We start from the raw sequence: 112,214 nt of genomic DNA, 5'->3' as shown, positions 1-112,214 counted from the left end.
AAAAATTCGCAAGGCAGAGATTTTTAGCAAAATTAGGCCTATTTAGACAAAAGTTGGGCCTTAAGGCAGAGGCAAACTTTTACCCAAAATTCTGCCTTAAGGCAATACTCTGCCTTAAGGCCTAACGTTTGCCCAAAATTAGGCCAATTCAGGCAAAAGTTAGGCTTTAAGGCTGACTTTTGTCCAAACTCTGCCTTATAAGGTTCAAACTCTACCTCAAGGTAAAATTCAAAACTCTGCTTTGCGATTTTTTTTAAATTTTTTTGACTGAGTTGGATTTGAACCCGAAATTCATGAGTTTTTAGGCGAAGGACAAAAATTAAATACCAACAACGAGGGACAAAAATTAAAGACCAACAACGAGGGACAAAAATTAAAGACCAGTTGGCAGTAGCTTTGGAGCACATTCCGCGCCAAAAAATGATTTCTTACTGAAGCCGCCCTCAAGCCCAATCATTCACTGAATCGGTCCACTCAATGGACCCATGGCCCACTCTACTAAAGAATTCAGAAAATACAATGTAGTTTCTTAACAACTTAGAGCCCATTTGAATGAGCTTATGACTTTTGACTTATAAGTCAAAAACTATTTTTTGGCTTATTTTTATTATTTTAACTTAAAAATAAGTGCTTAAAAATAATTTTTTATTTTACTCAATCGCTATAAAAGTGCTTAAAAACTATTTTGGCTTAAAATAAGCCTAAAATAAGCCAATCCAAACAGGCTCTTAGTAGCATTTTTTTCTTTAAACAACTTGTACAAACTTATATGGTCATCCAACTATAACAAGTTATTCACCAAAGTCACTACCATTATTTATTTTGTATTATTAAATTTACTCAAGTTAGACTAATTCATCTACAAAGTTATTATAGCCAAAAATGAAAGGGGTAATTACATAACCTCCCCTTAACTTTGGCTTCGTGACACTTAAACTCATTTATGGTTTAATTTTCTTTGTAGCAATACAATTAACTTTATTATTATTACTACTAAAAAATATGATTTGACTAATTTATCCTTTAAAATTTACTATAGTTAGATGTCCATATAAGTTACTAGAGCAAACATAGTGACTCACTAAATCAAAAGGTGAAGATATGGGTCCAAGCTCAACGATCTAGACCATGTAGTAGTGAGATGTTAAAAGTAGAGTTTATGAGAGGTTTTTAGTTTTTCAAAAGAGAGAAAAGAAAATAAAGAAGTGGAGTTTCTTACTTCTTTTGTTTCTCGCTTTATCAACAAAAAGTTGGAAGGGTCCTTTTCTAAACCAAAGAACTAAACGAACTTCTAAAATTAAATTGTCACGTAAAATCAATCCGACCATCATGACCCCACGTCCCCACCATAATCCAAAAGAGACATATTGTTCGTGTGAGAGTTCATAAGAAAAAAAAGAGAGTAGGAAAACCGTTATGTGGATTTCTTAGTTTTTAAGGAAGAGGTGGGACTTCCAATAAAATATGTACACTTGGATATTGGAAATACATTAACGATAACCCATATATTATTGAAATTCGGTGTCCAAAGTGTTAAGTCAGCACTTTGAACGGAAAAGATCCTCTAGCAAAGTAGCCAAAAAAGAACGAAAATCTAGTACTTAGGGAACTCTATCAATATAACAGGATGTTAATTATTCCCAATAAATGGATAAGCTTACAGCCTTACAGTGTCTGATTATCATCTCATTCTAATATATATTTTTAACACTTTCAATATTTTAAAGTCACTGGCAATATTGTTTGTAAATCAATCACTTCCCCAACCCTGTCCCGTCCCAATAAAAAAAGAGGAGAAAATAAAAAAAATAGACAAGAGATTTTTTTTTTTTTTTTGACGATATAATGAAGACAGAATTATGTACTGATGAATAGTAGTAGGTACCTCGTGAAATAATTGATATGCACGCAAATTAACTCGTAAACCACTATTATTTCAAATTTTACATTGTGTTGGTGGTTACCGTTTGAACATTCGAAACCCGTATATTTCACTCAGCATTGGTAAAATCCCCAAAATTATGTGTACCAGTCATTGTTTCTTCTGTTTTTCCTGTCTTATTGATACTCTTTTAGGTAAAGGATTCCTTGTCTAATCCATGCATCTTGTCACGATGTCACCCATGCAACGCTGGCAAATATTCGAGGACATAGCCTTATGTATGAAGGAGTCATTTAGTGCAAAACATTATTATAGGATAATCCACATCGAGGACATAGACTTATGTCTTATTGATACTCTTTTAGGTAAAGGATTCCTTGTCTAATCCATGCATCTTTTCACGATGTCACCCATGCAACGCTGGCAAATATTCGAGGACATAGCCTTATGTATTAAGGAGTCATTTAGTGCAAAACATTATTATAGGATAATCCACATCGAGGACATAGACTTATGTCTTATAGATACTCTTTTAGGTAAAGGATTCCTTGTCTAATCCATGCATCTTTTCATGATGTCACCCATGCAACGCTGGCAAATATTCGAGGACATAGCCTTATGTATTAAGGAGTCATTTAGTGCAAAACATTATTGTGGGATAATCCACATCGGACTTTCTCACTTGTCTTTTACTGTTTTATAATTCTATGTTTCTTAATTTAAATCAAAACAAATCCTAGGGTCCATCACTCGTGTGTCTGATACGATTCCTTATCCAAATAATCGAGTTGGAGATGCTTTATACGATATTCGAAATTATTATATCCACTTGTACCAAATAGTATTATGACTTAGAACCAGTAGTTGAGTTCTGCCCAACTATTGACACAAAATGGTGGTGGTGGGTGGGGGGGGGGGGTGATTAAGTGATCAAACGAGAAGAATCTATTTCAACTATTAACACCAAATGAGAAAGAAAGCCAAAGAAAGATCATCAATCTCTTAGCCGGAATGGTTGGAATACAAACTATTATAAATCAGACATTTTGGATTTGAACCCTTGAAATGTAGAATCTTTGTACTTTTCTTTTCTTTTTTTTTGCTAAGATTTCTAGATTATCTGGGGTGTTATATATCAAAAGGCAGATTACAAGAAGGGGGACTTGGCCTTACCTCCGAACGCAATAAGGATAAGATTTATCCTTCGAAAAAAAGAGGGAAGGGGAAGCTACCATAGACATTCCAACCCTCGCAAAAAGAACTGCCTATTAGCTAACTCACAAAAAAGTTTGCTTTCTCATATGTTGAGGGATGTCAATAATACGGTTCGGGCGATTATTTTATAAAATTTATATCATACCAATTTTCGGTTATTTGATTTTGTAGAACCAAAATTAGATTTTTCAAAACCGTCCCATCATCTCGGTTTCTCTTCAGTATTGGTATCGGTAGCGGTACGGTTCGGTTAATTTTTATTTTTTTATAGAAAAAGTACATCATGTTATAGTCATTAGTAAAAGTTAAAGACACGATATCACGCATACTTCTATAGGACTTTAGCAAAAACTCTCTAGATATTTTTACTATTTAAAAGATGATGAATCAAGAAAACATGAAAGACGACATGAATAAAGATTGATCCCACTATTTTACGATACTGTAAAACAATGTTAAGCAAAGACAAAAAGTATAATTTAAATCGCACAAGGGGGCAAAAATCAATCAAGATGGGACTCAAGAACGGAGTCTAATAAGATTAATAGCCTGTTTGGACAAGCTTCTAAAAACAACTTATTTTAAAAAGTACTTTTGGCTAAAAGCGGTTTGTGTTTGGCCAATTAATTTAAAAAGTACATTTGAGCAGCAATAAATGTTTAGCCAAGCTTTTAAAAAGTGCTTTTATGTGTATTTTTCTCAAAAGTACTTTTCAAAAAAGTGCTTTTGGACAAAAGCTATTTTTTAACTTCGAAAATTCTTACATTCTCTAAAAACACTTATTTTCTCCCAAAAGCTTGGCCAAACACCTCACTTTTTTTAAAATAAGCACTTATTGAAAAAATAAGTACTTTTGGGAGAAAAATAAGCTTGGCCAAACAGGCTATAAGTATCCAATAAGATAAATTTAAAATCATATGACAAGAAAGATATTGAATACTTTGTAGCTTTCTATCCAAGATTGTTAGAATACCTTGTAGCTTACAAGCTAGTTACTACTTGAGATGCTACAACGAACTAATTTAATTTCAATAGGAGTAGTATAATAGGTTTCAGCCTTGGAACTTTAGGTGTTAATTATGTTGCCCTCATTTTCATCATCCCGAACCCAAGGCGAAAATTCTAATCTTTATTATATTTAAATTTAATACATAGAATATATTTTACACATATAAACTTATTCGGTACGGTTCGGTATTTTTTCGGTTTATTTTTATAAAATTAAAAATCAACCTAATTATTCGGTACAGTTATAAATTATACAAAAACCATCGGTTTTATTAAAAAAAACCTAAAAATCGGTTCCGTACGGTACGGTCTGATCGGTTAAGTCAGTTTTTTGAAAGCCATTGACACACCTACATATGTTAACCCTCCTTCATGGGTCTATCGGCCGATGCAAACTTAAATTAGTAAGGCCACCCTGATAATGTAAAACCTCTCGGTAAGGTACACTTTAATATCCAAACTAGGTAGCCATTTTTGTGGCCTTGTAATTAAAATTTAATTTTGAGTTTATACCAGTAGTCTAGTTACCAGATTTTAATTTTAAACTCTAGAGTCCAGACTATATGCCATTTTCAGATTTTAGAATACTGATCTAATTTTGAAAAAGTGACCAACTTCTTCTGCAAAAGTGACTATTTGTATAAATCAACTGTGGTTAATTTATTCCCTTAGCAATAGCAGGCATATCGGACACAAATCTACTGAATTTCGAATATGCCTAAAGCAAAAGAAATGAAAAAGAAAAGAAGCAAAAAAGAAAAGAAATAAATAAATAAAGACCACAAATTTCTATTGCCCATATATATTTTTTCACTATTATAGAACCATGAGTTTGGAGGTGGTTTCATCGTCCACCTTCAATTCATTTTAAAAAAAAAAAAAAAACTAAAAAAATTAAAAACGTGGCCCCATATTAAAAAAAAAGCAATATAAAAAAAAATGGACCCCACCGCCTCCAAACTCATGTAAAAAAAAAAAAGTTAGGGCTCCATATTAAAAAAACAAGAATATCAAAAAAAAAAAAAAAAAAAAATTTGCCACCTTCAAACTCATGTACAAAAAAAAATAAAAAATAAAAAGTGGACCCTATATTAAAAAAAAAAAAGCAATATAAAAAAAACGTGAACCCCATATTAAAAAATCAAATGATATTCATGTAATTTTCAAATTTCCCCATTGAGTCAATAATGGTGGATCTATTGTCACATGCGTATCAGCCCATTAGTGGGAGCAAATGAAATCATTGTACAGCATAAAACGTGGACCCCATATTATTGCTTTTCTTCAAAAGATTGCGTAGCCAAACCATACAATTTTCTTTCTTTTCTTATATTAGCTTGAGATCTAATCTAGATATTTAACTGTTGTATTGCTATTCCGCCATGTCATTTATTTGTTATGTTTACTAAAATAAATATACTTAAAATATTCATATTTTAAAATAAGATAACATTTAATTATTTTTTCATTTTTATTCTTACTCTAATAAATATGAAAAGAGATTAATGTCGTAAAAGAAAAAATAATATTAAATGGAGATCAAATAATAAATAAGATAAATTAGTCAAATTATAATTCTAATTGACGTTTCCTTAAAAAAAGGTGCAAAAGACAGCATGAGCTAAACCAAGAATACTCACCAAAAATAAAAAATAGTAGCTCTTCGTTTAAATAGAAAATTAAATTTCTACTTTGTTTCGTTTTAAACATGTAAAATTAATTTAATAATTTGAACTAATGTAAATTTGATTTAATTTTAGAATTATCCAAATCAAAATTTGATAAAAAATAATAAGTATTGTTTAGGTCCAATCTACATACATTAACAATAGAATATTTTACACCTTTAAATTAATCGAATTAAAATTCAAGTTATCAACTGATGCTTAAATATTGTTATTGTTTTGTCTCAAAGAGGGGGAAATAGTTTTATTTTAAACAAGTCTTCTCTTTTAAAAAGTATTAATAAAATTTTGTGAACTTTTTATTCGTAGCAAACATTAATATAATAAAGTTTTGGATACGGAGCACAAACCACAGTGCTATGTTAATCGTGTTTTGAACATACAACTTATTAGTAATATAAGTAAAAAGATTCAAGCGAATTTTTATTTAAAAAGCTGACAAAATAATGAATAAAATAATTGCAATTTGAGAAATTATATAACCAATTAACATTAATAAGAACAAATTTTGAAATAAAAGAAAAATATATGGGTCAAAAAATTAATTTGATGTGTAACTATATAACATAAACTTTAGTTGAATTTAAATTAAATTTTAAAGAAAATACATTTATGATGTGAGACTACACGATAATATTTTCACTAAATTGATATAAATGATAGAAGTACTTATTAACAATATATCATTGAAATTATGAAAGAAGAACAGAAGCAAATATTGTATCATGCTAACAAATTTTCTGCTATCTGTCGAGAGAAATTACGCATTTGAATTATGCGCTAAACTTTCTAATTTTTATTTGTGAATGGTAAATAAGAAATGATTGATCTCCAGGAGAATAATGTATAATGACTCACGGTTGTTGTATAAAATACAATTCAATCTAAGAAGCAAATATATATCTTTGCAAACCTAATAAATTTATAGCATTAAGCGATAGGAAAAAAACAGATAGAATGTTAGATTCTTAGTGCTTTACAACTTAAGAAATGAATGTTCTCATAATTAAAAAATAATAAGTTATGTTACTTTATTAAATTATACTACTAAAGTTTTGGTTAGGAGCAGTAGAATGTAAAGATTTCAACGGAACAAAAGCTTTGAGATGAATGAAACCAAATAATTTCTTGTACGTACTTCTTCGAATGAAAATGTTGTCATACTAATATTATGTTTGTCGTTAGCTCATATTAGACATCAACATCTAGTATTAGAAGAAGAGTGGGTAGTTGACAACGAAACCCACTCTTCTAATATAATAGAAATGGAAATAACTCAAATGTTGCCTCTAAAATCCCCACAATTTCAAAGCAAAACATAACTAGTCTCTTTCTTCATTTTCTTTCAACACTTTTCTCTTTAACATGAGCATAATCACCTAAAACTTCTACACGATCAAAACCGTACCTTCATTCAAAATCACTTGTGTTTCGAGTGAAAACCCCACTTGTAAATCCATCAATCCATGTTATCTTATACTTGAAACCATCAATCCACAAATACTGCTCTTTCACTTGTTAGTAGGAAAGTGAAATAAAATGGAATCCTTGAATTTCCACAACATCAAAGTGGAGAAAGCAAACGCTGTACTAAGGTACAAAATGTGTGAAAGAGTGACAACTTTGTTCCGATTCATCGAATTATGCATATTTTTCGTAATAATCTCAAGATTGTCCACACAATTACCATTTACTTTCAAGCTCTTGATCGAGTATTTCAAGGGTCTTGGTGTCACCCTTATTAGTCCTAGATTCGTCTTTGTTCTTGGAAACGTGATTGTTATCATCCTCTTCTTGAAATCAAGACAGTCGTCTGCTAAAGATGGTTCCACGAACAACGTTAAAATCGACTTGTACGATGAGTACAAGCATAAATGTTCGATGAACAAAGGGTCTTACTGTGAACAGAACAAGAAACAGAGGAAACAGATTATTCTTGTAGAACAACCTTATTGTGAACATAGCAGGAGGTCGAGGAAACAGAGCATTCTGGTACAGAGACAATTAGTAGAAAAGAAGCTTCATCGTAGCCATTCAGACAGCTTTACTACTAATATGTCCAAGACCCGTGATGAGAAGCCTAGAAAAGAATTGATCCAGTCAGCTACAATAGGATACAAGAAACTTATAGACACTGACAGTGTAAAATCGGTCGAAGGTGAAATGAGCAATGAAGAATTCAGGAGAACTGTTGAGGATTTCATTGCTAGACAACAAAGATTTTTGAGGGAAGAAGAGTTTTCAGCTGTTGTTTCAACACAAGCCGAGACATCTTAGAAGAAATAGCAAGAGTTTAAACTAGCACATTCGGTCATCGAAAAAAGAAAAAAAATTGAGAAAAACATATGTAAGATCAAGAGCAAAGATAAATCCAAAGCAGAATCTCTTTGCCATTTTCTGTAGTGATTAGATAGAAAGTAACCCCCATGTTTTGTAACTTCGAATTTTGATACCAACGCAAATAAAATCAATCACTAACTCCTAAATATCTCCTACGTTTTGAAACACTGGACGCTGGTAAATATTTACCCGCATGTGCAATTTACATCCAACCAAGCAATTTAACCTTAGTAGTTTTTTGGTTATGTAAAAACCTTTGTTATTTAATTAAGGGTAAAATTGAAAATATCATTGATGTCTTCTTGATTACGTAAAACACTACTAATTTTGAAACAAAATAAAAAGGTAAAAATACCACTTAATTTGAATTGGATACAGTTTTATTTGACCATAATTAAGTCAGTAATTAATATGTATATAAAATACGCACATCTTACATTAATAGGTATGGTGTAAACATGGAGTGGAGATAAACTTTTACCGTTGACGCTTTACCAAATATTTTTTTTTTGCTCTCTAGAAATTAGCAGTTGTAAGTCCCCTCACTGCAATGATTAATCAGTTATATTTGTTTTTTTTTAATCTTTCTGAAACATAGATTTTTAATGTATAAATATGCACACTGACACTAGTATACTATCACAACTCCCAGGCTAAACGAAGATGCTTTCCTAGTTATAATACCGTTAGGGGTCGTTTGGTACGCGGACAGAATTATCGTGGTATTATAATCTCAGGATTAAAGCTTGGGATAAATTTATCCCATATAATAGATGGTATAAAATAATTTCAAGGTTAATGGGATTGAATGGTATATCACATCTCTAAGTATGAGCTTCATTTTATATTTTGTTTGATAGAAGGTATAAATTTATCCTGGGATATAAAATTTATCCTGGGATAAATTTATATCTTCTACCAAACATGATACAAAATTAATCTCAGTTAATATTGGAATATCCCACCTTATACCGTGTACCTAGCGACCCTTAAGCCCGGCTTACTTGAATTGCAAAGGTTGATGATTCGTGACTTAGGTTACAATTTCGACCATTGAGCTATGCAGATTGAGCCTGATAATTAAGTCCTAGTAACCCGATTTTTAAGGTAGCGGATGATCCTAAAGATTAGCCCCATAATATTTCGATATTATAAAAAAATATTCTTAAAAAAAAGAAGAGGAAAAATAGAGAACAAAAAAAGGTAGGAATATATAAAAGGAAGTGGTGTCCAACTCAAAATACTCTAATCCGCCGTGTGCATATTATCCACTGGGCAGAGAATCAACTGAATATTTAATTTTGCACCAAAAAAGAAAACTGAATATTATATTATGCCTTGTATAATTAAACAATTAGAATGCAATTAATTTCTGAAATTAATCAGCAAAATTCTAGAAGAAACACAGGAAAGCAGTATCCTTGTGTCAACAAATTACCCAACACTGCCCAAAAGCCAGAAGAAAGTAGCGAAAGATTATTAAAAGGTGAAAAGAAATAAAGCATCTTGATTTTGTTAAGTTGGATAATTAATAATACAAAATGAATTAAAGTCCACGAGGTTGATTAAATAAACGAACTAAGTCTTAGTTAGTTGATTGTATCCTTATCTCTTCCTAAAAAGGCCCTTTAGAAGCATAAAGTTTGCACCTAGTTACAGAAATAATAATATAGTTGCACTTACACATGATTTGGCAATTAAACTATTATTAGGACAGAATAAGAGAATAATCTTGCTTTTATCTTGTATCTTGTTAATTCATTTAAAATTTTCATCTGATTTGGAGTCTACTCAGTTTTCAAAAGGAAAAAATGCTTTAATTCATTATGTGGACTTTATTTATGCTTTGCATCTACTTATTTTATCCCAACGAAAATGAATTTCGTTGAACGAGTGTAAGATATCCTATCTTTTTTTGTGAAATTTATATATCGATTTGTATTTTATTAACTTGTAGCCAAAGAAAACTATCATTACTTGTATTTAGTGTTTTTGTAAGATATTTTTCGTGGTTATCAAAAGCACTAAAACATAACGCCGGTAACAATTGTTAGATCATGATTTTTTTTTTTTCAAGGATGCAAAGTGCAAATATTAGGATTAATTGATGCAGCTGCAAAGGGAGGATGTTTCCCGTTAATCCATCAAACAGTTTGATAGTGTAAATAATTAAGCAAATGGAGTCCTTTGGACGAAAAGAAATATATATATATTTTTTTTTTACAAAAAAAAAGGAAAAGCAAATGGAGCCCAGAGAGCCCAATCATTCACTAAATTAGCCCACTTGAACTAATTCAGAAAATAAACTAGGAGGGTGTTTGGCTAAGCTCGCATAAGTTGGTCAAACTGGCTTATAAACATTTTTTGACTTATCTACGCGTTTGGTAAAATTTAAAATGCTTATAAGCCAAAATAAGTGAAAAGCTATAAGTTGGTCATTCCTAACTTCTTATTTTTCAGTTTATAAGCATTTTAGGTTTGACCAAGCTTTTTACTATTTTATCCCAAATATTATTTTGTATTACCCAAATATCCTTACCGAAATGAAAACCCTAATTCTCTCCATGATTTCACTCCTTCTCCTTTTTCATTTCTCTTAACAACTCTGCTGGCTACCATCAAGATAACAATCAAGAAATTGTAACTCTTTGACATCAAAAGCAATCGAACTTGGATGAGAAAGTTTTATCTATTGTAAATCAGTCTTCTTTCTTTTTCCTTACTTTATAAAATTTGTTTGCATATGTTAAGTAAGAAACAATCGTGGTTTGCATATACTTTGACGACTGCTTAATTTCTAATACTTTTATCCAACCTTTTTTCTCGTTAGAATATTCATAATTTCCCTAGGGGTGTTTGCTTTTCTCTATTTTTAGTTGCTTTTATACAATTATTCTTCGTACTACTCCCTCCGTTCACTTTTGCTTGTCCGCTATGGACTTTGCACACCCTTTAAGAAATAATAAATGAAGCGCATAATTTATTGGTAAAACAAGAAAAAAGAAAAAAGAAATTATCTTTTCTTGATATGCTAAAAGTGACAAGTAAAAGTGAAAAATGTAATTTTAAAATACTGGAAAAGTAAAAGTGAACGGAGGAGTTTTGACTATATTTTTTAATGACAAACCTTTTTCAAATTATTAACAATTATATTACAACTTCGGATTATATTATTGCTTTATCACAAAATATTTATATAAAAATTTTAAATAATCAATTTTGTATTAAAAATACATTGAGACAAATTCTTTTGTATTTGAATGTATCTGGATTTTAAAATCAAGTAAACCATTAGTGTAAATATTTTTAAGGACATTTAAGTCTTTTTTTTTTAAAAAAAGGGGACGTATTGGCATTTTTTTTTACCAAACACTTCAACAGCTTATTATCAGTTTCAACATTTTTATCCAAACACATAACTGTTTATATATTAAATCAGTTTCAACACTTAAAAATGTTTTTCAACACTTCATGTTTATTTACTACTTTAAATCAGCTAAGCCAAACGGGATTTATAGCTTTCTAAATAAGTTTTTTTTTTTTCTCTTTTAAACGACTTGTAAAAATTAACTAAACGTTGTAAGGTCCAAGTTTAATTTCTTTTGATAATATTGAGGAGACGATTAATGAAGCAAAGGAAATAACTAAACAAATCAAAAGGTGAAGATATGGGGTCCAAGCTCAATAATTTAGACCATGTAGTAGAGAGATGTTAAAAGTAGGAATTATGTGAGTGTTTATTTTCTAAAAACTAAAAAAATCAGTGGGGTCTTTTACTTTCGTTTTTCTTGCTTTATCAACGAAAGTTGGAACTGTTTAATGAAACATTTATTTACACTTGTATCGTTATTTTACATCAATATATATATATATATATATTTTTATTTTTATATTTTTTTTTCACTTAATCGCGGTAAAGTATTATATATTTTTATTTTAAGTATTATATATTTTTATTTTAACTTTTAATACGTAAGATTAAATTATTTGATTTGACATGCAAGAAAATATTTGTTTAGTGGTGCTAATTTAGAAAAGACTAGGACCTGGCTGGCCATGAGAATTTTTCATTTTTTCCGAAAAACCTTTTCACTTTATTTGGAAATCAAGGTTTGGCCAAAATAATTTCAAATACAACTTCGTATTTGGAATTTGAAAAACACTTAAAAACATGTTTTTGTTATAAAATAATATAGCAGGAAAAGAATATTGTAGAATATTGTAGAGAGAGAAAAAAGGAGAATTCTTTATTTATCTTGAGGGGTGAAAATACAATGAATGAAACATCTCTATTTATAGTAGAAAACTGACTTGGTCCCAAAGTTACTAAACTCTAATTTCTCTCTTAAAGATAGACATCCATAATAAATGATATTTATCTATAACATGATAGACATCCATAACAAATGATATTTATCTATAACATGATAGACATCCATAATAAATAATATTTATCTATACCACTTCCCCTTGGATGTCTATTTTGATAAATAATGTGCCTTATTAAAACTTTACTAGAAAAAACTCAGTGGAAAAAATTCTAGTGAAGGAAAAAGAGTACACATTTCTAATAATACGCATTTTGGCTGCCTTATTAAAAACCTTACTAGGAAAACCCAATTAGGACAATACCTTGGTTGAGGGAAAAAGAGTACAATGCGTATTAACTCCCCCTAATGAGAACATCAATCCAAAACTTGAATCTTCGCATTCCAATCTTGTGCACCATCTTCTAGAAAGTTGCAGTTGGTAGAGACTTGGCGAGCAAATTTACCATATTATCACTTGAACCAATTTGTTGCACTTTGATATCACCATTCTTTTGGAGATCGTGTGTAAAGAACAACGTTGGTAAAACATGTCTTGTTCTTTATGAATCCTCTCTTTAGTTGGGCTATGTATGTTGCTGCTTCTTCAGTCTTTGGATAGAGTGCATCGGGATATAATATTATTGAAATCACTCTAAATGCATTCGTGACTTGCTTTATAAACATATGTTATATTTATATGATTTAACTGCCATGTAAAACAACATCATATGACTGTAATCCATCATAGTCATAGCAAAATATATAAATGCATCAATTGCATAAATATATGGCACTTCAGGACCAAAGAATTCTGGAAGTTTCTCATTTCAACTTCTTTCAGCAGGTAATCTATTGCTTGTGAAAACTCTTCAAGAGTTCGAATAATATTCAAGCAATCAATTTACACTCATAAAAGACATAAGGATAGTAGAGTCATGTGTACCCTTAGTCAATCAATACTCATTATGATAAAATCGCATTCACCTTGCTTGGTTTAATCTATATAAGAATTATGAATAGATTTGTAGAACCTGTATATGCTTCAGACAATTAAAATTCTTCAAAAATTCTTCATATAAATTTTGTCAAGTGACAATAGCAATTAATATTTAAATGCGTGACATTTTCGGTTGTCTAGACTGCAGGTCCAATAAGCTTGAAGCTTACCATAATGCGTCATTTCACTTGGTAATAATGTCTATGTTAGCATGCTTTATAGACATAGAATTCAGATCCTCACAATTTTTTTATAATATTGTGCTATATTGTACCAAAGATATCGTCGACGATATATCATTTTATCGGTTCGCAATGTGACATAACTTATTGAGATCTCATCATTGTCATTATTTTTATGTACCTAAACCTCTCACGAGGTTTCATGAAGTGTTGTGTCGCAGGCTCTTCGAGAGCATATTGCCTCCTTATTATGACCATTTTGATCATTTGCTCATCTCCCTTTTCAAGAATTATTTCATTTGGAACCGATTGATCTACACGCTTCATGCATGTTGTAGACTCTGTCCTTCAGGCACATTAATTTAATATGAGCATTTTGTAGCTGAAATTAAAAATTAATTTTGGGTCAGCAAATGCTTCTAACACTTAACTTGAATTATCTTTGAATGAGGATCATACCATATTTCTTAGCTGTTCTCTCCCCTTATGTCAAAAAAACTAACACATAGCTCACCTTCTTTGAGGAATCCATCTTTGTGCGCCATGATAGATTAATTAATCATATACCACACAGAAAAACTGTTAGATGGAAATAACTGGTTCCTAACCCTGAACCAATTGTGAGGGGAGAATTTATCATAATTTTTTGGTCTGAAGCATACAAGTGATGTTGTATGCAATGTATCATATTTTAGACCAACATATGAACCTTTGTTCTCATAAGCAATGGTTTAGCTATTTATCAGAGGCATTCAACATCAAACTAGCTTGGATATAAAACAACATTAACAAGATGAAAAATCTTGATTACATAATCTGAAAATTGTGCTCTTAACTCAATTCTTTTGAGAAGTAACTTTACATATGTCAAACTGCGGGTTGACAATAAACGCACATGTGACCGTCTTATCGATGCATCTATTTAAGACATCACATAACAAGTGAACGAGCTCATATTCACCTTTTAGATTTTTTTCAGAATTTAGGGAATTCAATCGCAACATTAGCTAGTATAATGAACTTATCATGAGAACAAGCAACAAAAATAAATTCTTGAAGAATCTTTTAGTTCTTCAATATATGTCAAATATTCAATCTGGCATCATAATTGAATCGAGATGGCCAAATTGCTCATGCCAACTGATAAAATTAGTTATAAACTTCACGTTTATCATGTCATGTGTTATTTGTTTTAGTAAACTTATGATTTACCGTGACATGTGATTTTATCATATTTGTGCAGTACAATTTGGAGAATAAAGAGGGTAACCTTTCACACATATATTTCTTACCCACTATGGTTTTGAAGATATTTAATCCTCTAATCATTTATAGCTTCAATATGAGAGCCATTCACTTTAGTAAACTTCGGATGTACTACAATTTGTGTTTCGATCATAACAACTTCGTGTATTGTAATCTAGAACGAGTTACATATTAGTATATAAGCTCTTTCGGAGCCTTTAATTTATTCTCCATAATCACATATTGTTTGGACACTACTAGTGCCATGATCTTCTAGTTAAATAGTTAGCTCTTCTGGAGCCCTTGATCATTCATTTTTACTACCAAATATTGTTTAAATACCGCTGGTATCATAAAAGAAATTTTAGTTAAACACTGCTGGTGTCAGATATAAATAATAATTAAATGGACATGTAAAGACAATAGCAGAGTTCAAAATTTGCTACTTCAGGAGCAAATTTTTAAGTTTGCTACTTCGGGAACAGATTTATGAGTTTCCTACTTCGGGAGTAAATCATAGAATATTTAGAATTTTTTTTTCTCAATTATTCTACCTCTTCTGGAGGTGAGTCGTGATCTTCACAACTAATCGCACGTCTGTATTTATAATCTTTACTAAATATCATCACATTCACTTTTGGGAATGGATCTGTAGTTGTAACATTTATCAAAAATTCTCATTCTTCGAAAATGTAACATAATCATTTGAACGTGTCTTAACTGTATCATATTTATGATAGCTTAAAATTTCTTTTTGGATATTGCTACTTCAGGAGCAAATAGAGTCATGCATATAATGTAGATATTTTTTTTTATATAAAAAAACTAACATATCTTTAATAAAAATCACAAAAAACTTATGAAATATTACCACTTTCGGTGGTCATAGACCTAACAAGGTACTGAATAAACAACAAAAGTTGCCTTTAACAGTGTATATCGGATGGATAACAAAATTACCTCTGAAAGTGACAAATCTTGCTCGTACTCGAAGGCAAATGTCACAAACATTTTTTTTTTTGATATTCTTATTAAAACAAGTAAACAATTCTTTTCAAAATTTCTAACATATAGGAACTTAATCCTTCACAACCAGCATTCTTGTATTAGTGTGAAATTATTTAATTGATTAATTCATCACACTTATCCATAGATTTCATATATTTGAATCAAGTTTTTCACTTCATGACTTTAACTAAAAATTTTATCAGCGCCACGTGAAATTAAATCTGGAATATAACTATACCATATAAACCTTACATATTCATTTGTAACTATCCACGAGGTAGAGAAATAAATTTGATATCACCGTTAAAATGGCTTTAAAGCAAACATACCTTCGATCTTTTTTATAATATTTGCCCAACAGAGTCTAGTGCCGACAATGTGTTATAAAATAATAAAGTAAGAAAAGAATATTGTAGAGAAAGAGAGAGAAAAGAGGAGAATTCTTTATTTATCTTGAGAGATGAAATATAATGAAGGGAACATCTCTATTTATAGTAAAAAAACTGACTTGGTCTTACTAAGCCCTAATTTCTCTCTTAAAGATAGACATTCATAATAAGTGATATTTATTTATAACATGATAGACATCCATAATAAATAATATTTATCTATAACAATTTTCACTTTTTTTCACTTTCGATACATTCAAACAACTAAATATTTTTTGCAAAAATTATAACCAAATATAACTCCAACTTCAAAATCCAAATAAAGTGAAAAATATTTGATTTTCATGACCAAAAGCCTATAAACTTTCTTTGAAGGTCTTTTCTAAAGCAAAGAGCAAAACGATCCTTTATTATTACATTGCCACGTAAAATCAATCCGACCAATAAGAGCCCACCATAGTCAAAAGATTTTCGTGTGAGAGTTTATAGGGTAAAAAAGTAGAAAAACCGTTATGTGGCCAATGATAATTTCTTAGTCTGTAAGGAAGAGGTGGGACTTCCAGTAATATATGTACACTTGGATATAAGTTTGCCACCTGGAAATACATTAACTATAAAACATATAGTATTGGAAGTGTCCAAAGTGTCAAGTCAGCTCATTGGACAAAAAAGATACTCTAGAAAAGTAGCCAAATAATGGAACAAAAATCTAGTACAAGTGAACCAAATCAATATAACAGGATGTTAATTATCGAGTGGGCGTTTAAATTCAGTTCCAACAAATGGATAAAGCTTAATTACAACCTACATATCGATAATAATCTTAATAAAGAAAAATATACTATTTAAAAGTTAGTACTGGACGATATTGTTGTAAATCACCCCCCCCCCCACCCCGCCTCCACACTCCCCCACGCACACACATGACACACCCCGGCCTGTCTTACCTCAACCCAGAAAAAGAGTGGGGGAAACCAAACTAAAGAAAAAGTTCTGAAGAAATAGCGAAGACATTAGTGAAAAGATTAGTTGGTAACTGTACTGATGGGAGATGTCACATATTTTATTAAATAATTGGGTGCACACAAGTTACCATGAACCTCACATTTACTAACACAACGCCGGGATTACATATAGCATTTGTAAAGATTTCATCCAAGACTATCGGTACCTGTCACAATTTCGGTAACTGAACTAATGAGAGATAACACATATTTTATGAAATAATCGAGTGCACACAAGTTGCATCAATACCACATTTATTAACTCGACGCATGGATAACATAGGATTTGTAAAAATTTCATCCAAGACTATCGGTATCAGTCACAGTTTCTTCTGTTTTTCTTCTCTTATTGATAATCTTTTAGATAAGAGAATTCTTTGTCTAATCCATGCACCTTTCGCACCCATGTAATGCTGGCAAAGATTCGAGGACATAGCCTATGTATCAGTGGTCATTTAATGCAAAACATTATTATAGGATAATCCTCATAGGACTTCCTAACATCTTGTCTTTTTTTTTAATTCAAGGTTTCATAATTTAAATAAGGGCAAACATTAGGGTCCATTACTCATGTGTCTTGATTAGAACAAAGAATTATTCCTTATCCAGAAAAATGAGTTGGATATATGTACGATATTCGAAATTATTATATCCACTTGTACCAAACAGTATAACTCATTAAAACCCCAGCAATGGAGTTACTCTGCCCACCTACACAGAGGCACTGGAATAAGGTACTGTTATCATATACCAAAAGCACTATAATTATTCTTAGACATAACCGAGTAAGTTTCCAAAGTGATAAAGTAAGAGAGTTGACGGTGACAGTCCTTGGACAAAAAAAAATCACAATTGGAACTGTTGGGTCTAGTGTGTTTCCTTATTTACTGGAAAATATGAGACGAATAAATATAACAAAGTGATAGCAACAAAGAATCTATTTCAACTATTAACCCAAAATGAGCCAAAAAAATCACCAAGGGGCTTGGTGGATAGTTGGAATATATCCATTTGTTTTACCAGAGATTTTGGATTTCGATCCTAGAAATGAAGAATCTCTTGACAAGAAATGTGTTCTAGAGCAAACTCAAATTTTTAGGCCACCCTAATAATAGAGAATTTTTTGGTAAGGAACACCTTATACTTATACCAGGTAGACACTTTTGTGGCCATGTATTTGGAAGTGAGTCTTAATATAGAGGCTTAGAGCGTTGGTCTGAATTTATCATTTTTGAATTTAAACTTCAGACTTGGTGTTACTTCTGGACTTCAAATTGCTGGTCTAATTTTAATAAAGTGGCCAACTTTTAAATATAGTTGAGCTTTGCTCGCTTTAGTAGGCCTATCCAACACAAATTCAAGTTGACTAAGCTAGTGAGTTTTGAATACATAGATTAACTTAAATAGCCGTCCATCTCAAAAAAAAGCCGACAGATGTATAATATATGTATAATTAATGTATAATATATATATTGCTAGCGGCTGTAAATATTTTTGATCGAGCGACCAAATGTATAACTTTTCCTTTTATATATGCATAAAGCAAAAGAAATAAAGAAAAAAAGGAGAAACGAATAAAATAAAGGAAGAAAGAAATAAAGAATATAGAATATATACTTCTATAGCCTATATATACTCCAACATTGCCTCTAAAATCCCCACAATCTGAAAACAAACATAAAATAAGAAAAACAGAGGGGGACTTGCTCCTCTATACAAAACTTAATCTGTTTCTTCAACTTCTTACCACATTTTCCTCTTCAACATAACTGTGGTTTTGATCCAATTTCTTTTGTGCTAAGAGTGAAAGCTCATCAATCCACCTCTCTTTCACTTGTTAGAAGTAAAGTGGAAAAAAAGAAGAAGAAGGAATCCTTTAATTTCCAAAACATCAAAATGGAGAAAGCAAACGCTATGTTAAGGTGCAAAAAGCGTCAAAGAGTGATAAAGTTGTTCCGTTTCATCGAATTTAGCATTTTTTTCATCATAATCTCAAGATTTTCCACTCAATTGCCGCTCTCTTTCAAGCTCTCGACGGATTATTTCAAGGGACTAGGTGTCACCCTCATTAGTCCTCGATTCGTCTTCGTTCTTGGAAACGCAATTGTCATCATCCTCTTCTTGAAATCAGGACAGTCGTCTACTAAAGATGACTCCACAAACGACGTTAAAGTTGATCTGCACGATGAGTACAAACAAAAATGTTCGATGAACAAAGAGGTTCATTATGCACAGAGCAAAAACCAGGGGAAACAGAGTATTCTTGCAGAAGAGGCTTATTGTGAACAGAGCAAAAAACAAAGGAAACAGAGTATTCTGGTGGAAAGGCAAATAGAAAAGAAAATTCACCGTAGCCATTCGGACAACGCTATATGTTTGTCCCATGATGAGAAAAAACCTAGAAAAAAATTGAACCGATCAGCTACAGTAGGATGCCGGAAAGTTATAAACGCTGACAGTGTAAAACCAACTATGACAATGACAACAACCTCATATCCGGAGGACGAGATGAGCAGCGACGAATTCAGGAAAACTGTTGAGAATTTCATTGCAAGACAACAAAGATTTTTGAGGGAAGAAGAGTTCTCAGCTGTTGTTTCTTATGAAACATAGCTTGATTTTAGTCCATGTTCATGTACTAGTTTTTGCTCTCTCCCATTGTAAACTTTTTCCTTTTATTTGCTTTGGTTATGTTGAAGCGCAGCCCGGTGTATGGAGTATTAAGGTAGACACTCTACCCTGAAACAAGCGTCAGCGGCTGATTTTATGGCTTGAACTCGTGACCTATAAATAATATGAAGATAATTTTACCGTTGTTTCAGCGCTCCTCTTCATTTTCCTTTTTATGTGAACAAAAACAAGAAACAAAAAAAAGTAGATACATAGTACTCATAGTTCTTAGGCCCTCCTCCATATAGCTTGCTTGCTACAATAGATCTGTACAGTAATATATTATGATGATCGATGGATGTCATGGAAGGTTTTTGCAAATGTCGCTTTGCCTTAGATCTTTGTTACTACAATATTTTGTATCATAAACTTACATTTGGTGCATAAATTAACTTACCATTTTACCTTTTGCTGATTCGTTTCTCACCTATCTTAAAAAGCTTATTAAGGGTCGTTTAGTTCGTGAATAGAATTATGTTGGGATTATAATACAGGGATTATAATATTGGATTACTAATCTATGGATTTTTAGGTACCAACAGTTTGTTTGATTCATTGCACTAAATCGTGGATATACGGTGTATAATTTAAACTCGTGTTTGGTTTAAAACTGGATAAAGTTGGATGATCTTTTGTTTTAATTTTAACCTTAATCTTCTTATTATAAATTTTTGAAGAGGGCTTCGAGGAAGGGCAATTCTGTCATGTCAATTGTTTTTTCGAGCTATAACTTAATCTTGGGTTGCTGTGGTATAAAATTGGGTAAAAAATACCCCTCTACTTTAGGAAAAGGACTAAAAATATCATCCGTTACGAATTTGGGTCAAAAATACCCTTCTCGCCATTAAAGTTTTCAAATATACCCCTCTCTTAATAGAAATTCTCAAATCTCCAAAAATAACTCGATTTTATTTTTAAACCCACTTCATTATTTAACCTGACCCAACTAAATAATAACTCATACTATCCTCTTATTCCCCTCCAATTATCTCAAAAAAATGAAATCGGATTGTTATTTAGTTGGGTCAGGTTAAATAATGGAACTAGTTTAAAAACTGAAATCGGATTATTTTGGGAGATTTGGGGATTTCGTTAAGAGAGAGATATATTTAAAAACTTTAATGGCGGGAGGGGTATATTTGACCCAAATTCGTAACAGAGGACATTTTTAGCCTTTTCTCAAAGTAGAGGGGTATTTTTAACCCTTTTCCCTATAAAATAATATCAAGACTCCAGTATAAAATTATAAAGATATTACTTGTAAAAAGTAATAACCAAACGATATAATTGTATTCATAACCCCGACAAGTAAATGTGTCCTTAAAGTTTATTGTATCTCAAGATCTAATTAAATCTAATATGAACTCATGTAGTTTGGTTCGGGAATACAAGATTTTACCCTAATAATCCAAAAAAATAAAAATCAAATCAAATAAATACCTTTTTCTTAAAAGAGAATCTGATACATTGTCATATGGAGTTGCTAAATTAATTCCAAGAATATATTTATAAAGGATTAGACAATAAACATGTGGAAATATGCGCTCAAAGGGAGAATGTCAAGTCATTTTCGTGCATTCACATATGACCTATTTAGACGCTTTTATAATGGGATGAATATGATCCCACCACTCTTAATTAAAAAATTTCTTTTCAAATCTCCAATATAGATTAAATCTTAGTAAAGAACGTCTCTTCTTTAATGAATCTTACGCGACGTGAATCCGAATTAATCGATACCCCGATACAAATACTGAACACTGAGTCGAAAATCAAACACCCATATGAACTATGGAAAAGCATAATGCTATATACCCATCACTGATACTCTTATCATTTTTTTGGATAAATTACCAAAAAGAATATTTTGTGGAAATCGTGGAATGTATTCTAAATTTTGGTTCTAGAAATCAGATGCTTTTGAGCTACTGTAAGTAGTGATTTCAGTAATGGAATTTGACACACGAGATAAAGCATAAAGAGAGACGTAAAAGCAAATCTAGAAATTGACTTGGTAAGACCACACTTGTATGGAACTGATCCTTCCAAAGAATTACTCCAATCTCTTCATATGACTCTTTTTTCCTTTATCTTTTATTGTTCCACAAAACAATACTTTAGTCTTTACTTACTGCACTCAATAATGTTGCTTACCGGTTAATGGAGCGGATAAAAATCACAGAAAAACAAAATTAAAATCTCAAAAAAAAAAAAAAAAAACAAAACAAATATTGCATATGCAATTTCTTCTCATGTATCTAATTTTTATGGGCGGTATAAATTCAATATCAGTGTCAGTGAACATTCAAACTGGCACGACCACTATCGTTATTGGGAGAAAAGTATTTTCTTACTTTTGCAACTAAATTAATACCATATTATTTATTTTCATTGCTTAGCTTTCTAGTTCTAGTAAGATATCTTTCCTTATTTAAGGAAAAAAAAAAAAAGGCAAGGTTGTAGCTTTCCATTACACTCGTCTGTTGTTCTATCTCTCTCAAAAAAAGGGGGTTAAATGAATTTGCATAACCTTTTAAAAGAATTCCACTATCTCACCTTAGAATCTTGAAACTTTTGAATTGTTAAATGAACTCCACAAGTAGTACAATTTTATTTTTCTTTTCACCAACCCACTGCTTCTCACTTTGATTTTGTGTCTCCTGAAAAGGATGTGAAAAACATGTTGCAGTTGAACCAAGACTCCAAGAGTCAGGTCTATGTGGAGATTATAAATTAAAGTACTAAGGTTTGTTTGGTAAAAACTTTTCAATTTATTTAATGTTTGTTTGATTAATTCAGTTTCATTAATTAGAATCAACGTCTAGTTTCCACGTGTCAAAATCACTTCACTTCTTAACTAATGCCCACATATTTTTATACTATAAGTAATAATATAAAAAAAAAAAAAATTATGTGATTTATCGACTGCTTTGGATTCAAATTGATAAACTCTAAAATTTAAATCCACCGTCAAATATAAGAAAATAAAGCACTAGCCATAAATTTATGAAGAAAGAGGTTAAATTAGACATGCTATCTCAGCCATTACTTTGAAAAAGTTAAACTATCATTGAAAATTTTGTACCAATGGAAATATTGAATAAGACTTGCACTTGGTAAACGCGTAATTAACGGCATTTAGTATTTATTTGGGCTTCGGTTGAAAGACATGGGTATTGGACTGGCCCAAACACTTTGGACCGTGATAGACCCAAATTTTGCTATAGACGAATTGCCAGTTTGACACACTGAACAGTTTTGGTCCTTTCATTTTGTCAAAAGTTAACAATTTTAGAATCCGTCAAATATTTATATTTATTAATTTGCGTTTATTAGATCTGTAAATTCATCTACCTGTAAAATTGCTTCGATATTTTATAGTGATTTTAATGTGATAAAAAATCATAGTGCGGAATGTCCATTACGGGGTTTTATGTTTTTCTTTGTGGAACTTTCTTTAGGTTAAGTTATAAAAGACTCCCGAACTTTACAGATAGGTTGTGGTGAGTAGACGAGAGGACATAAATCTTCATAGTTAAAGGAAAAAACAAAGACAAATTACAATTTGTTTATTATGTTTTGACAAGATATATAATATTCAATCACCATTTAATGATACATACAATAATAGAAATCCGTAATGACATACAAAAAGTTGCATAACTACTTTTTAACCTAGATTAGACTTTCTATAGCAACTTGCATCTACAATATGGACAAGATTGATTCCTTAAAAGCCATTCTAAAATGCAAGCATCATGGTAGACGTGAGAACACGGATCGATACAACTAATTATAGAGCTTTCTAAAAATCCGTCCTGACAAATTGAACACGTGTCTAATAAATTAGAATTCTTAAATTCACTAGCTTGAAATGTCATCTTCTTCATCCCAACTTTTTTTTGCAATTCAAACGCCGCAATTCGTGAATCCAACATTCCTTGAGTCCTTGTCCATGTATTCCAATTATAGTCTTTTCCCGTTTTGTTATACGTCTCCATAAATTTCATGTGGGATAAATAAGTAACCTTTGTTACGTCCAAAGTCATGTACCAGCCGTCTTCATTAGAAATCAAAGATGGACAATCCTTCATGCTCCGAGCAAAATTAATTATTTTGGAAATCAATGTGTCCTTGTTTGCCAACTTGGTAGTGGTCTTCATGTCTTTATAGATTAAACCTTGATCTAAAGAGAAGGGAACATACATCAAACATATTATTTTCGATATAATGTTTGAAGCGTCATCTGAAAAGATACCATCATAAGGAATCCAAAAGGTTTGGTTAGATTTATGGTCATAGATATAATTTTTAGAAGTCAAGCATGATGAACGGCGCTTTACAACCATAGTAACCTTAATTGGAAAACCAGTAGTGTTGTGTATGATATGATCGCTATCGAATTTACACAAATTTGCTTTTAAAAGCATACCACCACCATGAGATTGTGAACATTTAACATGCACATCAGTACCTTCTTTGAACAACGAACTTGGAACTAGTTGTAATACACGCATATTTTCTAGAGTTGGTAGCATGGGCATAGTATTTTTCGCTAAACTAGGCAGAAGGCTTGATTGGCTTGAGCACGAGTAGGTAATGGGGATCGGTTTTATAGTTTACTACAAGCCATAATCCTATAGTGACTGGGTTTTCGATTCCCTAAAGGAATTGGAAATATTCAATTCAGGTTTGTTTCCCTTTTTCTTTCAAAAACTCTAGTGTATACGCCGTCTGCCTTTTATTTTTTCTTCTGTTTGTGATAGTTTTCTCCTTTTTTCTTTTGCATTTTACATTATACTGTATTACTGTACATTTTCTGTCGTTATTGATCTACTCTTGAAAATCATAGTACAAGAATGTCCATTCTGGATTTTATATGTGTTTCTTTGTGGAACTTTCTTTAGGCTACGTTATCAGGATTGCTTAACTTCATAAATGGGTTGTGTTGTCGAGATAAGAGGGCATAAATCTCCGTAAATAAAATAAATAAAACCAAAGACAAATCACAATTTGTTTGTTAAGTATGACAACAACAATATACTAAGTATAATCCCACAAGTGAGGCCTGGGGAGGGTAGGATGTAGTAGACCTTATCCCTACCTTTGTGGGATAGAGACAGGGGCAGATTTACATGGCGGTGAGGCGGACTGAGTATACCCCTTGGCAAAAATTACAATGTATATATAGGGTAAATTTTTCGTGTTTATGTACATATATTGACTTTTGAACACCCTCAACAAATGCAAAAGGTTAGCTCAAGCGGTCCAGGGTGTTCAAAATTGTCTCTAGCGTCCTAGGTTAGATCCCCAGGGACAACGTAGTTTTTTATATTTAGCTTTTGTTGTTTTTTTCGAATCCCCTGAGTGAAAATCCTGGATTCGTCACTGGATAGAGAGGTTGTTTCCGATAGACACTCAGCTCAAAAGAAACCAACGCAAGATTGTAAGAAAAATAAAACAACAAAATTGCAAGATACAAAACAAATAAAACAACATATAGTAATACAATTGCAGAATAAAAACGCGATAACTGAATAATATTTACTAAAAGGAAGAAGACGAAAGGAGGGTGATAGCCCAATGCCTTTCCTTGTCTGCGACCACACCTGTTTTTTAAGTATTGACAAGACATATAGTATTTAATCAGCATAATACATGCAATAGTAGATATCTGCAATGACATACAAAAAAGTTGCATAACTAATTTTTAACCAAAGACTAGACTTTCTATATCAACTTGCATCTACAATAAGGACAAGATAGATTCCTTAAATGCCACTCTAAAATGCAAGTATCATGGTAGGCGTGGGAACATTGATCAATACAAGAAACCACAGAACCTTCTAAAAATTCATCCTGACAAATCGAACACGTGTCTAATAAATTAGAATCCTTAAATTCACTAGCTTGATATCTCATCTTCTTGATTCCAACTTTTTTCTGCAATTCAAACGCCGCAATCCGTGAGTCCAACTCTCCTTGAGTCCTTTCACAAGTATTCCTCTTTTGTTCTAATTGGTCTTCTCCCATTTCGTTATACATCTCCACAAATTCCACGTCGGGTAAATAAGTAATCTTTGTAATATCCAAAATCATGTACCCGTAGTCTTTTTTATTAATCAAAGATGGACGATCCTTCATGCTCCGAGCAAAAGTCAATATCTTAGAAATAAGCGCGTCCTTGTTTGCCAAGGTGGTAGTAGTGTTCTTAGTATCTTTAAAGCTTATATTTAGCTTGTGATCGAAAAAGAAGGGAACATTCATCAAACATATTATTTTTGATACAATACTCGAAGCATCGTCTGAAAAGATACTATTGTAAGGAATCCAAAAAGTTTGCTTGGTTAAATGATCTAAGATGAAGTCTAAAGAAGCCAAGGATGATGGACGACGCTCTACGCGCATTTTAACCTTAAGTGGAAAACCAGTAGTGATATGTACAATATGATTGTTGTCGAATTTACATAAATTTGCTTTCAAAAGCATACCACCGCCGTATAACTGTTGACATTTAACGCTCACATCAGTACCTTCTTTGAACGAACTTGGAGCTAGTGATAATGCTCTTATATTTTTTAGGGTTTGTCGTATCGGCATAGTATTTGCTTAACTTGGAAGAAGGCTTGAATTTGGCTATATCAGAAGTAGGCAGTGGAGAATGGGTGTTAAAGAGGAGGGGTTGAATTTATAATTTTCTGTAAGCCATAATCTCATGGGATTGGGTTTTGAATCCCAACCACAATCCTATAGAGATTGGGTTTTTGATTCACAAAAGCAATTGGAATTTTCAGTTCAGATTTGTTTCCTTTTTTTATTCTGTTTGTGATAGGTTTCATCTTTTTCTTTCCGAAATCTAAATGCGATTTGAAGAATGTTGCTTTATTTTCTGGTACTAGTGTATAACTGAAAAAATATTTAAGAAAATACATAACCTGCACAGTTTTTCTAAAAATAAAAAGGAGAGGTTAGGTCATACTAGATGGATTGAATTATGACATGTTATTTGACCCATCTTGACCTAAGTAAACTTTGAACAAGTTAAATCATAACCCATTAATTAACTTAACAAGTTCTGACCCGTTCAAGTTTGACCGACTCATCCATTTAACGCCTCTAGCACTAGAAATTACACAAATTTGAAGGCCTTTACGCACTGGCATTCCATGATTCCATCATTGTTCATCTAGCAACCTCAAACCCATCTATGCGATGATACCTTGTACCACTGTTTGACTATAATAAACTAATCCTAGTAGCTTATAGAAATCTCCCACCCTCTTGGTATCTGCTTGCTTACACACAAACCAAGCTGAACCAAAACCATGAAATGATACAAAGATAAATGAGCAAATATATAAGCCATAATTCAACAGAAAGGATCTAGTGTTTAGTTCAACTGCAGAATTGTATCAGCATAGTCATTGGTAAAGCCCAAAAGGTAAGTCTCATAGACAAAAGGAAAGTCATTGTATTCTAAATCACCTTAGCAACCACGAAAACATCATTTGAAGCTAAAGGATTCACAGATCCTAATACTTAGCAAGTGTTTTCTCCTCATGTATGCTAGTAAAGATTCAAATTACAGAAAAACTCCTCAGACATACCCCAGTTGCCCTACCTGCAAAATTGTACCAACAACATCAAAACCAGCTCTCCACTAAGCAAGGAAAACAGTAAGCTTCAACCACTTCAATAAACAAAAAAAAAAAGAAATGAACGCCATATAAAATAAAAATTGAAAGCATAGTTATAGATGGATAGATTCTAGAACCCCCAAAGGTGAAAGAGTACATAAGAGCCCAAGCCACAATATTGGAAAATCTTTTCCAAAAGGCAACCCTGCAGAATTCAGAAACAACTACTATACTACTACTCAATCCCAAACAAGTTGGGGTCCGCTATATGAATCCAGTCTGACCATGGCGCTCCATTTAAGCTAGTCCAGTCAATATTATACTAAATAAAAATAAAAGGTACTAGAAGTTCTCTATATTTTTCACGGACATATAAATCTCTTACATGACTATAATATATTTCCAACTAACAAAAAGGATGCCTTGACAACACACTATCCCACCCTAATCAGGTACGAGATCTTGTGCATCACAAAAGGTTCAACTGATGCCCGGTTTCAGCACCATTGTCACTAATAAGAGCATGTAATGGAATGCCGAAAGACATGTTCAAGGAACAATATTTTCAAAAGACACCTACGCATATAACAAAATATCAAAAAGCACTCTGCACATCAGCAAGAAACCATGGCGGAGAAGGAAATATATTTCACACATTCAATGATAACACAATGCTGATGCATAAAATCTGCCCTCTATTTGTAGAGGAGATCGGTGCTCCTCTAAGGCAGTTTCTAATAGGAGAGTAAACGGAATATACTAAACAAGCAGCAAAAAGAGACAGTCGCATCCCCTTTTGAGCAAGTGATACCAACACTCGGCCAGGAAAAGCTGGTTGAAGTAGGCCTTAACGGTAGGCTTCATTTACTACAACCTATGGCCGAACGGTAGGTAGTCTAGTGGTTGACAGGGGCCCTGGAGCCAGGGGTACCTTTAGAAGTGCGCAGTGTCCAAAAGACATGAGTTTTTGTAAATTATTAAGGGACAATCTTGTGTTAAAGTATATTTGACAAACTCCAGTAATTTATTGGGTATTTGACTTGCGATCATAGTTGCAACATCTAATAAACAAAACTTTCCACAGCCATCAACTAGAGTTCCCCCTTTTCCTACAGGCAACAGCTACCAGGTGAAGGAAAATGGGAAAGTTTGGGCATCACACTTGCTCTCTTACACTCAGAACGTCAAGCAATGGATCTAAGACAACGCCTACAGGAACTCTCCCACATTAAAAAAAATTAGGTCATGTAAGTACCAAAGAGAGAAGAAAACAGAAGATGGGAAATTCCATCACTTGCCTCAAAATACAAGCAACATATTGTAAGAGCAGAGGAATTCCAGGACTGATTCCATGGCACTTCATATTGCCATCTTCATTTCTATTTTCTGGTGAGGATCATAACCAACAAGATTAAAGTCAGCAGCAACAAAGGAATCTATATCCTTTTTCTGCGGATTGATCTTCAGCACCTACACCCATTCAGAACCAACAGAAGTTAGAGAGGTAGAGATAGAGTATAACAGCAGGAAATGAGAGTTTCATTACTTACTGGGAAAGGTCTGGGCAACTTCTGAAGCTGGTCTTGCAGAGGTCTGACATGATTACGATAAACATGAGCATCTCCAATGACATGGACAAAATCACCAGGAACTAGATCTGTAAAAGAGAAGTTAAAGCAAAAACCATGAGGTACATCATAAAACAAAAGGGACTGAAGTGGTCTCGATGTAGAATGAGCAGTGAATGACTATCAAAAGATATGTCTCCAATATCAATACACATGAACATAATCAAAATTTCAAAAGTACCAAATCCTTTTTGTAAATACACAAAAAGTAATTGGCTATATCATGAAGCAGTACTACTTAGAACCTTAGCTAGAGATATTAAGGCATAAGATTTTTCATACAGGACAAGGATTGAGTCTCATGAGAAGCGCATAAATTCCAATTCCAAATTCCTCGCCTAGTACATGAGTTTTTGCAACATCTTTTTCGCTTAATCAGAATCCTCATCTACTGTCATGCCTTTAAGCAGGTAGAAAATTTGCTAGTTATTACATAATGCACATGTGAAATTAACAAGAGGAATCCTGACAGCATACCAGAAACATGAGCTATAATGCATGTCAGCAAGGCATAAGATGCAATGTTAAATGGCACTCCCAAACCCATATCAGCAGATCGCTGATACATCTGACAGGATAACTCCCCATTGGCTACATAAAACTGCAACCACAAGATGACAGAGAAGTTCACTAGATAAACAATAAGTTAAGTTGTAAACAAAACCAAGATAAAACTAACTTGAGCAAACATGTGACAAGGTGGGAGTGCCATCAGTTTAAGATCAGAAGGATTCCAAGCTGAAAGAATAATACGTCTGTCATCTGGATTGTTTTTAACTTTGTTGATAACATCAGCCAATTGGTCAAACCCTTGGCCACTGTAGTCAGTATGCATGTCAATGTACCTGTATATAGCCGGTCCAATGGAACAAGTTACCACAGCACTCTAGAGTTTTGACCAACTGTATGTCAGATCAGTAAGTTCGAACACTGACCTGGCACCAAAGTGTCTCCACTGAAACCCATATACTGGTCCCAAATCACCCTCTTCCCTATCCTTCAAGCCAATACTGAAATGGGATGCAAACTTAAAGACAGTCCAACTTTTCTAATAGACTTGACAGCAAAAACGAGAGAGAAGATCTTACCTATCAAGATAATCTCTGGATGCATTGCCATCCCAAATATGAATGCCCTTCTCTTGCAGGACCTAAACTGAAAATCTTAGTTATGCACGATAAATGGGCCAAAAAATAACTAAAAGAAAAGTGTTACAATCTCCAAGATGCCATAACAATTGCACAGAGCATTAGTGACAAGGAAACAGAACCCAAATTATACAATCAGCGAGGAACAGAAAGACACCTTAGCACTTGTTGATCCACTGATGAACCATAGGAGTTCTTCAACGACACCTCTCCAAAAAACTTTCTGAAACCCAAAGAACAAAAAAAAAAGTCAAATGATATGTGCTTGCAGTTCACATTGTAGAAGTAGAAAAAATTGGATGTGGGTTAAATCAAAAGCAATTAAACTACAAACCAAAACATAACACAATACCTTTGTTGTAAGAAGGGGAAATGATTTGCGCAAATTGAATCTCATCTGCAGCGATAAAAAATATACAGCATTACGGCAGATACACCAAACAAGCATTAAATTACTTGTAATATACTAATATAAACGGGGAAGGCAAACAGAGAGGACTTTGTTTGATATTCTTCAGACAGGCTTCACAAGGTTACATGCAAAGCTTCGCCTTTCCTTCCCCTTTTTATCATTTACATTGTGATCAAATGTGAAACCTTCTCTGACCAATTTTACTTCAACAACTCTCTTCTCCCAACTAAACATATTTGATGTAATCACTTCTTCAGACACCCAAAATAAAGGAAAAGAGAGAACAAAGCATACAGAACTGAACTTTATCTGTACTTCTCATTACCTGGCAACCAAATTTTGACAAAGTACCGGTGCCAGTCCTGTCATCCTTTGGCATGCCATTCGAGATGATCTCTTCAACCAGTCTCAGGTACAAGTATTCTTCATGTTTCTCAAATATCATTTTAGGCAAGAAGGGAAACGCTTTAATCTCAATACTAAGAGAATCTGAACCGTTCCCAGGAGTCTCACTATTTGCCTGATTAACAGTTTCTACTCCAGAATTCTTCACACGAACATAGGTAGTAAAAGAGTAGCGAATCTTGTTTTCGACCACTGGAAATGATGAGTACCAGGGTTGAAATACCGAGGTGTCAATAGCAGGAGTAAAAGTATCACATTCAATATCAGTCTCAATTTCAGTGATATGGATTGCATCACAACCATGAGCATTCAGGGAATCTCTGCATCAAGAAGATTAATGTTAAAAACTAGCATTAAAGGCTAGCTAAAAAAGGGAACAGCAAGAAAGCTGACCTGAAAATCTCGCCACCTCCTATAACAAACACGTTCTCAATAGATAGACCATAAGGTGAGGCGGCCAATAGTTGCAAAGCAGAACCTAAACTTCCACATATGACAACATTTTCTGCTGTAGCAATGTCAAAACTCCCTGAACGTGTGAGAACAACATTGAGGCGGCCAGGAAGAGGCCGATGTTCAATAGGAATACTTTCCCAAGTCTTTCTTCCCATAACAACAGCATTCTTTTTTGTAGGATCCGACGTAGTCCCTGTGATACCCTTGAAGAACTTGAGATCTGTAGACAGTCTCCAAGGTAACTTTCCCTCCTTACCAATACCCATATTTCGAGTTGCAGCAACCACAACCTGGTAAGTCCTTTGTGGAGTAGAATGAGCATCGCCATTGCCGTTGGAAAAGCCTGTATTTGTTTCGCTGGCCATAACTGAGTAAGAAACCTGGAATGAACTGAATATTAATGATCTGCACCTAAGATCGACCGACCGGTTACTGCCAAAATGCAATAAAACCTGAAATATACAGAAAGCACCAAATTTATCAATGATGTGTTCTGAAAGTGTAAGGAAATAGTCTACAAGGAGATGCAAACATGTTCAGTTAGTGAGTTCAAAAGTTTAGACAGACAAATTTCAAGTTTACTACAGCTGCAGGGGAAAAAAATAATTTGGAACAAGGGTAAAGAACCAATTGCGACCTATTTAGCAATTAGAGCTACTGCATATCTAATTAAGTAATATTAACAATAAAAACAAAAATAGGTAAGAAATATATAATGCAAGAGTTCAGCTACTACTATCTAGTCGGACATTCCAAACAGGCAATAAACGGCTCCAGCCACTAGCCTGCCTTATTTGGCACCATGTACTGGTTTATGGTTTAAGATAAGCTATCAAGTATTAATGCAAAAAATCGTCGCTATTTGATATCACTTAATTTTCAGCAATTACCACCAAGAAACTAATTAAGCAAACTTGATAAGAATTTATGCTTTGCACAACAACCATTATGGAACTCGAAAAAATGGAAAATGCAAAAAGAAATATTGCATAACTCTAAAAGATTTCTGGCAAAGAAATTAGGCTACTGAATTGGTAGGAGGAGCAGGATAAATAATAAAAACAAAAACAAGAAATATAAAATGGAGAAATTTAACAAAAGCTTGTTACTGATTGCCGAAGCGTTATATCTGAGAAATTCATTTACTTAATTTAAATGTAATTAACTGTGCTTGATTTCCATAGCTCAGTTAAGCTAGACAAATTCAAAGTATCGGCCTTATTGGGTAGAATGCCTTCCACTGTGGGTTATCAACCGACCTGAGTACCGAAATGGGTTCTTTACAAGAAAGAATTACTTCTACCAAACTATTACTAGTAAAATTGTTATAGCCAAACGATACAATTTGAGCAAATCATCTACGAAGACATCCAGCAAACCATGTAAAGGAAATAATGCAGCAAGAATTTACGAATCATCACAATTCACACAAAACGAACTACTTTTACTGATGAGATTAATACAAACTAAAATAATCACTCGTCAATTTAAAATAGAGAAATTTCAAATGCATTTTGAGCAAATTCACGACTAACACGTCATGAGAAACCTGTAAAGGAAATGCAGCAAGAACTTAAGAATCAACCGAACTCACACGGCATGAACTCTTTTATAGATGATAGATAAGCAATTTACTTATTCATAACTGTACTTAACTGCGCTAAACTAGAGAATTTTTAACAAAACAGTTTGAGCAAATTAGCCAAGACAAATTGCTAGAAGCGCATAAAGGAAATGCTATAAGAAATTAGCAACCATCAGAACTTACACGATACGAACTATTTTATAGATGAAATAAATACAAACTAAAAAATGCATCAGATTATCAGTCCTCAACTTACCAACAAAACAGTACGAAAATGTAAAGTACGAAGCAAAGGAAAATGCAGTAAAAGATTACCGATCGGGAGCAAAGCGTGAGATGAAGGAAATTTTGAACAGTTCAATCAAAACCGCAGGAGAATTGCGGATAAAAACAAAGAGGCTAGGGTTCCAATTCAAGTGTGTGCGTTATGTATTGCTGCAAATGGTCCGTGGAGAAGAAGAAAGAAAGAGAGACAAATGCTTTAAGGAAATGTACGAAGAAAAACCGATAGGGTAAAAAAGGCGGTTTTCAATCTCTCTCTCTCTCTCTCTGTGCACTGAACGAGTGAATTCTACTACAGCTTCTCAGAGGAATAGGGAAAGGGGACCATGATGGGGGATTGGGAGAGAGAAGCATTGATTGAATGAAGGATACGAACTTCAAGGGATCGAAATGAATACTGATGATTCACATGGCTATCAATTTGGGATGAGGCATAATTAATTGAGTGATTAATTAAAGTAATCCTATTAAGCTCATGAGATTGATTTAATAAAAACGGTAATATCTTGCGACCTTTAAAAGATTATATTTATAAACATGAGAAATGAAATGTTAGCATTACCATTTAGGGACTCTCTGCATCAAGAAGATTAATGTTGAAAAAATAGCATTAAAGGCAGATATGATAAGTCATTTGATTATCTTTAACTGCGCCTAAAATAAATAGCTCAGTTAAGCTAGAGAAATTTCAAATGCATTTTGAGCAAATTCACGGCAAACACAGTCACGAGGAGCCTGTAAAGGAAATGAAGCAAGAATATATGAATCAACAGAACTCACACGACATGAACTATTTTTACAGATGAGATTAATTCAAACTAAAATGCATCAGAAAATCAATCCTCAGTATAAAATGGAAAATATTAACAAGTCGTGTTATCGATAGCCGAATCATTACACCTGATAGATATGTCATTTACTTATTCTTAATTGTGCTTCATTTTAATTTTAATAGCACAGTTAAACTAGATAATTTCTAACAATACAATTTGGGAAAATTAGCGAAGGCACAACGCTAGAAGACTGTAAAGGAAATACAACACAATATCATAACCAATCTAATCCTACAAGTGGTGTTTGGGGAGGGTAGAGTGTACGCAGACCAAACCCCTACCTCATAGAGATAGAGAGGTTGTTCCGATAGACCCTCGGATCAAGTAAAGCATTTCATAGCAGTTTGAAAAAGGGGATATGGGAGTAATGAAAGCAAGAACAACAACGAAATAATGCGATGGAAAAAGCAGTACATAGCATTCGAGAAAAAGACAGTAACAATGACAAAATAATGCGATAACTGAAGCGCAAGAAACACATGTGGTAACCAGAAATAGACGAACAAAAAACTACGAGAATAGTGTTAATGCTCTTGGTATCTTTGAATATAAAACACATGAAAAAAAGTAGTAGTGATAAGGAACCCAACGAAGCTTCATCAAAAAAATAAAGAACCTAACAAAGGGAAAGCAATTTTTATTTTGCACATAGTTCAAAGAATATAAAAAGGGCCCAACTGGATAGCAATTGTAGTCCAGCTCATAACATTACATTCCAATTGTAGTGTACTGGCCCCAGTGTTGTCCCCTTTAAAAAGAGAGAGGTGGGGGGGGGGGGGGGGGCATAGCTTAACAATCCAAAGTCATTCCAAAATAAAAAGGAGTACTTTAAGCAGAAATAGAGAATCAAAATTCAACAAAACTAATCTCTATAGAAGATCTGCCTGGAAGTCAAGATTTTCCATCAAACTCAAAATACACACACACAAAAAAGAGTAAATTCAGCTAAGTTGCTCGGACTCAGGTGCGGGTGTCCGATACGGGCGCGGATCTTTCATGATGTAAATTTTAAGATCCGGGGATGCGGATGCAGGTATGGATACGGGTGCGGGGATTCGCCTAAAATAATTCAAATATCCAAAAATAGAGTTATAAAAGCTAAATTATGAGATATTATGTGGAAAGCTTGAGGAGAAAATATTAATCAAGAGGAGAATCTCAGAAGGAGATAAAAGGAAAAGGAGTGACATAGAAATTTCTATGTACAAGGTATTCCGTTTTCTCAAATTTCACCTTAGCTTTTGCTTTGATTACAGAAATAACTGACTCTGTCCGGAATTTCTCTGTCGATTTTGGTCAAAAGTACCCAAAATTGGTTGACCAAATGGGGTAGGGAATACGGATCCCACATCCACAACATACCCACGTACATCATACCTACGTCGTGTCCTAGCAACTTAGAAATTCAGCGATCAATGAAAACTCATTAAAGAGAAAACCTAAATAAAACCCCAAAAACTAACATACCATAATCATTTATCCATATAGGTATAGATGATCAACACACATAACACCATCAGCTAACATAAACTGAAAAAGGGGGCAAGCGAAATCGAGTGAACAGAAACAAGTAATCGAGAGGATTAAAAATCAGTCTTAGGGCAAAAATAACATACCGACATGAATCCCAAAATAGAAAATGATATTTTCATCACGGGAACAAAAACGGAAGAGGACGAATTTGTGAGGAATCATCAGAACTCACACGATAGGAAAAGCAGTAACAAAATTAGTAATCATCAGAACTCACAAGGTAGGAACTATTTTTATAGATGAAATCCATACAAGAATGCATATCAGTCCTCAATTTTAACACCATAAGAGTAAGAAACTGTAAAGTACAAAGCAAATGAAAGAAATGCAATACAAGATTACCGATCCGGGAGCAAAGAGCGAAATGAAAGAAATTTTGAACAGTTTGATCAAAACCGTAGAAGAATTGTGGACAAAAACGAACAGACTAGGGTTCCGATTCAAGTGTGTGCGTTAAGCAATGCTGCAAATGGTGAGTGAAGAAGAAGAAAGAGAGATAAATGCTTTCAGGAAATGTATGAAGAAAAAAGAATAGCGTTACGAAGGCGGTTTTCAATCTCTCTCCCTCTCTCTACACTGAAATCTACTACAGTTTCACGGAGAAATAGGGAAAGGGGACTATAATGGGGGAGAGATAGAAGGGTGGGTGTGGACTATGGAGGGAAAACTTCACGAAAATCCAAAAAGTGCGGTTGACCCGGAGGCAATAGTTAATTCTTATTTAATGCAATATCATCTATATTAATGCTAACCATTTGAAGACAAATACTTAGTTACATCAGATATTTATAACATATCAGTTCGATGTTGAGTGGTTAAGTAATTAAAAGGAAAATGGAGACTATTAACAAAGCTCACAAATCATATCTAAGAGATATGATATGTTATTCTTAACCGGCGCCAAAATTTAATAGCTCAGTTAAGCTAGAGAAATTTCAAATGCATTTTGAGCAAATAAACGACGAACACCTCACGAGAAGCCTGTAAAGGAAATGCAACAAGAATTTAAGAATCAACAGAACTCACGCGACACAAACTATTTTTATAGATGAAACTAACAAAACCTAAAATGCATTAGATAATCAATCCTCAATTAAGAAATGGAGAATATTAACGAAGCATGGTATCGATGGCTGAAGCATCACATCTGAGAGATATGTCATTTATTTATTCTTAACTGTACTTAACTGCGCTTCATCTTAATAGCACAGTTAAGCTAGAGAAATTTCAAATGCATTTAGAACAAATTCACAACAAAAGCGTCACGAGAAGCCTGTAAAGGAAATGCAGCAAGAATTTAAGAATCAATAGAACTCACAAGACACGAACTATTTTTATAGATGAAACTAACACAACCTAAAATGCATCAGATAATCAATCCTCAATTAAAAAATGAAGAATATTAACAAAGCTTGTTACCGATAGCTGAAGCATTACATCTAAGAGATATGTCATTTTACTTATTCTTAACTGTACTTAACTACACTTCATTTTAATGTCACAGTTAATCTAGAAAAACTTTAACATGCAAAATTGAGCAAATTAGCAAAGACACATCACAAGCACGTAAAGGAAATGCAGTAAGAAATTTATACATGAAATTAATACAAACTAAAATCAGTTTCAAATTTAATAGGAAAATGTGAAGTAAAAAAGCAAATGAAAATTAAAAAAAAAACTTACCGATCGGAGAGTAAAGCGCGAGAAGAAGGTAATCTTGAAGAGTTGGATCAGAGTGGTAGGAGAATTGTGGACAAAAAGGAAGAGACTAGGGTTCGGATATTTCAAGTGTGTGAGTAAAGCATTGGTGAAAATGGTGAGTGGAGATATAAGTAAGATAAATGGTTTCAGTAAAAAATGTAGGAAGAAAAACCAATGGGTAAAAGAAAGCGGTTTTGAATCTCTCTAATTGTAGTAGTACAGTAGAGATACAGTTTGAGAGAGGAATAATGGGGTGTGGACTATGGAGCGAAAACTTTTGAGGAAAATCCAAACCACTGTTGACACGGAGCAGCGCCATGCCCATTTTTTTTTTTTTTTTGGGGCAAATAGCGGTTTTGGTCCTTGATATATTGTCTTATTCTAATTTTGATACTTGTGTTATTTAACTGAGAACATTAGACCTCCAATTAATCTAAATATGTGTTTTTACTCATTTAAGCTAGCATATGTTAAATATTTAACAAAATTAGTGTGAAATAAGACTAGTCTTTTCATTTGTGCTACTACCTATTGTCTTGTACTTAGATTATCTTTTTTAACTGTAGTAGCTATTGCTCCTTTTTTTTTCAGACTACTTTATAATGTCTTTTTCACTTTCGTTATTTTCATTTTCATACTGCTTTGAATTGTTTGTCCGGATCTGACCCTTTTTATCATGCTTTGTCTTGAGTCAAGTCTTTTGGAAATAGTCTCCTTACCTTTCAAGGTAGGAGTAAGGTTTGCATACACTTTACCCTCCCGAGACCCCACATTCTGGGATTTCAGTGGGTATGCTGTTGTTGTAGTAGTAGTGTTTAAAATAAGAAAAATAAAGAAGACGGACAAAAATATAAAGAAAGACACAAATTGATCTTCTTTCAGCGTCCAAGTCTCCACCATGGCTTTTGAGAAGCATAAACCCAGAAGAAGAAAAAATGGGGGTGGGGAAAGCTATACTTGCGATGGGAGTTACTTAAGAAACCTTAATCTTGTAGAGAATATTTAACCTAATAGTAAATGTTTTTTACGTATAATAAAATAAAGTTGGAACAATAACAATCATCAGAATTGTGTGTCAGTGCCTTATTCTTTTACAATTAAGAAGTTTCACAGATGAACACAAAAAAAAAAATGTTTACACTGCTCCAAGTTCATGTGCAACGTATTTTCTTCTTTTACAATTAACATAGTAACAGCCTATTTGGATGGGCTTAAAAAAAGCAATTTATAAGCTGGAAACAACTTATAAGCCAAAAAAAAAAAAAGTTGGGATAATCCAACTTATAAACTGCTTTAGATAAGTTAAGCCAAACAGGCCCAATTAATTTTTTGGGCTTATTTTAAGCACAAAATAACTTTAAGTTGGCCGACTTTCACCAAACACTAAAAAAGCTGAAACAAACATATGCAAGAACTTATAAGCCAATCCAAACGGGTTCTAAATAAAGTATACTAGAGTCAAGACTAGGAAATTTTAGTCACTTTTTGAAGAAAAAAAATACGGTCACTTTTAGTATAATACATTTTAGTTAGCAAAGGAAATACAAGAAAGAAATGTGTCTGTACCTCATTCATCAAATTCGCAGTATGTTATTTTTCGTTTGACCGAAAATATGTTATGGTAATGAAAATCCATTAATTAGAACAATCCAAATACAGAATGTCAACATTGACATGAAGCAAACTACCAAGGGAACTTCTAAGTTTCACATCCTGCCATGTTTTAAGTGCTTAAAGGAAACCATAGTTTTACAGACCATCAAAGAATCTCAAATGGTCTTCGAATGTCTCCCCATGCCGGATTTTGGACACTGATCCATCTTCTTCCACCTACAAACAGCAGTATGCACAAACCGATTTCAGTTTTCAAAATTTTGTATCAATAGTACAATATTGAAGATGACCGATTCATGCCTTGGATGTGAAGATGTTGCTATATTAAAAAGACTAGCAGATTCATAGTCGCATTCGACCTTCTTATCTTGTCATTAGCAATAATATCATTAACGAAATCCAGCCAATCACCAAATTGGTGTTCGACATTAGAAAAGAGCAGATTTCCCTTGCGCGAAAAGAAAAGTTGCACTGGATCTTTCCAAGCAACATTTATTAATACAGAACATCTCTCATTTAAGGGACATTTTTTGGAGTCTTCAGGACAGCAAAAGGCGTGTAAGCTATAGATCTTGTCATTACATTACTTAGCCAGTAACCATAAGGTTTTTCTGTACTCCAGAAATACTATTCATACAGCAGCTTGACTCTCAATCCTCGAGAATGAAAAATACCAACTCTTTACTTTGGGTACAAAATGTTGACAAGAATGCGAAGTCTGTTTACTTTGGGTACAAAGTGTTGACTAGGCTTGAGGATAGATTAAGGGATGTAAGCAACGCCACAAAGAAATATTAGGAGCAAACTTATTTTAATAAAAGGTTGAGAAAATATACCCAATACTCAGGTGGGCGCATCTTGAGATTGTAGGTTGATGCCATACTCATGCAGTATGCCCCTGCATCGTGAACTACCAAACCAGTGCCCTGAATTCAAAAGTCATAGTTAGCATGACTATAAACTGTATTCAAGAAATCCTCAAGTGAGGGTAAACTTGCCCTTTTTTTGAAACTGAGGCTATGAGAGGTCAAAACAAATTACCCTAGAAGGGGCAGGAAGTTCACGGTCCTTTCCCAGGAAATCTGCCGACTCACATACAGGACCAACAATGTCAAATTTAGAAACCGTAGCTTCCGCGGGTGTAGGAGAAACAAGCTCTATGTGCTGCAATCAAAAAATCATTTACTGAGCAAGAGCACAGAGAAGATCATAAAATCCAAGAAAGCGTAAATCATATATGCACGGTGCAAATAAAGAGTGAGGTCCAAATTGTACGCTCATACAATTGAGTATAAATACCAACAGGTAGTGGCTAATATGAATAACAACAAGAAGTCAAGAACGAAGCATAACATTTTTGGAGTAAGCCCATCACAAAAATTCTGCAGTGCAAGCATTTTAACTAAACACCTCCAGAAAGTGGTAAATCCCCCCACCCCACTCACCAAACAATAGGACAACTTCAGAAAAAAGGGTGGGGGTGTTTGTTTGGGAAGGAGGGAGGGGGGGGGGGGGTTGCGATTTTTCTTAAATTGCATCAGCTGTTACAGAATGATCTGAAAGCATATCATTGAAATCCACTAAATGAAATATAGATCCATTACACAAAATATAGTACAGTCATGAATACAGTTCAAGGGAAAGGGGAATTGTATGAATATGCTAACCAGGTTATTAGCTTACTGTGTGGGAGTCAATTCAGAGAGCTGCAAGAAAAATATTTGGCAACCTCACCTGATAAGTATCATAAAGACTTGGACGTATAAGCTCTGCCATACTACCATCAATCACGATGAAGTTTTTGGTTCCATTGGTTTTAACTCCAGTAACTCTGTTAACCAAGCAGCATGTGTTTGCAATTAGTGATCTTCCAGGCTCAATAATGAGATTGAGGTTTCGAGCAAGGACCAATTCTCGCACCTGCAATACGTATGATAGGAAGTCTCAGCTAAACCATAGGTGAGACCCACAGTTTGACCACTAACTTTAATTTTATTCAAAATTTGAAAACCAGTCTTTGGGGAAATCACTCTACTAAAAATACCCGGGCACATGTCATATATCTTATATGAGATAGAAACTTTACCGTATTAATAAGATCTCTAGGTGAAGGAAGGACAGCTCCAGAATGATAGTAATCGATCCCTAAACCACCTCCAATATTCAAGTAATCAATTTCAAATCCTTGGGATCGAATTTCGTCAATGTAGTTCACCATCAAGACAGCCGCATCTCGAAAAATGTCTACCTGGAAAAGACAACAAAGTTTTAGGTCAACAAAACATCTGGAGTAATGTCATCCACCATTGAGAAATTACATTTTCCATGAGAAAATATTAGTTTTTAGAAGATATATTACATGGAGCAGCATAATCAAATAGAGAGAAAGAACAGAACCATTAAAGGATCAGCTACATATGGTATTCAATGTGCAAGTTCGACTAAAGAGAAACGTAGCATAGGGCTCCACCAACATATTACTGGTTAAACATCTAAATCGTACTTCCACGAGAATTTGACTCGTATCTTTTAGTGCTGAGTAGATGCAACAAGGTAATGTCAGCCACAAAATAAATGACACCCGATAAAGCAATAGAAGATAGATAGATCATGGTTCATATTTCCCATTGGTACTGCATCTAACTGCAGATACTAAACAGCCAAGTCAATACACTATCCAAATAAAAAAGTGCAGACAAGGCAAAAATGTGAATCCCACAGAGTAGACCAATTCATGTTATAAATAATTAAATGCAGACAATCCTAATATTACCTTGGTGATAGTTGACCCAAGATGACAATGAGCTCCAACAAGTTTCAATTCCTGAGGGTGTGCCTTGACAGCATCTAGAAACCATTGAAGCTTCTCATTTCTGATGCCAAATTTGGAGTTCTTATTTCCGGTGGCAACATAAGCATGAACCTAACACACTCAAAAAAGTCAGTACAAAAGTGATTACTAGCACAGTGATTCGTCAGCCAGTATAAAAAATATTAGAGACTGTTTGGCAACTTCAAGATCCAGATTTAGTGGGAGCGCGTTTGTAATGAAATTGTTATTTTCATTCTCTAGATGTGGAAACAACTTTATCCATAGCAGTAGCCTGATTAGGTTAGTAATAAAATGTCTGCCAAATAGCTTAGGCACGGAGTGGAAATTGTAGTGAAATAAGCAGACATTAAAGCATTAAAATCACTTAAGGTTTCATATCATGGCACATGGATACCTGGGGATCCACATCTGGGTTAATCCTGAGTAGCACATTAACTTTCTTCCCAGCAATCCTTGCAGCTGCTACAATGTTATCCAAGTCAAATTCACTGTCGATGTTTATAAACACACCTTCTTGGGCAGCTAGCACTAGGTCCTCTAACAGCTTTCCATTCCCATTAAAAATACACCTACGCTAGACAAGTCGATGAGTCAGCTTAATACAATGTAACGGCAAGTAGCCAAATGAAAAAGCAATCACATTAAACTAAAATGTATAAAAGAAAAAAACACGCATAGAGAAAACAAAGAGGATAGATTTCAGTTTTTCTCAACTTCCTCTGCAAATCCTTACAAAGTGCTATGAGTACATTAGAACGTCCTACCTAAATAGAAGTAAACGAAATTCTGTTATGTGAGAGGTGATATATCTGAAGAAAGTATACTTCCTAGCTAACTTAGTGAGAAATAACCTCTAATACAATAAAAGAAAGTCTTATTAAAATAAAAATAAAAAGGCCAGGAAGTCCTTGAGTCCAAAGTTTGATATAAAGTATAGACCCTAAAGGAGAACAACAAATTTGAGAAGTTCATGGTAAAAGGCGTCACCTTTGTAGCTGGGCAAGCTATAAATGTTTGTCGGGGTAAAAAGCAACGTTCTTTTTTCTTTCAGTAACAATTTTTTATTCGTGCAATACTCACTAATCTGTCCACTACAAATTCTTTTTGATTTCCAACCAAGAATTTGGCATACTAAGCCCGTGCATAGGACAGATTTTCCTAAGCTAGTATGGGCATGAGATATACACACCTAGTATTTATTCAACACCAGACAACTAGAGAATACACAAGCTACCTAGAAGCCAAAATGAAAAAACTACGGAAGGTTTTACCAAGTTTATATTTTTCCCTTCTCATTCTCAAATCTTATACTACCTCTATCCCAATTTATGTGACATTTTTTCCTTTTAGTCAGTCCCAGACAGAATGACACCATTTACGGCAACACAAATATCTATGGCTTGTTTTAGACCCCAAAATTTAAAACTCTTTCTTTTATTCTTAAACTCTGTGGCCAGTCAAACACCTTCACATAAATTGGGATGGAGGGAGCACCAAGTTATAGTTTACCCTTTTTCCTAATGACTATGTAGCACCAACTCAAACCTATCTTACACCAAACTGTATTCACTTCGAAGGTATTCCAAATGTGTTACACAAATTAATGAATACTAGTATATTGTATTGGGATATAGCACAAACAAACAAGAATATCAAGAAACAAAGATTCATAAAAATAAAAACTATACTTTGTAGGATCAAATCCAGCATGAAGTGCCAACTTAAGTTCATTCCCACTAACAAGAACAGCTCCACAACCAAGCCCTCTCAAATGTTCCAAAATCTTGAGATTATTGTTAGCCTTAATAGCATAACCAATAATTGAATTCAAACCCTCTAAAGCAGCCTTATAAGCTTCAACATTCCTAGTAATTTGGGGTTTACTATATAAATAAAAGGGTCTTCTTTCCACAGTTTCCATAACATCTTCAACCTTAACATCCTCACAATACAAAAACCCATCTTCAGATTTCTTGAAACAGTGCTGAAACTTTTGAGTTTTTGGCTCAGATGTTGATATAGCTGCCTTTATACTTAAGTTTCTTGAAATGTGCTTTAATGGGAAATTGGGTTTGAAAGATGAGAGCTTTAGTGATGGATTTGAAGGGTATTTTAGGGATTTGGGTAATGATGGAGAGTGAGAGACAAGGTGTGTAGCCGCCATTGTTGAGTGCAAAGATACACAAAGCTTTTGACTGAAAATGTAAGGGTTTGCACTTTGCAGACTAATAGGAGTCTGTCATAAAAAAAATGTTTCAAGTGGAATATCGTTTTCTTGATGTTTTCTTTTTGATTAGGTATAAAGAAGATAGCATATGGTTGACTATACAAAGGGAACAATATCGTTAAAAGTTAGGGACCGTTCTTTATATTTTCAAGCAGGGGCGTTCACAATTTGGTAAAAATATCAATTCAGATCGATTAAATAAATGATTTTTTTTTTTTTGAATTTAGGTTTTAATTTGGTTTTAAACTTTTCAAAAACACCAAAACTTATTTTGATTTTATTAAAAATAAACAGGAAAAAAAAAATTTGAAGCAAATCTATAAATTATATACACAGTTTTTATAATAAAATATATACAATATATTAATTTTATAAATATTTGTATAATATTTCATCAAAATTTTAGTTTACTGTGTATTAATTTTATCAATAATAGACCGGTGAACTTTAGGCCTTGAGCCCATTTTTACAAGTGAAATGATGGAAACTATTTTTCTCGTTTAGTAAAGAAGATTTATTTGGAATATTCATTTTTAGTAATTGAGATAATAACTTCTAAAAATAATTAAATCAATCTAACGGAAAAATGTTGTCTATCATACTCGCGGGACTTGAAACGGTTGGTTTGGGTCCCAAAAAATTACTCCACTAAGTATCATATATAGTGTAAATAATTATTGCTTATGATTAAATGATGAGAAAATTGTTCAATCATCCCTTGTCAACTTGTTACTACTAAATAAGATAAAACTAAAAAGAATAAACTTCAAATAAAAATACATAGAAAATTATTAAAGAAATTTCATGTCTCTTAATAAAGTTTTGTTTTTGGCCACCTACTTTATTGAGTTGTCGCCCTGATCATATTGAATTTGTATTCACCAAACAAAAAATTGGAGGATAATAATACAAGTGTGAAAATAATCATTTCAAAGCAAACTAAACGTCATATTCAAGATTCGGTAGATACAATTTTCTAAGTGATCGATATTATCATTTTGGGAAAAAAGTGAAATATTAGAGAATGAAATATAGAAAAGGACTACAAAGTTAAAATCTAAAATTAATGAATTGTGAGACTAACATCTAGAATTTAAACTGTAATTTAACTTGCATGATTTGAGAAATTTATTTTACCATTCTAAATGAGGCAAGTTTTATAAAGGCATTTTTCACTAGCATTCAGGTTGTTCCTTTCCAAGATAGGTATATTTATCTTCACTCTATGGTATGAGTCCTGGATTCCATATAAACTATCTGAGAGCTCATAGACTATTCATAGCGAAATAAGTCAATTCCTTAAACGAAGTAAACTTGAAGTATTTGTGAAAAACTAGGTGAGAAACAATTTAAAGGAAATGTTATGTTCTTCTTAGAAGTTGATTAATTCCAATTGCCAAATCATCATTTGTCTATTAAGAGCGCGGATTCTTACTTTTTGAGATTAATAGTGTTCTAAATGGTGGATTAACTTACTTTTTTTAAAAAATACTTTTTTCAAAAGTACTTTTCAAAAAGTATTTTTTGGTAGATTAAAAGTAGTGTTTTGGCCAAACTAAAAAGTCTTTCATGTATATTTTTTCAAAGTACTTTTTTTCAAAAAAAGTGCTTTTGGGCAAAAGCTGTTTTTTAAATTAAAATCGTCTGCTTACTCCCCAGATTTTCTCTGCTCACCAAAAATCTTTTGATACAATAAGTCTTTTTGAAACAATAGAGGTAAAATCTTTTTACAATGACAACACACAAGTAGAAACTTCTTGTTGCCTTATCAGTATGTGTTGTACGGTTAAGACACAAATGGAGTCAACTTCCTTTCTCTATTATTCCCTTCTCTGTGAGAATATTCTTGTAGAGCTGTTTTTAAAAAAAAAAACATCAAATTTATGTTAGACTTTGGTGCCAGTTTAGAGGGAAAAATCACAAAAATCATTTATCCACTATTTGATACTGATGTAACATTTAATACAACTAGTGATACCCTCTCCATCTGCCAACAAATTGCAAGCTTGCAATGCCAGTTAGTGGAGAAGCATTATGTTAGATTCATGGACAATTGACTTGAGGACTTGAGGTGATCTAAGCGGAGCAATTCGCACTTCTTTTGGGGTGGTATTTAAATTTTGTCTCTCATATTTATAATCTTTAAATTTTGGTCTTCGGCTAAAACTCATGGGTTTCAGGTTTGAACCCCCACTCAGTCAAAAATTTTAAAAAATTCGCAAGGCGAGTTTAAATTTCGCTATGCCCCATCGGCATAATTTTAGTTATGTTTAACCAAAAGTCTGCCGATGGGGGCAGACTTTGCCTTGAGGCATATATATATATATATATATTTTATTTTTTTTTTAACTTTTCAAGGTAAACTTTTAGTTATGCCTTAACTAAAAGTGTGCCCTATAAGACATAACTAAAGGTATGCCTGAAGGCGGAGAACTTTTCCTTAAGGAATAATTAAAGTTATGCGGACCGGCATAACTATAAGTTCGCCTTATAAGGCAAAGTTTATGCGCGGAAAAGTTTCGCCTTAGGCATACTTTTAGATATGCCTTAAGGAAAAGTTTCACCTTAGGGCATCTTTTTATATATCTTTAATAAGGCATAACTAAAAGTATCTTACATACGCGGAACTTTTCCTTAAGGTATAACTAAAAGTTTGCCTTATAAGGCAAAGTCTATGTTTTAAGGAAAAGTTTATCACGGCATACTTTTAGTTATGCCTTAACTAAAAGTCCATAAGGCATAATAGAAAAGACTTTTTAGTTAAGGCTTAACTAAAAGTGCCTATAAGTATCTTCGGACTTGAAACGCCTACATACAGCCATGAATAATCGAGTTATGCGACCCGACATCTTATGCCAAGTCTGCCCATAAGGCATGAGTATCTTTGAGGTTCGACATAACTTTGGTTATTCCTTAACAAGTGTATCATTGGTCCGCATACACACGACCCAAACCTTCTTGCTATTTTTTTTTTTAATTTATGCTTGAGCGGGGGTTCGAACCCCGTAACCTCCACGATTTACGCGAAGCTCGTGGTTGCAACGCGAAGGGCAAAATTAAAGACCATCAGAATATGGGGGGCAAAATTTAAAGGGGGAGGGAAAAATTTAAAGACCACCCCAAAAGAAGGGCAATCCGCGCAAAAAAAAGATCTAAGCGTCATAATGGTGATTTATTAATCATCAATTTAACAAACTTCATCAACGGAGAAGATATTAAAATTGACCCCTTAACTAATTCGAGTATTAAATTGAACAAAATGAAAATAACCAACATCCTCACAACCATATGTATTGATACCAATCTCCCAATAATTCTCAAGCTAAGAATGCATTATAGATTTCAATCATTTAGTTCACATGTAAGTTTTGGAATAATGGAAATTTAATGCTATAAACTCCCACATGAACCAAATGTAACATAATAGAGACATGATAATTCATAAGCATTATTCAAACATTTTGAAAATAATTCAAGATTGTATTTACTACGTAACAATTTTACATTGCAGTTTTCGAAAGTTTTGCATGTCTTAGTTTGTTAATACACTATGGTGGAAATTGGAATTACAATATATGTATTGGTGGCATTATTTAATGGTATCAGTATGACTTGTTACGAGAGTGAGACAACGATATATTTGAGAAGTTGTTTAAACCTAGTTGTTGTTGTATTTCATCGTTGGCTATGAAACATAGTTGCTTGAGTTAATAAAAAGAGGAAAAACATGGCATGGGTCATCATATGCTTTGTTAGATGTGCTCCCAGTCGCACCTTTTTACGTACTTAGAAATTACATAAACAATGCAAATAAGTTGTGTCTTTTTACAGCTAAAATATTTACATTTTGAGGAAAACAATAAAAGAGAAAAAAAAATTAATTCTTTTTTCTTTAAAAAAAAAAAAATAGTCATTGATGACAATGACATTGATAAAGCAACGAAAATGTAAGGCATAGCGTGGGAAGAGTACCTATGAACATAGTGCTTTGCACTACGCATAAAACACGAAGAAGAAAATAGCTTAGCTGTATATTGACCTATGTGAGGACCTCTTCAAATAAATAAATAAACTACCATTAATTGCCAAATTCTCTATCCAAATCACCATGTTTAATTCTATCTCCAGAACCAGATTATCATTGATAGGTGTCGGCGCATTTATGTTTTAATTTATGATTAGAAAAATAGAAAGAAAAATTATCGCTTGTCCATTAGCTAAGTTATTGGGACAGCAATACTTTCGGAGACTAATAATTCGGTTATATAAGACAACTCCCTCCCTATTTTCTCAAATTGTCCCTGCACTTATGTCACTGGTAATAATACTCTCCATTCTTTTTCTCATTGTTTCTTCTCCCCTAATATTCTTCTAATTTTCCTTCCCTTCATATTTTTCTTGCATGTCACAAAATTAATTGTTACATTCTTCTACATTGGTTGAGAGATTGAACTATTGTGTCATTATATTGTTTTGGGCAATTATATTGTCCAATGTCCATTTTCTTAACGTAATATTAGATACAGACTCATACATTCATAAACGTGTGTTGTGTTAGATTGTCCTATATTGATTGAAGATTGAGTTATTGTCTCCTTGTATGATCTAGGATGATCCTCACCTCATCGGTTAACTTTTTCTTTCTCTTTTCCTAGTTTGAATTCTTAGGAATTATAATGACGTAAAGTTCTATGATATATAACTAACCCCCCATTATATTGAATTAAGCTTCTTTTGTTTTGCTTTTGGTCTCTTGATATTTTTCTATGCCTTTTGGACTATTTATATTGATGAATTTATGTTTGTGCCAAGTTTCTGCTGGTCCTTTCAAATGTTTTTCCTTCTCTGACTTTGCTTTTTGCTTGAAAAGGTGTAGGTATTAAGAAGAGATTAAAACTCTAATTTATCACAAAATTTCACCAATATATCCAAAAGCTCACAGCTGGCTTATTGCAATAATGAGTGACTACAAGTCAGGACCTCTTGAAAGACCTGTCAGGCCAAGTAAGTTTTTCTAATCTTTGCTGCATTTAATTTGTACCCTTAATATTGACCTGGAATTTTGTGTTTTATCCATCTTCATGGTCCTGTTATGTAGTACTTGAAGAATTTAGTTTCTTACATTGGAATAGAAGAATAACTGGATATAACATGTATTAATGCACTAAAATCTATGGAATCCATCCTGTCATCTGTTCCTTTTTTTTCCAAATAAAAGGTGGTGTTTGATCTACCAAATACCTGTTATCTCCCACCAACATTCATGGTGGCAGAATCAGGAACTCTAATAACAAAGAAATTAAAAAAAGTGCGAAAATGTCACACCTGAAATTTGAAACCTACGATCTAAAACAATTTTTGAACCACCTTTGATACTATAGTATAATATAATCTTTCAATATGTAAAGGAGATTTAACAATTTATGTATACGCAAAAGAGTTCATTTTTGCCATTTTGCACTGTATAGTTTCCCTCAGACCCCACTTATGGGAATATACTGGATATGTTGTTGTTGCACTGTATAATTTTGTTATTTTGTTACCCTACGTTTAGCATTTTATTATCCTCTTTGGATGTCTTAAGGCTATAAAAGCTCTGTCAACTTGATTCTTAGCTAGCATATGCCATCTGCTTATGTTTCTTAATTGTTTCACAGGTCTAGAAAAGATTGACTTTGATGCAGAAGATGAGAGGAAGACAAGGCTTGGGTCTATCAAGAAAGCGGCAATTAATGCCTCCACCAAGTTTAGAAATTCTCTTACAAAAAGGGGTCGTAGAAACAGTAGAGTCATGTCTGTTGTTGTTTTTGAAGATGAGCATGATGCAGAGGAATTGAAGGTAGTTGATGCCTTACGTCAAGCTCTTATCCTCGAGGAATTACTTCCTGCAAAACACGATGATTATCACTTGATGCTAAGGTGACTAAACTTGTTTAACTTGTTACCGTATGTACATGATAGAAATTATAGACCTTTGTCATCAGATCAGGTTACAAATGTTGATGCGCTTAGAGGATGTTTTTTTAATAAGGGAAAATGGTCAAAATACTCTTTGCTATACGAAATATTTTTATTTTACCTTTCCTTATACTTTAGGACCATTTACACTCTTGTCATTAGCAGATCCTATCGTATTTGTCTTGATCCCAACAGAACTTCAATGTGAAATATAACGAGGGTACTTTAAACCAGTCAAATAGAGAGGTAGGTAAATTTAAATCTTTTTTCAGAAGTGTTTTGAGACGTGGTGGAATCCACCTAGTTTAAGATGGTGCTCCATTAAAGTTAAGGGCAAATACAAGACGATTTGCTAATGGCAAGGATAAATTTAGACCTTTTCTTTCTAGTACAGTAATAATTTTTAACAAGATTCATTGTGAATGATGACACAGGTTCTTGAAGGCTAGAAAATTTGATATTGAGAAAACAAAGCAGATGTGGGTTGACATGCTCCAGTGGAGGAGGGAATTTGGTGCAGACACAATCACAGAGGTATTTTTGATAATACTAGTGAGAATTTGTTGAACGAACTATAATCTCAAGTTTTTAGGAACTTACTAGATTTTTCACATTTTGATTAGGACTTTCATTTCAAGGAAAGAGAAGAGGTCCTAAAGTACTACCCACAAGGGCATCACGGAGTTGACAAAGAAGGGAGACCAGTTTACATTGAAAGACTCGGTCAAGTAGATTCAGTCAAGCTATTGCAAGCCACAACAATGGACCGATACCTCAAGTACCATGTACAGGAGTTCGAAAGGACCATTAATGAGAAGATGCCAGCTTGCTCACTTGCAGCCAAAAGACACATTGACACGAGCACAACTATCCTGGATGTCCAAGGAGTGGTATGATTGGATCTCAAAACTACTTAAATAGGAAGGATAAAATTTTCACATCAGTATGTTTTAATCTGTTGTAGCAGATATAACTTGCCTTATTTTTCGGGTTACTAATATAATCTACATGAATAACTCAGGGACTTAAAAACTTCAACAAGTCAGCAAGAGATCTCATTCAACGCCTCCAGGCTATTGATGGTAACAATTACCCTGAGGTACTTCTTTCTCTATCACTCACGTATGTTAATACGAGTTTTTAAGTCCTCTTGTTTAATTAAATCATTTATTCGATTTCTAGAGCTTGTGCCGAATGTACATCATCAATGCTGGTTCTGGATTTAGGCTCTTGTGGAATTCTGTCAAGTCATTCCTTGACCCGAAGACCACTCAAAAGATCCATGTAAGCCCATACTCAGCCTTAAAGTCCAAGCACTGTTTTTGTCATGTAGTTTAACATAAGTCTTGTTCTTGATTCTAGGTTCTAGGCAACAAATACCAGAGCAAGTTGCTTGAAGTAATTGATGCCAGGTAACACTAGTTGTACTTAAAATACTCTTTAACTTAAGGTGGAGTCACACATAGCCGATTAGATTATCTGCATAAAGCCTAATTTTTCGTTTGACTGTACCAGTGAATTACCGGAGTTCTTAGGTGGAACATGTACTTGTGCTGACAAAGGAGGATGCATGCTTTCTGATAAAGGTCCATGGAATGATCCAGAAATAATGAGGGTAATTATCAACTTTGTAATTTTACATTCACGGGGATTAATTCCATAAGATGCAATCCTAATTCATACGACTAAATTCTCTAGCGTACTTAGGTGGTCTAGCCTCCAAAATGGTGAATCGATACTTAACTTTCCCTCATTGTCCTTACTTTCATTTGATGACAGATGGTTCGCAATGGTGAGCATAAATGTTCACACAAAATTGTGATCTCAATGGATGAGAAAACTATCCCAGAGGATGATGACGCCAACGCCAAGGTGTGTATTCTCTCAGTCATCTCTGTTGTTTTTCTCAGTTGCTTTTATTCTTCATATAATTATGAAGTGATAAAATACATCAGATGAGTAACGAAGTCCGTCAATTTTGCAGAATGTAAAGAAGAACGTTTCTTTTAAAAAGGAAACTGACTCTTCGAAGGTTCAAAGGGATAATATGGCACATAACCATCTTTCACCTGTTTGCGAGGAAGTAAGTTGCTTCTTCATCCAAAGTTTTTGGGACAAATAACCAAAGTTCATATTGTAACACCAGTGATTCATCCTATAGGCCTTAACCAAACTTTATGTTTTGGTTTTACTTTTCAGTTTGATATCCCTATTGTGGAAAAGTCTGTTGATGCAACTTGGCCTAAAGCTGTAAAAGCTGTCAACTTAGCCAATTCTAAAGGTACACAATCTGCTCTCTCATATTGTGCAGCTAATAATTAGCTATTAAATACCAAACCGGTTCAAACCAATTGTTTTCATTCTCCTCAGCCTTCTCATATAACATTACTCGTTTTATTGTATATACCGGTGTTTTGACAGACACGAAGTTCAAAAAATAAAGACAGACTTATGTCACATACTCACATACAAAAATGCCTTTTGGACATAAGGTCTTAAACATATCATAATTTGTCAGTAGCTATTCATGTCATTAAATGAAAGGTATCAAAATACGGTAAGTCTGTAACTCTTATTCCTCTTATCTTTTGAACAACAGATTTCTACCCCGTCCACAATGCTTGTAAGTCATCTGAAGGATTTGGCAACCCCGTATTCAGTGGAGTGATGACTTTAGTCATGGGCATCGTGACATTGGTTCGGATGACTAAAAACATGCCAAGGAAACTTACAGATGCCACCCTTTTGGCTGGTTCTTTGTATAGTGCTGACATGATTAAAGAACAGACTCAAGGACATGTCATATCGACAAAAGATTACATTAGCATGATGAAACGCATGGAAGAGCTCGAGGATAAAGTCATTACTCTTAGCCACAAACCTTCTTCTATGCCACCTGAGAAAGAGGAAATGCTTAACAGTGCCATCAACCGGGTTGATAGTTTGGAGCAAGAACTTTTAGCTACCAAGCAGGTATTATTCGCTTTTCTTGATTATTACTACTGCCGATCCATATTATCTGTCTTTTAAGGCTATTTCACAACCCTTAAAGGACGTCTAATAGTCTTGATCATAAGAGTACTAATCTAAATTACCTTCTATCTCTTTTTAAACGTCTCAATTAATTAACATACCACTAATTGGAACATTAAGGGTAGTTTTTAAGAAAAAGTGACTCAAAATCTCAAAAAATGTTGGATATTTTGAAACAAATTCAATTTGAGTGATTAAGTAATGCCTAATATACTTCTTTTACCTTTTAACTGGCAGGCTCTTGACCAAGCTCTTGTTCGTCAACAAGAGCTCCTATCCGCCCTTGAAAAGAAAAAGAAGAAGAAGAAGTTCTTCGTCTTCTAAGCGTGCAGAAGTCTCAAAAAGTTTGAGCTAAATTGGAAACTTTATAGGGTTTGAATTTCTTTAGATAGATGTAGAGATGGTGAATTTTTTGCCCAAGAAAGGCTGTTTGAATGATCTCTCACATATTTGTAAAATTAACTCTGTAAACTTTGTTCTATCCTCTTCAGAGAAATTTATTGTTCACCCTCTCCTTTGGAGCTCTAATTGTAAATGCCATATATTATGGCACATTACACATACATCGGCTTGTATTTTTCTGTAAATAAAGATGAAAGCAGTTTGCTGTTTGCTTTTGCTCATATTACAGTGTTTGTTTTCCATGACAGTAAACTGTAAATGCCGTATAGTATGGCCCATTACATATACATTAGATTTAAATGACCTGTTTATAGTGATTTGAGATTTGTTCTAAAGTTTAACCTAGTGAATCAAGAAGGCTAGGTTTGTGCTATAAGATGCAAAGATGAGATACTGGGAAGGCATGGTAAATTTACTTGTGCAAATTCGTACAAACATTTATTTGCCATTTTGCTTCTTTCACCATTTGCCCCTTCTATTTTATCTGGTGTTCTTCATTTTGTTTGTTTCACTTGTTCTTTTAGCTTTCATTATTCCACTTCAATTCACACTAATGGAGAAATGTTCCATTGCTCAAGTGTTTTAAGGAACTAAAAAACGCTATACACGCAGAAAAATTAAGGCGTTTCTACTTGAAATATAACACAGGTGGTGATTTTGCATCAACACACTTTCAAATGTTACTTCAGTATGTCAAAAACAAACTCACAACAAACTAACAGAAAATATATATTTTCACATGAGAAAATGTTCACCTCATTTTGCAAATGAAACAGAGGATCCAAAAAGGGGGAAAAAAGAAGGAAACACTCAACACCGATCCATTGCACAATGACTGGGAGTATTGCCAACACACATTACAAATATGTATCTCATTTGGATACTACAGTTGAAAATCCGAGATCCACTTCCTGAAGCATCTTCATCTTAAAAGCAAAACTTCTTCTTTTTCTGCAGAACAAGGCATTATTTATGGATGCAAATTAGCAACAAAACACAAATTATGAAACCACGCGAATACACCAACTTAATAGCACAAAGAGGAAAGTGCACTCACGTTTCTATTCAGAAATTTTGTTTTCTCATAGTAGTTTTTCTTATAGGCAAGTAAAAGAAGTTACATATTATGGTAACAATTTCAATTCCTAATTAGGCTAGGTCCTACACTGATGAAGTTCAAATACCAGGCAATAACAAGAACTCACTTGGAACTTGGCAGCTTCTTGACCATCGATGTAAGCGAGAAGTTCTTCTTGCCTCATCAAAGCCTCATGTAATGCCTGTTCAACCAGAAACAAGCATTAGAAGGAGGAGTTATCGACTCAAGACCAACGGAAAAAAAAGTTTGTAACATGGAAAAAAACTGTTACTCTCAACAATCCAATTACATTTAATAAAATGCTTATGCTGCCATTCACAACATACAATTTTATCTCCCACTGGCAAAAGCAAACCAGACCACCCGAAACCCTTTCTTCCCTCTCCTTATCTACTTACTATTCCTTTAGGCCTCGACAAACAGTTCAAAGCACAACGTTTATAAGAAACTAAATGCCACAACAAAATTGACCTCGACAAACAGTTCAAAGCACAAAGTTTATATACAACTAAATGCCACAACAAAATTTCAAATTGCAAACTACGTTAATTAAACCCATATGTTAGTCAGCAGATATGTAAACAGAATTGACAGTTGCACAATCATATAAACAGAAAAGATGCACATTAACATGCTCATAAACTGTTACCTTCTTGGTTGCAATTAACTCAGCTTCTAGGGCATCTACTCGGCACACAGCTGCATTTAGCAATTCCGCTTTCTCATAAGGCATCTCAGATGGCTTTTCTTGAAGTGTATTTACTTTGTCTTCAAGTTCACCCAGTCTCTTGAGAACAACGGAGAGCAGTTGAGTTTCTGTAAAAGCTGGAGTAGGTGAAGGGGGTCGAAACTCCTCTTTAGGGCTAGCATCAAAAGTAAAGTCTTGAACAGGTTGTTCCTCAACAGTTGATGCACCTTGAAGTTTCTTGGTAACACGGCATGTAAGTGAGCGGAAAAGCATCAACAGAGTCATGAAGAAGGCCATAAGAAGTCCAAATACTCGAGCATGAAGACCTTCTACATGCTTTTGGGAGTCTGCTGGTGGAAGCATCACTGGAAAAGGTAAATAGAGATGGAAATCATGTCAATAAAAATTGAAATGTTTATCCAGAAAATGTTGTAGTAGGCCGACAAGCAGCATAATAAGTTCAAGTTAACCATGGAATTGTAGACCTAACAGTTTGCTTTTCTTTTTTCCTTGATTAGGTGCAAAAATAAAAAGCAGTGCATTCTCTTCTCAATAATTCTAACCTTTGGGAATGGAAGGTCTTTGAAGGGATGATTCCTTCTTCCATGCAGAATCAACAGCCTTGTCAACCATGGGAACATATTCATCATATCCTGCGAAGTTTGTGGGGTAGCCAGGCATTCCAATAGCCTTAGCCTGTTTGATGACGAGCAAAAAGTAGATATGACAATTGCAAATAAAATACTCAACTTCATATTCAAGAAAGGAACATGAATCTGATTAATCTACGTGACACAATTTTGAATCTCAGGCTCATCTCAAACAAGAAAGTCAAATAGACAACTGTGGTTTGATGTCCAGAACTTTTTTTATAAGATGATGTCCAGAGAGATTCCTTTCAAGAAAAGGAAAGCCAACTCATGAAATTGAGGGAAAATGGAAAGTATACCTCTTCTCGGACAGGAGTAAGCCGAAGGTGTGAATAACTCCTTACAGCTTTCGGGGAAGCAATATCTTCAGCTTCAGATCCAGATTCCGCAGTAGAGGTGTCACTACTACCTTTCACCTGCTAAAATAAAGAATATGAGCACCGATCTTCAAGGAAAGAAAGCATATGGAGTATTTCTTCATAATTTGGAATTACAGCAGAAATCCTACCGTTGGGTAGCGAGGCTTAGCATAAACTACTTTCCCTTCACTGTTTAGAACTTTAACAAGCTGCTTGGGACGCCGTGCTTCACCAATAATCTGCATCACAAAAACATATGGTTCCTCATTATTAGAAACATCTTGAAGACAAACTGGCTTCCTGAAGATGTGAGGACCACAGCATCATTAGAAAATAACATTACATGGGCTGCGAGGACTTTTAGACTACCTTCAATATATCTGTATTTTGCCATGGTCCTTTATCTGAACGCATGCAACCTCCTTGATCTGCACATGTACAGGTACCGCCTATGAAATCTGGCAACTCACTGCATAAAAGATCAGCAGAAGAGCGTTAAAGCAACTCCCAACAATATTACCAGACAAGAAAATATAGAAAAGTTCCTTGTCCAATGGATAAGAATTCAGTCCCTTTTACCTAGCATCAACTATTTCAAGCAACTTATTCAGATACTTGTTCCCAAGAACCTATAACAGACATCAAAACAAAAGTAATGTCAATGCAACCAATTTTTTTAAAACAGAGACAACATAAGTTGAGAAGAGCATTGGCAGACATGTATCTTGGAGGCCGTTTTGGGGTCCAGAAAACTTTTAACGGTATTCCACAAGAGCCTAAACCCAGCTCCAGCATTGATTATGAACATCTGATGAAGCGTCTGCACGTGTCAAAAAAAAAAAAAAATGTGTGAAATGTCCGCACATTTAAGCCACCCTCATAATAGTTAGACAGATAGGGCTAAAATCATACCTCTGGATAGTTATCACCGTCAATCTTCTGGAGCCGCATAATGAGCTCCCTTGCACTCTTGCTAAAGTTTTTCAAACCCTGAGAAATCAATGATTGAAAATAAAGATAGGTAAAACATCTAATTTGGTCAAAAGTGCTCTGCAAATCATCAATGTTAAAGAGGACAAAACTGACAAGAGGCGACTTACCACTCCCTGAACGTCCAAAATAGTGGTGCTACAATCGATCTGCCTTTTTGCAGCTATCGTACAAGCTGGAAACTTTATCAAAAAGGTTTTCTCGAATTCCTTTACGTGGTATTTTATATAACGGTCCATGGATGTGACTTGCATGAGTTTGTTAGGATCAACCTTCCCTAGTCTTTCAATGTATACTGGTCTTCCCTCCTTATCAATCCCATGATAACCTTGGGGATAATATTTTACAACTTCTTCCATCTCTGGGAATTCAAAATCCTGATGAATAATTTAAGTACAGAAAGCATTTCAGCCTAAGTGATTCTACAAACATACAATAAAAATAAAATAAAGAACACTGTTCTAGCCATACACGGTGAAGAATAATCTTACCTCCGTGATTGTATCAGCCCCGAAATCCTTCCTCCACTGAAGCATATCAGCCCACATGTGTTTCGCTTTCTCGATATCAAACTTCCTTGCTTTTAAGAACCTGCAACAAACACAGAACAATTGTTAATAAATTGGAATGTTGAAGAACTGGACAACATCAAGAAGAAACAACCAGAAAACTCTAGATCCAGATCCTCTTAACTCTCCATACACCTGCATGCATGCATGTATGTATGCATTTTCATTTTGACCAAGTGTAAATTTAAACATCTGTACTCACATTTGATCTATGTATTGTTCCAATTCTGGCAGGCCTGTAAAAAAGGTTTTTTCATAAAGTTGACAAACAAACCAATTTTCACAGAAGATCTATATGAATAAATTTTCCAAATGTCTCTAAACACTCAAATGTTTCACACTGAACTCAATGCAACATAGATCTTATCACTTTGCACAGACATACAGGTAGATGTTACATGTACGAGGAAATTACCTCAACATCATATAGTAGTCATCATGTCTCTCAGGTAACAACTCATCCAAAAGTAATGCTTGCCTAAACTGATCAACAGCCTGTAGCTCCTCATTATCCCGGATATCCTCGATGGAAACTGAGCTCACTCGTCCATCACTTTTTCTTCTACTACTTTTCTTCTTAAGAGAATGTTTGAATTTTGTTGATGCATTCAATGCTTTCTTTTTCAGGGAACCAATTCTCGTCCTCCTCTCATCCTCTGAATTCTCAAAATCAGATTTTCGCTCTCTTCTCTCATCACTTGTAGATGACCCCTCAAAGCCTATCAAGTGGCAGAAAAAATTAGGAGCAGGAAAATCAATTCTAGTATATCGAAAAGGGTAAACATAGTGGAGAAAACAAACTAGACCAAACAAGTTCTCAACACAAGTCAATTAGAATTCAGCTTGTGCAGAACCAAATAAGTTTGACGAACAAAAAAATGTCCTCTCTACTACATAATTTCCCAATTTCCTTTCGTGTTTCTATAGTTTTTATGTTATTTTATAAGGAAGCTTCTATATGCCTTCGGAATTTAAACTTGCACGCAATTGTATCTTATGCCCTCAAAAGGACAATTGGTTAAGATGGAAAGGAAGGGAATGGAATAGATACTATGTTTGACTTAAAACTGAACGATCATTCTTAACCCAATCACCCTCTTGTTCAGTTTTTGTCAAAATTCACACTTGCACCGAATTTGTGATGGTTGCTAAAACCAGAATGTGGGTCGAATTGCATAAGCCAATTATCCTGAATAGAGTGTCAGATGATTAATGTGAACATGATCGTGTCGTTGTGCAGTCATCACTGGAGAATATGCAACAAGATGAAAGCTACTTTTCCCAGATAAGAAAACTCAAAACAACCAGACAGGACATAGCAAAAAACCCCATTAATAATATTTTTGCCTCCTTAGGACTAAGAAAATTAACAACAACTTTGTCTCAATCAAATCTAGTTGAAGTCAACTATGTGTATCATTTATATTTATTCGGCTCTATTTTGGTACCAATTTAATTCTAATATTACAGATTTTCTCAACAAAAAAAAAAAAGCCATCCTTGTGATAAAAGCAATAACAAGAACAACCACTAAGCCTTTATTCTGAACTAATAATTAGGGTCAACTATATAAATCCTCTATATCTAATCAGCACAATTCTAACCTATCTCATCCAATACAGTCAACAAAAATCATCAATTTGAAAAATTCAAGCAAGGTCAAAAAAACCCTAATTTTTACCCAAAAAAAAAAATGTCTATACACTAAAATTGATCAGTAATAATGCAGCAAAAATAGAAAAAAAAAAAAAAAAAAAACTGACATGGCCTAGCAAAGCGATCTAATGGACCAGACATAGCAAATCAAGAATCTCAACTCTTGCAGATCGGCAAATCAAAACAGCTCCACAAAATCCCTGTAAAATAAAATTTCAGCAATAAAAAGTGTGAGAAAAAGAAAAAAAAAAAAAAAAAAACTGTAAAAATACAGAAGGATTAATTAATTAACTAATACTGAATTTGTGCTGGAACTACCTTATTCCAAGTGTGTAGGTTGAAAGGACGGCAATAAATGCATAACCAAGAAACCAAAAATCTAAAAAGAAAATTAAGTGTAACGGAAAGAGGTAATTAATGAAGTAGAAGAAGGATATTTCTTGGAATAAAAAAGAAGATATTATCACCGGATAAAGCGACGGCGATATAGAGGGATAAATTGGGTTAATTTTGTGAGCTGTATATTTGTGAGGAATAGGAATTTGTGTGGGACCCAAAAATGCCACGTGGCCGAGGGAAAAAGAGCGTGTTGGGGTAGGAATTATATAATAGAGGAAAGTGCCGTCAGTGGTTGGAGTGAAATACGCCAAATGGATTTGATTGACTAATCATTTTGTCACTCTTTATTGTAATGTAAAAATAAATTGTTGCCGCATGCCTTCAATAAATACTTCCTTTTTCTTTTTCTTTTTTTCTCTTTTCTCTTTTCCTGAGTAGTCGTAGTAGTATTATTTTTATAATTTCTTGTCTTTCGATTTTTTATATTATTTGTTGTTTTGTGTATTTCGGTTAACATGTGGTAGTTACTGATCTTTTTTTTTGAACTGCTTTATAATATTTTGTGGTGATTTTTTATACTGTTTTTGTCCCGAGGATCTATCGAAAATCGCGTCTCTACCTCCCAAAATAAAGATAAGGTCTGTGTATACTTTACTCTCCTCTAAACTCACTTTGTGAGATTTTCACTGGGTACGTTGTTGTTGTTGTAATACCATCAAAGTATTTTGATTCTTTTTAGTAATAAACAATTTGGTACCCAATACTCAAAAGCTAGAGTAATACAACACATATTTGTGAATCTTCACAACTTTAACGAATTATTAACAATTGAATCATTTAATTATGTATATATTATATTGAACTTGTATTGTTACTTCACATTTAAGTGTAATATAGTTCAAAAATAATCTAAATATAACATATGCTCATGTAACGTGATTAAAGATACACATCCTAATTGATCCTGAATAAAATATGCTAATTGAAATATTATAGAGGATTAAATAGAATTTATCAACAATCAAGAGATCAACAGTCCAGTACAACTTGTGCAAAAATACTCCAATAAATAAGTACAATCATCACTTTCTTAAACATGAATATTATTGTCATCCACAATCTCCTGTTGTTACGTTTCTTTGTACCTCTCACTATCTTTTTTTACCCAAAATGACAAACAATATTTTTTACTAATTTCTATTATCCGGTGGCACCACAATGGCATTACAAACACATTAACGTGCCAACTTAAAATGTTAGGTTAACCACTAAATAAAAACAGGTTGTTAATATGGTGAAAGGTCAAAATCGTGCTGTAATCAATAAACAACCCAATCAGATTTCTAATTCTTGATTTTGACTTTAAGAAATTGTGCTTAAAGTTTTCTCTAAAAAAGAACTTAACGGTGACGGTGCTCGCTTGGAAGTCCAATTAATTTGAATTCACGATGAAAAATAAAACATTCTATTAAAATAACGTCATTTCCAAAACTAGAAGCTGAAAATAAAAAAATTACTTCTCACCTCAAATAAATTTTTAATTAAAAATAAAAAGTTGCTTATTACTTCACGTTTTACATTTAGCGATATGACAAACCCGGCATCATAAAGCTTATTTGTCTAGATGACCACGCCAGATATTTTGACTTTTTCCTTTACGTAAGATCCAACTGGCTGAGTTTCTGGATAGTACCGTGAGTCTTTTTCTTTTCATTTCCTTGTGAAGCAAAAGGTTAAAGATATATATACATATCATAGAATTAAATTTATGGCCCTACAAATTTTGTCACGTCATTATCAAGTTGAGTAGAACTTCTGCAAAGTGTACTACAATGTCTATCAACAGATGGTAGAGGTCAGAGGGCTTACTACAACTTTAATTTCTTGAAACATTGGCTTTATTCTAACGGTAAAGGAATTATAGCCTTACACTCTAGTGACAAGTCCTTATTGCGGCAGGTATATAAGTACGTTTTTTTTTTTTAAATAATCAAATGTATTTATGTACTATTTATTTAAATTAAATAATTTTGCATTCTGTTATATATTTGGATCTATTCAGACCTTCATTGTTGGAAAAGAACTGTAAATTTATCCATCTCACTTATGCTGGAGGTTTGAATAAACTAAAAGTCCAGGATAGTGATCTAAAGATGATAAAATAATAATCGAATTATAAATGAGTTAAGAAGGTATAAGGTAAAGGCGCTATTAAATGGATAAATTTATTCCAATCAAAACTATTAGTAGAGTTGGAACCAATCAAAACTATTAGTACTATGTACTAACGAAAATGATCAAAATAAATTATCCTTATGTTTTGGGTCTAATTCGAATCAATGTGACCAAAAGAAGAAGAAGAAATGTTATCATGTCTAATTCACCTCCAAGATAGAATACCAAATTAGGCCTTAATCAACTTATAGCTTGTACTAGGGTTGTCAATGGGACGGTTCGGTTGGGTATTTTAAAAAAATTATACCATCCCAAATCTTCGGTTATTTTATTTTGTATAACCAAAATTAGACTTTTCGAGACCGTCCCATCATCTCGGTTTTTTTTCGATATCGGTACGGTTCGGTTAATTTTCGATTATTTTAGTTTTAAAGTGTCACCTAAGAATACACCACCATTAAAATGTAACGACACAGACCTCCACAAACTTATTTGTAGTACACTATCAAATAAAGCTTCTATTTGTTTCTTATGAAATATTTAATGTAAAAGCTATTAAAAAAATTATACAAAGTATTTAAACTGAAATGTGTTATATCAAGTAGCAAGGCAACAACGATGGCATCATCGCGATGTAAATCCTGACTGATTAACTAGGGAGAAGAATAACTTGCCAAAGACAACAATGTTGAATTGAGCCAAAACGAATATTAGCTTGTAGGCCAGAGAAACCACAGCTTGAATTTGATACGTATACATCAAGCAATATAGTAGAGGAGACCAAGATGGAGGTAAACTTTTGTTAGTGCTAACTATAATAAAAAATGCCTAGTTAAATCATCTAAATCTATGACCCTATGACTATGTATATGAGGTATCCTTGTGAAACTAAATTCAATCAACTAAAGGCCCAAAATTTAGTGGCCGAATTCTTTTTTATATTTGAAACAGAACTTATAAAATATATTTTATATATATTCAATTTAACATATTTGTAATATATAAAATATATTTCATACATGTAAGGCTATTCGGTTCGGTTCGGGAATTTTTCGGGTTTTTGTATAAGTTAAATAGACCACCCTAATTATTCGGGACGGTTACAAGCTTAAATAAAAATCCACGGTTTTATTGAAAAAATACTATAAATCAGTTCGGTATGGTTAGGGTCGGTCGGTTTTTCATATTTTTTTGACACCCCTAGCTTGTACGACCAAGTTTTTGGGAAATTAAAATTATACTATATCTTTTTAAAGAAATACTACTTATTTTAAGAGATCGGAGTTGAGGAATCTTTGCTAAGCTTCTAGGAAACAAAATATTAAGTGTGTTTGACTAGTAACATAAGCTACTTTTTTCAGCTTAACTATCGGAATCTTGAGCAAGTATAAATTACTATTGTAGTTAAAAATAGCTTTCAATTAATTAATAAAACACAAAATTTTATTCTCCAAAAGTACTTATATAAATATTACTTAAAAAACAAATTTCAGTTAATGGTTGACTTGTGAATGAATCATGAATTTGAAGTAAAGTGCTAGAGTGTAAGAAACAAATAAAGCGATAAGCATATTGTACTGTCAAATGAAAAGACATATGCTGTCTCCGTTAATGCAGGCGCTAATATGTTTTCTTTTCTGTTCTCCCTTATGAAAATAGTGTTCTAAACACTGTCTATAAGGATTTTTCTTCAGTTGTATTTGATGCATTGAATTCATCTTTTGGGAAATGCTTTTAATTGAAAAAAAAGTTTTTGCAAAATATTTTCTGTTTGATTGGTAGCATATTAGCAAATTGGAGAGTATTTTAAAATAGAAAATTAAGTGATAAAGATTAATACTAGTGTCAAAGTGCTCTAATCGGATTAAACAATACAAAGTCAAAGGTTAACATTATTATAAGTAAAATAATTTCAGCCAATAGGGTAAAGAAAATTATTTTCTTAAAAAATAGATTGTTTCTACCATTAGACATATCCTAGATTATCAATAATTGCAAGCTAGTACATGTAGCTTAATTCCACCAAACACATGTTCTGCCCAGACTCCTCATAAAGAGAGGGCTGCTATGAATTCCCACCAAATCCAACAATCAAACAATAAATACAAAAATTGATATAGTCCGTGCTGAAGGTGAAAGACTCATGTTAATTATAGTTTATTTTTATTAAGGATAATATATGTGTTCCGGGTTAAACTTTTAAATTTTTTGTCTTAATTCATACATTTTTTTTTTACCTTTTATAATAAAGTTTTATAATAATAATGAATATGTCACATTCCCAAATAAGTTAGAATCGGCGTATGAGTCTTCACTTTTCCGTTTAAGTTTGACTCGTGTTCGGTTCTTCATCATACTAAATAAATGTAAAAGTAAAATAAATTAATAATATATATTATTATTGTTATTGTCCCCAACTAGCAATTACTACCTTGTTGGATCTGTTTATTCTATCATGCTCTGTTTTAGTTAAGTCTTTTAAATTTAAACCTACATACAGTATTATATTTTAAAACTATATACAAATTACAAAATTTTATAATTAAGAATAGATGCGATATGGTAAAAGATAAATTGATTTCTCTATCATATAAAATGGACCAAATGGAGTATAAAGTACAAAATTGGAGCATTAAAAAAAATTGAAGGATTAATATTCTCTTAACACCACTATCAGTTTACTGTATTAGAATGCAATTGCGTCCCAAAGATAAGATCATAACTGATAAGTATTCCTTTGTAATCCCTCCGTCTAAAATAATTGAGGTTTTAAACTTGAGCACATGGATTAAAAAATTCACTTATTTCTAAAAATTAAGAGGTGTATTGATTAAACAATCCTTAATTAATTGAGCTCTGAAACTATAAAAAGCATTAAATTTGCTCATTGAACTAAGAATGTGTCAAGGGTAAATTTGAAAAGAAAAAAAAAAAAAAAGAATAAGGTGTTTTTGCCACACTATTTTGGCCACAATGGCCCAAATGGAGTAAATTCATATGACTATTTAGGTCAAATTTATTAATTTTTTCTTACTTAATGTCATTTCTATCTTTTCTTCTCAAAGTTTATCTTAATTTAAAATTGTACAATAGCAGTTATGGTGCTTTTTACATAAGTGTAATCAAATTTGGGTCAAATTGGTGTGGCAATTTGGCAACTCTAAAAAAAATACCTTCTTGATAGACTAAAACCTCAATTATTTTAGATCAACTTTTAGAGGCTAAAATTTCAATTATTTTGAATCGGAGCGAGTATAGTATATATTAAAGTAAAAGGTTCATTTGACTAGAATAAATCAAAAGGCTCATTTGACTAGAATAAACCAATAAAATAATCAGAGTGTTTTAAAAGAAGGAATCAAAATCAATCATAGTATAAAACTAGATGGCCTATGTCCGTGCTGCGCACGGGCCCAACATTTCGGATTATAGTGTATCTATATAGTTGTAGTTGTATATATATATATATATATATACACATACATACTATGTTCAAAATACGATTAATATAATATTGTAGTTTGTCTTTCGTATCTAAGACTTTATTTTATTCGTGTTTGTTACGAAAATTTATTAATACTTTTTAAAAGAGAAGATTTGTTTAAAAGAAAACTATTTTCTTCTCTTTGAGATAAAATAATAGAATATTTAAGCATCATTGATACTTTCAATTTTAATTCGATTAATTTAAAAGTGTAAAATACTTATTATTTTTTATCAAATATTGATTTGGATAATTCTAATTCAAATTATTAAATTAATTTTACATGTTTGAAACGAAACAAAGTAGAAATTAATTTTTTATTTAAACGAAGAAATGCTATTTTTTAATTTTTTGTAAATATTCTCGGTTTAACTCATTTTACTTGTCATGTTGTCTTTTGCATGGTTTTTTAAGGAAACGCGAATTAGAATTATAATTTGACTAATTTATCTTATTCATTATTTGATCTTCATTTGATATTAATCTCTTTTCACATTTATTAGAGTAAGAATAAAAAATAAAAATAAAAAGTAATTAAATTGTATGTTATTTTTTAAATATATATATTTTAAGTATATTTATTTTAGTAAACATAATAAATATAATAAAGCATTTCTATCTACTTTTTAGAAGAGTTGGTAATATAAAGTATAAAACGTCATTTTTTTTGCGTTAAATAAAAAAGTGGGTGGGATCACAAAGGATTTTTTTTACTCTTAAGTAAAAAAATAGGACCGAATACGGATGGCGATGTTGCCTCTATAAACTGGCTCTTCTATAAAGTAGTAATAGTAAAGTAATACATAAAAAAAAAATTATCAAAATTTGATTTGGATAATTCTAATTCAAATTATTATATTAATTTTATATGTTTAAGATGAAATGAAGTAGAAATTTGATTTTCTATTTAAATGAAGAATTTCTATTTTTTATTTTTTAGTAAATATTTTTTGTTTAACTCATTTTACTTGTCATGTTGTTTTTTACATGTTTTTTAAGGAAACGTCAATTATAATTAGAATTTCACTAATTTACCTTATTAATTATTTGATCTCTATTTAATATTATTTTTTCTTTTATGACATTAATCTCTTTTCACATTCATTATAGTAAGGAAAAATGAAAAAGTAATTAAATTCTATCTTATTTTAATATATAAGTATTTTAAGTATGTTCATTGTACAATAATTTCACGCGTCTTTCACTAATGGGTTGATACGTATGTGTGAAAACGAATCCATCATTATTGATTTAATTGTTTGATTTTCTAAGCACTTTTTTTTAACATTGTTTGTTTTTTCAATATGGGATTCATTTTTTTTTAATATTAGTTGTTGTTTAATATATATGGGGCCCACATTTTTTTTCCGAAGAGTTTGGATGTGGTGGGTTTCACTTTTTTTTTTTTTTTTTTAATACTTGGTGTTTAATATGGGGCTACGAAGAACTTCTATTTTTAAATTTTTAGTAAATATTTTTCGTTTAACTCATTTTATTGTGCTCCGTATCTAAAACTTTATTATATTAGTGTTTCTTAAGAATACAAAGTCCGAAATTTTTTTTTGACATTGTTTATTTTTTTAATATGAGATTAACTCTTTTTTATATATATATTGCTTGATTTTGTCAATATGGATACTATGTTCAAAGCACGATTAATATAACATTGTAGTTTTGTCTTTCGTATATAAAACTTTATTATATTAGTGTTTGCTACCGATACGCATGGTGTTTAATATGAGGCCCACAATTTTTTTTTTAACATTGTTTATTTTTTTTAATACGGGATTCACTTTTTTTTTTTAATATTGCTTGATTTTGTTAATATGGGGTCTAATTTTTTTTTCCCGTGAGTTTGGATGTGATGGGTTCCACTTTTTAAGGGGGACCCAAAATTTTTTTTTTTTTTTTACAATTTTTAATTTTTTATTTTTCGTTTAACTCATTTTATTGTGTTTTTTTTTACAATTTTTAATTTTTTATTTTTCGTTTAACTCATTTTATTGTGCTCCGTATCTAAAACTTTATTATATTAGTGTTTGCTAAGAATACAAAGTCTGAACTTTTTTTTTGACATTGTTTATTTTTTAATATGAGATTAACTCTTTTTTTATATATATATATATTGCTTGATTTTGTCAATATGATACTATGTTCAAAGACGATTAATATAACATTGTAGTTTGTGCTCCGTATTTAAAACTTTATTATATTAGTGTTTGCTACTGATACGCATGGTGTTTAATATGAGGCCTTGTTTATTTTTTTTTAATACGGGATTCACTTTTTTTTTTAACATTGCTTGATTTTGTTAATATGGGGTCTAATTTTTTTTCCCGTGAGTTTGGATGTGATGGGTTCCACTTTTTAGGGGGGACCCAAAATTTTTATTTTTTTTTACAATTTTTTATTTTTTATTTTTGTGGGCCTATTTAATATTTGGGGGGGGGGGAATTTTTTTTTTTAATTTATGGGTTTATTTATGGGGAGGGGCCCACGACGGACGACGAAGAGTGAGTAAAACTCACTCTTCTATATAGTAGAATATAACAAAAATTGACTTTGCTCGTTAAACAAGAAGAAAAAAAGAGATATTCTTCTCCTCAAAAGTATGCGACACTTTTGACTTGGAATGAAAATGGCAATATTTCTTGAATTGTTCGCTGGCATATTCTATGAAGACTAGGATGAGAAGATGATTAAAATGATCATTTATGTTTAAAGTAGGTTTAAAATGGTCTCTCAGATGAATTCTTTAAGAGTTTCGATCCTTTAAGTTTGTTGAATATGAGCACTTTTGATCATTAATGAATATTTAACAAACTCTATTTATTAGATTTAGCGGAAACATTTCAAAAAGAAATAGTTAATAATAAACTCACATTGGAGGTGAAGTTTTTCTAGTCTAAGCTATTTTTTAGCCCATATATGAAGTCTAATGAGGCTTTTTGTGATTTTAATTCTAGTTTTCTTAATCTATTTAATTTTCTCGCGCAGCTTTTGAGCTTGATGGGACTTTCCTGGGTTTTTAATTCCTTACAATACCTATTAAATCTGACACTAAAATTTGTTAAATGTTTGACAAAGATAAAAATGTTATATACTTTTGATAAATTTAAACAACCAAAATGTCTTTGAAGTTTGAAGTATATTTAAATGGCCACTTTGACTTTTCCCCGAATATTCGGGACCGTCTTATCATTTTCTCAGACTAGGAACTAGGAAGGATACAAGAGAAAATTCAACGCCGGCTTTGGGCACAATGTACGTTCAATTTAAAGAAATGAAATATCCATAATTTAGTTGCAATATATGCAAAGTCCTAAGTTTTTTTTTTTTTTTTTTAATCCATAGAATAAAATAGCTTTATCACCTATTGCCAACTGGCACTTATTTGTAGAACAAAATAATAGTACCCACCACCCAGTCCGTTTTGACCATGCTATCACTTCAATGTACTTTGTTGGCATGTGCTCATCATTAATTATTTAGAGCGGTGGAAAAGAAAAAAATTGAAAAGTGAGGGAAGATATTATACTTTGTTTAAAATTGAACTTACACCTATTCTACTTGAAGCTGGTCATATTCTTTCATGAATAACAAAATGCAAAAGAGATTCATGTTCTTTCCATATATGTAATATTTAGTGGAATGCTATGACAGAATTAAATGATACTTCCTGCAGTTCCATATAATAGGTATTTTTATTTTGGGCACATTCTTAAAAAAAATACTCCCTCCTAAAAAGTAGAAAGCGTTTTTATAATTTAATAGTGCCTACTTAATTCACTTATAACAAGGATAAATTTAGAAGAAAACAACCAAAAAATTGCATGGATTGCCCTTCGTACGGATTGGTCTTTAATTTTTGCCCCTCAATTCGTTTGTCTTTAATTTTTTCCCCTACTTCTCATTTAATGAAAATTTATGAGCTAAAGTACCTTTTTCATACCAGAGATTCTGGGTTTGATCCCCAGCGGAGTCAAAATAATAATAATTTCTCAAGGCATAGGTTCTATGAACCTATGCCCTTATTTGGGCGTAGTTACATAGAACCTAGGCCTTGTCCGGCAAAGGTTCGTGGAAAGGCATAGGTTTCTATGAACCTATGCCTATTCGGGCGAAATTACATAGAACCTATTGTAACGACTAATCTTTCGTTCCTGAAAATAATAATCAAGACGAGAAAAATAGCGACAAAGAGTAGTATTTGATTTCAAGAATTTGTGCGGGGGTTACAATCTTTATGAAATCTTAAATTAAAAGATGTAATCCTCTGATTCTTCTCCTCACAATACGGCCGTCAATCAAGGGCTTTGCTTGTTCTTGAATGGACGAATTACTTGTTGTTGAGACTTCACTACGATTGCGGAGCCGAGCTTTAATCACAAACGTAGAGGTATGGAAACTTGCGGCTCACCACTTGGAGCGAAGACTTCTTAGTATGCGGAAGACTTGCGGCTGAGAGCTTCTCTTCTGTATTTTTTTTCTTCTTTTTTGGCTTTGTGAAGACCCCTATTTATAGTTGCAGGGGAGAGCTAGGGTTTGTATATGATTGGTTGAACCATGTCATTTGAACACTTGGTGACATTTGATTGGTTCTTCTATTGACTTGACATCTTCTTTGTCACTTATGCACGTGGCATGATTTTATTGGTCCTTGACTTGACTTGGCACGCCACGTCATTTGACACGTGGCATAGACCTTGGGCTAATAGAGTGGGCTCATCATGTGAAGTCCGACAAGATAGACTAGCCCAATTGAATCCATACATGTTGGATTTAAGCAATAAATCCGATTATGTTAGCCCATAATATTTGTTTGGACCAATACATTTAGAATTTAGAATATGATCCAAATTAGTTTGTGGATTTAAGTTCGACTAAATTTCAGTGTCTACAAATGCCCCCTGCTTCAAGGCTTGTTGAGGTGCATGACTTGTCGAACCTTTAAAGACGAGGCTTGAAGTATTCACGAAGCGATTTTTTTTTTTTGTATTGTGTCCACGAGCCGTCCTGACGATGTGTCTAATAATTGACGATAATTTCGATGAATCCTCTAGCTTCTTCGTGTCGCAAGCAGACTTTACCACCGCCATATGTAAGCCTAACCTCACTAGGAGAGAACAGTGACTTTCCATACATCAGCATCTTCCATATACAAATACTTTCCATATTAGGAGAAATCAACGGCTTTCCCTACAATAGTATTTTCCGTATGCAAATACATTCCATATCAGGAGAAATCAGTGGCTTTCCATACATAATTTTCCATATACAAAACCTTTCCATACGTACAAAAAATATATAGCAATAAAGAAACATCCTTTTCCTTTTCCTTAGTCGTTATTTGCTGCACCCTGGGAAATATACAACCCTTGAATTTGATATGCATTAAATTATGCGAGGTTGCTAGCACTGCACAAGTTACCCTCACGTTTTACCTGCAAAGTAGTCACTTTCCACATATATAAACTTAACCGCCACATATACTCCTAAACTTTCCATAATTTGCTTCCAACTAGAACAAGGATTTCTTTGTGTAGTCCACGTAGGAATCAACCTTTGACATCTATAAATAACCATATTCTCACGGTTATTGAGCATCAATTTGTAGCACCCTCGATCTGGTTTGAACCCATCTCTATCAGGTAATTTTTCTTTCAATATAAATTTTCGTCACTTTCTTCACAGCCCTACATGTCTGTGGTAGAAAATTCATATCTCGATGTAGGAACGTCGAAATCATGATCCGCTTGATGTTCCGGAAACTAGACTCGTAGAGCTACATCGCACGCGGAAACCGCGACCAAATTATTTCTATATTTGCTCAGATATTGAACGAGAATCAGACCTTGAATTCTGATTCGCTGGTTTTGTTAGTCTTGCGTGTCCTGACGAAAAAAATTTATATCTTGACTTAGGAACATCGCAATCACGAACGGTTTGCGGCGTCGGAAAGAAGATTCATAGAGCTACATCATATACGAAAACCACAATCAAATTGCTTCTATATTGGCTCAAGTATATATTTTTTTTAATCAGCAACAAAATCTGATTTTGCTTTCTCGGCTTTGGACATGCTCTACGAAACTTACCTGTCCCTTTTTAATTTCTTTTGCAGGTCTTTGGGCGCATTTGTTCGACTTTAACTTTAAACAAAGATGATGCACTTTCGTGACCGCGATACGCCACGTCCTCATCTAGATATAGTGAGCGACAAACGAAATTCGAACGCCAAAGTCCTTGCCTTGGAGGTTCAACCTCCAGTGATCGGTGCCTTCTCACTTGACGGAGATCTTTCTACGCTTCATCTTGCTGAATGGTCTAAAAAGGAGACCAAGACGTCATGAGCAACTTCTCAGGCAAGGCCAACGTTATGGACGTCCCTCTCGTTGAAGTCCGCACCATTCGAGAAGTCGCGCCCACCGAATCTTCTCATCCCAATGGATGTTTCAGCAACTGGAGTGTCCCGCCTTCTGGTTTCGGCAAAGTTTGCTACACTCCCGGCTACTGGGAGTGGATGGAAGATGTGCTTCCTCACTATAAGGAAGTCTTGGAGTGTGTCAAAGTTTACGATGCCATCTACGCTTCTTTGTTTACATATGATTACGATGACAACGTACTGCATGCTTTTTGTGAGGTCTATATCGATATGGTAAAAAGAATTTGGAAAAGGCTTGTGGTACTAAGAGATGATTTAGAAAAGGCTAGCAAATCTTGATAGAGTGTTATATTAAGGTACCGACTGAATTGATAAGCAGGGATAAATTATGACGAGTTTTTAATTAAAAGAAGTAATAGTATGATTGAGACAAGAGTACAGAGGAGGAAGGATTGTGACGAATATGAATGTATTGATAAGACAGCTTGTGAGGTATTAAGGATAAGATTGACTAGGAAGGGTAAAAGGTTAAGTATGCTTACTCCACAGGGTGTAATTAACCCATAATAAGAATCGTGAATAAGGTTAAGAAGTGTTACACTATGGGATCGAATACGAACAGGATATAATGTGAATATAATGAGGATTGTTATGAAAATAAGTAAAGCCTAGTGAGGAAGTGGCCAAAGATATGACGTGATCTATGTGACTAGAATATAAAGGTAAGTGTGAAACGGAAAAGCGAGCTATAGAACGAATAAGAAAGACTTATCAAGTTCTGTAGGGAAAGTTTAGAATAAAGGTTACACGATAACGGAAATGATAGCGAGCACAAGAAAAGAAAGAGTAATTGAAAAAAGGAAATAAGAAGAAAGCAAGATAACAGTGCAGTAATAGGTTATGACGTGTATAGCCAAGAACACGAGTGATATAAGTGACGGAATGGTGAAAGACCAAACTACAGAAAGGATGAGAAACGAGGTAGAATGAGTGCTAGAAAATGACTAGTATGATAAGAACAAACATGGATGAACAGAATACGTTTTGAAAATGAGAAAGGGATTATGCAGAAGTAATGTTTTCTGAAGGATACAGAGGTAGCATAAGATTCCTCGTGCGCAGAAAAGAAGGATGGACATAGATTGGAGAAATGGTAAGGGAATTCTAAAGGAAGCACCCAAGATAGATGTAATTAATTGAGTACGAGTATAGAACGAAAGGGAAATATATAGTTATGAACCTAAAGGTGTAGTACGAGTAGGGGTGGGCATAAACACCGATAACCGAAAAACCGGACCGAACCGAATTAATTCGGTTTTTCGGTTTCGGTTTTTCGGTATTTCGGTTCGGTTTTCGGTTTTTTTTAATAAAAATTTCGGTGTTCGGTTCGGTGTTCGGTTCCGGTTCACCGGTTTTTCGGTTAAACCGAATTTAATTTTTTTTTTGAAAATTTACTACATGAATACAATTTTTTTTTGGGAAAAAAACATAAGTAGACGATAATATTATAATATTTACATACTCTTAGCAACTAAATGTTATTAAACATTACATGACAAGTTAAATGTTTTATAGTAAATCAAATTGCTATATATAAGGAAACCCTTCGACGTGAATAACTCCAATACCTATTTGTTGTTCATAGTATAAGCGTTTTATACAATTTCATACTTCCTCCTTATTCTCGCAAGATTTTTTTCCAACGTTTTTTTCTTACCTTTTCTACTTCCTCCTTATTCTCAACTTCTTTCATTGTTCCATAAAAATAAAATCTCGGTTTCATTTAACACTACGGGATATTGAATACAAGTATACTAATAATTTTAGTGTTGATTTTTATTATATATAGTATAATAAAAATGTTATACATAGAATAATATTCATATAATTTATTTCACCTATTATAATAAATTAGATATAACTCACATAATTTGATTATACACTATATAAAATTTTATATACGTTGTATGATTTTATTATACGTTATATAATACATTATATTTTGTATATAGAAGATATTATCTTGTATGTGTGGATGATCACTATGGTTGGATTCTAAAGTCATCAAACCTTCAAACATTTAGTCTAGCGTAAACCTCTAAGTAACTCGAAGCAATCAAGAAGGAAAAATGGAAATAAATGGAAAGATGTGTAATTGCTAAAAAAAACCGAATTAAAAAACCGAAACCGAACCGAACCGAACTTCAAAAACCCGAACCGAACCGAACTAATTCGGTGCGGTGTTCGTGTCCACTTTCAAAAATCAAACAGAAAAACCGAACCGAACTTTGAAAAAACCGAACCGAAAAACCGAACGCCCCACCCCCAAGTACGACGACAAGGTGATAAGATAAGACTATCATTAAGATGAACTTGATATGATTTTGAGTAAGTTAGAAGTCGGTGCGACGCACCTGAGGTAAAGGGCATAAGGCATAAAGAGATCGCGTGTACACAACTTCACGCTTGGAAATAGTGGAATCCTTAAAGGACAAAGAGGTGGAAACTTCGAGGGAAAAAAAATAATGTATTGTAAATTTATTAAGGAAACGATGATATAGGTTGGGATAAAGATAATATTATAAGAGAACTTTGGACAACATCATCAGGATATGGGTGCTATCTAATTAAGAATTTGGAACGACTACAAGTACTAATTAATTATTGATTGGAGTAAGTGGAATGTGGCCTTGGATGAGTTGCTACATTGTTGCATTACTCGAGTACAGATTATCAGATGAGATTTTATACTATATATAGAAAGGTTCTCGTCGCTTCGTGATTTTGTTAAGGTTTCGTACGTGGATAATCAAAGTTATAGATTATAAGGAAAAGACATGGATATGGTACAGTACCGAGTGAATTGGAAAAAGGGATCGGATGAATTTAAGATGGAAAATAGGGACATAAAACAGAATATAGACGGATAATGGTATAAGTACACCCTTAGGGGAACGGGAGCTCGCATTTTCTGACCTAAACGACAATGCAATTGATCCAAAATCTAATCATATGGCATCCATATAAAAGCCTGTAAAAATAATTGAATAAGTTAACAATAAAAGACTAAAATAGTAAAAAAAAAAAAAAAAAAAAAAAAAAAAAAACATACTAATGTTAAATCAAGAAAATTTACCGTGTCCGGCATCATATGATCCAGCAGTGGTGCGTATCCACATCTCGGATAACGCCTCCTCTCGTCTATCTCAGCGCGTTTGGCATCACCTCAACAATATAGTCGAGCGGAGGGGCAGCAGCTATGGGCAGAAAAGGTCTCATCCTAGTCCATACCCATATCTAAACGGGTCATTAAAAAAATATTTTATTAGTCGTCGTTTCAAAAAGCTATATTTAGAATAAAATTACACACACTTAAATATAGTACACGGAGGAGCGGGGCGAAAATGCGGCGACATCGGTCCTCGCGCGCGCGTAGACGATCGACGAAGTCCTCGATACATGAAAGCCGAACGAGCGGCGCTCCAGGCGTAACATCCCAGCTAGCCCGGATGCGCGAAAAAGGCAAATACCTCAAGCTCACATGGGAACCCGATGTGTTCGGGAACAGGATGCCCCCGAATATGACGAGAAGGTATAGACGAGCACGTCGGTCAACATCAACCCGAGGTGTGTCCTCTGTAATCAGATGCTCCATGCCTACGAGGCGCAAGTGAGTGAAGAGGGAATGCATCGACAGTCGACTCTGTCCCCATATATCACGCGGCTGCGGCGCGAAAGCAGTGAGCCTAGTCAACTCCTGCCGATACGACGGCATCTGCTGAGGCTCCTCAATATACAAAGTGCGTCCATCTACCTGGAGACCATAAATGACTTCCACGTCCTGAAGGGTGATGGTGGCCTCATCAGAGCCGAGGTGAAATGTATGGGTCTCCGATCGCCATCACTTAATCATGGCCGCACAAGAGCCCTGTCATGCTGTACGCGACCAACAGCGACGCAACGGTAGATACCGCCTTGATATAGTATCTCTAAGACACAAGGATGTGGGGGTCGAGCTGCTAAAATATCCCATGCTTATTCCATAAACCTGGGACGGACCAAGCGAGTGGGATCTACATTCGAATCCCATACTAGCAGGGACCTATGCTGCTGTTGTAGATGAAGCACCTGTGGCTCGAAGGGCCCCGGATGAAAGGGGCGGGATCCATGGAGGTGTCGTATCTGTTTTACGCATTTTTAATTAATCATTAACATATAATATTTATTATGTAATCTTTTATCGAAAAATTATACTAAGGATGTTCAATCCTAATTAAATAACTACAATTAACTAACTAATATTATATTAATGCTATTTTAAATCTTAAACTAAGGATGTTCAAACCTAACCTAAGGATTAAATACAATTAACTAACAAATATAATCCTAAAGATGTTCAGGTTTAACTAAGGATGTTCAATCCTAAATTAACAAATATTTCATTAATAAAAATATAAAGATTAACAATTCATTATCATACAACTAACAATTAGCTAGCAAATAATTAACAAATAAACAATTAATGAATGAAACTATTAACAAATATTTAATAACTAATTAATAAATAATTAACAAATAAACAATTAGCTAATCAGGACAATTAAGAAATACTAAATAAATAATCAACAAATAAACAGTTAGTTATCAAAGAATTAAGAATTAATTAATAAAAAATTAACAAATAAACAATTACCTAACAAACAATTAACAATTAATTAATAAAAAAAATTTAAAAAAATGATTTAAGGCCAATAACACTAAGTTTCTATGGGCTTTGTCTTGAATACATAAATTTGTCAGTTTTTGTCTAAGGGCAAAGTTGAAAAAAACTTATCAATATATGCATTGATTTCCTAAGGTGACACTTATTATGAGACAAAAAAATTTGGCTAAGGTGACACTTATTATGGGACGGAGGGAGTATAAGTCAAGCAAAGGAGGTAGTGTTACCATTGGACTATAGCCTATATAGTGACAACAGTTGAGACTTTAGAAAGGTTAAATTTTAGATGAATTTGGTTCCATTCTCGATTTAACTACCTTGCCAGCTTTTCTCTATATATTGGGTGTAGCAGGTCTCTTTCATTATATGAAAGACTGTAAGTGTCATTGAGCTTTGTTACAACAAAAGCCCCTTACTTCTAACCAAACCGATAAAAACAAACTGACTAGGCTTGTTTTGGTTTGATTTAATATTGAGTAATAAAAAACTGAACCAAATAGATGTCTAAATATATAATTTTTTTAGAACTTTGTATAGAATTTTCTTTATAACATATATCAAGAAATATTTGTGGTTATCTCATTGGATGTAACTTTTAATAGAACTATTAGTACCTTCATTTTTATACACTTTAAATAATACTACTTAATTAACGTGTGTAGTCACTTGTTTATCAAGTATTGTTGAAATGCCTCAACCTATTTGTTCTTTCAAATTTGCATTTCAAGATATAACAAATTCTTATATTTTCTTCAAATTTGAGATGGCGTATCATCGGTGGAAATGCAGGAAATTTATAGTGAAAAACTGGTGGAGGAAGGTGGTTGGACGGCAGCAATGGAGGATAGGGGCGGAGCACCGGCGGAGGCATGGTGAAGATGGAGAGGATAAAAGAAGATGATTTAAAACAAGGAAATGAAGGAAACTAGACATGTGGCATCCATATAAAACTTTAGATACAAAAAATTTATTGTTCACTCGCCTCAAGTTTAGGACCAAACTATGTATTTTTCCTAATATCAAATCTGCTCTAATGCCACACAATACACAGATATCCTTGTAGAACTAAAAAGAGTTGGGAGAAGGGAGCATTATTTAACAAGGATACTTTAAAAAGGTGTTACAAAAGGGCTGAGAAACAATAAAGTTGTCTCTGTGAGCAGGTCGCGGGTTCGAAATCGTGAAAGCAACCATTATTGCATTAGGATTGACTATCTACATCACACCCCTTGAAATGCAGCCCTTCCTTGAGTTCTGCTAATGCGGGATACTGTATGCTCCGGGGCTGCCCTTCACTTCAAAAAGGTGTTACATATCAGAAAGTGAAGCAAACTTCAAGTAGTTTGCATCGTCATTCATAAGCTTGCCATTTGTAGCTGCAATTTCCCGAGAATAGCTACTAGTTTCACCCTTATAAGAATAACTCTGTTCAGTGGTTGCTCCACTTTGTAGAACAATGTGATCTTGAACAACCATCCACCCTTCACATTTTTGCTCATTTTTCAAACTGCTTGAAAAAGAATTTGAATCTCCAACACTCCACTTCTTCTTCTCTTTCCATTCATGTTCTAATTCAGAACTCATCAAATTTGTATCATCCTCTCTTGATGACTTAGTCTTTGTGGTTATAGTTAGCGGGAACTTCCTCTTCACTTTGGTCTGAGAAATCTCAGTACCCGTTTCAGACTCTACTTTAACTTCAATCTCTTCTTTCACTTTCTGCTTTACCTTTTTTTCATTTCCCTTGTCATGAAACTTTATCTTGTTCTTGAACTTAATTTCTCGCGAAACTGTAGTTGTCAAATTGCCTGCTGATGAATTCACCCACCCGGAATACTTGCTCTCCTCTTCATCTCGATCTCATATGATCCATCCAGCCCCTCAAAGTCTGAAGATCGCTCCATCTCGAACTCTGGAGTTTTGTAATCAATAACTTTAGCCTGCACTTCACAATCACCTGTACATTTTTTATCTACCCATAGGTGCAAATTCGCATCCGCAAGCCAATAAGGGAGGCTATCCAACACCCTAAGGCGCAGAAAATGGGATTCACCGTCAAGTAAAAGGCCCAAAAATGGAGTTAATTCGATATCGTAAGAAGGAAAATCAAAGGCCCCAATTGAAACAATTGGATCCCAGTACCGAGGATTAATTCCACCTGGTAAAATAACAGGGAATGGAACCACTGATCCTACCAAATTCATGTCTATATTCAACAAAACTTCCCTGTACGCTCCGTGGCCTCTCTGGCTAGTCAAATTATTTATCCGTATGTAAGAATCTGGCGGATTTGAGTACCAAAACTCATCGTACCTGTGAGATGATACGTAGATTTCCATCACAGCTTTGTACGTGTTCTTTGGTATGATAACACTCTTCCCGTGCAACTCCGAATCGCTTTGAATTCGGAACCAAAATCCTTTACCTCCATTATCCGAAATTGGAATTATCAAATCTGCTGGTTTTGTGGGATTATCCACGAACACATCATCAACCAGTCTCACTTTCTGATTAGTACTACTTGATAATGGAACATTATTCATGTTCTCAACATCATAGTACAAGAAAGTAACATTAACATGATAAACACCTGTATAAACTTGGTTGACCGAATTTTCCAGCATAACAGAAAGAGAAATATTCTCCTTAATGAGTACGGACGAATACCTGGTAACATCCTTAGTAACGGTCCAGAAAACACCGTTTTCAGTAGGCTCGACGGTGCTGGTACGGAAGAGCTCAGTACCGTCAAGCCAAACAGCAGCTATTCGGTCATACTGTAATCCTTTGCAAGAAGCGTTGAATTGGAGAACCACATGTGTCCACGAGCAATTCGCTGGAGGAGCATAAGGGACGGAGACAGGTGGAAGACCGATCGTATTTTTGAAGCGGTGTTTGAGGATAGGAAGAGTGCATGAAGCAGTGAGGTTAGCGAAGGGTAATGGACGAGTTATTTCTGAGTATTTCTTTGAAGAAGTGTTGTGGTGAAGACTATGTTTGATGAAGTGGGAATGGTGTTCAAGGGAAGAAGAAAGTAGAGCAGTAGTTAAACTGATGATGATGAAGAGGAGGAAGAGGAGATTTGCCATGATAGAGGAAAGTATAGAGGTCAAGATGTGTTTTGACTAATAATTGATTATTGTAAATGCGAGAAGATGCAGAGGAGATTGTGAAATTTGGAGATTGCAATCTTACTCAATTTTCATTCATCTCTGCTTTATAAAATATTAATAAAACGGAATCTGTAATGTGCCCTAGTAAGATAATCCCTCCGTCCCAAAAAATTACTTATAGCTTGACATGATAATTAAGAAAGATTTTTAAAATGCGTAATCTAAAATATTTATTATCTTATAAAATTAATTATTTTTAAATTTAAAAAATATGTCAATTCATTTGTAATAAGGCAATAAAAAAATAAGGCGATTTTTTTTTGGGACGGAGGGAGTAAGATATAGCCCATAGGCTATAGATTTATTTGATAATTTTGTGAAGTCAATGAAACTTGGAGCTTTCTCTAATTCACACAAAAATATCTTCTTTCCTTTAATCAAGTATCAAAAGGTGACAAATGTCTAATTAATAAAGGCATGTCGGCCACCATATATCTTCTAGTCTATTTTCTTGTCATTAGACATTTGCCCTGTACCGTGGACGTAAGGGGTTGGTTCAAATATTAGACTGGACCCTTAAAGGCACGTCTTAATTCAATTTTTTTTTAACCTTTTATAATAAAGTTTTATAATAATAATAATAATGAATATGTCACATTCCCAAATAAGTTAGAATCGGCGTATGAGTCTTTACTTCTCCGTTTAAGTTTGACTCATGTTCGGTTCTTCATCATATTAAATAAATGTAAAAGTAAAATAAATTAATAATATATATTATTATTGTTATTATCCCCAACTAGCAATTATTACCTTGTTGGATCTGTTTATTCTATTATCTCTGTTTTAGTTAAGTCTTTTAAATTTAAACCTACATACAATATTATGTTTTAAAACTATATACAAATTACAAAATTTTATAATTAAGAATAGATGCGAAATGGTAAAAGATAAATTGATTTCTCTATCATGTAAAATGGACCAAATGGAGTATAAAGTACAAAATTGGAGCATTAAAAAAAATTGAAGGATTAATATTCTCTTAACACCACTATCAGTATACCGTATTAGAATGCAATTGCGTCCCAAAGACGAGATCATAACTGATAAGTATTCCTTTGTAATCCCTCCGTCTAAAATAATTGAGGTTTTAAACTTGAGCATATGGATTAAAAAATTCACTTATTTCTAAAAATTAAGAGGTGTATTGATCAAACTATACTTAATTAATTGGGCTTTGAAACTATAACAAGCATTAAATTTGCTCATTGAACTAAGAATGTATCAAGGGTAAATTTGAAAAAAAAAAAAGAATAAGGTCTTTTTGCCACACTATTTTGGCCACAATGACCCAAATGAGGTAAATTCATATGACTATTTAGGTCAAATTTATTAATTTCTGCTTACTTAATGTCATTTCTATCTTTTCTTCTCCAAGTTTATCTTAATTTAAAATTGTAAAATAGCTGTTATGGTGCTTTTTACATAAGTATGGCCAAATTTGGGTCAAATTCGTGTGACAATTTAGCAACTCTAAAAAAAATACCTTCTTGATAGATTAAAACCTCAATTATTTTAGACCAACTTTTAGAGGCTAAATTCTTAATTATTTTGAACCGGAGTGAGTATAGTATATATTAAAGTAAAAGGTTCATTTGACTAGAATAAACCAAAAGGTTCATTTGACTAGAATAAACCAATAAAATAATCAGAGAGTTTTAAAAGATGGAATCAAAATCAATCGTAGTATAAAATAACAAAAATTGACTTTGCTCGTTAAACAAGAAGAATAAAAGAGATATTCTTCTCCTCAAAAGTATGCGACACTTTTGACTTAGAATGAAAATGGCAATATTTCTCGAATTGTTCGCTGGCGTATTCTATGAAGACTAGGATGAGAAGACGATTAAAATGATCGTTTATGTTTAAAGTAGGTTTAAAATGTATTCTTTAAGAGTTTCGATCCTTTAAGTTTGTTGAATTTGAGCACTTTTGATCATTAATGAATATTTAACAAACTTTATTTATTAGATTTAGCGGAAACATTTCAAAAAAAAATAGTTAATAATAAACTCACATTGGAGGTGAAGTTTTTCCAGTCTAAGCCATTTTTTAGCCCATATATGAAGTCTAATGAGGCTTTTTGTGATTTTGATTCTACTTTTCTTAATCTATTTAATTTTTCTGTGCCGCAGCTTTGAAACGATGGGACTTTCCTAGGTTTTTAATTCCTTACAATACCTATTAAATTTGACACTAAAATTTGTTAAATGTTTGACAAAGATAAAAATGTTATATACTTTTGATAAATTTAAACAACCAAAATGTCTTTGAAGTTTGAAATATATTTAAATGGCCACTTTGAATTTACCCCGAATATTGGGGACCGTCTTATCATTTTCTCAGACTAGGAGCTACGAAGGATACAAGAGAAAATTCAACGCCGGCTTTGGGCACAATATACGTTCAATTTAAAGAAATGAAATATCCATAATTTAGTTGCAATAAATGCAAAGTCCTAAGTTTTTTTTTTTTAAATCCATAGAACAAAATAGCTTTATCACCTATTGCCAACTGGCACTTATTTGTAGAACAAAACAATAGTACCCCAGTCCTTTTTGACCATGGTATCACTTTAATGTACTTTATTGGCATGTGCTCATCATTAATTATTTAGAACGGTGGAAAAGAAAAAAATTGAAAAGTGAGGGAAGTTATTATACTTTGTTTAAATTTGAACTTACACCTATTCTACTTGAAGCTGGTCATATTCTTTCATGAATAACAAAATGCAAAAGAGATTCATGTTCTTTCGATACATGTAATATTTAGTGGAATGCTATTACATAATTAAATGATACTTCCTGCAGTTCCATATAATAGTTATTTTTATTTTGGGCACATTCTTAATATACTCACTCCTAAAAAGTAGAATGCGTTTTTATTGACTTACACTTAATTTAATAGTGCCTACTTAATATAATTTCTTGGTTACATAAAAATTCACTTATAACAAGGATAAATTTAGAAGAAAACAACCAAAAAATTGCATGGATTGCCCTTCATCATACGGACTGGTCTTTAATATTTGCCCCTCAATTTGCTGGTCTTTAATATTTGCCCCTACTTCTCATTTAATGAAATTTATTGGCTAAAGTACCCCTTTCGTACCAGAGATTATGGGTTTGATCCCCAGCAGAGTAAAAAATAATAATTTCATATGAACTTATAACCTATGCCTATTTGGGCGAAGTTACATAGAATCAATGCCTTGTCCGGCAAAGGTCTGTGGAAGGGCATAGGTTTCTATGAACCTATGCCTATTCGGGCGAAGTTACATAGAACTTATGGCTTGTCCGACAAAAATTCGTGGAAATGAAGTTCTGCCTTAATTTCGCAACTATGCCTATAGCCATAGGTTCTATGTAGTTTCATAGAAACCTTAGCCGTGTCCGGCATAGTTTCTATGTAACTACATAACGAATAGGCATGGTTTCATATGAACTTATGCCTTGCGAATTTATTTTATTTTTTGACTGAGCGAGAGTTCGAACCCAGAACCTCGGGGTATTTTCGGCCACCTTTTTAAGCGAATGGCAAAAATTAAAGACCAATGCCTTTGAAGGGCAATCGTGCAAATTAATACCTTCTTGATTATGTGAAACGCCACTTATTTCTAACCAGAATAAAAAAGGTAAAAAGACCACTTAATATGAACTTAAGGGAGTATAGCTTTTTCTTGATTCTGCTGGTGCTTAATTAAATCAGAAATTTTATACTATGCAACAGTTTAATAAAGTCCACAACGAAGTATACAACAATAACAACAACATACCTAGTGAAAAGTCCACAACAAAATATCAATAGCTTTATTTCTTAACAAATTTAACCAGTATGTAGTGTATAATCCGTAATCACTATATGATTTGTGTATAGATACTTGCTATACATTGAGCATAAACCAATGATAGCTACAAATTGTTAAGGCTAGTCTGGTGAAACTCGTTTTAGCCGGCTGATTGAAATGATAAGATTCCTAAACTTCTCCTAATTCCCTGTTTACGCTCTTTGTTTCCATTTATGTGGATATTGTTCAAATTTCGTGAGTCACAAAATTTCTTTATCTTGGGCTTTGCTAAAAAAAAATTGCGTCTGGGATCATTATTATCTCCAACAGGCAACAAGACCATTTAAAAGCAGAACTGGGTTACTCAAAAGTAACTTCTTCTTACTATGTTATAGATCACAAAGTTGTATACACCTTTTGGATTTCTTATGATAGTATTGTATCCGACGATCGTCTCGATGTTATATCAAAAATAATATTATATCAAAAATAATATTTTTGATGAATGTCCCGTTCTCTTTAGATGATCACGAGCTAAAGTGGAAAGATGTTGAGACCTTGGAAAATAGGGAAGTGTTTATTTCTAAAATATTGGAATTTGCTAGGAGCATGAAGGATCGTGCATCTTCGATTTCTAATGAGGAGGGGTACATGGATTTGGATATTAGAAAAACTACTCGTCTACCCGAAACGTAAATTATGGAGATGTATAACAATATGAACGAAAAGTATAGTTATAGTCATGGGAAAAGACTCAAAGAGAGCTAGAGTCAAGGATTATGAAATTTGAAGCTCTACAGAAAGAAGTCAGAATAAAGAAAATGACATTTGAAGCAAGTACATTGGAGCGCTCTAATTTATCGGATATGTGTTCAATTTGTTGGGAAGAATTTTCGACAAGTTCACTTGTTTCTTGCATTCATCATTGTTCCCACATCTACCATGAAGTTTGCATTTTGTGATGGCTTTTAACAAATCGCTCTTGTCCCTATTGCCGGTCCAAATTGGGAAAGAAATTGTCTAGCCTTAGGTTAAGTACTTAAGTTAGTGATGGAAATTTTTTGTTGTCCTAACTCCTAAATAGAAATTTTTACTATTGTATCAACTATATTGAATGCTGATTGAATACTACTCTCGTCATGTATGCTTGCTACTAAAGATGTAGAATATTTAGCTAATATAACTCTAATTAAATCGTCATTTAAAGATAAAACAGTAAAGATCTTTTTAAATTTGTGTGATTGCTAACACCAAAAGTAGGACACTACTGCAATTGATAGAAACAAATATAAGTACTAGAAGTTCTGGTCAAAGAGAGCTTTGACAAAGTTAAGGTTAAAGCAAAATAAAAAAAGAACCAGGCGGAATTTGGAGTTTTTTTTTTTTTTTTTTTAAAGTATTATTCTAGAAGAAAATTTCTTAAATACAATTTTGTTAGGATTCGGAAAAGAAACCGCGGAAACATTAAAAAATTTAGGAGAAAAAAAAAAAGAAGCACAAATATTGAATTCGAAAAGAAAAAAAAAATCCAATTCAATTTAGGATTCAAAATCCAGTCCCCATTGGACTATGATTTCCTGTGAATTATAAAAACAATAGCTCCCTCTTTTACACCATTCACTCTTTTCTAGCAAAAAATTCAAGCACCAATTTGCCTTCTGCCTATTTTAGCAACTATGCCAAAAATATTAACTCTAGCCGAATTGGATGCAATTCGAGCATCAAATAAAGAAGGAAGATCCAGGTTCAAGGAAGGTACTCATGTGCGTGTTGAATGTTCAAAATCACACGGTGGCGGTACATTTTTAAGAGCAAATATGTGCGAATTGGATGTTAACAAAACTTCCGGTTTCCCACTTAAGGTTATTGTTCGTGTAAAGCGCCGCTCCTCAGAAAGAACTTGTTCTTCCTACGTCATAGATCACAAAGCTATATACACCTTTTGGATTTCTTATAATAGTATTATATCAGACAATGGTCTCGACATTATATCAAAAATTATCTTTTTGATGAACGTTCCTTTCTCTTTAGATCACAAAATAAAGTGGAGAAATGTTGAGCCCAATGTCACGTTGAAAAATAAAGACGCATTGATTTATAAAGTAGCAGAGTTCGCTAGGAGCATGAAGGATTCTAATGAAGACGGGTTCATGATTTTGGACATTACAGAAGAAACTTATCTAGCTCAAAGAGAATTTTGGAAGATGTATTACAATATTAAGAGACATGAAGAGTATAATTTTGAGTCATGGGAAAGGGCTCAAAGAGAGCTGGAGTCAAGGATAGCGAAGTTTGAAGCTCTACAGAAAGAAGTAGGAATCAAGAAGATCAGATTTGAAGCAAGCGCATTTGAAGGTTCTAATTTATCGGATATGTGTTCGATTTGTATGGAAATTTTTTTGACAGGTTCAATGGTTTCTTGCATTAATCATTGTTTCCACGTCTACCATGAAGTCTGCATTTTAGAATGGCTTTTAACAAATCGATCTTGTCCTTGTTGCCGATCCGAGCTGGGAAAGAAACTCTAATACGCCTTAGGTTAAAAATTAGCGATGCATATTTGTTGTAAGTCTTAAATAACAAATTTCTACAATTGTATGAATTACATAAAATGCTGATTGAAGATGTTGAAGTGTGTGATCATCCCCATGTAAAGTTTAAGCTATTAAATGAAATCACACTTTATTTATTTAATTATATTCTCAACACACCCTTCATGTATGTGCGTGATTCTTTGTTTTTGTTTTTTTTTATAATGGCCAAGCACGTGAAAAATTTTTTTGATAATAGGTGACGGTGAGATTAGATTCCAGGACCTATAGTGACTTGATATCATGTTGAAGTGTTTGATCATCCATCTTATTTACTTAATTTTGTTCTCAAGTGAATACTGCCCTTGTCAAAACTTAACAAATAACTTAATTAGTTAAACATAAATTAGGAAAAATGCAATTAATACCTTCTTGATTGTATTAAACATCACTTAATTTGATCATAATAAAAATGTAAAAACGTCACTTAATATGGGACTGGAGGGCATATAGCTTTTTCTTGATTCCAGCGGTGCTTAATTAAATTTGAGAATTTTATACTAAATATCGATCCAATACAGTCCAAAATAAAATATAAAGAGTTTTATTTAGAAAAAAGTTTAGTCAGTATGTAGTGTACTATCACTTATTATTTATTGAGTATACACCAATGATGGTTACACATTTTTACGGCTAGGCTAGTGAAATTCATTTTTGCCGGCTAGTTGAACATGTTAAGATTTGGTTAAACTTTTCTTAATTTTCTAATTACTTCCAGTGTTATAATTTATGTCGTATCCTTCGAATCTCAAGAGTCAAATGAGCTTTTATTGAACAAATTTTCTTTAACTTGGGCTTTGCTGAAAGGAGTTGGGCTTTGCTAAAAGGAGTTTGACTCTCAGAACATTATTATTTCGGGTCATGTGAAGTTTTGTCCCTATCTTGTGTTTGGTCTTTAATATTTGGCCTCATGACAAATAACTTTTTCGCGAGACATAAATTTATATTTTCGCATCATAATATCACACAAGTCATGCCTCACATGACTTTTTTCCTTAAAAAACTTATTTCTCCCTAGGCATAAGTTTGATTGCTAAGGGGAAGAAATACCAACCTATTTGAAGGACAAAAGTTTAAAACCAATCCATTTGAAAGGCATATAGAGTTGGGAAAAAGACACGGTGTCTCCACCAGCAAAAAAAAAAAAAAAAAAAAAAGGCCCAAAAGGCCCAACTTAAGCAAATGACCCGAAATGGCCATTAAATCCAAAAGGGAAAAGGGTCAAATTTATCCTCCAAGTATAGTTTATAAATTAAATTTGCCCTCCGTTACAGTTAGGGGTCAAATTTGCCCCTCCCGTTAACATACTTGTTAAAATTGCCTTATTATGGATGGAAGTATGACTAGGACTCCTTATCAATCCACATAGACGCCACGTGTATAAATAAATTTGTTTTTCTTTTAAATCTTAGTGTAAAAATCATATCGCTTAAATTTTGTCATGTATTTTCTTTTTTTTATGAAAAAAAAAATACAATATCTAATCTTTTTTCCATCAAACCACCACTCCCCCTTTTCTTCTCCGCCATCGTCATCGCCGTCCACCCATCGCCCTCCACCGTCGCCGCTTAATTTGCTAAAAGTAACTCTTTACTTTCCAAATTTTTTACCCAAACTCATTAACCGGCGATGACAGTGAAACTTGAAATTCATGACTACGACAAAATATAAGCAAAACATACATTCCAGAAGCAACATCACTTGGAACAGAAGCACGAAAGACCCCTTTATTAGCATGCAAATCAACTTCAACAGTGGGAATCCCTTTACTATCCAATATTTGCCTTGCTTTTTCACCTTTCATACGATTAATTTGCTAAAAGTAGCTCATTACTTGCCAATTTTTTTACCCAAACCCATTAATCAGCGATAACAATGGAAAGTTGGAAAGTAATGGGTTATTTTTAGTAAATTAACCGGCGGCGGTGGACGACGGTGGATGGCGATGACAATGGCGGAGAAAAATAAGGGGAAGTGGTGGTGGTTTGATGGAAAAGAAGATTAGCTATTGTATTCTTTTTTATATAAAAAAAGAAAATACATGACAAAATTTAATTTATATGGTTTTTATACTAAGATTTAAGGAAAAACAAATTTATTTATATACGGTGGCGCTTATGTGGACTGATAAGGAGTCCTAGTCACCTTACTTAAGGATCCATAATCGGAGCAATTTTAAATAGTATGTTAACCCTCTCTCCTTTCCATTTCTTTCTTCTATAAACAAACAAAGCCATTTCCAACGACAAGCCACACACCACCATCTCCTCCAAAATTATATCATCTTTTTCACTAATCCATCTCCAAATTTACCATAAACGCCACTACTATCATTTTAGCTCTGAATTTATCTAACTCCAACCCAAAAATGTCACAACCATTTAATCCATTTGAAATAAAGACAAGTTTTATAAAAAGTTTAAATCTTTCAATAACATAAAAGAATGTCTTTTGCCTCTCTAAAGATTAACATCATTGCTAATCTTTCCTAAATCTTTACAATAATTTGAAAGATTAAGAAAAAAGGTTTCATCATTGTGTAAAAGTACAATATTTGCCCCTGCATTGAAAGTTTTGAAAATGGCAATTAATGAATTCCACGTGGGAAGACATTTGGAGGAGGTGGCATGTCCACCTCGACTCCAAATCTCCCTTTCCCCTACCCGGCACCCCTTCTTTTACATAACATCAAGCCATAATCCACCATTCTAATCATACACCATAATAGTCCTATTGGACGACAATCATCATATATCATGTCAATTATATCTTTTTTTCACTAATCCGACGAGGCTCAAAGAAATGATATACAAAAATATAACGCCACTACTATCATTATCCACATACACGTGACTACGAGCCTAAGAGTTTATCATAACTCCAGACCCCGCTATGCCCATAATTATGTCACAAAAGAATTACCAAAAGCTTAAAATCCATTTGACAAATCTATGATCAGATACTTTTAGATAAAAAACAAAAGTTTAAATCTTTCAATCAACATCAATATCGAAGACAAAGAAGCGAACTCTGAAATAAAGCATTAACATCATCATGGTGATCTTTCCTAGCTATTTTTAATCTTTGTACATAATTTGAATCCATATTAATCATAAAAAGGTTTCATACATATACATATATATATATATATATATATATATATTACCCGACAAGGTTCCTGTTTCATACATACTCGAACCAGTTTTGAAAATAAGAGTGTTATCCCCACCTGGCCCTACCAAGGCTAAAATGATGTAGACGGCCCTACCAAGGCTTGGGTTATCCGAGAAGGCTCAAAGTCAAAATGGTATGACAAGTCAGACAATTTTTTGATTAGTTGACTCGGTGTAGTAAAATACATATATTATACACATTCATATACATATATTCCTACCCGGCCTTAAGATGGTCTTATCATAGCCCTTCAGAAAGGGGAAAAATATAATAACTTGGTTGTCTTTAACATCATTTTTACTCTGTGGTGTATATCATCATCATTATGGTTACAGAGAGAGAGGGGCTTACTCATATATATAAAATGCGTAGCACAATCGTCGTGTTATTAGAGATGGGTTATGAGCTCGAATATCAATCGTTGTTTATGGTGTAGTTGCGAATTTTCCCATATTTGAAAGAAGGTTAGCTCACATACCTTTTTTTCGCACTATTCTATGCTTGTTCGACTCTTCCAATGATAGAAATTCATTTATTAACAATGGCCATTAGGGTCATTCACATTACACACTTTTTAAGTTACTCAATTTGCTTCTAATTCACCCATTTGTCAGAAATTGTGTCCATTCGTCTAAAGTTGTTTGGCTTTGGTTTTATAACACATTTAGAACAACCCAACAACATTCATGATTCAATTCCAACTAGGTCTCAAAACGTCACTATTCATCATTCATAACCCATTTTTGCTATTCTCTTTAATGACCAAGTATTTCAACTCCAAAATACCTTAAACAACATATAAATTTTAATCTTACCTTAGATGTTTTAGGAACAAGGTGCGAATACCCTTTGAGCAAAACCCTAGTTTTTCTCCATTTGATTTCGACTTGATGATCTTTGATGATTTCCTTTAATTCACTTATTTAATGTTGTTGATCGAAATATCCTTGATAACTGGGGGATAAATGTGAGAGAGATTTCAATAGTAGAGGGGTAAATCGGAATAAAATAAGTCTCTTTCCTTTATTTAATGAATCGAAATCCATCGACGGTGAACAAAGTGGTCGTCCAATGAGGTTTACGGTCCCGTATTCCTAAAGTGACCCCTCGTGGTCGTCTTTAAACACTTGCTGCAACTCTTAAACTTTCAAAGATTCCCTATGGTTTACGATATTTCACTTTACCGTCCATTCGTCGATTTAACCTAACACCAAAGTTGAAACCTTGCATGCCATTTTACCCTCATTTACACATTCCACTTTACGTCCCTTCACGAAAGCCCAACTTTCAACTTTTTACATTTCTAGACTTTTTATTCTATTCATTCCCATCCATTTACATACATTGCCCATGAAACATTATACACTCGCATTAAAATGACTAGTTAGCACAATTTAATTGAAATTTTTACAATTTAAATGAGAGATTTCACAATTCTTTCATTGGCCACTTAATCCACGGTTGTTCGGTTGTTCTTTTGTGCGCGGTGTAGAAGAGAGAGGGCGCGGGTAGTGTTGGTTTGTTTGCTCCGATCGCGGCGGTGCAAAAGTGTCTAAGCTCCCAATAGAAATGGCCCGATCTATTTTTGTTACTAAATGAAACAGTGGCCATTTTAGGTGTTCAAGGTGAAAAGAAAGGGAGAGGGCGAGGTGGACGCCACCTCATCCAAATGTCAAGCCACTTGTCGATGGTTTGAAAATATTTAGTAACAAAACGTAATTACAAGTCATCCATATTTCTTTTCCTTTAACAAAACGTAATTACAAGTCATCCATATTTCGGCCCAATAGAAACTAAAGGATTCATCTTTTTCCTCCAAATAGAATGTCCTACTCCATTATTTTACTCTGGTTGTCTTATTAGTTTCCCAGTAGATCTAATAACTTGTTCAAACCTACCTGTACTTGCAACTGAAGATTGTTGCCGTTGCCGGTGGTGTTACCATTGCTGGTTACGCTACTTAGGGTACTCGGCTTTATTCTTCTGCCTCACTTTACACTTTTGATACTATTATTTTTGTATTATTACTTGGTTTGATAGAGGATCTTGTGCATATCATCTGCACTCAAATTTGGATATGAGATTTTGAGCTTCATTATGCACCTTGTGCGTGACTATGTTTCTTCAAAAAATATCTCCAAAACATGTATAATATGTATATAATGATTGTATAATATGTGTATAGTTTGTGAGTATAAGTTGATTATACGTTTATTATACACAAATTATACAACAATGATACATTTGCACATACTGCAGGGCTACATATCATGGTGCAGTTTCTATACGTATGATATATTTTTTATACATATACAATAAGGATAACATTTATATACATATGCTGGAATTAGTTAAAAAAGGGCTAGAAAATGGAATTATTTTGAAAAGGCTAAAAATGTCTTTTAAGATTCTTAGGCCACTGGTGTCCATAGTTTCACCCGACTGGCCATTTATGTCCTTTCCCTGGGGGTGGGCATGGTACGGTATTTGAAATTTCGGTACTGTAATTTTAATTTTCGATTTTCAAAAATACTATACCATTACCATACCCAATTAATTAGGTATGGTTCGATATTTTTAAATTCGATTTCTGTATTTTACAGTACGGTAAATTGGTACCATAGTTTGTTGACTTCGACTTACATATGCTCATATCGTTGAGAATTATGACTTCGGCTATTCAAGAAACGTCTCAATTATATCGTACCAACACCTTATACATAAAAATATTCAAAAGAAAGTACAATCAATCCCCTTTCTAAATAAATTACACAAAAAAGACATTTAAATTAAGATGGGATAGTCAAATTTCCAATGTTTAAACAATCAATTTTGTAATAACACTAGTTTATATATTTGTTAGTGTTATAATACTAAGATATATGAATTTTATACGTAACTATATACTTCGATATAGTATCCGGTATTTCGGTATTTTCTTTGTAAATAGCGAATACCATACCGAATATCAAAATTTTTTAAAATGCATACCGAAAACCAAATACCATAATACCAAAATCGTGGTATAAAAATTTCGATTTCGATATTGTAGTCGTTATCTACCATACCATGCCCACCCTATTTTTCCCTATACAATTTCTTCTATTATTTCCACGGGAAACGGGCCCATTTGAAAATGTCATCAAAGCAACTAAGACTGTTATTATTTTTTTTAATTATTTTTTTAACTAAGTTTGTTCGAAACATTTTTTTGTGTGGATTGCCCTTCAAACTCACTGATCTTTAATTTTTACCCCTCAAATTGTTGGTCTTTAATTTTTCCCCTTTGCTTAAAAAAGTGCCGAAAATATCCCCAAGTTATGGGTTCGAACCCCGTTCAGTTAAAAAAAAAAAATCGCAAGGTAAGGCTTTCGCTATACTTCTGCCTTAAGGCCTAACATTTGCCCAAAATTAGGCCTATTCGGCAAAAGTTAAGCCTTAAGGGCTAAGCCTAATTTTGGGCAAATATTAGGCCTTATGGCAGAGATTTGCCTTGAGACCTAATTTTGAGCAAAAGTTAGGTCTTAAGGTAGAGGTTTGCCTTAAAACTTAATTTTTGCCCGAATGGACCTAATTTTATTACGAAACTGTGTCTTGTGATATTTTTTTTTAACTGAGCTAATGTTCGAATCTAAAACTTGAGGATATTAGATTTTTGACAAAAATTAAACTGGCCTTGATACCCTAATGGTGGCCCTTTTTGTTATTGCGTGGAATTGCATCAAAGTCGTGGAACTGCATCAAAGTCTAATCATTAGTCACTTTCTTCTTGTTTGAACACCCCAGGCCCAATATCTTGGCAATTAATGTCCTATTTTGTGCTGATCTTTAATTTTTATCCCTCTTGACAATAATTTTGCAGGTTATAAGTTTATATTTTAAATTATAATATTTCACAAATTATATCTTACACCCTTAAAAAATTTATGCCCCGCGAGGCATAAGTTTGATTGGTACATACAAAAATTAAAGATCAACCCATTTGAAGGGAAAACCATGCAATTTCTTCACTTGGAACTAGAGCAGCCCACAACAAGCTTTTTTTTGGGAATACAGAGATATCATTCCTTAGCAATTTCCAAAATTTAGATCAGTCAAGTTCTGCTTCTTTCATAGTTAGATATTTGAAATTTATCACATTTAGCCTATAAAACCAAAGTATTTAGCTCATATAACTCTAATTATAGCGTCATTTAAAGATAAAACCGTAAACATCTTTATATAAAATTTGTGTAACTGTTAATACCACGAGGACAAGCTTGCAATTGCTAGGAATATACTATACTAGAAGTTCTGGTCAAAGAAATCTTTGACAAATTGAAGTCATAGTTTGAAATCAAAACACAAAAAGAAAAAAAGAACACGCGGGACTTGGAAAGTTTATTATTATTATCTTTTAATTTTTAAGCTATATACTAGAAGCATAAAATAAAATCTTTTCAATACAATTTTGTTTAGGATTGGGAAAACAAATTAGGAGAAAAAGAGTGCAAATACTGAATTTGAAAAAAAAATAAAAAAAATTCCAATTCCATTCAGGATTCAAAACCCAGTCTCCATTGGACTATGGTCTGCTGTGAATTTATAAAACCAACTTCTTCATCTTTTACATCCTTCACTCTACTTTAGCTAATTCAAGCACAAATTTGGCCTTTGCCTATTTTAGCAACTATGCCAAAACTATTAACTCTAGCCGATTTTCTTGCAATACAAGCATTAAACCACGAACCAAGTTCTAAGGTTAAGGAAGGTACTGAAGTTTCATGTTCACAATCACACTACAGCGATACACGTGTAAGAGCAAATATGTGTGAATTGGATGTTAACAAAACATCCCGTAACGCTGCTGGTTTCCCACTTAAGGTTATTGTTCGCGTAAAACGGGGTTCCTCAAAGTCAATTTCTTCTTGCTACCTCATAGATCACAGAGCTGAATACAACTTTTGGATTCCGTATGATAGTATTTTATCGGACAATGGTTTCGGCATTGTATCAAAAATTATATTTTTGATGAATGTTCCATTCTCATTAGATCACAAGCTTAAGTGGAAAGATGGCGAGACTACTATCACGTTGGAAAATAAGGACATGTTGATTTCTAAAGTAGTGCAGTTCGCTGGGAGCATGAAGAATCCTCCATCTTTGATTTCTAACGAAGACCGGTACATGATTTTGGATATTGAAAGAATTACTCGTCTATCTGAAACAGAATTTATGGAGATGTACAACAATATGGACAAAAGGCATAATTATGAATCATGGGAAAAGAGTCAAAAAGAGCTGGAATCAAGGATTAAGAAATATGAAGTTTTACAAAAAGAAGTAGGGATCAAGAAGATGAGATTTGAAGGAAGCGCATTTGAGAATTCTAATTTATCAGACTTGTGTTCGATTTGTTGGGAAGAATTTTGGACAGGTTCGATGGTTTGTTGCATTAATCATTGTTCCCACGTATACCATGAAGTCTACATTTTGGGATGGCTTTTAACAAATTTATCTTGTCCCTATTGCCGATCGGAACTGGGAAAGAAGTCTAGCGCGCCTTAAGTTAAAAGTTTGTAATGTAATTTTTTTGTATGTCCTAAATAAAAATTTCTACCATTGTCTTTGATTTCTACGAACTATATTAAATGCTGATGGAATACAACTCTTACTCTTGCCAAAACTTAACAAATAAATATACACCTCTGTTTCTTAGCATGATGTAAATCGTCGAAACTTTAATTGATACAGTTATTTTGTCTAAATTAACTACATGCTCATATGCTTACTAATAAAGATGTAGAATTATTTTCACTTCACAGTAGCAGATAGATAAGTATCAAGAAAAAGGGGATCATATGAAAAAAGTAGATGTGATTCTGGACCCAAATTTTCCTTTGACTTGTTTGCATACCTTAAGTAAGAAGATTTCTCATCAGCTCAAAAAAGAAGTAAAATTTTGTAGAGACAGAATCTCCCAGAAGTAATCTTCAATATGGCCTGATACATTCAACTTCAAGATGAAACCATTAACATCGAAGAAACAGTAATGTAAGCAGTAACAACTCATAATATGAAGTCTTCATGAAAATCAATCTTTTGCTTTACTTTTTGGATAAGAGTTCAATTTCTACATGTGGTAGGTGTAAAAAGTAGTATCAGTAATAGGATTAGGTACAATTATTAGTAAATCCAATATGAAAAGCATTGTGTGGTAAGTAAACAGACAGGTAATTAGTTATAGTCGGATTCAAGATTAGAATTTTATGAGATGGAGTTTGGAATTTCACCACAACTGATTTGATTTACAGGTTTGGAATCTATTTTCTATATGAAATTACATGATTATGATTTAAATTAATGCTGCTTCGGACGAACCCGTAACTATTGCACAAGATCCACCCCGTAACTAACCTACCTACAATCACAAATTAAACTAAAAAAGCTTTTGCGCTATCAATTACCATATATAATTAAACTATACCGAAATGTAAAATATTAGCAATGTTTTTGAACAAAATATCTATTCAGCAAGATCACAAGTGTTGGATCGAAATAAATCAGGGCGTCATGCGGAAGCTAATAATTGAAAACCTTGAACAACGATAAATCAGACACAAAGAAAATATATTAATATATGCATAAAAATATGGTTTAGCCAATTGGCCTACATATAATATAAAAGAAAGCAACATAAGAACTATTGAGGGAAAATCTTCCACCAAACAAAACTCTCTAAACGACTACATTGTTGATGTTATTGTGTTTAAGTTTGAAGGGAATATCCTCAATTTCTAGAGGTGTAAAACTTCTCCTCCAAAAAAATGGATAAATATGGTAAAGTATTTTTTCACAAAGAAAACCTTTGCTATCAAGAAATTCTTTTTGAAGTATAACACAATTATGATCAAATTCAAATAAAGTTGGAAATTCAGGCAAACCCTAACCATAAGCGCCCCCGAACATATCTGACTTGATGATTACCATAAAATTTTCCCTCCCCCCTCCCCCCTTTTTTTTTTTTTTCTCTCTCACTCTCTAAACATTCTGAGATATTCATTGGGCTAACAACAAGAGGAAAACAATCTTATTGCAGCAACTAATAACTTAGTTTTGCATAAGTTGGAAGACAAAAATATAGGTCTAAAAGAATCAACCAAATATTAAACACAACTCCATCTTCAAAAATTCCAAATAAAATGAAAAATATTTGATTATTATGGCCAAACGCCAACTATTATTAGCTTTTGATAATAAGCTCTTAACAGCAGAACAATCATCTTGAGGAATTAGGAACGACTACACAATCTTGTTTAATAAATTAATCGTCATTCAACTTACAAAGCTCCAATTTTTCTAGAAAAGTCACTAGACTTCAAAAATTGGATGACCAATCGTAAGTTGTTGGATGCCAGTTAATGATTTTCTTTTCCACGATAAATTCGTCTAATTGTTTTTAAAAATCAAACAAAAGGGGAATCTATTCATTTATTTTCTTCTAGAAGTAGTAGCACAAACATAGGATGAATCAGTAATCACCAACCCATATAATTTTGTCGAGGTGAAAGCAATCTGTTTGTTGACAAGCACATTTGATTTGAAGAATCAAATGTACATTCTATTAGACCCAAACGTACATTGTATTGGACCATTTTTCTTGTCTGAGTCAAGGATTAATACTGATAATTAATTAGTGTTTCTTCCTTTTTCGGATAGAAAGTGATAAAATTGAAAACATATCGAATATAACGCATCGCCCTCCAGACAGTGATTGTCATTTTGCTTGCCAACTTGCCTCTTGCGGCTCACCTAGGAAGTGGACGCTCTCTATTTATTTACACTTAGTTTTAAATAATTAAAACCATAGAACAAAATCATACATTACTAATTAATTTGGACATTTGTTCCATCAATGTCAAACTGTTCAAGTAAGCCAAAAAACATAATCATATCTAACAAACAAATTCAATGCTTAGGAGAACAAAATTTCTGAACTTATCCTTGTTCCCATCATCAGTCACTATGAATTGACGGCGACGCAACTAACACAAAGAGACGCAGAGATGATTTTTAAAAAAATTGAATTCGAACAAATACGAAATATCACACCTTAATTTTATTTTTATTTTTTTTGTGCGTGTGTGTGTGTGTGTGTGTGTGTGACAGCAGATGCAAAAACTCATGACATTGGTCGGATAGGAATTATTTTCTTGAAAATATTAGATTGAGACGGAAAATGAAGCAAAAATAATGATGACTTATAATTGATGCTAACTTCCTAGAGGAACTTACCAGAATTGTAATAATAATTGTTGTCGTTGACTGAAAATACAAATTACAAGTACAAAAATAAGTACATCTAATTTTATTTTAAACAGTACTCCTCATCTTAAATTATTTGTCGTGATTTTTAAAAATAGTTGTCCCAAATTATTTATTATTTTAGAATTTAAAGATAAAAATTAATGATCGCGTATTACTTTTTTCAATGTTACCCTTAGAAGTAATTGTTTTTGAAGACTACAAACATCTCAAATATGAAAAAATAGCACATAGATAAAGTAAATATTCAATGAAGAAAAATTATACTTTAAAACAAAAGTAAGAACAAAATAATCAAAAAACCTCTTAACTAATACTCCCTCCGTCCATAGTAAGTATCACTTTAGCCAAAAATACGCATATTAAGAAACCAATAATGCATGTGAAGTTTATCAAATTACCCCTATATAATAAAAATAAATTACTTTTTCCTCATGATTAGAGCATGCACAAGCAGTAAATTTTTTGACATTGGAATCCAACAATACCAAGTTACTATGTGACTTTTTCAATTATCATTTAGATATTACTTTAACATGTAAGTTTTTGTCTAGAATTGAAAAAAGCTAGCCAAGTTATTTCGTATTTTCCTAAGATAACACTTATTATGGGACTGGGGAAATATTTTTAAGTGGCGTGTACAAGAAAAACACTAACAAATAGTAATTGATTTGAGTTAGGAATATTGCAAGGAAATATGTTTGAGACACGTGTAATTAGTAAGAGGTCTCTCCCAATGATTTTTCAAAAGGCAATGGCTTTATTGTTGTTTTTTCTTTTCAGTGTCATGATTTTTGAACACACTGTAAAAAATTCTAGTCATAATTGATGCCCTCTAGCTTCTTACATGAATGTTATATATGATCCTAGATGAAAGTATTGAAAAGTAAAAATACTCTATCACTTGATCACTAAACCTAATATTCAATGTAAATATAGTATCACACAATGCGTAGAATTTAGCTAGAATGACCAATTTTCAAGCAACAGAATAAGATACTTCAATTGAAAAAAAAAATATTAAGATAATTCAAATTCATGACAATGACTTAAGAATTAAGATCAATAAATATAAGACAAAAACCAAACCTAACCACCTATATATATTTATGTCTAACGCCTTTCACAATGTGTTAAGGTAAGAAATTACAATTATTACACTTAAAAAATTGACTGATTTTGCCAATGTGTTTTGAAGGTAAGAAATAAGCTCACCAGCAATTAGAGCCGTTAAATGGGTCATCACCAAGCCACTGGCTAACTTATGTAGAAAATTAATAAGGGTTAGGGCGGGTCGTTTTAATTGGAAAATTGGGCGCTGTAAATATGGCAAATTCAAATTTTCTAAGTGGGCGCAGTGGGATGGGCAAATTTTTGTAAGTTTTTTTTCTCCAAATAACGTTTTTAAGTGATTTTTTGAGATACGATTTGAGCAACGAACTTCTGCAATATGAAATATAATCTTACCACCCATTCTTGCACAAATTCATATCGAGAGAATAAATATAAATTATTATTTTTAATCACTAATTAGATCATGTTCAAAAGAAATTAAACATAATATAAATTCTAAGACTAAAAAGTATTACTCGATTTCTAATTACTACTTAGTAGTAAGTACATTCTTTTTCTCATTACTTTTTATCTTTTTGTTTAATTTACTTATATATTTTTAAATATTTATTTATTTATTATTCTTTTCTAGCGCAAATTGAAATTAACAGCCTTTGTATAGAAATTTGAGCAGTGAGAACTTTTAGTCTTCTTACATATAGTAAAAAAATGTTGTCTAACCAACTTATTTAAATAAAGAGTTAGATTGGATCGACGTTGCGGATCAAGCCCATATTGACAGCTCTATTAACAATAGGGACCACCCAGTGTACTTTTTCTGTTTTACCAGTAGTGAAACATTAAAAAATATGGCTCCACCGTTGCTGTCTTTTTCTTTCATTTATTTCCATCATCAATCATCTATCATCATTTTTGTAGGGGACCCGATATTTCTAGATTCCACTGCTGAAGATTCCAGATCTAGGACTCACATTGTGATGTCTTCAAACCTTATTTAGTTGAGACTCGTAAGTAGTATATCACGGGGGAATTTATAATTTGAAATTTAGACGGTTCGCATCATTAATATTCATGGCATGCTTTTAAAACAATTTGATGGCGCTCTACCTTTTGAAGATTTGAAACTCAACATTATTGGTAGGATTGGACCGACTTCCATCATTTTAAATTAGGTGGCGCTCTTTAACTAGACAAAGATCATTTGGTAGGATGTCTTAAAGAAAACAATACATGTATTAGCTTTGGTATTATTAATTCATTATTCCATAATGTTTTTCAACCCAAAAAAAAAAAATAGACAAAGATCTAAAAGAAAGAAAAACTTTTGAAACTTGCAATTTTAAAAAAAAATCATAGACATTGGTGTAATTATAACTTGTCTCATCAAAAGTAAAACTAGAAATCTAAAGTTAAATTGGTCCTATATAGAGAGATATGTCTTTTTTTGGAATAGATTAAAAAAAAAAAAAGGAAAATATATCACAAATGAGTATTGATGAAAGGAGAATTAAAGCCAAGAAAAGAACACATCTATTACTTTCCAAATTCTATCGAATTAACATTTTAAGTTGTGTGCAAACCGAAAAACATGACATGAATGATAGCAGAGAATATTAAATATGTGATTGAAAAGAAACAAAATCAGACCTATATTAAAGTATAATTGGTTTAATAAAATTGAAATTATTATAGTAAGCTATATGCACATAGAAACCCGATAGTCACTTGGTTTAGTGTTGGAAAAAAAGAATAACTTTAGAAACATGTAAAAAAGTCAAACTTAATGTATTCAATTTTTAAAATATTTTATACATAAAAATATTTATTTGTAATTTTTATAAATATTTCTTAATTTTTCATAGTTTTTCATTATTATCATATTATTCGTTTTAGGATTTTGAAAATAAGTTTTATATATCCTATGGATGTTAGTGCTTCTTTCTATAATTAACAAAGCATTTCATTTTACATCGACAATAATGTTGGATATCTATCCTTTAGTTTTGCGTAATTGGTTTAGAAGTGAAAATCTGAGAACTTAAGTTTTTTCTTGTCATGTAATTAATACTTATTAAGCCGATTTTAGCATGATTTAGTATTTTTAGATTATGGTCATTTTCTTTAAAATTAGCAATATTTTAATTTATTATCTTTTGTTGAATATTTTAATACAATACGTCATCATCAATTTTGTGTTATTTTCTTAAAAAACCTTCTCTAATTGTATCTTACTAGGACTAAAGAAATATTTGACGTAAAAATTATATGTTTTGTGTCATTATTAGGAAAAAAAAAACCGACACTTAAAAACCGAAGATTTGGTTTGGGGTAAAAACTTTAAAAACCCGGCTTGGTTTGATTCTATTTAAGTAACAAAGATCTTAGTTATGCACATAGAATGATATCACTGTAAAAATTAGAATAACTTTGAAACATGTATAGTAACTTAATACTTTCTCCGTAATTTAATATCTTACATTTCTTTTTCGTTTGTTTTGAAAAATAATCTTCTTTATAATTTAACGCTTGTGAAAGATTTATTTTACCTACAAAATTTTTAATTTAGAACTATAAGATTAAAAAATTCTTTGTATTTCTTAAACTGCATGTCAGCTAAATAAAGACACTTAAACTAAGATGGAGGGAGTAACTCACTATTCTAAGGTAACAAAGATCTTAGTTATACATATGTGGGATGTTATATGACACATTTTTCTTTTGAAGTACAAATCATATTTAGAAATAATTTAAGTTTTTGAAGATTTACTAACAATTATCTATTACTTATATAATAAAGTCACCTTAACAAAAATTTTTACAAAATCGATAATGCAATTGATTATAAATTACACATATATAATAAAAGTAAAATCTTTTTCCTCTTGATTATATTTAAAAATTTTTTTGACGTTGGGAATGCTACAAGTTATTATTGACTTTGATCATTATTTAGATTTTACTTTAATTTATCATTTTTATCTAAGGGTAAAATTGAAAAAATTAGTGAATTTATGTCTTGATTTTCTAAAATAATATTATTTATTATGAAATAATTTTTATTTTATTAAGATGATATTTATTATGAATCCGAGAGAGTACTTGTTTTGGACAATATTGATGAATCTGTCTTGGAATTGCGAGTGGCACTGCCAGAGATCTGCAGATCAAACAGAGACTCAAAGGTTGAAGGAATCTGGAATCGTCTACAAATGGAATGACACAATTACCACTAAATCTGTACGGAAATCGGAATCATTTAGGGGCATTTACGACAATTTACTCCAAAGTGTTTTAATACTGCAATACTGCCTACATCACAATTCACAATAATATTACAGTAACCGAGGTGACTCGTGTCCTTTAAAAATGTCACATCTAGAAAGCATAAATTCAAAAAATGAAAAAGAAAAAGAAAAAAGAAGAAAAGAAGAAAGGAAGAAAAGTGAAAAGCTTACTGAGTTTATATTTCTAGCTATTAGTCAGGAAGAGACTTTTTAACTATCATCAACACCCTGCAAACTTCGTTTTGATTGTCTTTCTTCCCTCTAAACCTTTTTTACCACCGTGTTGTACTATAAAGTTAGTATTTCTGAAAAAGAGTTGGACACTTGTCGGTCGTTTGATGCATGATGCATGATATAAGTTGGAATTATTAGCGGAATCAAAATTTTAAGTAGGGGATTTAAAAATATAAAGTAGTAGATAAAGGAAGAAGTCAAAGAATTCAACATCTACTATATATATATAAAAATTAATTTTCATCTCGTATATATAGTATAATTTTCGGTAGAAGGGATTCGGATATATCCCCTCGGCCATACTAGGGATATTCATTTCCGATACTAATTTTTTGTATCATGTTTGGTAGAAGAGATAAATTTATCCTGAGATAAATTTATACCTTCTACTAAACATAGTATAAAATGAAATACAATATTAAGAATGAGATTCCCACTAATCTTGAAATTATTTTATCTCATCTTCCAAATAGAATAAATTAATTTTAATTTTTTGATTAAAAATTAAAGCAAAAATACACCTAACTTAACCATTAAGTGATAGATATGTGTGGTGTAAGTTTTCACATTGATTACTCCCTCCCTTCTTCTCGTTAACAAATTAAACTCGTTTCAAAATATTTCATGTTAAAAAAACATAAAAAAAATCATATATTATTTTAAAAAGAGATAAATAATAATTTAGTCAATATTCTCTGTAATGTTATAAAATATTCTTTTAATTAAAAAATATCCAAAAAGCTTTAAAAATAAATAATAGCAACCGATGGGAGTATTACCTTTCATTATTATGAGAAAATGGTAAAAAACACACATGTAATATCACTTAGTCGCGAGTTTTCTATCTGAAATATCATGTGTTTGCATTTTCTATCTAAATTTATTAAATCACACGTTGAAGCTGACTAGAACAATGTTTGAATACTATTGCCAAAAGGCGTGTGACAGCTTAATTTGCTCATATAGTAGGTAGGAAATGTAAACACATGATAGTTTAGGTAGAAAACCCGTAAAAAGTGATACTTCAGGTATGTTTTTGATAATTATCTCTTACTATTATTTTTTAATTTTTCATTTCATTTCTTTAATTATCCGCGTGCAATGCCATCCGCCATTTTTTTTTTTAAAAAAGAGTGTACATCACACACGATTAGATACTAATTTAAGTGTGTTTTTTATCTATCATCTCTTTTGTTATTGGCTGATGCACGTGTTACAATAAGTTACTGACTCGTAAAACCTTTCATGCATATTGCTCAGAATAAAATAGCCAAGTGTATTTGGGGCTTAATTGAAACTAGGGGAAAGTTAAAGGACTAACGAGGTAAAGAGACTACCTGATTTTTTTAAAACTTTAGTATGTGATGTTGCTCCACAGCTGGATCTAGACGGCCGTGGAGGTTTCTGCTCTCACCCCACATGTCCCTTTCACCTTCTTCTTCCTCCCCATCCAACCTTTTCTCACACTAGATTCCAAACTTCCTTTTTTATATTTCCACTTTATTTTTTCCATTCAATTTTAGTTTTGTTTTCCACTTCTTTGAACATCGAAAAGGGGTTAAAATACTTTCGGTTATTACAAAATATTTAATTTTATTCTTTATTATAATATATTTGAGTTATTTGTATAGTTTTCGTTAGCGAATTCTATAGTATTTCATAATTTAGTAAGGTCAACAAGGAAGAATAGTTATAAAATAATTATAAAAAATTAGAAGGGTAAAATTAGATTATCAGAATATTTAACATAGAGAATTCACCTAGTTTGTGTTGAAGGCTTGAAGCTCATTAAAATTATGCTTAAAAACGAGAACATTTATAGTAGTGAAGTCCCCTTTAAACAAAGGTTTTTCTTTCATTAAAAAAAATATATATGTATATATATTGTGTAGTTAGGTATTTTTTATATATATATATATATATATATACAATACATATATATATTTTATATATTGAATCTTCTTAACTTTTTGCCTCTGTACATCAAAGACAGGAGCAAAATCTGCGTACATGCTATTCTTTTCAGATCCCATTTATAAAATTTCACTGAATATGTTGTTGTTAATCTTCTTAACTTTTTAATATGTTAATTTATTTTATTTTGATTCTCCTTATAAAACTTTTTGCTCTAGCACTCTATAAACTAAATATAATAAGAGAATAAAATTAAAGTAGTATTTCGTAGAAGTATAGAAGTAAAGTTGAACTTTTCCATTTGAACAATTTTTTAAAATTTGTTGACACCCACTTTTGCTGCTATAAAATCCCAGCCAAAACACCTTCTTCAACCCTCCTCTTTTTCTCCTTCCTTTTCTCTCTACTTCCTTCAGCTTCAAAGGCTCTTTGCCTATTAGCCCAAAGGCTCCCTTCTTTTCTTGGTCTCTTCTTCTCCAAAGTTTTGTTTTTTAAGTTTTCAAGATTTTCTTGGAATCTCCACCACCCAAAATCTCTGAAAAAATACCAAGAAAGTGTTTTTTTTTTTTGGTTCATTTTATAAGCCTGGGCACTCATCCGCAGAAAGCCTTGCCAATTTCTTTACTGAAAAATCATTAGTAGTTTTTTTCTTCTTCTAAAGCTAATCTTAATGCTACCCCAATTATTTCTAATCTTTGAAATTCATGTCTGCAATTCTCAGTGAATTGTTTCTTTCGGGGTTTATGATAAATTCCACATATAGGCGCAGGACCCATTTGGTGCAATCTTTCTCTGTTGTTTTTCTCTACTGGTTTTACTACATTTCATAGCCCCCTAAATAACTACTACTCTTATATAATTAACCTCTCTATATATTACTTACTTACTATCTTTAAATAAGAAAATAGGTATAATCTACAATATTTTTCGTTGTACTCTTGTTTCTAAGTCAAAAACTCCATCTGGGTCCTGCTAGTTTTTTTATTTTCTAATTATATCTCTCTTTATATCTTTGAAGAAAAAAAATAGTAGTGTTCTTGAAAATTTTTGGTCATGGCTTCATCAAGTGGGACATCATCAGGGTCATCATTTCTTCAAAACTCAGGGTCAGAAGAAGATCTTCAGCAATTAATGGATCAGAGGAAGAGAAAAAGAATGATATCAAACAGAGAATCGGCTAGAAGATCAAGGATGAGAAAACAGAAACATTTGGATGATTTGATGGCCCAAGTAGCAACTCTAAGGAAAGAAAATAACCAGATTTTGACAAGTATGAATGTCACCACACAACATTATCTTAATGTTGAGGCTGAAAATTCAATCTTGAGAGCTCAATTAGGTGAACTTAGCCACAGGCTTGAGTCACTTAATGAAATCATCGCTTTCTTGGATGCAAACAACAATTGTAATGGTCTTGCCGTGGACCACAACGAGCCTTACAGCTTCAATTTTGCACAAAATGACTCTATGGTTGATGGGTTCAACATGACCAATTCTTGGAATTATCACTGTGGCAATCAGCCCATCATGACTGCAGATGTCTTGCAGTACTGACGTAACATTATTAGTCGGGCCAATGAATTCTGAACACTGAAAACCTGAAAGAAAAAAATATCGAAGGGTGGAAGAGAAAAGGAATCAAAAGAGAGAATATAATCCTGTTTTCAGCAGTAGATCTAAGATAAACATATGTACTATCAAGTAGTAGAAGTACTAGTACTCTTGCTAAGGTTTTTTATATATTTATCATACAACTAGTGTTAAGAATAAATTCCGTTTGGTGTTTCTATATATATATAAAAAAAAAAAAATGTGGGGTTTGTAATCTATATATTTCTCTTTCATATATATATATGCAGTTGTAATTGTGTGTGTCTTTTTCTCGATTGGTGTAATATCTTAATATTAATTGGAAATTGGTCTGTTTGGAAAGCCACCTGGTAATTGGAATTGGTGTAATTAATAGGGTAGTAATTACACAATCTAGTAATTATATAGTATTATAATTATAATGATTTGTATATTATAGTTATAACGATCTGTTTATTTATCATAATATAATTACAATATAATTACAAACGTATTGTTTGGTTGCAGAAGTGTAATCACACAGTTAATTTAATTTAAAAATAAAATTTAATTATTAAAAATTAATGTTTGAAAAAAATGTGTATTTATAAATGATATTAAGTTAGGAATTTAACAACACATTATTTCTTAAAAATATATTAATTAATAATCGTATATTTGCAACTAATATTATAAAAAATAGTTTATATATATTTTTCAAATTAAGAATATTTTAACTCTAATTAATTATAAAATTTAAAGCAAGCTTTTTTGTGAGAACATCATGGCTTGCATTTTTGGTAAAAAAAAAATATTTTTAATAAATATGATGCCTTAATATTATTCAAATGTTTGACAAAAGAAAATTTATCAACTGTAGGTGAAAAATAAACAGCATGAAATGTGAAATAACAAATAAATTAAAATAAAAAATATAACCTAAATTTAAAGTCCAAAAAAAAAAAAAATTAACATAATACTCTTATGTTAAATTTCAACATTTCAATATTACATAAGTAAGTTTTAACGTAACTTAAGTAAATATAATTCAAAAGATAGGAAAAATATAAATCTATAATCTCATTCACAATTAAATTTGCACACTTCTGGGTGAGGTTGAGCTTGGTTTGAGGGGCCTCCCCAGCTAGGTCAATTCCAACCCCCCCCATCAATTTTAAGAAAATCTTTATATCTCACGCTTTACCTATTGCTTTTCTACATCTCTTGTGGTTTCATAATTATTTCCTAACAAACAAGCATTTTGAATTATATATTAAAATTTTCCGGAGGTTCCACAAAAAAAAAATAAAAAAAATTGTACTTTAATAACATCACTCATTATATGTCAAGTTTGTTAATGACTCATTTTTTTCGAAATGACGAGGTGTAGTTTAAAAAATTATGATAATAACTTTTATGCTAAATGCTAAAATAAAAAATTAGACTCCATAAATCACAAGAAGTAAAGGTTGGGAATGAGAAGAAAAGAAATGAAAGATAAATAATATAAAAAGAAAAATATATTTTAAAAATAAAAATAATTAAAAAGTATACATAAAAATAAATTAAAAAGAAAAGAAAATAGAAAAAAAAACAAAACAAAAAAAAAACTAAGGGCCTGTTTGGAAAGCCACCTGGTAATTGGAATTGGAGTAATTACTAGGGTAGTAATCACACAACCTAGTAATTACGTAGTATAATTACAATGACACTATTTTGTTTGTCATAACGTAATTACGATTGTAATTACAAGCGTCTTTAATTTGGTTACACAAGTGTAATTACACAATCGGTTTAATTTAAAAAATAAAATTTAATGATGAAATTTAAAATTAATATTTAAAAAATATGTGCCTTTATAAATGATATTAAATTAGTTATTTAATAACACATTGTTTCTTGAAAATATATTAATTAATAATCATATATTTGTAACTAATATTGTAACAAAAATAATTGATATATATTTTTCAAATTAATATTTAATTTTAATTAATTATAAAACTTAAAAGAAGACTTTTTTTGTGAGAACGTCATGGATTGGATGTTTGAAAAAATAATATTAATAAATATAATGCCATAACATTATTCAAATGTTTGACACAAAAAATCCATCAAATGTAAGTGAAAAATAAATAACATGCAATGTGAAAGCAAATAACTTAAAATTAAAAATATAACCTAAATTCAAAATCCAAAAGAAAAAGTTCAACATAATACTCTTATGTCAAATTCCAACATTACATAAGTAAGTTTCAACGTAACTTAAGTAAATAATTCAAAAGAAAGGAAAAATATAAGTCTACAACCCCATTCACAATGAAATTCTACTTTAATAACGTCACCCGTTATATGTCAAGTTTGTTAATAACTCATTCTTTCCAATATTAAGAGGTGTAGTTTCAAATATTAGAATAATAACACGGTTATGCTAAATGAATAAAATAAAAAAATAAAAAAATACGAGCAATTACAATAATCACAAGAAGTAAAGGTTTTAATGAAAAGAAAGAAAATGAAAAATAAATAATATAAAAAGAAAAATACATTTTTAAAAAATAAAAATAATAAAAAAGTAAAAATAAAAAAGAAATTAAAATAATAGAAATAAAAAAATATTAAAAATCAAAAAAATTAAAATAATAGAAATAAAATAAATTAAAAATAAAAATAAATTAAAGTAAAAAAATAAACAAACTAAAAAGTAACCATGTAATTACAAAATGTAATTACACCCAATTGAGCCCCCGAGAATTGGAGAGTGTAATTACACCCCGTCAATTACACCCAATTCCCACCTAATCGTGTAATTACTTGTCAAACAAACAAACAAATCGTGTAATTACACCCAATTCAAATTACCTGGGTGGCTTTCCAAACAGGCCCTAAAAGTAAACCTGTAATTATAGGGTGTAATTACACTCAATGTTCAGCCCCTCTTTGAGAATTGGAGAGTGTAATTACACCCTCTCAATTACACTCAATTCTCACCTAATCAGATAATTACTTGGCCTGATAAACAAGTCAAACTGTGTAATTACACCCAATTACACTCCAATTACCTGAGTGGCTTTCCAAACAGGCAATTAATGTTACTTTTTCTTAAAATTAAGTGCTTACTTTCTAAGTTAATGTTACTATCTAGAATAATGTTAATGTTACTTTTTCTTAAAATTAAGTGCTTACTTTCTAAGTTAATGTTACTATCTAGAATAATGTTATTCTTGTATTTGAATGGTGAACTACACATTTATATGGAATCAATTAATCCAAGACACGAGTCTTTTATATGCACCATTTCTGACTTAGCTTAACCGTGGTTATTATAATCTTATTTTAATTCTTAACCTTTGAGGTTAAATTGTCTGGTTATGTAAATATCGGCTACGTGTAAAACATACCGGGTGCGAGTAAAATATACCTCGATTAGTGGTGACTTCAAATGATATTACGTTGAAGATATCTACGGGTTGTATATTTACGTAGTTATCTCAATGAACATATTCTTGAACAAGAACATTATAGCAGAATCTAGCAAATTGTTAGTCATATATACAAGTGGTGCATAGCCACCACCCACAATTTTGAGATATTTTTGGCTTTTGTTCTGATGCTCAATCGATTCTTTCAGACAAGTACGACTACAATTGATCTGTGCAGTTACAATCCATCAATTTTTTGTTCCCTTCTCTGAAAACTCCCTCCCCACTAAGGCTAGGAAAAAGGGATTATTCATGTTCAATATTTACATCAAATTATATTAATTTAGTTTTGTTCGTGATAAAAATAGATTTAAAATTTATTCATTGATCAACTGTGATTAACTATCATTGAGTAGATATAAGCACCTTCACCTTGTGTGTGTTACGTTTTTCATACACAAGTCCCTAGCTAACCGTAAGCCAAACAAATTTTGTTTCCTTCTGTGAGAAAATGAGCTATGTGGGGGTCACTTTTAACATATTTCCTTTTCTCTTTCCCGCTATTTTGTGCATGGGCAGGCAATAATTGAGTTAATTCTAGACCTTACGTGTCAATTATAGATATTAGTCAGTGGTTTAAAAGAAATTGCATGTAAAATGTGTTTTCTATTCCTTTCAAAGCTGGGCAATTCGCAGAATTGCCCTTCTTTTGGGGTGGTCTTTAAATTTTGCCTTTCATATTTGAAATCTTTAAAATTTGCCTAACACCCATGTTTCGGTGCTCAACCCACGTGACACTTTGTGCAAAATTTTAAAAAAATTCGCAAACAGTAGTTAATTTCGCTATGCTTGACCAGATACTTTTGTTAAGGAATTACCAAAGTTATGCCGACCAAGATACTTATGCCTTGTGGGCGAGACTTGGTATAAAGCAGTCCGTGGATCCGCATAACTTCGATAATTCCTTCACAAAGTTACGCGTCCGAGATAAAAGTTTATGGATAAAGCGGATCCATGCCTACTATGTCAAAGAAGAGATTTGACCAATTTAATAATTACGTACATATTGATGGTTAGACAAATTATCGGGTTCTTGGAGAATCTCGAGCAAGTGCATACTTCTTCTCAACCCCGGAAAAAGTTCTCGATTCGAACTAAATTTTGCAATTATTAGGTAATCCCGAAAGAGTCAACCGAAAATTTATGGTGTTTCAACACGCCACTCGACCAAAATATATTTCACAATGTGATTGTGCTTACATGGAAGATCACGGATCGCTAATAGGATCATACAATGGGGCTGGAGCGTGAACCAATTTGTGTTATGTGCAAGTGTTGTGATGAAGAAAGTTTGCCCATTAAAAGTATACCCACCGCATAAGCTTTTTTGTGAAGGAATTATCAAAGTTATGCGACCCGAGAGATAATTATGCTCTATAAACATGGGCTTAGCGTAAGTATCTTGATCCGCATAACTTTGATAATTCCTTCACAAAGTTATCCGGTCCGCATAAAAGTTTATGGATAAAGGATCCATGCCTACTATGTCAAAGAGTAGGATTTGACCAATTTAACAAAGGTTGGCGTACATATTGGATGGTTAGACAAATTATTGGGTTCTTGAGAATCCCGGAGCAAGTGCATACTTATTCTCAACCCTGGAAAAAGCTTCGATTCGAACTAAATTCTTGCAATTATTGGTAATCCCGAAAGAGTCAACCGAAAATTTATGGTGTTTCAACACGCCATCGACCAAAATATATTTCACAATGTGATTGTCTTTACGTGGAAAAGATCGCCGACCGCTAATAGGATCATCTGATGGGGCTTAGTGTAGAACCATTTGTGTTATGTGCAAATGTTGTGATGAAGAAAGTTTGCCCGATTAAAAGTATGCCTTTTGCGTAACTTTGTGAAGAAATTATCAAAGTTATGGGGCCGCATCTTATGCCAAGTCCCCCATAAGGTATGAGTATGCCGGTTCGCATAAAATTTGTAATTCCTAACAAAAGTATCTAGGTCCGCATACACGCGATTCAACCTGCTTGCGATTTTTTTTAAATTTTGTCGAGCGGTTCGAACTCGATTTTAAAACCAATGCACATGAGGCGTAATTTAAAGACCACAAATATGAGGGAAAAATTTAAAGCACAGCCCCCAAAGAAGTAAGCGCTCAAAAAAATTGTTCAAAGCTTCCAAATGTCCAAATCTTAGGGCCTTTTGTTTTGCTTTGGAGAAATTAATGCATTTGATATTATTTTGCTTTCGATTCGTCTATTTTATTTGTATTTTTGATGTTTATGCTTTCTTAACAACCACTAATATCGTGTATTAGAAATTTTCAAATATAGTAATATCACATTAGAAATAAATATGATGGATGATTTATTCAGTTATCTTGCAATAACTATTGCAGCTCAATCTTAAATATGTTGAAGTTGATTATATAAATATTTTATATCTATTCCATTATATTTGAGCTCATCTCGTTCAATATTTAAAAAGCTTTCAGACAATTTGTGTGTGTGTTTGTGGGGGGGCTAAAATTAAGCAATAAAGCAACCTATATCGTATAATTAAATTTTAATTTTTTTATAATTAAATTTTATTTTAAAATTAAACTAACTATGTAATTATACTTGTGCAACCAAACAATACGCTTGTAATTAATTGTAATTACGTTTATGACAAACAAACATATCGTTGTAATTACACAGTTGTGTAATTACTACCTTAGTAATTACACCAATTCCAATTACCAAGTGGCTTTCCAAACAGGCCCTAAAAGGAGATTAAGTGACTAGGGAAACTATCCAAATTTGTTCAAGTTACGCTAATGTTCAAAAACAGTACACATTCTTTTTTTTTTTTTTTAAACATAGGTAATTTAATTGATCAATTTTTTTTTTATTTTTTTTTTGTAATTTTCCAAAAACAGAGAAAACTCTGACT

General features: G+C 32.7%; 7 protein-coding genes and 1 pseudogene across 12 annotated transcripts; 4 read left to right on the top strand and 4 right to left on the bottom strand.

Moving 5' to 3' along the window:
- The first annotated feature begins 7,329 nt into the window (after window positions 1-7,329).
- On the top strand, window positions 7,330-8,067 carry LOC132062211 (uncharacterized). Its single transcript, XM_059454827.1, has one exon. The coding sequence runs from the start codon at window positions 7,330-7,332 to the stop codon at window positions 8,065-8,067; it is 738 nt and encodes a 245-aa protein (XP_059310810.1).
- A 10,853-nt stretch (window positions 8,068-18,920) lies between these two features.
- Window positions 18,921-20,234, top strand: LOC132065053 (uncharacterized). Its single transcript, XM_059458279.1, has one exon. It carries the CDS (start codon window positions 19,162-19,164, stop codon window positions 19,876-19,878), a length of 717 nt encoding a protein of 238 aa, XP_059314262.1. The 5' UTR covers window positions 18,921-19,161; the 3' UTR covers window positions 19,879-20,234.
- Window positions 20,235-27,266: 7,032 nt separating this feature from the next.
- Window positions 27,267-37,886, bottom strand: LOC132065052 (bifunctional dihydrofolate reductase-thymidylate synthase-like). 3 transcript variants are annotated; one of them, XM_059458276.1, is made up of 12 exons: window positions 37,538-37,884; window positions 31,559-32,073; window positions 31,086-31,485; window positions 30,701-30,745; window positions 30,506-30,571; window positions 30,289-30,350; window positions 30,136-30,210; window positions 29,880-30,045; window positions 29,678-29,801; window positions 29,123-29,229; window positions 28,867-29,042; window positions 27,267-27,552 (listed from the first exon to the last, which is right to left on the bottom strand). In XM_059458276.1, exons 2-11 carry the CDS (start codon window positions 31,984-31,986, stop codon window positions 28,932-28,934), a joined length of 1,584 nt encoding a protein of 527 aa, XP_059314259.1. In that variant the 5' UTR covers window positions 31,987-32,073; window positions 37,538-37,884; the 3' UTR covers window positions 27,267-27,552; window positions 28,867-28,931. The 3 variants fall into 3 exon arrangements, with proteins under 3 accessions (XP_059314259.1, XP_059314260.1, XP_059314261.1); XM_059458277.1 differs by lacking the exon at window positions 37,538-37,884 and adding an exon at window positions 36,197-36,337; XM_059458278.1 differs by lacking the exon at window positions 30,701-30,745 and having other exon boundaries at window positions 37,538-37,886.
- Window positions 37,887-39,169: 1,283 nt separating this feature from the next.
- LOC132065051 (diaminopimelate decarboxylase 1, chloroplastic-like) lies at window positions 39,170-44,257 on the bottom strand. The gene is made up of 8 exons (XM_059458275.1): window positions 43,691-44,257; window positions 42,397-42,571; window positions 41,943-42,092; window positions 41,256-41,417; window positions 40,904-41,089; window positions 40,211-40,333; window positions 40,006-40,095; window positions 39,170-39,385 (listed from the first exon to the last, which is right to left on the bottom strand). Exons 1-8 carry the CDS (start codon window positions 44,164-44,166, stop codon window positions 39,305-39,307), a joined length of 1,443 nt encoding a protein of 480 aa, XP_059314258.1. The 5' UTR covers window positions 44,167-44,257; the 3' UTR covers window positions 39,170-39,304.
- A 4,134-nt stretch (window positions 44,258-48,391) lies between these two features.
- Window positions 48,392-53,843, top strand: LOC132065049 (phosphatidylinositol/phosphatidylcholine transfer protein SFH12-like). Of its 2 annotated transcripts, none has more exons than XM_059458271.1 (14): window positions 48,392-48,547; window positions 49,100-49,233; window positions 49,887-50,148; window positions 50,622-50,721; window positions 50,811-51,077; window positions 51,209-51,286; window positions 51,370-51,471; window positions 51,550-51,599; window positions 51,703-51,802; window positions 51,967-52,059; window positions 52,172-52,270; window positions 52,387-52,468; window positions 52,787-53,160; window positions 53,458-53,843. In XM_059458271.1, exons 2-14 carry the CDS (start codon window positions 49,188-49,190, stop codon window positions 53,542-53,544), a joined length of 1,740 nt encoding a protein of 579 aa, XP_059314254.1. In that variant the 5' UTR covers window positions 48,392-48,547; window positions 49,100-49,187; the 3' UTR covers window positions 53,545-53,843. The 2 variants fall into 2 exon arrangements, with proteins under 2 accessions (XP_059314254.1, XP_059314255.1); XM_059458272.1 differs by lacking the exon at window positions 48,392-48,547 and adding an exon at window positions 48,833-48,857.
- A 431-nt stretch (window positions 53,844-54,274) lies between these two features.
- LOC132065048 (phosphatidylinositol/phosphatidylcholine transfer protein SFH8-like) lies at window positions 54,275-60,025 on the bottom strand. 3 transcript variants are annotated; one of them, XM_059458268.1, is made up of 15 exons: window positions 59,952-60,025; window positions 59,741-59,833; window positions 58,393-58,696; window positions 57,900-57,999; window positions 57,519-57,785; window positions 57,331-57,408; window positions 57,137-57,238; window positions 56,998-57,047; window positions 56,788-56,887; window positions 56,568-56,657; window positions 56,359-56,478; window positions 55,973-56,105; window positions 55,371-55,774; window positions 54,828-54,902; window positions 54,275-54,573 (listed from the first exon to the last, which is right to left on the bottom strand). In XM_059458268.1, exons 2-15 carry the CDS (start codon window positions 59,772-59,774, stop codon window positions 54,550-54,552), a joined length of 1,881 nt encoding a protein of 626 aa, XP_059314251.1. In that variant the 5' UTR covers window positions 59,775-59,833; window positions 59,952-60,025; the 3' UTR covers window positions 54,275-54,549. The 3 variants fall into 3 exon arrangements, with proteins under 3 accessions (XP_059314251.1, XP_059314252.1, XP_059314253.1); XM_059458269.1 differs by having other exon boundaries at window positions 56,359-56,475; window positions 59,952-60,024; XM_059458270.1 differs by lacking the exons at window positions 59,741-59,833; window positions 59,952-60,025 and adding an exon at window positions 58,180-58,213 and having other exon boundaries at window positions 58,393-58,524.
- Window positions 60,026-77,920: 17,895 nt separating this feature from the next.
- LOC132065047 (peptide-N4-(N-acetyl-beta-glucosaminyl)asparagine amidase A-like) lies at window positions 77,921-80,013 on the bottom strand (annotated as a pseudogene).
- A 24,627-nt stretch (window positions 80,014-104,640) lies between these two features.
- On the top strand, window positions 104,641-106,060 carry LOC132065046 (bZIP transcription factor 11-like). The gene has a single exon (XM_059458267.1). The coding sequence runs from the start codon at window positions 105,325-105,327 to the stop codon at window positions 105,823-105,825; it is 501 nt and encodes a 166-aa protein (XP_059314250.1). The 5' UTR covers window positions 104,641-105,324; the 3' UTR covers window positions 105,826-106,060.
- Window positions 106,061-112,214: the final 6,154 nt, after the last annotated feature.

The sequence above is a fragment of the Lycium ferocissimum genome, chromosome 7 (assembly GCF_029784015.1).
Source record: "Lycium ferocissimum isolate CSIRO_LF1 chromosome 7, AGI_CSIRO_Lferr_CH_V1, whole genome shotgun sequence".
Lineage (NCBI taxonomy): Eukaryota > Viridiplantae > Streptophyta > Magnoliopsida > Solanales > Solanaceae > Lycium > Lycium ferocissimum.
The sequence above is the reverse complement of the archived record's forward strand: the minus strand, read 5'-3'. Positions and strand labels throughout refer to the sequence as shown.

Bases quoted from the DNA above. Each gene is read 5' to 3' on its own strand.
- LOC132065049 (XM_059458271.1), top strand. From the start codon at position 49,188: ATGAGTGACTACAAGTCAGGACCTCTTGAAAGACCTGTCAGGCCAA. The intron at 51,600-51,702 runs GTAACACTAGTT...TGACTGTACCAG, and splicing joins CTTGAAGTAATTGATGCCAG to TGAATTACCGGAGTTCTTAG. The intron at 51,803-51,966 runs GTAATTATCAAC...ATTTGATGACAG, and splicing joins ATGATCCAGAAATAATGAGG to ATGGTTCGCAATGGTGAGCA.
- LOC132062211 (XM_059454827.1), top strand. From the start codon at position 7,330: ATGGAATCCTTGAATTTCCACAACATCAAAGTGGAGAAAGCAAACGCT.
- LOC132065051 (XM_059458275.1), bottom strand. From the start codon at position 44,166: ATGGCGGCTACACACCTTGTCTCTCACTCTCCATCATTACCCAAATCC. The intron at 41,090-41,255 runs GTAAAGTTTCTA...TACGTATTGCAG, and splicing joins CTAGAGATCTTATTAATACG to GTGCGAGAATTGGTCCTTGC. The intron at 40,334-40,903 runs GTGAGGTTGCCA...TTTTGATTGCAG, and splicing joins GTCTTTATGATACTTATCAG to CACATAGAGCTTGTTTCTCC.
- LOC132065048 (XM_059458268.1), bottom strand. From the start codon at position 59,774: ATGTCTGGTCCATTAGATCGCTTTGCTAGGCCAT. The intron at 57,409-57,518 runs GTAAGTCGCCTC...TTGATTTCTCAG, and splicing joins TTTTGGACGTTCAGGGAGTG to GGTTTGAAAAACTTTAGCAA. The intron at 57,239-57,330 runs GTATGATTTTAG...TGACACGTGCAG, and splicing joins ACGGTGATAACTATCCAGAG to ACGCTTCATCAGATGTTCAT.
- LOC132065046 (XM_059458267.1), top strand. From the start codon at position 105,325: ATGGCTTCATCAAGTGGGACATCATCAGGGTCATCATTTCTTCAAAAC.
- LOC132065052 (XM_059458276.1), bottom strand. From the start codon at position 31,986: ATGGCCAGCGAAACAAATACAGGCTTTTCCAACGGCAATGGCGATGCT. The intron at 31,486-31,558 runs GTCAGCTTTCTT...TTCTTGATGCAG, and splicing joins GGAGGTGGCGAGATTTTCAG to AGATTCCCTGAATGCTCATG. The intron at 30,746-31,085 runs GTAATGAGAAGT...TTATCGCTGCAG, and splicing joins TGTCAAAATTTGGTTGCCAG to ATGAGATTCAATTTGCGCAA.
- LOC132065053 (XM_059458279.1), top strand. From the start codon at position 19,162: ATGGAGAAAGCAAACGCTATGTTAAGGTGCAAAAAGCGTCAAAGAGTG.